This window comes from Zalophus californianus, chromosome 9, assembly GCF_009762305.2.
Source record: "Zalophus californianus isolate mZalCal1 chromosome 9, mZalCal1.pri.v2, whole genome shotgun sequence".
In the NCBI taxonomy this organism is placed as follows: Eukaryota; Metazoa; Chordata; class Mammalia; order Carnivora; family Otariidae; genus Zalophus; species Zalophus californianus.
In genome coordinates this window covers 57970533-58097663 of record NC_045603.1, presented here as the reverse complement: position 1 = coordinate 58097663, position 127131 = coordinate 57970533, and the positions used below count along the sequence as shown (strand labels likewise).

Here is a 127131-nt window from a genome sequence, read left to right as displayed (position 1 = left end):
CGCCCTTAACACATTTGCGGTTTGTTCTGCGGGGAATATGAGAGAAAAAGGTCCCAAGGACTCCGACCTTAGACGATCCTCGGAAACCAATCCCTTAATATACTATCACGGCTACTGATCTTTGCCAGCTCCTCCTACCCTGTTGGCACGCTTCCGGAATGAATGTCTTTGGTCAATGACTTAACGGCCATAGAGGTGACGTCATGTGTATGATGCCAGAGTTGCCTGCCTGGTGGTTGAGGTCACCAGAGGCCATGCTATTAAAGATACGAAGAGACCCCAATATGTGGAGATGGAAAGCAAAGGCAGGAGCCTGAATATCCAGTGCTCTTTATGGGCTGTCAGTTCGGCGTCCAGTGTCGGGAAATCTAAGTCTTACAAATGCCCCCTTAATATGAAGGCTTCCCAAGGGCTCCTGGCTGGCTCAGTCGGTGGAGCATGCCACTCTTGATATCGGGGTTGTAGGTTGGAGCCCCACCTTGGGTGTAGAGATTACTTAAATAAATAAAATCATAAAAAACAAAACATAACAAAATGAAGGCTTCCAGCACAGGCCAGAACCTTTGGGTCCTGGGCATTAGTCTCACTGCCACTCCAGTCACATAACCCCAAGCAGCCAGCCCACCCCACATCTAGCCATAAGATCAAAAGCTGCAGACTAGCCCCACATCCAAAATCAGGCATTAAGCATCCTCTCCCTTTTTGTCACATCACTCCCACAGGGCCTCTGAACCCCTTCTCCTATGTGGCTGTCTTCTGTACACTTTTATCCTATGCTTCCCAGAGACCACTAAATGAACCACGGTACTAAAGTGATCTTCCATATCACTCTTGACTAACTCCTCTAGGTAGATAAGACCTTAGGACCTTTCTACCTCCTAAGAATATCATTGTCATTGACCTAGGGGCAGAGGAGAACTGATCCAAGGACCAGGGCACCTTATCTATAAACCCCAAGCCCCAAATGAACAGTCCCTGTATCTCTTCACATAGCAATAACAAGATTCAGAAGTCTCAGTACCATTTAAACCAGGTTTAGATAGATCTACCTTATAAAGAAACTAGTTTATAGCTTGGAGTTGGGGAAAGAGAAGGAAAACCACCATTTTCCCTTCCCAAGTTACCTTGTACCCAGCTTCACACCTACCAACCAATACTCCTTTGGCTTGGGGATCAGATAGGTAGGTCTTAGGAAAGAACTTCAAGAAGAGAAGCCAAGCAGAGCCCCAAAAGAACATTGACCTCAACTACCTTCTCGGTGACTTCAAAGCTCCACTGATCAATATTTGCTCCCAATTTAGCATCTCACAGAGGATTTCCTCCTAACCCTAGAATAGTCTGACCTGGTTTCTGCTCTCTGGTTAATTATCCACAGAAACTAACCAGCTGACCAGAGGCTTGAACTCCAGTGTCCCCAAAAGACAGGAGGCATTCTCAGGGTGAGGCTACCAAAGGGATAATAATAATAATTATTATTATTAGAGATTTTTTAAGTAATCTCTACACCCAGTGTGGGACTTGAACTCACAACCATGAGACCAAGAGTCGCATGCTTTACCTAGTGAACCAGTCAGGCGCCCCACAAAGAAATAATCATTGAGTGGCCATAAAGGTAACTTACTTTGGAGCTCTAATGATTAGAGGGAGGGTGGGAAACAGCAGTGCTCTAAGCCTCTTGACACCATGTCCTGGAGCCTAGGTTATGAAGGCTTTAAGGGCTTGTTTTGAGGTTGTTTAGTCCTGACACCCACTACTATAAAGCCAGCGGGAAAGCCCAGGGATCAGAAGGACTAAATGTTACCTCCCAGAAGCTTAGAATCTCTCTTTCTAAATGTGAATGGGACTTGGGGAGGAGAGAAGAAAGTTAAGGGGAGTATCGGCACGAATAAAGCAGCCAAATGAGCTTTAGGTCCAAATTCATCTAAGTGCCTGAGGGGGGGCAGTGGAGAGAAGGCTGATAACTGAGGTCATCTTGACCTTGGAAGGACCTCTTTAAAATGGACAGAGGCGATGGTGCCCCCTGGTGGCTAAGGGTAAGTGGGAAAATGTGGTCTAAAATTCAACTACCAACTTCAGTAAATCAAACTCCTGTATTTACTGGGTAATAGCTAAAATTTATTGAATACTTACAATTTCCAGGTATTATCTAAATGTGGTTCCCGCATTATCTTAATTAATCCTCAACAACTCTAAGGGATGTAGATAATAGGCAGGAAACCAAGGTTTAGATAAAGTATCCTGCTGAGGATCATGATACGTAATTGGCCAGAAGCTGCATATATTTTTTTTTAAGATTTTATTTATTTATTTGAGAAAGAGAGAATGAGAGACAGAGAGCACGAGAGGGAAGAGGGTCAGAGGGAGAAGCAGATTCCCCGCTGAGCAGGGAGCCTGATGTGGGACTTGATCCTAGGACTCCAGGATCATGACCTGAGCCGAAGGCAGTCGCTTAACCAACTGAGCCACCCAGGCGCCCCCAGAAGCTGTATCTTAACTACTAAACTGTACTGTTTATATGGTGATGACTGTGAATTATCAGCTGCAACTCTGAGTCATTGTTAACTGTCTCCCGGGCATGCCAGCTCAGTGTGTTCTATATTTTAAAATATTTTATAAAATAAGGAACTTATTCTTACTCATCTGTAAAACCTTTGTACATCCATACCGGAAATACATGATAAATCGTGACCCTCCCAAAATACATAAAGGTATTTAGCACCTAAAGTGACCAGGGGGTAGAATGGGTTTCTTCTTACAATGAATAACCAGTCTGGAAGAAATAGCTGAAAGGAGGATATGATACCTTTTCACTATTATTAGAGTCAGAGGGCATGTGTTCAAACTTGAAGATAGTTTTCAAACAAATAAAAGTACTAGTGTAAACAGCCACTGGGGACTACATGGAGACTCCACTACAGGGAACAAGATGTAGCAGAAAGACCAGTGGCCTAGGGATAAGACGATCACTAAGACTTGACTCCCCAAGACACAACCTCTTTGAGCTTAGTTTCTTCATCTGTAAAATGGAGTAACATCTATTTCTTAGAATTGTAAAGATTAAATAAGGTGTATGGGCTTGTTATAGGAGTATTCACCATATATTAGTTCCTCTGCCCTTGCTATTCATCCCTGTCCTATATTTAAAGGAATCTTGTCCCTGCTCTGAATCCTTTTTAACAGCATAAAAACCCTCTAAAACTTATTTTTATTTAATTTTTTTCATTTTTAAAAGATTTTATTTATTTATTTGAGAGAAAGAGTGAGAGGGAGAGAGAGCGAGCACGAGCAGGGGGAGAGGGAGAAGCAGGCTCCCCACTGAGCAGGGAGCTAGATGCGGGATTTGACCCAGGACCCTGGGATCATGACCTGAGCGGAAGACAGATGCTTAATTGACTGAGCCACCCAAAGGACTAGATTTTCACATATTAAATTTTCTTGGTCACATCCAGATCTCATTTAACACTGTCTTTGAGAATGTTTCTTTAAGTTCTAACGTTTTACTGAAAACTCATTTAGAATACATCTAAAGCTTAAGGTGTAACCAGATATGCAAAGTTACTATTTGATCTACCAGATACTGGGCTAGAATCATTTGTTGTAGGGAGCCTCCAGAAGGGTTCAGATAAATTCGTAGATTCCTTGTAGTAACCTGTGTTATGAATAAAGAGATGTACAAACTATATCCTCCTAAACTTCTGAGGATCGAGTCAAGGACACTAATGTCCACTCTTCCCTATGTAGGACACACCCCTGTGTAGCAATGGCAAAGATCTTGGGCAAGAGAGTTCTTAACAGCTGTATCTTGACAAGACTAGTGAGGTGTATCACAAGTAATTTATTACCAACTAACAGTATTTTATTAAAACTTGTGAATAATTTGCTTTTTTGTACATTAAAACAATTTTGAGTTCCCTATAAGAGTACTCTCACGCTTCTGATAAGCTTTCTGATGGAAGAGTAAGTTTTTAGACACAAAGCAAGCAATGGACAGAATCCTGGGTATACTCACAGGGGTATGAAGCATGTGAACATTATTCATGTGCATCACAGAAGAAAAAATGGTTAGTAACAGCTGGTCTGGAAAATGGACTTGACAGGATACAGCATTTCTTATGGCTGATGAGAGAAAAAGGAATTAACACTAGACCCTGAGTTTAGTTGTCAACTAATACCAGGATACTTGCTCTAAACTAGTTCATGTGTTAGATTTCATAGGGATTTGTGGTACAAGAAAGCTTCGTTGAACCTGTTCACTTTGTGTGCCAGGCTTAGTGCAAAGTATTAAGAGAAAAAAAGACTTAAAATGGAAGCTACTTTACAGCTATATTAGATCAGATTGACACTTGGGAACATTAGCTTATTGATCTAATTTTGCCACTACAGAACTTCAGGACCTGTGGTATCTCTGGACCTCAGTTTCATCTGTAAATGGGCAGAGGTGAACTACATGACCTCCAAGCTCTCTTTAGATTCTAAAACGCTTGATTTAAAAAGTCTTCAAAATGTTTATTCAGGTGTTCTTTCCCTGAGGCATTCCTGGGATAGAAATGTTCCATTCCAAACCCTGAGACAGACACACCTCTGGATCAGGGTGTTTAAGAAGCTCCTCAGAGAAGGCATCCTTTAGGTTTTCATCCCTATGCCCCAGGACAGAATCTCTACACATACAAAGTGGGGACAGACTTACAGTACAGAGTGACAGATGGAGATGATAAAGGTATACTTTAGTGTTGCAGTTGGCATCAAATCTAAAAGCTTAGGCCAGCAAGCAAGGGGCTTCATTAAGTAACATTCCTTACCTCATCTCCCCCTATCTGATAAAGCCCTTACTTTTCAGATGAGTTGATCATATCCATTTCCCCTTTCTGTCTGCTACTGCTGATCCCTCCATCTGGAAGGTCAGGGAGGGGAGAATAATGCATGTCCGTTATTTCAAGACCAAGCTCTGTCTTACTTTCTGTTTCATCAGTATAAATACAAGTAATTTCTAGAGTCCCATACTACCATACACTTACCTATGTTTCCTTGCTTAATCACAGAGGTTCCTCTTCTCTCCACAATTAGACTCTAAACACATGGTACTGAGTAAGCACTGGTAAGTGCTTATCTAGTTTGTGAGTCCAGCAGGAATCTCAGATGGCAAAAGAATGAAAGCCTCAGACTCCTCCTACCTTCATGCTACACCATTTCCAAAGCTCCTCGTTCCCTTTCCTTTCCTATCCAGAATCCCCTATCTTTAAGCCTACCTGTAAGGGTTGATTCTGGGTATGAAAAGACAACACAGTTCATACTTTTGGTTTCACAATTTTTCAGTTCATTTCAGTAAAAACATAATATAAAAGGCATTGCCACCCTCTTCCCCTCCTGGGGGTGATCCATCAAGCCTGTCAGTCTGGGCCGCTCCAGTGGTTCACAGCTCATCATGTGATATGTGCAGGGCATGGTCACATAGATCTGCAAATAGCACATAACAGTTTGAAGGAAAATGCCACTCTCATACCGATATATGCCACTATTGAGAAAATAACCAAAACCAAACTGGCACACACCAACCACCAATTTTCAAAGCATATCCTTTTAAATGACAAAACATTCCCACTATCTTCTCACCTGTATCTCAAGTGAGAGAGCCACAAATTCTGAAAGCTGACAGGAAGAGAATGGAGAGGAAGAACCCAAGTCCCTAAGTCATAGGCAACAGAAACCAAGTCTTGAGCTAACATCAGAGGATGGGGGTTGGGGGCGGGAGGTAGAGGAACATGCTAGGGAATGTGCCGGGTTCCAAAGGGCTGTGAGGACAGGCAGTAAAGTGGGAGTAGTTTACCTGTTCGCTTACTACAAAGTTTGTCTTTAACATTGTCAGCCTCTCGTGAAAAGAATTCAATGAGTTCATCCTCATATTCCTCCACAATGCTCTCACACTGTCAAGCCAAGGGAGAAACGAGTGAGAGAGGGCAGCAAGAAACAGCCTTTTGCCTCCACCTCCAGAGAGGAGGATGTTAGCACAACTTGCCACTTGGGGTCTCCAATAACTCCCCGAAGTTTCAAAAACCAGCTACCCACTCCCAAAGCTCACCGCAAACTTGAGAGTACCACTGATGTCCGAATCAATCCGGATGCCCTGTAGGTCCAGTTCACTGGATTCTCCACTCCTGCCCACTACACGTACGTAGTTCTTGCGGTGGGTGGAAGGGTCAATCTGTTCCCCATACTCCTTCATCCGGTCACATACCTCCTCTAGCAGCTCTGTGAGGTGGGCCTCTGAGCGAGCATAAGGCACCTAGAAATGTCCTCAGCCTTGGGTCACATTCTTCTACGTCTGTACGTTAGTAATTTATATCCTTACTTTTCCTTCCAAATTTAGTTCAACCAACCTATTCTAAAAAGCCTTCCCGAATTAAAAACAGTACAATTTATCTGTAGAGTTCCAAAGTGCTTTCAAATATACGATCCTATTTTACTTTGCTATCCAATTCTAAGAAATATAACAAGTATCATTAGCTCTAAATTCTAGATAAAGAGAGACCTCTTTGATTAATCCTAGTTAACTATGTGTTTTTTTCCTTTGAATTCCCTTAATTCTTATGCGTGTAAGCTAATGATTGTCTTTCTTTGTATTAAATGAGACTAATACCTGTCCTCAATAGGAGCATTAGAGTGGTAGTATAGGCTTTGAGGATAACAATTATTAAAGCATCTCACACCTATCGTAGCCTTAACTTTTCTTTATATACTGCTCACCAGATACAGCTTGGTGTATTTGTGTCATGTTTTCAACTAAAACATAAGTTTTCTAAATACAAGGATAAGACCATCTCTTTCTTTTTTGAATGAATGTATGTATATGACTATGCCATAGTGAGGACATGAGTGACATGAATTAAGGATGTGGAGAAGGGGGCTGATCAGGGTTTGCTAACAACCACAGCAGAAATAAAGTCTTAAGGTTTGGGGCCAGGAAGCAAATGCACAGGGTAGAAGCCTGGAAGCCTCTTACAAATGAGAAAACCCAATCTTTTAGATACCTCTCTGGGTCGATGTTTTCTTCATTTCTATTAAACCAAGGTCCTTCTTAATTAGCTGAGTCCTCATTCAAAGTCCAAGTGAGCTACTTTATTTGGGGGAACAGTAACAGTTACCTCCACCACTGACTGGCTGCCATCTGGATTAATTCGGAAAGAGCCCATCTGAATGGTCTTCTTGGGATCCACCTGGGCAATTTCCCACTCTAGTTCATCCACCAGAGCTCTGCAAGCTGGTGTGAGGCGAGAGAGAGGAGGAGGGAGGAGGGGAGAAAGGAATCACCCAGGGATTTCCATTCCTCCATCTCCCAGGGCCTGGATCTCATGCTCTCCCAAGGCTCTGTCTCTTCCACCCTCCTTCTCTCACTTCTCTCTTTTTGTGCCCTTACCTCCACAGTGTAGATCCTGGCTCCTCCGGGCCCAGGCAGTTCCCAGCAGGGCCCCCAGAAGCAGGGCCAGACAACCCCAGCCTTTCATCTTTAGCGTAACGGGGTTGCTCCACCTGGGTTTGGGTTGGCATAAAACATAGGTGTGAGCAGCCGTCTCCATTACTCCCCCCCCCCACCAACCCCCATCCCTTGTCCCAAGGCCTACAAAGGCCTCACGGTGACTCTGGCTCTGCTTTTCAGGAAATGGCCAGGACACAAAGGGACTCCTCTGTTCCCAGCACTTGAGGCCTCGGATTCCCCCCGGCGGTGAGTGAGAGCGCGAGCTAGGGACTTGGGGCTCAGCCCCAGACACTACGTCGACAGGTGAGGCCCCAGATGTCAGCGTCGGCTGCCCAGGGCTCACAGGGTTATGTGGCAGCTGCGGAACGGAGGCTGGCGAGTAAGCGAGGACGGCAGGCACAGAGGAGCTGCCGGCAAGGGAGGCAGCTGATTCAGGCCAGGAGGCAGCGAGGTGGTGGGCGAAGAAGAGCACTCAATAACTGGGGCCTATTTGGACGCACCACCTTAGATTACTGCATCCCCACCTCCAGCCTATAAGCTATTTCCCGTGCGGACCAGCCCTCTTTCTAAGAACGCCGCCATCGCCTCCGCTCCAGTCCATCCCCGACACTTGGTGTCACTCGCACCCGTCCCACCTCTGCTCCCAGGGCCGCCGCCGTGGCCCAGGCGCTCGAAGACGGCCGGACTCTCACTTTAGCTCCGGACCCTAGCACCTGGCTGCTGGGGAGCGGGGCTGTCCAGGCTTCTCCAGAGCGCTCCGGCACTTTCCAGGCACGGATGCCCCAGCGACTGCCTGACCCAGCTCCTCGCACTCTAAGCGGCTGCCCAAGCGGGGCTCCGATGCGCGGCGGTGCGAGCACCACACCGGAGACCGACCCCAAACCCGCCCCTCCAAACTCTCGCGCGAACAGGCAGCTCAGGAGCGGCTTCCAGGCAGCAAGGACCCCGGTGGATCGCAGAAGGACCCAGACTTGCGTGGCGAGCAGCTCCACGTGACCACCAGGGGTCAGCCGAAGAATAGAAGTGGCCTGAAGCAAGGACAGTGCGCGGCGTGACGTAAGGAGGCGGTCAGGCGCGGGCCGGCGCGCGTGTCAGTCTAGGTGGGCTAGGACCTTCCAAAAGTAAGGTGCACTGCTAGCGGGTGAGAAGCCCTGGTTTCAATAGTCAGGAAACTACATCTCCCAGGAAGCACCGCAGCACTACACAGATGCCGTGTAGTGTACCAGTATCGACAGGTCTCAAGGTAACCTGGAACCTGTAGTCTGTCAGCTTCCCGAACTTCCCTTTTACACTTAACGAGGAAACCATACACTACGTCTTAAAAGAATCTGACCTTAGGGTACTAGGCGGCCATTGCAAAGACCTAACATTGTGGAGGAAAGACATAATTATATTCCTCCAACATCTTTAACCGTGGACTCCAGAGCTTCACCTTCATTTCTAGGTGGGAATTTGAAAGCTTTGTTTTTTTCCAGTTGTTAAAGCTAATACAAAGTAGAGGAGGGCTTAAGTCAGAGCATCCCACACTCCCAGGTCTCTAATGACATAGATGACAGCCAATAATATTTCTGTTTTTATTTTATAAAACATGCAGTTTAAAACAAAATTTTAAAAATAACAAAACTGGGACAGGAGAGTGGATGGAAGACAGAGGCTTCTCAGCTGTCAGCAGGAGTGAAGCCAGCAGCCAAGCTTCGTCTAGGACCCAAAGGCCCTTTTGGCAATGATGGTGTTGGCAACACTGGTTTGCTAGGGGCACCAATACTCTATGTCCTGGCCCCTCCAGGCATCCCTCAAGCAGTCAGAGACTTGAGCTGTCTTGAGCTGCTGTTGTAAGCCTGTCACTGTCCAGGACTTCAGTCCTTAGCCAACTAGGAACCGAGAGTACTGGTTGTAGGAGCGTTTTAGTTTTGTGTGGTTTGTTTTTTGCCTGGATATTAATTACCCAGGATATTTTATCGAGATTACCAATTACTTTCCATGTGGGTCATTTCTAGACTCTGTTTCTGGCCTGCTATTTTGCAAAGGATGAAAAAGGAATCTGGCTCCTCTTCCCTTTGCAACAACTCTGTTGCATTCCAGTTCTATTAATAGCACCATCTGTAGACCCTGAGGAGGTCCAATTCTGGAAGCAGACAAGGTGTAGCCAACTTGGGAAGCCATCTCCCAGTTCTGGGACCACAGAACACTGAAGGGAGAGGGGGTAGTTCGCTAGGAGAGGGTGAGGTCAGAGCGCCAACACTGAAGAGAAGACAGCTGCATCTGTCAGAGACAAAACCAAGAGCATTGACTCTTAAGGTGAGTGTAGAAAAAGCAAGAGAAAAGAGGGCAAACCTGCCCCAAACATTTTAGAACTGGGCAAAAGGTTAGAATCAATGGAGAGTTTCAGTAATAAAATCTATTTCACTGAATGTTGGGAAGATTAAGTGCTTTGTAAACTATTGAGTGCTTTACAAATACACGGTAGGGGTGGTACTGTTGCTGACATCACCATGATCATTATTATTATCGTGGGTATAATCTTCATATACGCAATCAAAACCCACCCTGTCCAGTTTCCCTTGTCCCATCCCAGGTCTTACTCTTGGGACTTGTCTGGCCCTCAGGTTCAGGCACCTTCCAGTCCATCTTTCGGCCCTTCTCATAAAGACCCTTGAGCACTTTGTGGAAGGACTCAGGCTCGGTGCCATTTTTGCTTAGCTCCAGATATTTTCGGTAGAGCTGAAGGGCTGTGCGGGCATCCTCAATACTGTCATGGGTTTCCCCTTGAATCTTTAAGTCTAGGGGAATTAGAAGTGGGATAGTTTGGGACCTAGCAAAAGAAGGTAAGAACATGTCCCCTACTCACATCTCCCAACTCCCAATAAACAATAAAACACTTGACTGCCCCCAAGGGAAAAAGCCAAACACCATCCCTAGCGCAGAGGGATACTGAAGCTACTTAAATCCATCAGTAACTCTCACCACTAACTCAGGGTCCTCCCTACTACTATGACAACTACAACAGTTTTTCCCACTCTTACATGAGCACCACAAGGGCCTACAAGGTACACCAACTCACCTAGAAAGTACCAAGCAAGGAATCGCAGGGAAATCATTCGTTTTCGGGGCATGTGAAAGAGATAGACAGTGTCAAGGACTTGGTCCTTGGGCACCTGGCAGAGATAAAAGAGTGGGAGACTGAAGGCAGGCGATCTGTAATTTCCCATTCTCCAAAAGCATAACGTAAACCAAAGAGCCCAAATTCAAAGACTCTTAAAAGAGCCCTGCCCGAACCATGAGGTTGATGACCCGGAAGTCCTTCTGCAGACCATGACCCACAAACTTGACTCCAATGTCTATAAGAAAACGAAGCTTTAAGTAGGTAGACTTGAGAGTTGTGAGGTGCTTAGAGGAAATCTTGGCATCTAGGTCTCCTGGCTTTATCCCCGAATACTGAGTCAAGTAATCCACCACCTAGGCATAGAGAAAAGGGTAAGTCGTTTAGGAAGTGAGGTGCAGTGTCTCCCTCTACCACTCTTCCCTGGGTTCTAGAGCACTCTACATATGCACAAGGTCTGTCTCACTTGCACCTCCATATCCTAATACCTGCTCCTGGGTAGAGATGTAGTCATCAATGAAGGGAATGCCCTCATTGGGTCCCTGGCCCCGAACACAGGTGATCCTTGCTACTGACATCTGGCTTGGTTTGATGGTAGACTTAGTGCCATCACTGCGTAACTCTGCTTCCTCCTACATGACAAGAGTTGACAAGGAAATCCGAGAACTGCTTACAACTCCTAGTATCTCCAGAGTTCTGTTCCAACACCACACCCTTTTGGACTTTGTTACCTCATTAAGGGTGACAAACTCAGCATCCAGGCCCACCAGGTCCCCAACCTGTGGCATCTCATTCAGCATCAGTGGAATAAAGGTAGTATGTGTTTTCCGCTGCTTCCGTGCTAGTGAGGCTTCAGCCAGCAGGACACTTGCCTCAATAGGGTTCTTGACTGGAAGGGAAAATCCAGAAGACAGATGGGTGGGGATAGGGAAGTAACCAGAGGAGGGAAACCCAGATGGCTGACCAGAGACTGGGTCTACACTGTGATCCCTCAATAATCAAAGCATGTGAGTAAAAAGATCATGTCTGATGAACAGATGGATGGAACAGATCAAATCAGAAAACTTATTAAGGAATATGTTAAGAAAAAAACCAAAAAAGCAGAGAGGAAAGAGTAAGACTTTAGCTTAAAAAATCCATAAAGTGGGCGCCTGGGTGGCTCAGTTGTTAAGCGTCTGCCTTCAGCTCGGGTCATGGTCCCAGGGTCCTGGGGTCGAGTCCCGCATTGGGCTCCCTGCTCTGCAGAGAGCCTGCTTCTCCCTCTCCCGCTCCCCCTGCTTGTGTTCCCTCTCTCACTGTGTCTCTCTCTGTCAAATAAATAGATAGAATCTTAAAAAAAAAAAAAAAAATCCATGAAGTTGCAGGGAAACTATGGTTTAAAGACACCAAAAAGGGCCTTAGTAAGGAGTTTGTCTCCAAAAGAAGAAGAAAGCTTCACTTGGGGAGAATGATTAGACTCAAAATCATAACCTTAGCCATTCTGATTAGATTTCCCTCCATCATCTCTTCCCCACTACACCTCAGGATCTGCAGATTCTAAATTTAAGGCCTGATGAACAGGACTCTCTTTAGTATCCCTGGAAATATTAATACTGTTACCTATCCTAATCTTAAGAAGATCTCTTCCTAAAGATCAATCTAAACTGCCCACACCCTTTGGTCTACTCTGTACCACTTACTGTTCAGGTTGTATTTGGAATTAAGATTCCTTTTGACGTAATATAGGATAGCAGGCACTTTCCAATTCATGTCAAACTGCACAGCTTCGTGCTAGAAAAGAAAAAGCACTTAATGGCCTCCATATATGCCCCTTTTTCTTTTTTCCATAGCCAGACAAAAGATAGAACTACGTGCTATTTTTTAATTCTGCTAATGCTTTTTATTCTTAAGGATCCCTCCCTCCCTCCTTCCCTCCCTCCGGAATCTGCGAATCTGCGTGGCATTCTCTAGGATGAGGATGAGAGCACTAGGAAAAGGGGAGATAAAAGGGAGAACGGAATGTGTTACAACTAACCTTATCAATAGGTTCAATAAGAAAGTCATTAAAGAGATACCACTGCTGGTGGGTAACACCCTGTGGAGATAGAGAAAAAAGACTGTCGCTAAAGTAACAGCTGGATCACTCTGGCTCAGACTCAAGACAGGGACAGACCCAGGACTCCACTGTGGCGACCACCAGGAGTGTCGCTGCCTTGTATAATCTCACTCACCTCCTTACGCTGGTGGTAGGTCTCTCCAACTTTGATGTGAGCCACCAGGCTGCCCCCTGTGCGTGAGTCCAGGATGTGTACCACAGTAGCCATCAGGTCATACACATAGACACCATGCTCCTCCTCTGCCCTGGCTGGGCCCCACTGTGAGGGGGGTACCCAGGCTGCTAAGCTAAGTTTAAGGGTGGGGAAGGATGGGGAATGGGGATAGAGGACAGGGAGTTGGGGGTTTGGGGAGGGGGGGACCAAGGTGGGTTATCTCCATCCTAGCCCATCTATGACTCTCAATACTGAACTGAGTCACTCTGGAAAAGCCCACAACGGGTAAATACTCAGCTTTATTCCCTACCTTTTCCCTATACTAAGTTCCATCTTCCCCTTGCCCTGCTTCTGTCCCAACCTTCTCTCCCTTATTCCCCTTTCTCTTCCCAGTTGTTCAACAACCTGTATCTCATCCCCATCAGTCCAATTGCAAACATCCAGCCCCTTGTTCTTGGTCATCTTCATGCGAATGGAGAAAGGAAGCCAGACATTCTTCAACTCCTCAATGGAGGAACACATCAGCATACCCTCTGGACTCCCTAGTTCTTTCCTATCAGGAAAAGAGAATTAGAAATTTGTTCTGAAATCTAGCCAGTGACAAGAGGAGCCACTGGGTAGCTCAATCCTTTGACTACTGCCTCAAGGCCGTACCTACCAATCAGCCAAAGCAAATTCCTTGTTCTTGGAGATTTCCCCACCATGCTTCTTTATTGCCATCTTGAAGGCAACCTGAACACAAAAGAAAAAACTATCTGATTCCCAGGGTGTGTGGCTGGCTCAGTTGGTTAAATGTCCAACTCTTGGTTTTGGCTCAGGTCATGATCTCAGGGTCATGGGATCGAGCCCCAAGTCAGGCTCTGCACTCAGCACAGAGTCCGTTTGTCCCTCTCCCTCTGCTCCTCCCCCCTGTGCACTCTCTCCCTCAAATGGATAAAATAAAATCTTAAAAAAAAAAAACCTGATTCCCCAGGAGCATTAATCATAAATGGAGCACAGAAGGGAGAGAAACCTAAAAAGCACACTTAAAGCCCTGCTTCCAGACTTGGTCCTTACCTCAGCCTGCATTCTCCAGAAATCAGCTTCTTTCAAGCTGTTCACCTCACAGTTGATGACGAGAATATCTGGCAGATGGCGGATGTTGCGGGTCTGAATCTGAGAGAACAAAACAAGGAATGGCAGGGAGCCTACAGGAAAGAACCCTGGATGGGAACAGTAAAACCTGGATCTGCACTTTCAAACTGAGGTTCTTCCCACTCTCTACAGACCCCTAGATGGCAGTGCTGACACAGTTAGCCCCAGATGAGACCACAGCCAGGTCCCCAACGCAGGAGGACTCACCGTGGGCTGGTACTTTTCACAGTTGTCACACCAGGCCTGTGTATTCTGCTCCAGGCAGATGCTTCGCTTCAGCACCTGAGCAAAGTCACAGTTCTTCCCGGTTTTATCTGAGGGGAAACTGGATGCTTCACTCTCCGCTCTCCCTTCGGCCCACTGTTAGCCCCCCAACACCCTCTCCTTGATGTTACGGGACATCTGGGGGAGCCTTCCCAACCCAGCCACAGGGTATACCGCTGGTGCCTCCCTCGGGGTACGAGAGCGTGAAGAGCAGGGTGGATGAGGCCCGCACGGTCTCACTGCCACAGCGGCAGAGGCTGCAGTTCTCCATCTCACAGCTGAACAGCTGCCCGATGACTGAGTCCCCCGATGAGCAAAAGCTGCTAAGAGTGGGGAAGGCAATGCATGCACATGGAGGCAGTTAGGAGACCCCTGAGGTCACAGGGGGGCCTTCACCGTTCACAGCCCCATTTCATACCTGCCTCCAGCACCTCGATAAGCCTGGGGTACTTCCAGCTCCTGCATGTCCTGATGCAGCTGAGTGAGAATGAAGCGATTCCACCTCTGAATAAGCCTGGCCAGATTGCCTTTGCCTGAGGCCTCATCTGAGTCAGCCAGGATCAGACCAAGGGCTGACGCCTCAGGGATGGTGCGGAATGCCCGAAGAAAATTACTGCCCTGGAATCCAGGAAGTGTGTTGGTAAAACGGGGGAAAATTTTCTCTTTTGTGGCCGTCTGCACAGCAATGTCCCTGCCTACCGTCCACCTCCCTTCCCCTTTTATGGTTTCAGGTCTCCAGACACTGACCTGACAAGGGTCACCCCGAGAGAGATCCAACATGTGGAAGAGGAAGCCCAGCTCACAAGCCAGGCAGAACTCCTTCTGGCAAAGATGGTTCTGGATTAGACAGCGAACAGGCTCCAGGAAGTACAGCACCTGGGGGGCGGGAGAGCAAGAGAACTGAGGCAGGCCACCGGTACGGGGAGGAAGAGGGACAGGAAGGTTAAGTGAGCTGGCGAAGAATACAAAGCAGCAGGCCACTGAAGGATGGAGTGCACAGAGGAGACTTGAAGGCTGTGGAGCAAGAAAGAATAGTGGCAGAGGCCATGGTAAAGTGGGCTTGGTCGGAGAGGCCTGGAGAAAGAGTAGTGGGTGTGGGGCCGCGGAGACGGAGAAAGGCAGTAGGCCTGGTCAAGTCACCGGCGGAGCCACCCTTACCTGGATCATGCAGTTGCAGTAGGCATTGGGGATGTGGGGCTCTAATCCAGCAAACAGGGTCTTATTGTAGTGTTTGAAGTCAAAGTCCTCCAACCCTAGCTTGGAGTATTTGATGGTTACCTGAGGCAGAAACATTCCGAGCAAGATGAAGATATCCTCAGGGTCCCCTAGATCTTCCGAGAAGTCAGAACTTTCCCCAGAACCTCCCTCCCGAGTCCAGGTGGTAGGTGAAGGCATCTCGACTGAGTCCTTCAGTCCTTTCTCGTATGACCCCCTTGTCCCAGGGAACCTTTCCCCAAGTCCCAGAGGGCTCCTTCCTTGGTGTCCCCCAGCACCTTGCGGTACTTCTTCGAGACCATGTGCAGATGTGGCTCCTCTTCCCGTCCTATCGGTGACTCAGTGACCTGGCTGAAGCTGTCAAATTCACTGTCTGACTCCTTGAGTCGGTAAGGAATCTAGAATTTTTAAGAAGAGGTAATTGTGTTGGCTGTCATAATCACCTTTCGTGTCTGTCCCCCCACCTTGATCCCAACACTGAACACTTGATTTCCTGGGGTTTTCAGCAGCCACTGCTTCCTTTTTCTTCCCACTGCCACCCCCCCACCTCGTTACAGCTGGATGATGATGGCTTCCACGCCAGGCTCTGCACATTCACTCTGTCCAGCATCACACTACCAGACTCTCCCCAAATGCCTAGTTCAGTGCATCACTTCTCCCACTATACGCTTGGTATTCAGGCTTCACAACTGGGCCCTTTCCGACCTTAACGTCTTGCGAGTTCCCAAAACCAACCACCGCCCCCATCAGACATGCCTTTTGCAGTTATGCTTTCTGAGACCTTTGCTAACACTGACCTCTCATCTTGAACGTGCTCCCATGTTACTTTCTACTTACTCATCTTTCACCTTTCCAGCTCAATATCCACTTTTTTCAGTATGTCTTCCCTGACCACTCTGGCCCAGAGTAACACTTTCCCTCCAAACAGCCCTGGTACTGAATGCCTGCGACATTACTTCAGCATTTCACGAGAGAACATACATAATTTGTTACAGACAGGTCTAACCTTTACCAACCAAATACTAAATTTTTTTTTTAAGATTTTATTTATTTATTTGAGAGAGAGAGAGAGACACAGTGAGAGAGGGAACACAAGCAGGGGGAGTGGGAGAGAGAGAAGCAGGCTTCCCGCCGAGCAGGGAGCCCGACGCAGGGCTCGATCCCAGGACCCTGGGATCATGACCTGAGCCGAAGGCAGATGCTTAACGACTGAGCCACCCAGGCGCCCCCAAATACTAAACCTCTTAACAGCTACCTTCTATCTTCTGTGTCTCTGAATCCTCCCTAACACCTAGCATGGTACCTTCAATTCAGTAGGCCTCAAAAGACCTTTACTGACTGACTAAAAGCAAAAACTGCTGAGGACTAGTAAAGAAACAAGACAGGAGAAATGCCAGGGGGCTGGGGTGGGGGCTGACCTTCTCTCCTCTCAACATACCTGATTGCGCAACCGGGTGCGGGGGTTGGGCGCGTAGCCAATGAAGCCCACCTTCTTCATGGTGCGAAGAATCTCTGCATCCACAGGGGGTGCTCGCCTGGAATGTAGTATAGTTCTAAGGCTTGAAGGTTGTGCTGTCTGCCCATCATATCCCCAACCCCCAAGGAGCCAGAAAAAAAGAAGATACTGAGGGCAGACGAAAATCAGGAAAGAAGATTACTACAGGGCTTGCTGAGAATCCTGGTATCTTGGTCCTTTCTCCCTCCCTCCTTTTGGCCCAGATGTGAGGTACAACCTGGGAGCTGGAGCGGAGTTGGCAGCAGGCCAATCAGAGAGAAGTGTGTCAGTGGTGAGCGGGACAGGGATGAGGGAAAGTGGCAGCAGGTCCTGGCTCCAGTCCAGAGGAGGCAGCGAGTCCACGAGACAGGGCAGAGCAAACTCGGTCTCACGGGAGTAAGGGTTGAAGGAAGGCTCAGGGGAATCAGTCCAGAGGTGCACACAGCCCTCAGAATCCCCAAAGGCCAGGGCCTGCTTGCTGGCCGATACATCAAATGTCATTAGCAGAGGCCCCACAGGATTCACATGAAAGATATCCGCTGGGTTGGCCAGGCCTGTGGGCTCACAAAACTGGCACTGCCCTAGAAGAGAGGAGGAAGCTCAATGAACCCTGAAAGTTGAAAGAGGGCCGTCCTCTTATGCCCTAGTATCAAGGAAAGATGGGGCCTACGTTCATGCCTAGAGATACAAAGAATACCATCTGATGCCTTCCCATAAACCACAGGCAAGTCTGCTACCCCGTAGAGGCCGTTCTAAAGTTGTTTCACCTGCTCCGCCTTTATCTTGTTCTACGTTCTTCACACTCGGGGAGAAAATAAAAGTCTTAATCTCTGACCAAACCTAAGCGTGACCCTGAGAGCCCACTGAAAGGTTACTATTTCCTCCAACAAAGAGGTTCCTGGGAGTACAGTCCTTCTGGTACCTAGTTCTCCTTCACTCATCAACGCCTCCCACCCCTCCCTGCATTCCTTCCTACCTGACTGGGAGATGATAGCAAGTCGAGAAGTATAGGTAGGGATGAAGCGCAAGAAGGCAGGATCCACGTGTACTTGTAGTGGTGTGATGGCACGCATCATGCGAAGATCATACACCTTGAGGAAACGGTCACAGGCCAGGCCGGTGAGGCGGCTGGAGAAGCCACAGGCGGCCAGCAGGTTGCCATGCACATCAAAATCTGACAGACTCCCTGAGAAAGCATCGAACTCATGCTCCACCTTAAAAGTACGGAGGTCTCGCAGGGAAATCTGAAGAAGAGATGACTCGGTTATCCTCCAGTACTGTCATCGGGAAAAGTACCTGCCACCTACCTCACCCCGTGAGGCCCCTGCCCAAAGAACTAAGGCTCTAGGATATGGGCAATTAAAGCACAGAAAAGGCAGAAGGAGAAGCCCAGAGCTGGAAGGGACCCCAAAGAGAACTCTTGTTTACTCTTTGGCCTGGAAGGTAACTAGTTACAACAGAAACCATCAGGCTGAAAGATAATCTAGTATGTCGTGGCTGAGGAGGAACTCTGTTTACTCCTCCCATCCCCCCACTACAGCCCCAGCACTGAGGGAAAGGAAGAGCCCAAACACATGTCTGATGAAACAGGGCCTTGTGGTAGGAGGAAACAGAACCGAGCCACCTTGCCAGATGTGTGGCCACAGAAGAAAAAGCGATTTGTCTGTCTCATAATAGTGACTCCCGGCGTCTCGACTGCATACTGGGAAGGAAAGCAGGAAAAACCAGTGAGAATCATTCTTCCCACAGACCAAAGGAACAGAAAGGTTGCACATACATTTAGTCATGTTCCCAGCCCAGGTATATCCCCAGGCCCCCGAAAGTCTCAGACCCTGCCTGGGTCTTTCCTGCCCCAGGCTTGTACCTTCTGAGTCTCCTGGACAGTGTTAAGGTCAATCTCCAGTATGTGGTTCTGCAGCCCACCAACAAGGAGAGTGCTGCCGTCAGTCAGCAGGAGACTGTGCATATCCTCACTCTCATCTAGCCTGTGGCGGAGAGAAAAGGCTAAGGGACCAGCCCTCAAAAGCTTCCAATCCTTTAGCCTTCCCATTCGAGGAGGGACCCTCTTTCCCAGTCCAGAGCTGAGAAGCTACTTACAGGTAATCAAATATAATGAGGCCCCCACGAGCCATATACTTGAGGTTGTTCTTGGTGAGAAAAAGAATACCATTTTCCAGGCTCTGGATCTGTCGAATGTCATCACTGCCATTGACCTGAAAGGATGAGTAACGCTCCAAGGCTGGGCCAAAAAATGAAGTAGCATGGCCCTGTGGGGGAGGGGGGGGAGATGAGACACACCCTGAATGGAGGGGCCAGATACAGGTCTGGGACTGGATGGATGTTGTTCAGCTTTCCTCCATTCTTGCTTGGCCTTTCTGGTTAGCAGCCCCTAAGGCATAAGCCCAGGGACCAATCTAAATGATAAGGACATTGATCATACTATCTATGTTCATTTAATGCTTTACAAAGTACTTTTGTAAAATCTACCTCATTTTATCCTCACAATGACCCTGCTGAATAGGTAATGGCTCAGTTGGTTAGAACAGTTTCAGGTCAGGGACATGGGTCCTTCCATCCTCCACAGGCTTTCTTATGTTCCACAGTCAAGTCTTAATCTCTACCAGCATCTGGGAAATGTGTACTGTGGGTCACAGGCTGGAATAGAGAGAACGTGAAACTCATTCCACCCTTGGCTCCTATGACATCATTCACTACTGGTTTCTCTCCTGACTCTTAGCTCATACCTTGTCCTTACACGCTTCCCTTCAGACCACTCTTGAAACATGGCTATTCCCAGTCCACTAGTTTCTTACTAGTCTTCCAAACTGATGGATCCTAACTCCCTTCCCTAGCCCACACCACTGCCTCAAGCTTCAGACTTATACATCCAAATACCTACTAAACATCTTTTAGATATTCCATGAGAACCCCAAACTCATTACATTCCAAATTAAATTCATCATTTTTACCTTATCTCAGTTAACTATATTCCCTATGGTACCACGACCTATGTAATGGATTAAGTCACTGGTAGTCAACTTAAGTCCTGTTTACGTCCTAATATTTCCCAAATCTGGGGCCCCTGGGTAGCTCAGTTGTTAAGCGTCTGCCTTCGGTTCAGGTCATGATCCCGGGGTCCTGGGATCCAGCCCCGCATCGGGCTCCCTGCTCAGCGGGAAGCCTGCTTCTCCCTCTCCCACTCCCCCTGCTTGTGTTCCCTCTCTCGCTGTGTCTCTGTCAAATAAATAAATAAAATCTTAAAAAAAAAAAAAAAATAAGGGGCACCTGGGTGGCTCAGTCGTTAGGTATTTGCCTTCAGCTCAGGTCATTCCTGGGATCTAGCCCCACGTCGGGCTCCCTGCTCAGTAGGAAGCCTGCTTCTCCCTCTCCCACCCCCCTTGCTTGTGTTCCCTCTCTTGCTGTGTCTGTCAAATAAATAAAATCTTAAAAATAAATAAAAAAATAAATCTTTAAAAATATATACAAATATATATTTCCCAAATCTGTTCTCATGTATACATCTCTACAGTGCTTCGTTCAGGCCTTCATATTCTATGTGAACTGCTACAATAACCTGCAAACTGATCTCATGGAGTCCTGCCCTGTCCCCCTTAAATCAAACTCTCTACTTCTACCTCAGCACTCTAAGATACAAACCTAACCTTATCATTCTGGATAAAAATCTTCAGTAGTGTGAAGGATCAAGTCCAGGCTCTTTTAACACAGCATATGAGGTTTTTCTAGAATGTTCTCCCCCCACCCCCACCCCACCCCCCGGATATCTACATGGCTTCCTTTCTCCCTTCTAGAGGACTTAGAAAGGATAGCGCGGACTGTATCCAGGTATCCACTCAAATATGGCTTTATCTGAGAGACCTTTCCCTGACCAACTATCTAAAACAGTAACATCTCCCACCCTTCATTACCTCAACCCCCTTACTCCATTTTATTTTCCTTAAAGATACTAAACAACACTTAATATAAATGTATTTTTGTTGACTTCTTAAATGTTCATTCTAAACCTAGACCACACGGCAAGGTCTGGCACTTAGTAGGTGCTCAAAAAACACTAGTTGAATGAAGTCATGTCTATCTCTTCAGCTTTATCTCCCAGTGCAGTAAACCCTCATTACTTAAAGTTCCTGCACTCTGCAATCCACTGTATAGTATCTTGGAAATCTTTATCCTGTTGCTTAGGCCAAGACAGCATTTCCCCCTCTTCTTCACCTGACTCCTACTCACCTCTCAAAAACTCACTTCAGGTGTCACTTCTTTCTGGAGGCCCTCTGACCCCTCTCCACTCAGTACATGTTTTCATACTGGCACTCAGTAGTTTATATCTTAAGTTCGTAATCAGTAAGTGAAACAGTTTAGTTTCTTCTGAAGTATCATGAAGTTATCTGCTTATGTATCGTTTTTTCCTCATTGTTCTATAGATTCCTTGAGGGCAAGGATTATGTTTCAGCTTTATTCCCTGGGCCTAGCATAGCAGTAAATACTGCATACTGAAATGAATGTATTACCAAAAAAGCTCATTCCTTCTAATGAGAAAAGCACAATTCATGCTCTATGGAAGGTAAATTAGTAAACCAAGGATAAGGTGTTATTTCCTACAAAATCTTGGGCTCCCTAGCATATTGGCAATATAAATACACATTTTAAAAAAATTAACATTGATAACTGCTCTCACAGAGATTAAAATCAGCCAGAGAAGACAAAATGATTCTGTGTAAGGTAAGTAGAAACACGTGTTAAACATTCTATAATTAAAAAAATGGTAAAAAGAGGAGGGGCATTAGAGACTGGATTTGGACACTACAGACTAACTGATGGATATAGTTATCAAGATTAATCAAAGCTTGGAAGGAGCAAATAGTGGTAGAAAGAGGACTTCTGAAAAAGAACGCCTATGTAACTTCTCCCTGGATCCTATGGCTCCTTCCACTCCCCTCCTCCTGACTTGACTTAGGGACCCAACTAACTCTCATCACCTCAACTCAGTTCTGGCTCCCAGTAAAGCAGCTGCCCTTGGGCTAAAACCAGATAAAAGACCTCCAACATCTCCGTTCATCCCTTACAAAGGGGTACAGTTCTTACCCCGTGGCTTCCCACCCACAGCATCTCCTCGTGCAAGTCAAAGTGGGAGACGGAGACAGGCACACCCACTTCGGCCACCACACTGTGCAATTCAGAGTAGACACCTTCCATTATGTGCACTGACTCCTGGACAGGAAGAGCCTCCAAGGCCACCCCCTCCGGGTCCAGCTCCACATTCTGTAGCAGACTTGGGTTCAGGTGGGCATCCAGGACAGGGTCCAGGGCAGAATGCATGGCTGGGGCATATTCTGCCAGTCCAGGGTCCAGACCCTCGAAGTTCATGATGACGATGGCAGATTAGACCCTTGTCACACCCTCCCTTGCAACAGGTCCTTAACAGGCCTGACTCAACCTTCAGCAGAACAGCACCAGTGGGCCTAGAATGGACATCCTGGCCTGCAAAGGGAAAGAGGTAGCTGAGTCAGTGGCAGGCCGAGGTACCTGTATTTAGTGTGTTCTCGATTATCTGGGCGGGAGGGAGATGAGGCAGGCAGATGTGAGAATGTCAGGTAGGGGATGAAGCAGGCAGGAAGGGGATGGGCAGTGGGGGTAAAGGTGGAAGTCATGTCCCTTTTTCTCCTCTAGGCCCTCTGTACTCCCCACCACCCCACTATCTAACCTAATGACTTCCTTTCCATCTCCCTTCAGGCCTGCTCACTTGCCTGGTTCACCCCACAACCATCAGTGGAAGGAGCAGCAACTGCGGGACAGGAGTTAGACAGAGGGGCTAAGGTGCTTGCTTCCCAAAATTAGGGACGAGGGGTACGGGGTTGGGAGGTGAGAACGAAAGAAGTCAGTTTCCCAGAATCCTCTGCAACGTTACCCAGGATTCTCCAGGGAAAAATAAGAATGTCCAGTTACCCACAATTGGGGCAGGGGTGGGGGGACATTATGAAAATGGCTAGTTACCCACAATTCTCTAGGGGAACCAGAGAAATCAATTACCCAGAATTCTTCCCCGGCAGCGGGGAGGGGAGGGATTAGGGCAGGGGTCAGATGTGTTTCTTGGGATGCTTATGGGGATTGGGTCATTACCAAGATTTCTCCATGGCGGATATTTTGGAGCGCGTGGAATTAAAACGAGTAGGGGAGAGAAAGCGCCGTCACCTCCGCGGGAAATTCCAGTTTCCCCAATTCTCCCCCGCGCCTGATGCTCAACCAAACCCTACGGCGGAAAGGACGTCGCCCTCCCAGTCGGAGCTTCCAATCAGGAAGGGTGTGGGGCTCACCTAAGCCAATCAGAAGGAGCCAGGTACAGACGGCTCCGCGAGAAGACGCGTGACGTAAGGGCTGGGCAAAAACAAAGTTACGGGCCGCCGGTGGGGACAAACGGCGTCAGACTCTGGCCGGCTGTATTTGGTGTGAAACGTAACCCCTTCTCTTTTAAGCTTTCTTTGAACAAAACTATGAGAACTCGCTGAGACTCGAGAAACTCGAGAAACTCGAACTTCCATACTCCCTATAACTTTAGAAACTCTAGAATAAGGGACGCCCAAGGTAAAGTACTAGGAATCGACTGCTGGGTATTCCCAGCCTGGTCCAGTCCACCCCCTCTGTCCGCTGGGCTTTTGTGAGGCTGGTCCAGTCCACCCCCTCTGTCCGCTGGGCTTTTGTGAGCTACTCCGCCACTTCTCACCCTGTTGCCCCCGAAACTCGCCGGCATTTCCTATCATTTCCAGGCATGGGAGAGAAAAAAGGAAGCGGGAGCCAGGTTCTTAACACGGCCCAACTAGCCGCGTCTTCTACGATTCTGTAGGCATCCATCTGAAACTCCCATCTGTGATGATCCCCTCCCCACCTGCCCCATGATAATCCCGGGGAGCAAGACCCCTCAGCTATCAAATTCCCCAAGCTGTTGAAGCAGGACGTTCTCCCTCAGAGGGGGATGAGCACGGCAAATTGGGACATTTGCTTACCCCAAACTCTTACAGATTTAGCATCAACAGTTAGTTTTAGGGATTCTTGGGGTCTGATTCTGAGCTTGAACTGCTGTGGAATGGGACCAGGTTGTGAGATGTCTCCACGGCAGTTTAGCTCAGTTTCTAAAGGCCACACAGAGGGCCTCTTGATGGAAGGAACTTCTCACCGAGGATAGAGTTAAAGCACTTCTCTCTCAATAAAGACTGCTAAATATACTGTAATAAAAGGACTCCAGGGGTGCCTGGGTGGCTCAGTCAGTAAAGCATCTGCCTTTGGTTCAGGTCATAATTGCCCCACATCGGGCTCCCTACTCAGCGGGGAGCCTGCTTCTCCCTCTCCCTCTGCCCATCCCCCACTCATGCTCTCTCTCACTCACTCCCTCAAATAAAAAAAAAATTTTTTTTTTAAGATTTCATTTATTTGAGAGAGAGAGAGAGAGCACAAGCAGGGCAGAGAGGGAGAGGCAGAGACAGAGGGGGAAGCAGGCTCCCAGCTGAGCGGGGAACCGTGGGGCTGGATCCCGGGACCCAGGGATCATGACCTGAGCCGAAGGCAGACTCCCAAAGGACTGAGCCACCTAGGTCCCCCTAAATAAAAATCTTTTAAAAAAGAAAAGGACTCCATAGACTTCCAGGATTCACAGGGGTCCTAGAATCAGTCAGAAGTCAAAGATGGAGAGAAAAACACCTTAATTCAGAGGGTCTCTCAAACTGATCTGACTTCACAGGTCCCTAGATTTAAAATCTTGGGAAAAGATGAGTGCTGAGAGACGTAGACAGTTTGTACACTTTGAGAAATTTCCATATTGAGGTCTCAGTTTGAGAAAGACTTCACAGACCTATGAGAATTGCAGGGCCCCCGATACTCAGAGATACCTGGACTAACTGAGCTACTTTATAAAGACACTTTGTGTCTCCTCACAGTGTCCAGTGTAATAGAATGATTGAGAATGCAGGATCTGAAAGCAGATTGTCTGCCCTGGGATTCTGGCTACTCAGCTCCGTGATCGTCGGTCAATTACTTATCTCTGTTTCTTCATCTGTAATATAGGGATAATAATATTACCTACCTCACTGGGTGCTGTGAGAGTTAAATGGGTTAATGCATAAAAAGTGCTTAGACCAAGTACTTGGCATAAAGTGAGAGCTGCCTATATATTAGCCATCATTATTAACTCCCTAGGGGAACTTCAACTGGATTTGGAGCCTGGGCATCCAACTGGAAAGGCCTGCCTAGGAGTGTCTTGTGAATGTGATTTGCATAACGGTTGAGTCCCTGCTGACGTCAAGGGGTCACTGGAGCTCCGGGTCAGATCTAGTCCTGGAAGTAGTTCCTGCCACAGAACAGTCCCACAATCACCCCACCAACCTTGCTTCCTACCCAACTCTCAAAGCACCAGGAAGTGAAACAAAGCAGCAGAGCCCCGTGCCTCCAACTCCCCCTTGTCTCTGTCACCCCATCCCCCAGGAGTCTACTTCCTCCTTCTTTTACCTTTCATCTCCTATCCTTTAGGCCTCCCAGAATGGGGCCAGAGGTGGGAATAACACAGGAGACATTAAACACAGTGAGGTGAGCTTCCCCTCCTCCCTCCCACCCCCATTTCCTTATTCCATTTGTGTCTACCATATGTAGAGAGAGGCAAACCATTTCCCACTCAAACTGAGATAACCTGTCCTGATGCTGGGAATGTTCTATCCAAAGGATAGATTTACAACAGAGTCCTAATATTTGAATCAAAATTTCATTGGGCGGTTTTGAATAGTTCTAAGGGGAGGGAGACTTCTGTCAAGGGTAACTTTCTCAGAGAAGGGTCAACCTCTTGGGGAGGCTTTCAGGACCATCTGTGTGGTCAGCCATGTCCTCATTCTGACGTCCAAATTGTTCTGGGGACCCTCCACTGGGGTTGGGGCAGTCCCATATTTGGACCACCCCCCACTCCCACGCCCAACCTCACATTCTCAGCTGTTTCACTGGATGTTGCATCAGGGAGGGTGATGAAATCAGTGTCAGCGGATTTTACCCATGGATGCAACAGGCTGAAGGACTGGCTAGGGTCATTGACACGGCACACCTTCAACTCCCCAGAACTCCTGGACTTCCTAGCTGTGGGATGGGGGCTGGGTGCTGGGATATATATTCTATATCTAAATTTGACTCCTAGCCCTCGCTTATACTGATATCCCAAAAGAACCATCACCTGAACCCCACAGATCCTATGAAACTTTCGGCCACTGAGGCTGAGGAATCACATGGTTCTTAGCTACAACTCTCCCTCCAAGAGCCCTCCTAGCCTCCACAGTGAGGCCTGAAGGGGGAGCAGTAATACCTTATATGGTTTTATATAGCTTCTCAGTTCACAAAGTGCTGTCGAGGTCCCTCTTTTCCAGTGAAAATTACTGTTCCCAAGGGAGAGAGAGAAGCCCCCTGCTTCTTAGATAGAGGGCACCAGGTGGGAACCAAACTTCATTCCAAACTGGGCCCGCTATTCTATTGGGAAATAAATGAATGCTTCCGTTTTTGTTTTTTCCTCAGGCAGGAGGTAAGGAAATTAGATGCTGGGGGGAAAGATCTAGCTTTGAGAAGCAAAAAGATGAGGGAAAGGTTAAACAGGAAGCAACTTGAGACTAGATTCATTTAAATATTCATTCCTCCTACCCCCCACCCCCTCCACAGCCATTGCGATTCATGAAGAGCATTACACATATGCCCCATCCCAGGCCTCCAGCCACAGCAACCACACATCTCATTTCCCTTGGAGCTGAGGCTGCCTACCTGGGCTCCCCACGGAGGGGGATGATGCAGGGAGGGGAATCCCACCTGCTGTGAGTCACCTGCTGGTATAAAGGGCGGGCCTTACAATGCAGGGACCTTAAAAAGAGACTCAGAGACAAGGGGAGAAAAATAGCAGGAAGCAGCTCAGAAACTCAGTGAACAACAGAAGGAACCAAATCAGAGACACACAGAACGGAGAGCATCAGGCTCAGAAGAAAGGGAAGTGGGTAGAGATTCCACAAGGACCGGTGCGAGGCACAGAGCCAGCCAGATTTGCGAAGCAGGCAACGAGATGCTGGGGAGCAGGGCTGTGATGCTTCTGCTTCTGCTGCTGCAGCTGCCCCGGCTGGCTCAGGCCCGGGCTGTGCCTGAGGACCGTCGCCCTGCCTGGGCTCGGGGCCAACAGCTCTCACAGAAGCTCTGCACGCTGGCCTGGAGTGCACATCCTCCGATGGGACATGTGGTAAGTAACAGGCTCTGGCACCAAACAGGAGCCTATCCAAGCTCTCCGAGGCTGCAGTGGAAGACTCTGTGGCTTTGGATGGAAGCTGGAGGGTCGAAGGTCATCACATCACAGAGTAAGAGAGGACATGGGGGAATGCGGTTCCTGGGAGAGTCGTGGGCCTGAGGGTCCTAGTGGAGTCTGAAAGCACTTCTCTCATCTCTTCACTCTTCCCACCCCCTCCTCCATTCCAGGACCTCCCAAGAGAAGAGGGAGATGGCGAGACCACAAATGAGGTCCCCCGCATCCAGTGTGGGGATGGCTGTGATCCCCAAGGACTCAGAGACAACAGTCAGGTAGTAAGATGAGGCTGGACCTCCAGGAAGAGGGGACTAAGACATCGTGGGGTGTCGTGGTGAACTGGGAGAACTTCTATCTGTCCTTGTCCGTTCAGCCTGCTATACCAAATACCACAGACCAGGTGGCTTATAAACATCAAAAATAATTTAGTTCTCACAGCTCTGGAGGCTGGAAGTCAGAGACCAGGGCGCTAGCACAGTCAGGTGAGGGCCTTCTTCCAGACTCCAGACTTCTCGTTGTATCTTCATACAACAGAAGGGCCTTGGGAGTTCCGTGGGTCTCTTTTAGAAGAGTACTAACTGCGTTCAAGAGGGCCCCACCCTCATGACTTCATCGCCTCGTGAAAGCCCTTCCTCCTAATACCATTATATTGGGGGGTTAGAATTCAACATCTGAATTTTGTGGGGACACAAACATTCAGCCCATAGCAGTGTCTAAGAATGGCAAAGAACTGGGTGGGTCTTTGGTGAAGGGAGTAGGAGGAAGGGATCTGTTTCCTTTCACCGCTTTCTTTCCCCCCACCCCCACCAGTTCTGCTTACAAAGGATCCACCGGGGCCTGGTTTTTTATGAGAAGCTGCTGGGCTCAGACATTTTCACAGGGGAGCCTTCGCTACTCCCCGATGGCCCTGCGGGCCAGCTTCACGCCTCCCTCCTGGGCCTTAGGCAACTCTTGCAGGTATGAACCAGGGGCCTGGAGAATGGGGGCTTGCAGGTAGCAGAGACGAGGACTGGAGGGTGAAGGATCTAGAGTTCTCTCTGATCGTGTCCTGTGTCCTTTCAGCCTGAGGGGCCCCACTGGGAGACTGAGCAAACTCCAAGCCCCAGTCCCAGCCAGCCATGGCAGCGTCTCCTTCTCCGCTTCAAGATCCTTCGCAGCCTTCAGGCCTTTCTGGCTGTAGCTGCCCGGGTCTTTGCCCACGGAGCAGCAACCCTGAGCCCCTCAGGCCAACGGCCTACGGATGGCACCCAGATCTCCTTGGCTCAACAGGGCTAAAATGAACCAGCCCAAGCGCCTGTGAGCCAACACGTTAATTAGTCCATTAATTCTAATGAGACTTGCGTATGTTGAAAATTCCCAATACTGACTAACTTATGCTGCTGACCTAGGACAAAGTTGGGTATTTATTAAATAGGAAGGGAAAACTTGAGATTATTTATCCTCAGGGCAGCAGCTTGGGGAGGATTATTTATTATATTTATTCTGAATTATGTACTTTTTTCAATAAAGACTTATTTATATGGATATCTGAGTCTGTTTCTAGGCTTGGCTGGGAAAAGGAAAAACAGGGCCAAAGGACTATAGCATGCCTCCTTCCACGCTGCAGGGCTCCAGTGGAGAGGGCTATATCCTCATGACCTTCTTGTGTATCCATAGACTAACTGGGATCTTTTTGGTCTGGATCCCCATATAGCTGAGCAAGCTGAATGGGATTACCAAGGGTTAAGATTAGGAAGTTGGGCCCCTAAATGTGACTGCTTTTGCCGCCTGACCCTGTGCCTCCTCGGCCTCTTGGCCAAGAGTGTATTTGGCCAAAGACAGGAGTCCGAATCACTGCAGGATCAGAAGTCAGAGCTGTTTTGAGCAGGAAGGGCATTCCAGGATGGGAGTGGTAAATCCCTCAAATTAAAATGGGATTCTCCCCGAATAGACATCTGTGAGCCCCATCAGAGGGTTTGACTACCCAAGGGGAGGTCAACTACCTGTGAAACAAAGAGAAGGGGAAGGCTACTGTGGTCATTCCCCTTCCTTTTCTCCATAGCCACATTAAAAACACATGAGCTTTGGAGTCAAACTGACCCAGGCTTGTATCTTGGCTTTGTCACCAACCAGCTAAGTGACAATGGGCTAGTTATAGAACCGCTCACCATACCCCTCAACTCATAGATGGTTCTCAGTGCCGCTCCCCCCCTCCCCCGGAAGAATCTAAAGGGACAGGAAAAGCTGTTCTAAACAGTAGGGTGAGAAGAAAAACATTACAAGAGGGTGCCTACTGGGGTGGCTGGAAGACAGGTCATGATTTGCTGACCTCGATCCTACATGGCCTGCTGGTGTCTCCAAAGATTATTAGCCTTTGTGAGCAGAGAAGTAAAGAAGTTCAGGGAGGAAACACTTCTAGGTCAGTACAAAGTTTATTAGCCACTTCTGCTCAGAAGGGCCTCCTTCTGAACAGGACTATTCTTCTAACATACCAGCCAGAAAACAGCCGTACGTACAGGGCCTCACTTTCAGGCCATCTCAAGTTATACTAGAAACACATTTTTATTTTTTTTTATTTATTTACTTATTTATTTATTAAAGATTTTATTTGTTTATTTGACAGACAGAGACACAGTGAGAGAGGGAACACAAGCAGAGGGGAGCGGGAGAGGGAGAATCAGGCTTCCTGCCGAGCAGGGAGCCTGATGTGGGGCTCTATCCCAGGACCCCAGGACCATGACCTGAGCCGAAGGCACACGCTTAACGACTGAGCCACCCAGGCGCCCCTAGAAACACCTTTTAGCGCAATGGCAGTTGTCCTGGTGTTCCCTGGGGATGAGTAACGTGTGAGGTTGTCTGGAGCCCCATGATAAACATTCAAGGCTCTAAGTTCCGGGAACCTGGTTTTTGAACCAGGTCCACACCCAAGGAATAGAAACTCTTTCAGATAAGCAATATATGGTACAAAAGAATGAATGGTTATCTTAATAGAGGAATATCTAAGACCCAGGGCTTCTCTTTGTCTGTAAAAACACCAAATTCTAATACTATAAAAAGCAATCCCTAAATTCCCAGCCACCCTACCATCCCTGGCCTCCAAGAGTGATTCGTCTCCTAAGCATTGAGGAAGTGGAGACTAGACAGAGTAAATTATTGTGCAAAGCTTCACAGGCATATTAGATTGGCAGGATCATTTTAGGGGAAGGAATGGGTGTGGCCAGCTCGGCGGGGCAGGGGAGGAGACTGGTAAGCAGAGGAGGTTTATCTCCTATTCCCTTCTTCTGAGGGGAGCCTCACATGGTGGGCTGAAGCAGAAAGCTCTCAGTCTCTGCAGGAAACAAAGGAATTTAGGACTTTAATCAGGAGTGAGGGGAAGAAGGAAGGAAAAGGTTTTATCCTAGACATGAAAGAACCAGAAGAGAGAAATGGAATCCTATCACGTTTCTGTTCCCTACCGATGGCCAATGCTAGTGGGCACCACCACATTAGCTTTACCAACTATTCAAATGTTGACATCCTCCCATACTAGAAAGAAGCCACTCCAAGTGCCTGAGCCCTCTAAGTACCGCCTAATTGTGCTGGCCTACCCTCAGAACTCCTATACCTCCCCAAAGAGCAGCTGGCCTCAAAGATCCCAGTTAGAGCCACGGCTAACATCTATTCTGATCCTTTGGTGCCCATTCCTTACCCATAGTCTGCCTTTACTTCCCACTCCCAAACCCAGAGTTAACCAGCTCAGAATGGGTTTTCCATCCTTGGAGAGCAACATCATGATGTGGGGGCTAGGAAGGACAAAAGATACAGGGAGAACAGAGGAAATGTCGCTCCTAGTAGTCAGAAGGAATCAAGGGCCCTTCCATGTAGAAATGGCTGGGGTGGAAGACATAAGCCTCGTCCACGGTGTTCTGTCCAGCAAACAGTGGGTCACCATTTGTCATGATTTCTTCAATCTTCATACTGTTTCTGAAGACTAAGGTAGTCCAAAGAAAGAAATCAGGCCCTGATCTTAGGTAAGGAGTTCCCAGCCCAGCAGGGAAAATGAGGGAGGATGGCAGCAGAGGCCTGAACAAGGCCTGAGGAGGCACTCAGGTCGGGGAAGGAGGAGGCATGTACATTTTCTAATAAAAGGAATCACAAAGAAATGAGCCTCCCTCCAATGAGGAGCTTAGGGCTCAGCGTTTTCTATAATGGGTAAGGGAGGGCAGTTGGGAAAGGGAATGTGTCCTCTCTTCCCCAACCCCAGCTCACCACTCACTTTCCATTTCCCCAGTGTTCAAGTGTCTCAGGTCATCTGGCAGTTCTTGCTCTGGCACTGCTGGTGATTCAGGGTCTAGAATAGGCTCCAGCTTCAGCTCTGATGCCACGTTTGGCTCTGACGCTCTTTGTACCACATCTGGTGCGGGCTCCACCAGGGGCTCCAGCACAGGCCCCAGGTCCAGCCCCACCTCCAGCAGTGGCTCTAACTCCAGGCCTGGCTCTAGATCTAGCAATGGCGCCAGGCCCGACTCCAGCTCAAGTGACTCCGCTTCCGGCTCCAGCTTAAGGTCCGGCAGTTGCTGCAGCTCATCTACCTGTCTGGATACCGCAATACAAAGGGGCCAGGCTTGGCTGTTTAGGTGAAGTGGGGAATGGCTGAGCAAGCAGAGACTATCTCTCTAGGCTAAGAAGGCAACGGAGCGGGGGCGCCTGGGTGGCTCAGTCTGTTAAGCATCTGACTCGATTTTGGCTCAGGTCATGATCTCAGGGTTGGGAGATCGAGCCCCGAGTCAGGTTCCACGCTCAGTGCAGCAGAGCCTGCTTGAGATTCTCTCTCTGCCTCTCCCTCTACCCACCTGCCCCCACTCACTCACTCTCTCTCTAAAATAAATAAATAAAATCTTAAAAAACAAAACAAAACAAAAGGCAACAGAGCAACAGAGCAGAGGCCTTAAGAGCACAGGCTTTGAAATCAGGCTTGCCAGAGTTTGAATCCTATCATTTATTAGATGGGTGATCTTCAGCTTTCTGAGCCTCGGATTTATCATCGATAAAATGGGAACACCGCCCCCTAATAACACTTGAGAGGCCGTAGGATGGTTAAAAGAAGGATCCTTTATTAGCCATGTGCCTTAGGCATGCCACGTCACCACGCTAAACCTCAGGTTCTTCGGCTACACAGAGTCATACCCAAGTCTGCCTCACGGGACTATTACGGAGATTCGATAAATAAGAAACTAAACACAAACATTTAGCCCCATACCTGCCATATAATAAACTTTCATTAAATGTGGCTGTCATCACCTACTTGGATGGGTTCTCAAAAGAATTCAATAAAATGAAAAAAAAAATCTGTTCTTAAAAAAATATCTAGTACCATGCTTCAAGTAGATGCCCATGAACGGCAGTGATTATGACGATTATTAGCAGGAAAGCCCTGTAGAAACAACCTAAGGATGGCAGCAGAACACTAGAGAGGAAAGAGGCTAGCAGAACAAGAAAAAAAAACCTAGAGGCTAGAGAGTATGGGTCAGTAGGAGAGAAGGCCAGCAAGGTGAACTAAGCAGGTTTGGGTCACTAAATCAGCCAGCAAGGGTTAGGGAGGATGGGTGAAAAATGCATCTCTCACCTGTTAGAGACCACGATGAGCTTATGTTTCAGGTATTTCCTCCGTTCCTGGAGATTAACTGTGGGGCACACACGCAGGAGGACAGGGAGGTCAGGGGGCTGGACGCATAGCCCCAGGACCCCTCGTGCAAATGGTCCTGATAATCATGTCTCCCTGCTAACTAGCAGCGTCCCAGGCACAAATCCTTTCACGTCTCTGGCTATCAGTTTTTCCATGTCTGGAAGAAAGGTGTTGGATCTGTAGATGCCTGAGAATCCCTGCCACCTTCCAGTGACGTATGTCAATGATTCTCACCTTTCTCCTGGTAGTAGCGCCCGAAAGCCTCATCCCGGGGGATCCGGGGGTAGAGGAAGCGCAGTGGGTTCTCGGGGATGTTCTCTTCAGTGAGCAGCTGGTAGTGGCGAATGATTTTGGTCAGTGGGAGAGACTGCAGCACGTCCTTGGTGAAGGGCTGCACAGAGTAGATGAGCACCCTGTCTGTAGAAGGGAAAAGGCGGGCCTGAAGGGGCGGGGGGGGGGGGGGCGGCTGGGGCGTCCCGCCCTGGCTGTCCAGCCCCAAGCCTGCTGAGAGATTCAGGACAGAGCCAGGGAAGGCCAGGGCTGGCCAAGGGGCAGAGAGGACAGGCTGTGGGCACGCTGGGGCAGAGCAGCTGACCGTCATCCTGGTGTTCCACCCAGGAGCAGGTAATGCCTCCTTCCGATGTTTCACTGAAGCGCAGGAGAAAGGTGCCGGAGATGGTCTTCTTCAGGAGCTTGCGCTCCTGGCTCCGGCTCACAAAGCCCATGATGCGTCTGAAACACAGAAAAGCTGCCGTGAGGCCAACCTGCCTCCCTGCTCTCCCGCTCTCCTTGTCCGGGGAGAGAGGTGCTGGCTTCTGGCCCTCGCTCTCAGCCAAGTCACTTCAGCTTACTGACAGTATCCACCTTCCAGGGTTGGAAGAGGTGCGAGGCTTCCGCGAGGTCACGTAGATGAAAAGCACCTCGTAAAAGGTAAAGTGCTGTACAAATGAGCAGGCAGTGTTGTGGGAAGAGGTAGGCTTGTATTCAGACAGGACTATACGCATTGGGTGAATTCTCTAACTTCTCTGCGGCTCAGCGTGGTTGTAAGGATTACACGAGAGAATTCATAAAGAGCACCCAGCAGCCTCCGGGGCACAACAGATGCTAGACGCGCGCTGCCTAGGACTATTTTCGCAAATGGGAGGGGGTGTGACCTTGCAACCTTGCACCAGTGTTTGCTCTCTCCCTTTGTGCCGCATGAGGGCGCCCGGAGTCCGCTCTCAAGCCCAGAAAGGCAGAAAGGGAGGGATGGGGAGAGGGAGGCTGACCAAGGCCTTACCCATCATTCCAGAGATCCTTCAGGTGGTCATGTACCAGCTCCAGAATTTTGTCTAACCACGTCCAGAATGGTAGCTTGCCAGGAGGGCTCTCTCGCTGTAGGAGGCACGGGAAGGCAGGAAGAGATGTGGAGGTGCCCGCAGTGAGCAGAAGGAGTAAGGCAGGGAAGGACTAGTGTTTGCAGAGGGGCTAGATCTAGCCGCACAGGACGCAGGGAGTTACCTTAGTGAAGTCGGCCCAGGATAACAATGCACCCTCCGTCGTAGAGTTCTGCCCTATGGGCAGACAGACAGTTCAGATAATGGAAGGAAGCAAGGCTAGGGTCCCTGGAACAGAAAGGACGGAGGGCTGGGCAAACAACAGCCAGGGAAAGGCTGAGAGAAAAGGAGGTCTGTACCAAACAGCTTGTTCCTCAGCATGCTCAGCTGGTCTGGGTCAAGGCCTCGGCCCACATAGGAGGAGAACTGCCAGCTGAGAGCAGGGCCCAGCAAGCTCCAGGGAGCCTTGGGGGGGCTGGAGAAGAACTGCTGATTCTGCAAGGGTAGGAAGCGGGCAGAATGGCTCAGAAGGCGCGCCCTCCTACCAAGCTTCCACACCCCTCCTGGCCTTCCCTCACCGTTGGCCCCACCTCCTACCTGGGGGTTTGAGCTAAGCAGATTGAACCAAAGAGCCGAGGCCCAGGCAATGGAGACTTGGTTCATGTTAGAAATAATCACCACAGGGAGGGTGTCCGTCTGAAGAGGAAACAGGAGTCAGAAGGGGACGTGATGTCTCTAGCTCTGACAGGGCCAAGGGGGAGAATTTCCCACGCTGAGAGGCTTCTATTTAACCCCTCCTTAATGCCCTCGGCCAAATCTGCTTCATCTCTCCCTGCCCTCCATTTTCACTCACTTTCAGCTCCTGCTTCAGACCCTGGTAGGTGTATTTGACTGTAATACTGATGATGTGCAGTTCCTCTGTCACACCCAGCATTCCCTAGGACAGCCGAAGACACAACAGTCAGAGGGCCCTGTGGCAAGTTCCTCCCATCCCCCGATCCTCTGTCCAGGCCTCACCTTATTGCAGCCCTTTCCTGAACCACCTGAACGTTGCTCCACCAGAGTCTGTGAGTTGAGAGAAGGAGAGTAAAATGCCCGAGCGGGGACTCCAGGGTGCCTGGTATCCCCTATTTTGCCTCAAGACTTCCCAAGGCCTGGAAACTTCCCTTTGCCTGTTCCATTGCACCAGAAGCTTAAGCTACTAGTCCTTCTTACCAGGTAGCCGAAGTCCCAAATTAAGCCCTGACTCTGCCCCTTCTCAGGGGTCAAAGTTTTCTGGTTTGAGGTTAGAATGTTGAACTTCCGGAAGCTATTCCAGGAGGAAGAAGATATATGGAGAACAGGAGCAGAGTTACTCTACAAACTCAGCAGAAAAACAACAAAAATTCCACTTCATGTCAGACCTCCCCTTCTCCCTTCGTCTGTACCCCAACCAAATAAACCTCCCCCTCGTCTGTGCCCCCATGTGGTTGTGCAATCCTTGTCAGACACCTACCTTTGTGATGGAGGAGGAGTCCTGAAAAGAAACAAACAAACAAAAAATCACCGGGACGCAAAACAGCGTAGGAGTTAGGAATTTAGTCTTTAGGATCAGACAGACCCAGGTTCAAACCCAGATCTGCGCTCACTAGCCATGTGGCCTTGCACAAGAGACACGATCTCTCTGGGCTTGTTTCTTCATTTGAATGATAATACCTAATTCATGGGGTTCCTATGACAAATGAGGACTTGACAAGCTGCATGTCCTAGAGTGCTCAACAAAAGCGAGGAGTTCTTATTTCTGAGGTAGGAATCGAGGGGGTAAGAACACAGCCCCAGGGCCTTATGGTGAAGAATGCGTGTCTCCTCAGCCCCAGCAGCCCATGTCCTGGCTGCCCCATGGTCCCACGTGCCCCAACTTACCTGTCAATGGAGACTTCTGCAGTCAGTGACTCATTGCCTTCCTGGAGTCTCACCAGCAGCCTAGGGGGAGGGGAGGTGGATAGGGGAAAGCAGTCAGCCTCAATCTCCTGGATAGATGAAGAAGAGGAAAAGGAAGAAGAAGAAGAAAAGGAAGGAGGAGGCGGGGGAGGGGGAGGAGACAAAGGAGACGAAGACGAAGAAGAATGTGGATGGAGGAGAAAAGAGAGAAGACAAGAGCAGAAATATCTGTAAAGCGAGAAAGCAAACAGTGGTACTGGGGCTGGAAAAAAGCAGCAGGAATGAGTTCTGAAATGCCAACCTTGTTTGGACAGTGAACTTGCTGCCAGTCTTGAGGATGAGGGGTCGATGGGGAGTTTGGGGCATGCAGGGCTGGGTTTCTACCACAAAGGCTCTGTGGAGAGAACATACAGCTCGGTCTCTGTAAGAATGGCTCCTCGTGCTCTTTCCTTCTGCCCTCCCGGGAGGTCCCACCCTGGCCTCTGGACCTTTGGAGCAGGTGCTGTAGCAACTCCGTGACCTGGGCCTTCCGCAGGTCCACCCCTTTGGTCAGAGGGTCATCCTGATAGCTAACCAGGCGACTCAATCCCTTCAGCTCCTGCAACAGCTGGCGCAGGTGAAACAACAGCTTGGCTCCAGCTGTGAACCTGGGTGATAGGATTCCAGAGAGAGAGAGAACTGATGAGTTTCCTGGTGCCCCCAGACAGGCTCCAGAAGCTCCCCTTTAACTATGTGGAGAGGTAGAAACTGATTGGGATGAAAAAAGAACCCAGGAAGCATATGAAAGATTATGCAACATGATTCATAACCCAAGAAATAAAAATCAGGGCCACTTTCACATATAAAACTGGTGAAAGATTTATTTCTGGGACACCTGGGTGGCTAAATTGGTTGAGCATCTGCCTTCAGCTCTGGTCATGATCCCAGGGTCCTGGGATCGAGTCCCACATCGGGCTCCCTGCTCAGTGGAGAGCCTGCTTCTCCCTCTGTCTGCCGCTCCCCGTGCTTGTGCTCTCTCTGTCAAATAAATACATAAAATCTTTAAAAATTTATTTGACAGAGAGAGTGACAGCGAGAGAGGGAACACAAGGAGCTATAAGTTCAAGCCCCACACTGGGTGTAGAGATTACTTAAAAATAAAATCTTTAAAACAGATGTATAGATGTATATTTATGTATATGCATAGGGAAAATCTAAAAAAATGTATTTAAAAGCCCTAACAATGAGTACCCCTGCATGATAAGGTTATGCAGATGGGTGGTTTTTACTTTCTTTTCTTTTAAATTGTCTGAATATTTTTTCCAATTGGGACACGTTATATTTATAATCAGAAAAATCAAAGCTCTTTTTTTTTTAAGATTTTATTTATTTGACAGAGAGAGAGACACAGCGAGAGGGAACACAAGCAGGGGGAGTGGGAGAGGGAGAAGCAGGCTTCCCGCTGAGCAGGGAGCCCGAGCGGGGCTCGATCCCAGGACCCTGGGATCATGACCTGAGCCGAAGGCAGACGCCTAACGACTGAGCCACCCAGGCGCCCTGCTCTTTTTTTTTTTTTAAAGATTTTATTTATTTATTCATGAGAGACAGAGAGAGAGAGGCAGAGGCAGAGGGAGAAGCAGGCTCCCAAGGAGCAGGGAACCCGATGCGGGACTCGATCCCAGGACGCTGGGATCATGACCTGAGCTGAAGGCAGACGCCTAACGACTGAGCCACCCAGGCACCCTGCTCTTTTTTTAAAAAAGGTTTTACTCATTTTATTTATTTATTTATTTAAAAGATTTTTTTTTTATTTATTCATCTGAGACACAGAGATACACAGAGAGAGAGAGGAGAGAGCCTGAGCAGGGAGAGAGGCAGAGGGAGAAGGAGAAGCAGGCTCCTCGCTGAGCCAGGAGCCCGATGTGGGGCTCGATCCCACAACCCCAGGATCATGACCTGAGCCGAAGGCAGACACTTAACCATCTGAGCCACCCAGGTGCCCCTACTTATTTATTTTAGAGAGACAGAGGGAGAGTGGAGGTGGGGAGGAGAAAAGGGGGAGGGAGAAGAAGGGGGAAAGAATCTCAAGCAGACTCCACACTGAGTGGGGAGCCCCATACAGGGTTCAATCTCATGAGCCTAAGACCATGACCTGCCCCAAACCAAGAGTTGGAGGTTTAAATGACTGACTTTCACTCAGGTCATGATCTCAGGGTCCTGGGATTGAGCCCCATGTTGGGCTCTACGCTCAGTGGGGAGTCTGCTTCTCGCTCTCTCCCTCTGCCCCTCCCCCCCACCCCATACTCTCTCTCTCAAATAAATACATACATAAAATCTTTAAAAACAAAACAAACAATGAAACAAAGGATCAACACGATAACAATAACACCACCAAAAAGAACAGGTATGTCCTTTAACCCAGGAATACCACTTCTGGGGATTTATATTACAGAAATAATTAGGAATGTAAATAAAGATGTAGCTAAGAGGATATTTACTGCAGCACTGTTTAAAATAGCAAGAAATCGGGGCACCCAGATGGCTCAGGTGGAGGAGCATACAACTCTTGATCTCAGGGTTGTGAGTTTGAGCCCCACACTGGGTGTAGGGGTTGTTTAAATAAATAAATAAACTTAAAAAAAAAATCCTTTCCCATCTTGCAAGATGGTGGGTGAAAAAGATGAGAAGCCGGATGCTAAGGAGAAGAAACCTGGAGCCAAGAAGGCTGATGCTGGTGGCAAGATAAGAAGGGTAACCTCCAGGCTAAAACGCCAAAGAAAGGAAAGCCCCACTGCAGCCAAAACCCTGTCCTAGTCGGAGGAATTGGCAGATATTTCCCATCGGCTATGTATTCCAGAAAGGCCATGTACAACAGGAAGCATTCAGCAGCTAAATCCAGAGTTGAAAAAGGAGAAGTTTCTTGCTACTGTCACAAAACCAGTTGGTGGTGACAAGAATGGTGGAACCTGAGTGGTTAAACTTCACAAAATGTCTAGGTATTATCCTACTGAAGATGTGGCTTGAAAGCTGTTGAGCCACGGCAAAAAAACCCTTTCCATCAGCATGTGAGAAAACTGCAAGCCAGTGTCACTCCTGGCACATTTTTTTTTAAGATTTTATTTATTTGAGCGAGAGAGAAAGAGAACATGAGCAGGGGGAAGGGTACAGGGAGAAGAAGAAGGAGAAGCAGACTCCGTGCTGAGCAGGGAACCCCATTCAGGGGTTGATCCCAGGACCCCGAGATCATGATCTGAGCGGAAGGCAGACACTTAACTGACTGAGCCATGGAGGCGCCCCTCCTGGCCCCATGTGATCATCCTCACTGGGCTCCACAGAGGCAAGGGGGTGGTTTTCCTAAAGCATTTGAGCAGTGGCTTGCTACTTGTGACTGGCCCTCTGGCCCTCAATCGAGTTCCTCCATGAAGAACACACCAGAAATCTGTCCTTGCCACCTCCACCAAAATTGCTATCAGGAGTGTGAAAATTCCCAACATCTTACTCATCAGTAAGCACTGATGCTTACTTCAAGAAGAAGTTGCATAAACCCAGACACCAGGAAGGTGAGATCTTCAAAAGGGAAAAAAAATGTGAGATTATGGAGCAGCACAAGGTTGATCAGAAAGGGGTGCCTGGGTGGCTCAGTTGGTTAAGCGTCTGCCTTTGGCTCGGGTCATGATCCCAGGGTCCTGGGATCGAGCCCCACATCGGCCTCCCTGCTCAGCGGGAAGCCTGCTTCTCCCTCTCCCTCTGCTGTTCCCCCTGTTTGTGTGCTCCCTCTCTCTGTCAAATAAATAAATAAAATCTTAAAAAATAAAAAAAAAATAGTAATTCTGTACACTAAGCCCTATATACCTGTTTTCAACTTACATGAACATTGTTGTGATTCATTCTTAATAGTTTACTTTTTATTTATTTTTAAGATTTTATTTATTTATTCGACAGAGGGGCGGGGGAGAGAGCACAAGCAGGGGGAGTGGCAGAGGGAGAGGGAGAAGCAGGCTCCCGGCTGCGCAGGGAGCCCAATGTGGGACTCGATCCCAGGACCCTGGGATCATGACCCAAGCGAAGGCAGACGCTTAACCAACTGAGTCACTCAGGTGCCCCAATAGTTTACTTTTTAAAATATTATTTATTTACTTTTTTAAAAAGTAAACTCTACCCCCAATATGGGGCTTGAACTCATAACCCCAAGATTAAGAGTCACATGCTCTACCAACTGAGCCAGCCAGGCACCCCCATTTTTAATAAATTATAATGAATTTTCTCAGTAGAAAATATTTAAAACAGTAGGTATTCTAAGTACATTGAAAGGCATACTAGTTATTTTTTCCACATCACAAAAAAATTAATATAAAAGAGCTTACTAAAAAAAATAGCAAGAAATTAAAAAACAACCTAAATGTCCAAAAATAGGAGTTCATTAACTAAATTATGTTACCTCCATACAGGGAACTATAAGGCAACCATTAAAAATAACATGGGTATGGGGCACCTGGGTGGCTCAGTTCGTTAAGCATCTGATTCTTGATCTCAGCTCAGGTCTCGATCTCAGGGTTATGAGTTCAAGCCTCACGTTGGATTCCATGCTGGGCATGGAGTCTACTTAAACAAACAAACCCAAAAACATGGGTAGGGGTGTCTGGCTAGCTCAGGTGGTAGAGCATGGGACTCTTGATCTCAGGGTGGTAGGTTCGAGCCCCACGGTGGTACAGAGTTTACTTAATAAATAAATAAAATCTTAAAAAAAAAATCAGCCTGTCTTATTTAAAAAAAAAATAACATGGGTAAATACTGTAATACACTGCTAAGTTAAAAAGCAAAAACCACAGTTCTCAAAATAGTACAAAAATATGATTCAATTTTTGTATTACAGTAGCTACATCTGGGTAGTAAGATAATAACAGGTAATGGTCATTCTTTTTTTTTGACATTATAGTCATTACAGTTAAAAAAAAAAAAGTAGAGGGGTACCTGGGTAGCTCAGCTGGTAAAGCGGCTGGCTTGTGATCTCGGCTCAGACTGTGATCTCAGGGTCCTGGGATCGAGCCCTACACTGGGCTCCACAGTCAGTAGAGAATCTGCTTAAGGATTCTCTCTCTCCCTCTCCCTCAGTCCCTCCTTCCCTCCCTTGCCCTGCTCGCATTCGCGCGCGCTCTCTCTCTCTCTCTCTAAAGTAAATAAATTAATCTTAAAAAAAAAAGTAAAAAATATATTTCCTGGGTGATTAAAAAGGAAGGAGAAACCACCTTGTGGATTAATCCATTCCTTTCACCAAAGCAAAGACTGGGCTCTGGGTTCCCTGCATGGTCACTGTGGTCACACCAGGGAGCTGGGATCATTTTGGCGAGCAGAGAGTAAGGACAGCAGTAGCTCTTGCCTAGATAGGCAATTCATTACATGAATGAGGACATTCCTTACAATTCACCATTTACAATTTACAAAGCACAGCAGGGTGGCTGGGACAAGGGCAGGCGGGAGGTGCCTCTCACCACTTCTCCAACTGTTCCAACCCCCCATCTGCAGGGGCTCCAATGCAGGCTTTCTGCTGCTGGACTTTCCATTCCTCCAACTTGGGCAGCAGTAGCTCAACGAGGGTTGTTAATTGGCCTAGCAATGCTTTGGTGGCATCCAGCACCTCCTACGAAAGACATAAAGTGGTGAGCACTTCTCACCATCACCCTCCACCACCCAACTGGGGAGGAAGAGACAAAGAAGCCAAGGCTAAGAGGCCAGGGCTCCCACATCCCTCATTTGCCCCCACTCCCTGCTTGCCCACTTCCTCTGTCTGCCTCCCACCTTTCTCCTTTTGTCCAGTTCATTGAGAGTCTCCTGCAGAAGTTGCCGCTGTCTCATCTGATGGGGGTCTAAAGAGAGTGTGTTCACTGGATGGTAGGAGCAGGAGTGAGACAGAGGTTCAGACCTAGGGCTCCTTCCCCTCTCCATCCTGACCAGGACCTCAGTCAGAGTCAGGTGGGGGAATTCTGAAGGGAGAAGAAGGGGAACCAAGCAAAGCAGAGGCACCTCTGGGCCCTCGGGCGAATTCTGAATGGTCATGCTGGAACTAAAAGCCCACTCGATCTGCTAAGCAGTTTTCCATGTATCTCCCCCAACATCCCCCAACTGTCCCTCAGCCACACCTCCAGCCCAACCTCCACAACATCCGCCGGCCCTTGTATTTTGCCTGGCAGAGAGACTGGAGCCAGTGTGGTGTACTAGCCAGCAGAAGATTATTGCTTCCTGGGGCTTTTCACTTCCCCTTTCTTCCACCCTTGGCCTCCCAGCAGGCACCTGTCTTCCCCCACCCCTCGGTGTGCTTGCTTCCTACCTTGGGCCTGGATCTTATATCGGAAGCAGAAGACATCCTGCTGGTCTTTCAGTTGGCAAATGGATTTCACCAGCTTCTGTAGAGGGGATAAGACCCAGATGAGGCTGCTTCTGTGGGAGGCAGCAGGCTGAGTCTCACCCACCCCGACTCTTGCCACATCCACTAACCTCCATCATAGCCTTTAATTCCAGGATCCGGGATTCGATCTCATGCTGCTGGCTCTCTACGGGTGCTTCGAGGGCTGGCTCTCCTTGCTCCTGAAATAAGAGACTCTGAGTACATTTCAATTCTGACCTTTCATCCCTGAAATCCAGGCCTGCAATTATATCACAGGATGTGGCGGGGGGAGGGGATCTTGTTGTGAGACAAACTTCCTGAATCCTTTCCACGGTCACTCTCTACTCCAGGAGCGTTCAAAAATCACTACAAATTGTTCTTACCAACTGAGCCCTCTGAGCCTGGATCAGAATTCTTTTTTCTTCCAGAAGGAGATTAAAGATCATCTCAGCCAATTGGGTCGGGCCCTGGGGAAAGGCCTGCGGTAGGAAGATAAAAATTGACTGAACTCAACTGTCTTCAATGATCTAGCCCTCCACACCTTCCCCACCAGTGACCCCAGGACTTCCCCCTTCAGGGTCCCCAGCTCTTCCCCTCTTCACCACTGGTACCCTAAAACCTAGCCTCTTCCCAACAGGGTCAGCTAGACTTTGCCTTTCTCTCTGCCAGTGATCTCCCAAGTCCAGACCTCATCCTCCCTTGCCCCAGATCTGCCCCCACCCCTTCACATCTCCAGGTCCTGTTCCATACCCTAAACCATACTCCTCTACACTCAGTCCCCTTTCTATTCAGCTTTTCGGCTGTCCCTGGCTCCTCCAAGTACCTGAATGTCCCGAGAGAATTTTCGCAAGTTGTGCTGTAGTAACAAGCGCTCAGGGTCCTGGCTGCAGCGGCCACACTCGTTGTTCAGTTGGTCCAAGAAGTGGAAGAACAGCACGGTAGCCTTGGAATCATCATTGCCCAGCGCAGCCTCCTGCCTGGGGACCGGGAACAATAAGGATTAGTATCTCCGCAGGACTGCTGCTGTCTTTCGAGGCCTTCTAACCCCTTCCTGCCCTTGGTATCTCCAGGATCCTGGGGGCTCAGAAGAAACTACTTTCCTCATTCCACCCGCACCCAACTTCCTGAGGCACTCACCAGTTCTGATCTTCAATCCAGACAGCTAAGTACTGTCGGATGTCCATCGGCAGGAGGCAGTTTGAGTACAGCTGGTGCAACTGGTCCTGAAACGGGTTGTTGAGATTCTGCAACATCTCCCACTGCGCCATTTGGGGTCTGAGTCTGAAGGATGCTGGTTCCCAACCGGAAATTTTGCTGGATTAAATCATCCACAGTTTCATGACTGCCTATCACTACAATACAAATTTTTAATTATACAGGTAAGAAAAAAATGCACACATACACACACACAATTACAGCTACATTGACCCCACTCCCAATTTTGGTCCCTTCCCCTTCTCTTCACAGGTAACCAGTATTATCAGTTTGGTTCGTATTCTTCCAGGTAGTACTAGTTAAGAGCTCCAGTATGTGGGCCTTTTGTATTAATAATTTCCAAACACACACCAAGTAGAGTGAATAGTACAAGAATCATCCATGTACCCATCTCATCATCAGCTTCACTAAACAATATTTCCACCATCTTTATTTCATCTATCACCCTCAATGAATTTATTTTAGATTTATTTGCTTGTATTTGTATTCACTTATGCTGGAGCATTTCAAGATCATAAATGGGTCATAACTATTTATTTCAGCATGATCCCTGCTGGCCCCAAAGCTTTATCAAGGACCGAAACCTCTTTAGAGATAGGTATACCTTATAATCTGCTTTCCATATAGTAAGGAGGAACTCCATTCCAGATATTTAAATACCGCACAAGGGGTCACTCAATCCCTAAGACTGTGATACTTTTTTTTTTTTAAAGATTTTATTTACTTATTTCAGAAAGAGAGAATGAGGCGGGGAGAGGGTCAGAGGGAGAAGCAGACTCCGGGCCTCGATCCTGGGACTCCAGGATCATGACCTGAGCCAAAGGCAGTCGCTTAACCAACTGAGCCACCCAGGCACCCATGACTGTGATACTTTTAAGACCTCTATCAACCTCTGATTCTTCATGTAGATTATCAACTTTGTGAAAAACCCGGAAATTTCTTCTTTTATTCCCCCCCCCACCCCGCCCCACTGCGGCAGGGTTGGGCAAAGAAAGCACAGATGTTTGCTTGTTTTTTTCACTGTGAAATTTCATCAAAACTGGTTTTTGTGTTACTAAGTAGGCTGGGCTAAGAATCTTTCTTTCTCTCTTTCCCTGCCCCCTGCCATCTGTCTTTGTAGAAAAATCAAAACTTATTCTTGCTGCAGCCTGAACCTAACAGAAAAGACTATTTACATACATTTGTGGTCTTAAAAAGGTCACATGATCTTATTACAAATGAAAGAAAAATGTCTGGGGTGGGCGAGATTCTCTTCCACCAGTATGAATAATCATGAGATGCTTTTCTACCTCTTTGAAGTAGAAACACAGGGAGGAAAGGACTGGTCAGAAGCTCCTATTTTTCATTTTAATCCTCTTACTAGTGCTTGGCTTTTTAAACTATGCACCTGTACAGCTTTAAAAAAACAAGTGGAGGGGCGCCTGGGTGGCTCAGTCGTTAAGCGTCTGCCTTCGGCTCAGGTCATGATCCCAGGGTCCTAGAATCGAGCCCCGCATCAGGCTCCCTGCTCCGCCGGAAGCCTGCTTCTCCCTCTCCCACTCCCCCTGCTTGTGTTCCCTCTCTCGCTGTGTCTCTGTCAAATAAATAAATAAAATCTTAAAAAAAAACCCCAAACAACCCACAAATGGAGAGGCCCCACTTCTCAAGGAACGAATCTCGGCTAGTATTAAAAGAGCAAGATGGCAAGAACAACGAAGGAAGTGAAATCTTATCTACCTTTAGACATCGTTTTTTTGGTGAGGATTAAAATTAAGACTAAGACCGGAAGGTAAAAGCATTGGCTAACGGTATCGGAGGCTGCCGGGGAGTTTGGGAAGATGTTTGTTAGGGTTGGAGAGCTGGGCTGGATGGGGAGATTCGGTTATGCGGCAGCAGACAGCTATTTCAACCTGGGGAGGAAGTTTTATCACTACCGGGCGTACCTCCGGGGCCTGCCGCCTTTTCCGGGTAGGAACTCACGCCTGCACTCAGACCCCCGCGTGCCCCCTCTGGGCCCGTACCTGGTAGGGGTCTCAATCCCCGCTCTCTCCAGCGGCTCAGGGCAAGGCTTCCGGCCGCAAAGCCTGAGCGCCCGCGCCCGCGCTCCGCCCTCGGCTTAAACCAGTCCCTCGGATTCAACCCCTTGTAGCTCTCCGTCTGGAGCGGACGGCTGAACTCGGGAGCTCGCCATTCGCTGCCTGGCAACCCCGACGCTAGCTGCCATTCAGCCAAACTTTCCCAAGTCATTGGTGCCGCCACAACTGCCCCCCCCGCGGGGCGGGACAAGAGGAGCCGAAACCACACACCCCCAGCTCCAACGATTGGTGGGATAGCTCAACTACGCCCCGCCCCGCCCCGTGTCCGCGGAGGGAGGAGTCCGATTAATGGAACAGCCCGGGGCTATAACAGCTGATTTCCGAGAACCCTTGCGGAAGGAGAGAAACCGAGACTGGCCGTGGACGCTGCAGGCTCTAAGAGCTCCATGAGAGGTGGGACCGGAATTTCGACACTTCGGGATAGGAAGGGACGAGCTGTAGTCATAAATATTTATTGATGGTACCTTGCTAAGAACTTGAGGTTCATTGTATCGTTTTTAATTGCCACAAAACCCATGCAGATGAAAATGATTATCACTACTTTAGAGGTTTTAAGAAACTGAGCTTGGAGTAAAAGTGATTACTGGTCAGTGATCACTGAGGCTCTTACAAGTGGAGCCTGGATTCAAATCTAAATCCTCGGGCTCCAAACCCCAAACTTTAAAATTCCTGCATTTTACAGCACTTCCTTCCTCCTTGATAACAAACCAGAGATTGGGATTTTGAACATACACATATTACCGCTTGTCAAAATATTAGATTTATTGATTCTGTGATCACCACCTTTTATATCCCAAGACTGCCATTCCCAGGATCTAAGTCATAGCCATTATATATGCCCTGAACTAATCAGGGAGGTGAACTAACACCAAAGGGCCATGGTAGTTGTTTCTTCCACGTCACTCACATCTTAGGTGCCCCCCCAGTCCTCCATGCTGATCTCTGGCAGAGCGGTGTTTGCCTCTTTCCCATAGTAATACTGGATCAACTGTTCAATACCAGCCTTCACCGCAGGTTTAAGTGCAGCGCTGATTACTAGTCCTGTGGGTCCCCCAGACAATCCTGCCATGGTCATCAGAAGGTCATAACCCATATCTATGACCCCATCTTGGCCTCGTTCCTTGGCCTTGTCTGAACAGTTCAGAGCAAAATAATACAAAGCTGTGCCGAGATTGTAGTAGGTTCCCACTCCTGGAAACAACCTGACTATATTGTGCACACCGTGCTCCTGCTCCGGCTCACAGTCATTGGTAGGGAGGGAGCGTCGGGTCCTTTCTGGGCCTGGTTGCTCCCTGGCCAACAGCTGTAGAGCAGAGGCCAGGGCATCCACTGAAGCGACCCTCCCTGTGCTTCTGCTTTTCTGGAGCTCTTGAAGATGTTGGATGAGTTTCTGGGTAGCTTTTACACCCCCCTGGTGGTACAGTTGAAGTTGCAGGGCCCAGACATCAGCCTGGCAACCAGCTTTCTCCAGGGCTATCACCAGTGGCAAGGCTACCAGGAACTTGGGTAGAGGAGCCATGTGGATGAAGCCAGGCAGGGACTTTGGGAGCAGAATCTGGCAGGACAAGGGGTCTGAGGAAGGTGGCCAGGATCTCAAGGATGAGGGAATATTTGTCTGGTTTCCATATGAAATGACATCCACAGGGTGCAGCAGGAGGTAGCAAAAAAGCAGCTCAACTTGTATCGTGATGAATCTGAGGTCACACATGTCTGAAACAGAATACACTGGAGAGGGGACAAACCAGAAACATAACAAACCATTTCCTTAAGGGCTGTGGTCTGAAAGGAGCCCATGACTCAGGGCACACCTCCATCTATCATCTCCAAACTTCTGTTATTTTTAGGTAAAGGCCCAAGAATCAGGAAATGCAGCCCAATTGTTCCCACTTGGCCTTCCCCATCTTCAAGTCACCAGAGACCTCCTCTGCTTGATTTCCACCCATTTATACGGGGCCCCAAATTACCATAAAGTTCATGTGAGGAGCGAGACTGTCTTGATAGGTTTGGTTGCTCAATCCAGTTCTGCCCACTTCTCTGCCCCATGAAGAAAGGAGATATTTGCTTTCCCCCATAATCAGTAAGAGATGCAATCTCTGCAAATATTTGTCCGTTTGTATTGGCTGCCCAAACCTTGTCCCCTTGTCACACATTGACCTCAACACCTAAGACTCTGTTCTTTGGCATTTCTGACACGTCCCTGTCACTTTTCCACTCTAGCTCATGCTATGAGCTGGGAGACCCAGAGTCAGGAGAGATTAGATATCTATGATTCTCTCTTATTGTATTTCTTTTCAGTTTAAGAATTAAATTAGTGAGCTACAGCATCTAGTTGGGGGATTTAGTACAGGGTGGATGAATGAGAAAAAGGTTAAATTACCTCTCATGCTTAATTACATGCACGGTATATAATAACTGAAAGAAAAGGAAAAAAAAGCAAAATGGAATAATAACTAGGGGCCGGGAAATACTAAGGGGAGAGGGTCAAGCCTAACACCAGTCACATGTGTGTTTTAGCACTGGCATGAAATAAAGTACAACTGTCCTGAGTGGTCTTACACGTTTCTTTCTTTTTTTTTTTTTAATATTTATTTGAGAGAGAGAGAACACAGGAACAGGGGAGAGGGAGAAGCAGACTCCCCGCTGAGCAAGGAGCCCAAAGTAGGACTTGATCCCAGGACCCTGGGATCACTACCTGAGCCAAAGGCAGACGCTTAACCGACTGAGCCACCCAGGCGCCCCTGGTCTTTTACGTTTCTAACTACTTACTATGTCCCATCCTTAAACATAGTGCTGAGAAAAGATCCTTGTTGCCTAGGTGGCATTGAATATCTGAAGTAAGCCTAGACAAATTCCTAAATGAACTTCTTAAAGCACTCCCAAATAACTGTGGAACTTTTGATAAATTATATTGTCATCATCCGTAGACACTGAGAGGTTCTTAACTTGGAGGGTGCTTCAGCTTTTTGCCTAATTCTTCCTCACACTCCCAACACGCATTCCTGCAGCTCTAGGGGATATTGACAGCAACATCTTTGAACTGTGCCACCAGCAACATGGCAGATAGCTGGTAGATCAATCACACCAATGTGTGTATTAGCCACCAGCAATACATTCCTCAGGGTAAATAGCTGAGTGGTAGGTTCATCCAAGCTTCCCCGCAGGCCCCCCCAGATCCCTCAGAGTGACCTTAGTATTGCCAATGCTTTCCTCCTCATTGTGTTCTCCTCTCATGGAGAAGAGTTTCAGTGATGTCCTTTCCTCCCATCCTAACAAGCTGAAGCTGAGAATGTGGGCCTCAGTTGGGCAACCAGCCTTCTCCAGGGCCACCCCCAGAGCCAAGTTGGATAGGTAGTCAGGCAGAGGGGCTAAGGAGGAGGCAGTGTGCAAGAGATCTGGGCAGGTCTTGGGATCTGGGAGAGGGAGCTGGCTGGAGAGTGTGTTCAGAGGATGGCCAGTTTTTGTGAAAGATGGCTGGAAGTTCAGGGCCCCTTTCTGGCATTTCTTGGAAAGACAGCCAATGGGAACAGCAAAACACAGCAAAGGCGCACCTGGCTGGCCCAGTCGGTAGAGCATGAGACTCTTGATCTCGGGGTTTTAAGTTCAAGCCCTATGTTAGCTGTAGATATTACTTAAAAAAATAAAATCTAAAAAAACAAAAAGACACAGCAAAGGAGCAGCACAGCCTAGATCATGGTGGGTCAGCAGGAACAGCCCACAGGAAACAGGAAAGAAGTAGTGGTTGGGTGGGAAGTGGGGAAAGCCTTGGGCCAAAGAGACACCAAGACTAGTCAAAGCTAGGAAGTGGTTCTACCCTTGGAAACTTCAGGTAGCCTGGACATAGCTTCACCCCCACCCTTACAAGCTGTGGGCAGTTCTCACCTGCTCCAGAAGGAAACAAGCCAGAGGAACAAGATGGTCCACACACGTCCCTTCCTCGGTGCTTCTCTAATCTGAATGACAGCTTCCTAGGGCTCACCTTCTCTACACCCCAGCAAAAAAAAGTTGGCCCTTCTGAAAACAGTGAAGGACATAATATTCACAAATATTTATCCACCTCTTCCTGGCTCAGGCTTCTCCCCCTCACCTTTGCCCCATGCTGACAAAAGGGCCATTGCCCTTTGTGGCTACCGTTTTTCCTGCCTCATATCCCTATCACCCTAAGGATTTCTCTAGATCTAAACCTAGATCAGGAAAAATTCCTCAGTCTCTTCTGGGGAAGCGGGGAGGCAAAAGGCAGGGATGCCAATGATTTCTGGGCAGGAGACCCTGAAACAGTTCTTATTCAATGGACTTACCAGGAAGAAAAATGAGAAAATAGACCCTACTGGCAAGTCAGATCAAATCAGAGCAACTTTTGTTTTTATCTTGTTATACCAGCGCAATACCCTAATTAAACACATTTATTACCCTGAAAGTACCTCTTTCTAAGCCTGTATCAGTGTAGGAATTGATCTTCATTTCTTATTTCTAGGGGTCTAGATGAGAAACTGTAGTCTGGAAAATAGAGAATGATGGCATATGGTGCCTCCTAAAAACTGGTACAGAAATCCCATCATTTTGCCATACAGGTTCCACGCTGGTGCTATAACCTATCTCTGGCAGACGGCCAAAGGCATTAGGCTAATGAACAAATCCCAGATTCCTTCTATCTTACTCACTCCTCTCAGTCCCAGGAGGGGCCCTAAGGAGCAAAAAGAAATCGGGGGGGAAAGTTTTCTAGAACAAGAGGAGTAAGTCTTCAGGGAGCTACTGGGACACAATCCTAAAATTGAGAGAGGGAAGAATTGGATCTAGATGCATCCAACACTGCTGCCTGAAATTCCTGGACTCTAAAACCACAGAGCACCTCAAGGCTCTGCTCCTTTTGTACAGCTCAGGGAAGTTTTTGGACCCTGTTAGATTTTCCCATATCTGACTTGAGTTGGCCATCAATAACTGGGCCTATCCTCACATCCAGTTTGTTGGCATCAGCATCACCATCCCCCTCCATGTGAAAATGGCTTTTGGTTGAAATTCCTCCAATTTCCAACACTAGTGCCTTGGGAGTGACAGGGGAGAGACAAAAGAATTGTAAACATGGTAGGGGGAGGAAAAGTGGTGATGAGTTTGTCTCCAGGACCAAGGAGAAAAATGATAGAAGGATGATGGCAAAAGCAGATTCCTTTTACTCTTTAAAAAAAAAAAATAGGGCGCCTGGGTGGCTCAGTTGGTTAAGCGACTGCTTTCGGCTCAGGTCATGATCCTGGAGTCCCGGGATCAAGTCCCACATCGGGCTCCCTGCTCGGCGGGGAGTCTGCTTCTCCCTCTGACCCTCCCCCCTCTCATGCTATCTCATTCTCTCTCTCAAATAAATAAATAAAATCTTAAAAAAAAAAATAAATAAAAAATAAAAAATAAAAAAAAAAAATAAAAAATAAAATATTTTATTTGTTTGAGAGAGCGAGCGAGAGAGAGCACAAGCAGGGGGAGTGGCAGAGGGAGAGGGAGAAGCAGGCTCCCCCGCTGAGCTGGGAGCCCGAAGTGGGGCTCGATCCCAGGACCCTGGAATCATGACCTGAGCCGAAGGCAGACTTTTTTTTTTTTTTAAAGACTTTATTTATTCATTCATGAGAGACAGAGGGATAGAGAGAGAGAGAAGCAGAGGGAGAAGCAGGCTCCCAAGGAGCAGGGAGCCCGATGCGGGACTCGATCCCAGGACCCTGGGATCATGACCTGAGCCGAAGGCAGACGCTTAACCATCTGAGCCACCCAGGCGCCCAGGCTTTTTTTTTAAGATTTTATTTGAGAGAGTGAGAGAGAGAGAGAGAACACACACAGGGGGAGCAGCAGGCAGAGGGAGATGGAGAAGCAGGCTCCCTGCTGAGCAGGGACTCTGGTATCATGACCGGAGCCGAAGGCAGACACCCAACCGACTGAGCCACCCAGGCGTCCCAGTAGTTTATTTTGTAGAGTAATTTTAGGTTTATAGGAAAATTGAGCATTAAATACTGTCCCCAAATATTAAAATATTTCCAGTATTAACATCTTAATTAGTGTGGTACATTTGCTACAATTTATTATATTAAAACTATTTGTTATGTATTATTATTACCTCAGTCCCTAGTTTACATTAGGGTTTAATTCTTTGCATTCTATACTTCTATGGTTTTAGGAAACACATAATGTCATACATCTACTTTTATGGTACCATACAGAGTACTTTTCACTGCCCTAAAAATCTTGGGTGCTGTTTTAGCTACCATTCCCTATCAGCCTGGTCTCCTCTGAAATAGGAGGCATCAAAGTTAACTCCATCAGCCCCCTAGAGCATAGTGGCTGGTACATACGTACTCAACAGACAGCAGTCCTGCTCTTCTCCCATAGGGACACCAGGGCTCCTCTCCTTCTGCTGGCTTACAGCAGGCCCCCAGGGCTTGGGCTTAGCACTCCTCATCAGGCCCTTGCTCTCCAGAGACCTCAGATTCCAGCTTTGGCTGAAGCTTTCCTCTGAGCGACTTAAAGAATCATCTAACTTGGGGTGCCTGACTGGCTCAGTTGGTAGAGCACGTGACTCTTGATCTCGAGGTTGTATAAGTTCAAGGCCCATGTTGGGTGTAGAGTTACTTAAAAGTAAAATCTCAAAAAAAAAAAAAAAAGAATCCTCTTTCTTGGGCTTCAGCTTGTTTGGATTCCACAGGAAGCTTTCCTATGGCATCAAAGAAGTTGAAAATAGCAGCAAAGTGAAAGAACCAGCCTCTAGATCAGCACGTTGTTAGTATTAACAGCTACTTTGTGCTTAATACTGCACCGGTATAGGTCTGCAAGTGCTGGGACCCTTATTAATATTGCTTTATTCACCTCCCTATGCCTAGTCTTTAGTAATCACTCCCAATTAACACCCAAAGCCCAGAATGGCGACCATACAGGAGGCACTGAAAACATGTATTAATTGGATATAGTAACAAATGCACCTTTGGGACCTAAAGGTGAGTAAGACAATTCTTTCAAGGAGCTCACAGTCTAATGGGAAAAGGAACAAACCAGATGAAACACTGTAAGATTGGCAATTTATCAGGGGAATGAACAAATCCCAGCTAGAAAAGTGATTGCTTGTGGTTTGAGGTTCCAAGAGTGACAAAGACTGCGTCACAAAGACTGCGTCACAAAAGCAAGCCTATCTGAGCTGATGAGATAGGAGTTGGATAGAGCCCACCAGCACAGGGGCTGTCATAATCGACAGTTTGGTGGCAGGAAAAGGCCTGCTCTGTGAGGGTGATTCAAAATAGTGTGAGGGGCTGGGGCACATGGCTGGCTCCGTCAGTAGAGAATTCAGCTCTTAATTTCAGGGTTGTAAGTTTGATCCTCACATTGGTGTACGGATTACTTAAAATAATAATAATAAAATCTTAAAAAAAAAAAAAAGTTGGGGGAGGGCAACAGTGTAAAATAAGGCAGTTGAAGCTGCAAAGACTTGCCGAGATGAGGTGTGCTATTCTGGATCCAGACTCTGTCCCGAAAGAGATGAGAGACCATCAGGCGCCTGGGTGGCTCAGTTGGTTAAGTGACTGCCTTTGGCTCAGGTCATGACCTTGGAGTCCCGGGATCGAGTCCCACATTGGGCTCCCTGCTCAGCAGGGAGTCTGCTTCTCCCTCTGACTCTCCTCCCTTTCATGCTGTCTCTCATTCTCTCTCTCTCAAATAAATAAAATCTTTAAAAAAGAAATGGGAGACCATCAAATGCTCTTGAGCAGGACAATGACATGATCAGAACCACATTTTAAAAGGGATTCTGCAGGTAGAATGGAACAAGAATGAAAGGGAAGAGGAGACTGGGACGAGGAATCTTAGAGGGTCAGATACTGTAGGAGTCAAGGTCAGAAATGAGGAGCAGTGTACTCCGGGGATAGAACCAATGTAAGATGTGATTCTCTTAAGCTCCTTTGTAAAGCCTTTTTTTTTTTTTTAAAGATTTTATTTATTTATTTATTTGACAGATAGACACAGCGAGAGAGGGAACACAAGCAGGGGGAGTGGGAGAGGGAGAAGCAGGCTTTCCGCTGAGCAAGAAGCCCAATGAGGGGCTCGATCCCAGGACCCTGGGATCATGACCTGAGCTGAAGGCAGACGCTTAACGACTGAGCCACCCAGGTGCCCCAGTGTATTGAATAAGTCCACTGTTGGGACTTACTGCTCAGAAAAAAAGATTGCTTTCAAAATATTACTGCTCATTGACAATGCACCTGGTCACCCAAGAGCTCTGATGGAGATGTTCAATGAGATTAATGTGGTTTTTATGCCTGCTAACACAACATAACTCTGCAGCCCATGGATCAAGGAGTGATTTTGGCTTTCAAGTCTTATTATTTGAGAAATATATTTTGTAGGGCTCCCATAGATAGTGATTCCTCTGATGGATCTGAGCCAAGTAAATTGAAAATCTTTTGGAATGGAATCACCATGCTAGATGCCATCAAGAACATTCTTGGGGCACCTGGGTGGCTCAGTTGGTTAAGTGTCTGCCCTCAGCTCTGGTCATGATCCCAGGGTGCTGGGATTGAGCCCCGCATCGGGCTCCCTGCTCAGTGGAGAGCATGCTTCTCCCTCTCAACTGCTCCTCCTGCTTGTGTGCTCTCGCTCTATCAAATAAACAAAATCTTAAAAAAAAAAATAAACCTTAAAGAGAACATTCGTGATTCAGGGCACTTGGGTAGCTCAGTTGGTTGAGCGTTCGACTCTTGATTTTGGCTCAGGTCCTGATCTCAGGGTCGTGAGACTCCAGGCCCACGTGGAGCCCAGCATCGGGCTCTGGGCTTGGCACGGAATCTTTTTCCCCCTCTCCCTCCGCTTGCACTCTCTCTCCCTCAAATACGTAAATCTTAAAAAAAGAAAAGAATATTCATGATTATGGGAAGAGGGTAAAACATCAACATAAATAGGAGCTTGGGAGAAGTTGACTCCAACTCTCAAGTACGACTTTGAGGGGTTCAAGACTTCAATGAAGGAAGTCACTGCAGATGTGGTGGAAATAGCAAGAGAACTAGAATAAGAAGCGGAGCCTGAAGATGAGTTGTTGCAATCTCATGATAAAACTTTCCTGGATGAGTAGTTGCTTCTTATGGATGAGCAAAGAAGGTGGTTTCTTGAGATGGAATTGACTCCCGGTAAAGATGCTGTGAAGATTATTGAAATGACAGCAAAGAAGTTAGAATACTACATAAACTTAGTTGATAAAGCAGTAGCAGGGTTTGAGAGGATTGACTCCAATTGTGAAAGAAGTTCTACTGTGGGTAAAATGCTACTGAGCAGCATCACATGCTACGGAGAAATCATTCATGAAAGGAAGAGTCAATCAATGCACCAAACTTGTGTTATTTTAAGAAATTGCCACAATGGGGGTGCCTGGGTGGCTCAGTCGGTTGGGCATCTGACTCTTGGTTTGGGCTCAGGACATGATCCCGGGGTCCTGGGATTGAGCCCCACATCGGGCTCCCTGCTCAGCCGGGAGTCTACTTCTCCCTCTGCCCCTCCCCCAACTCATGCTAGCTCTATCTAATAAATAAATAAAATCTTTTTCTTAAAAATTCAAAACTATGGGATAAATAAATGGAAAAGGACAGCAATACCTCTGTACCCAAGTAAATGGTCTACACTTGATAAGAGAAACTGGTAGAAGAAATTGGGGCTGAAAGTTTCAAAGATGGCTGACAGGTCAGGGCCCCTTTCCAGGCATTTCTTGGAAAGACAGCCAATGGGGACAGCAAGACACAGCAGAGGAACAGGCACAGCCCTGCTGAAAAGCAGCAGTGCTCAGGCTGGCAAGTGGGGAAAGGCTGGGCATAAAGATCTACCAAGACCGCTCTGAGCTGGGAAGGGTCTCAGGCCTTGGAAACTTCAATTGCCCCGGAGAGAGCTTCACCTCTACCTTTAGGGGCTGTGGGAGGGAAAAAAACACCAAGTTGGAGGAACAAGAGAGTCCAAATGCATCCTTTACCTAGGGTTCTCCCTGATCTGAATGCTTATTTCCTGAATCTTTCCTTCACCCTACCTTAGCCAGAAACACAGGGAGCCAGAAAGCTGCCGGTTTCCAAGAATTGGGAAGGACATGACATTTGTCATCTTTATCCATCTCTTTCTTGCCCAGACTTTATCCTCCACTCTGCCCCAAGGTGGCGAACTGGCTTTTGCTCCTTTGTGGCTCCAGCTTCTTCCTGCCGCGTACACTTGTCACCCCGAAGATTTATCCTAGACAAAGGATCGGGAGGTGAGAATGTTTTCGTGTCTTCTGTAGGGAAGGCAGGAGAAAAGGGACAGGAGATGGTTTCTTTTAACCCGAAGAGGTCAAAGTTCTTCTTCCGAGAACATAGCAAGTGGAAGGCTGGGGTCCTTAGACAGACTGGCATGTCATATCAACGCTGGCAACTTTCAATTTAATTAGACACGTTTAATACCAAACACATTCATCATCTAGCAAGTACTGCATCCCAACCCTACCTCAACTGCAGGAATTAGGTTCAAAAGGTGTCTAGGGGTTGATCACAGGAAAGAAACAAGGCTGGGAGCTTCTGGTGTCTTTTAAAAATGGTACAACACCCCCATCCGTCATGTCACAAAGCTCCTCATCTGGTGCTGTGACCCACCTCTAGCAGAAAGCCAAAAGGGGTCCAAGGTGCCTTCTATCTGTTGCTCACTTCTCCCATTTGATAAGGGGCGCTACTAACCCATGGATCCTAGAAGAGGAGAAGTAAGTCCCCAGAGAGCTACTGAGGCATTCTGCTAAAACTGGGAGAAGCAAGGAGTGACTGCAGAGAAATCCAACAGCTGTTGCCTTTTATTTATTTATTTGACAGAGAGAGACACAGCAAAAGAGGGAACACAAGCAGAGGGAGTGGGAGAGGGAGAAGCAGGCTTCCCGCGGAGCAGGGAGCCCGATGCGGGGCTCGATCCCAGGACCCTGGGATCATGACCCGAGCCGAAGGCAGACTCTTAACGACTGAGCCTGACACTGCCCCTCCCTGAACTTCCTGAACCGCAGATCCACGGGGAAGCCCAGGACTCTACTGCTTCTGTCTGGTAAGAGGAGTCTCTGGGTCCCGTGTGACCCTCTGAACTCTGACTTAAATTCCCCACCTAAAAATCGTCTACCCCTTCCCCGAAGCTTCTAGGTCTTCAGTCGCTCTCATCTTCATCCTCAATCTGGAACCGTTTCTTCTTTTGGATTTCTGGAGCTCTCAACTCTGGGGCTAGGGGAATGACAGGGGTGAGAAGAGAGAGTATCTAAATATGTTAAGGGGGAAGTGGAGGAGTGGCGTTGATCTTCAGGACTGAGAAGAGTGCCAGAAGTCAGAAGAAAAAGCAGACCCCCGTCCGACTCCCTACCTTTGCTCCTGCCCTCATCTTCATCCTGTTCCTCATCACTGTCTAGCAGTTGTCGCTTCCTGGGTGCCATTTTCAGCTGTTCTTTCTTGCCAGCAGCCCCTTCCCCTGAAATGACCATAAGAGGCATGGAATTAGGGAGCTGGGCCCTCATATTCTCAAAATACCCTATCAGCCCTCTCGATCAACATGGCTGGCCCATAGTAAGTACCCAAGAGGTAAGTGGTCTGACCCCCTGGGGACACCAGGCCGGCTTTCTTTTTTCGGGCTAGCAGGAGGGCCCTTAGGGCCTGTGTACGGTGCTCCTTTTGGTGCTCCTCTTCAGAGCCTTGCTCTCTGGGGACTTTAGGTTCTGGTTCTGGCTGAAGTTCTTCCTCCTCCTCTGGCTGACTCAAAGAAGCCGCTACCTTCCGGAGCTGGGTAGGACTCAGCTTAGCTGGAATTCTCCAGAAGGTTTCCTACAGAAGCAAAGAAGTTGAAAATGGGAGTAACAGGAAAGGAGCAGACTCTAGTTCACCAGATCTTGATGTTATTCATTGAATAAATATGATCCCACATTGGTGAAGATCCATAAAGGTTGTAAATTCTTTTTTTTTTAACCTTTTTTTTTTTTTAAAGATTTTGTTTATTTATTTGAGAGAGAGAGAATGAGAGACAGAGAGCACGAGACGGAAGATGGTCAGAGGGAGAAGCAGACTGCCTGCCGAGCAGGGAGCCCGACGTGGGACTCGATCCTGGGACTCCAGGATCATGACCTGAGCCGAAGGCAGTCGCTTAACCAACTGAGCCACCCAGGCGCCCAAGGCTGTAAATTCTTATTGCTTATTTATCCAATATATGCACAGTGCCTGATACATCCAAAGGTTCCCAGGAAATTCAGTTGGTTTTTTTTTTTTAAAGATTTTATTTATTCATTTGACAGAGGGAGACACAGCGAGAGAGGGAACACAAGCAGGGGGAGTGGGAGAGGGAGAAGCAGGCTTCCCGTCGAGCAGAAAGCCCGATGTGGGGCTTGATCCCAGGACCCTGGGATCATGACCCGAGCCGAAGGCAGACACTTAACAACTGAGCCACCCAGGCACCCCGGAAATTCAGTTGTTAATTAAATAAATCAATGAATGGATATCAGGGATCTAAAGGTGAATCAGATAAGATCCCTGCTTTCAAGAAACCCACAATCTAGTGGAAGAAAGAACCAACATAGTGTAACATCACAGGATTGGGGCTACATCGAGGGAATGAGCAAATCTCAGCTACCAAAGTTACTACTTTCACTTCAGAGGTTGAAGGAGTGATAGGGACACTTCTCTGAGGAGGGGACAACTGAACTGACTCTTGAAGGCTGAGTGGAGGTTCATCAGGAAGATGGGTGACAGGTGAGTGTCACCTTGTATGTGCGGTCGGAGCCATCCAGTGGAGGGACTGGCACGATCAGCTGTCTGGAGGTATGGAAAGTCATCCAGGATGACGATGGTGAAAGGGAGGTGTGTGGGTGGCGTGGCCGTGAGGCTGTAAAGGCTGGCCAAGGCCAGGCATGCCACTCAGAGGCTGTGGACTCTGTCCCACCAACAGTGGGGAACCACCCAGTGCTGTGGACAGGGGAGTGATATACTCAAAACCCTACTTTAGAAAGATAACTTGGGGGGCAGCACGGAAGGTGGGGTAGGGGATGGGGAGACCAGAGAACATGAACAGGGTGGGTGCTGTAGGAGCCTCCGTCAGAGGTGACCAGAAAGGAAGTCAGAGATGGCAACTGCAATGAGGAGGAAGACATGTACTGTAAAGTAGCAGCAACACACCGCCGTGGCTGAAAGTGGAACCGGGGTATTTACCTGCCCAGAGGCAGGAGGCCGAACCCCAAGCTTGCGCAATAGCTGTTGAAACTGCTCATTTTCCATCGCTTCTTCATTTTCTTCCGTCAGCGGCACCAAAGGCACTGCCTGGGAGCAGCCTAGGACAGGGTCAATGGTCATGTGGTGAAGACCAGAAGCCAGAACTGGTGGTCCACCCCATGGCCAGCACCCCACGGGCACGTGTCCAGCAGCCTCTGCTACCGCAGCCCTGGAAACGCCATTTATCCGCTCACCCTCCTCTTCTCGATTGTCCGCTGCTCGAATCAGACAGCTCTGGAGCCACAGAAGGGGAGCAGAGAAGCCTATGGGAGGGAGGGAAACTTACCGCGGGCTCCTATTGCCAACCCCTCCACCTGCGACATCTCTCCCGACCCAAGTCCTCACCTTCCTGGGACAAGCTTTGCCCAAGGGTCTCAGTTGAAAGGCCTGAGCTACCCTCGGCTTGTTCTGCTTCTGAAGCCTCCTCCTCCTTCCCGTCCTCCTTGCCACTCTCTGCCTCTGGCCCGTTTTCTCCTTCTTCCAGATCTTCCTGGCAAAAATTTCTCCGGAACTCCTCTCCGTTAGGCTAAAATTCAGTGGGGTGGGAAATGAAAAAAGGGGACAAGATGAGGAACAGCGTGGAGTCCTCTGGTTCCTGACACCACCCCTGGAAACTGGGGGGACCTAGCCAGAAAGAGCCTAAGGCAGGAAAACCATCCAGGTGAGCTACCTGTGAGGAGCGCTTCGGGGGTGGGGTGGAGGGCAGCCTGCAGAGCCAGTGAAAGACTGTTACCAAGCCTGAGGGTGTCAACTTCTTGCGGCGTTTCTTATACAGCTCCCGCCGCTCAGCCACCAGTCCCAGAGCCAGCAGCTTCTCCACTATTCGGGCCCGTGAGCGTTTGGCCGTGATATTCTTCATGATATGGCCCAGCACGTCTACAAAGAGGGCAAGTGTAAATACGAGAGCAACAGGGGGGAAGGGAATAGTGAAGGAGAGCAGAGGCCTCTAGAAAGAGGCTAATTCAATTCACTCACAAATGACACCACAAATATAATAAAGGGAAGGAAGGGATGGGATAAGCCTTCCTCGGAAACAGGAGGCAGGGGCAAGACACGCCCAGCTTGGCTCTCATCTCAGCGGCTCGGAAGCCCCGCCATCACTTACCATCTGAGTCCCGGAACTCCTCAAACAGCCGCTGCAGCTCTAGCTCCTGATCTTCCGTCCACAGTACAATATGGGTTCCTTTCCTGCTTAAGGACGCGTCAGTGGAAGAGGGGGCCCAGGGAGCAAATGGAGGACTCCCTATCTCAATGCCCTCCAGAGCATGCGCCTCTTACCTTTGGAAGTCCTTGACGCTGTCAGCCAGGCCCAGCCGTACCAGATGGTGGATGACCTGCTTGCGTGTTCGAGGGGTTTTCAGGCGGGCCAAGATCATGTCCACCACATCCTGACCTAAGGGGGAGGGGGAGTGAGGCAGTAAAGGGGGTCCTGGAGCTCAGGCTGCCCACTTCAGAAATCTTCAGATCTCAAGGGCTCATATACCTTCCACATCCCTATGGGCAAGGTACAATTCCTGAAGCTGGGCCTCCTCCTCTGGGCTCCACATAGGGGGTTTGCGACTGGAGGACCTAAATGGGGAAAGAAGAAAGGGAGCACGTAGGATGTTGACCCCAAGAGAGGAGACCAAAGGCCCTCTCTGGTCAGCTCTAAAAGGAACAAGAAGGGCAACGCAGGTAACTCAGACGAGCCAGCTAGCGGAGGCCTAAGGTGTGCTTCCTTTCCCTCATTCTCCTTCCACTTACGACTGCAAAAGTCAAACGAAGAAACTTTCTGGGTTGGGCCTTTGGAAGTTGACACAGCAAGGGCTGAGCGGATTATGGGAAAAGGAGAAGGGCTGAGCTACAGGGAAAGAGGGCAACCATTTCCATGAATCCTCATTTTCCCAGCACATTTTGGGATGGGGCACATACGGACTCTAAGGGGCCACCCCACTGCCAACTGACCGCCCCCCACGAAGGCAGGTGAAGGAAGGAAACCGGAGTAGACAGGAGACTTAGGATCCAGTCCCACTACCTCTCTCGGGTGATCTCAGGGAAAACATTTCACCTTGGGGGCTTGTTTTCTTACCTATGAAAGGGAAAGAAAGACTAGCTGATCTGCAAGCTCCTCCAGCTTTGACACTGACTGTGTCACCCACTACTGCCATCCGTCCCCATCTTCAAGCTCACCCGCCGTCCAGAGAGCCATAGCCCTCGGCCATCTCTCGAACCACAGCTGTGTTCTTCCAAAACAGCAGCTCCACAAAGGCTTTCTGGTTGACTGCAGCCAACGCAAAGAACTTGCCCAGGATGTACTTGGCAAAAGTCACGAGCTCCTGCAGGCGAGGGAGGCTGCTGTGCGACCTCTGGCCTAAATGTACACATCAACCAGGCCCTCTAGGTACTTTCTGCCTGTTTCCGGCTGCCCCTCCTCACTCAGACTCTCCTAGCTGCCCCGAGCTCCCTCAACCTGCCTGCCTGCTTCCTCACCGTTCTGTCACCTCTCAGCCCTCGGCACCGCTCAGCACCCTTTGTCTCCTGAACACTATCCTTTGTGACCCTAGGACTCGCTACGCCTCTCGATGCCCACGGCTTGCTGTGTCCTCACTTTGTAGGCCCCGGCGGCCGGGTCGCTGAGCAGCCGGTTGAAGAGGCAGAAGAGTGAGAGCTGGAAAAGCAGGCCCTCCATCCTGAGGTCGTGGGCCAGGCGGTGCAGCAGCTTGACCACACAGCGGTTGGTGTGGGCGCTGTTCTGTCCATAGCTCCGCAGCAGTAGCACGCAGGCTCGCACAACAGCTGAGCTTGCAAAACTGCGCCAGGACAGGAGGGAGCAAGGGTGTCAGCACACGGAGGACGCTGCTCACCCTCCCCGCTCTACAGTCTCCACCCTGGGCCCGACTGCGACTGCTCGGCCGCGCACCGTTTCAGGTAGTCCAGGAAATTAAATTCTTTCTCTGACACCTGGACCGCTTGCAACTCCTCCTCCTCCTCCTCCTCCTCCTCCTCCTCCTCTTCCTCTGGCCCCCGTTCCTCTGGCCCCTGCTGCCCTATAGAAAAAGTGAGGACTACTGAGTCTCTGCGAGGCTGGTTCTAGAGGAGAGCTGGAAGGAAGGGGGTGTGAAGGACACGGAGACTCACGGGGAAGCGGGGCGCAGAAGATCTGTTTCAGCAGCTGGATCTCTTCCTCTGCAGAAATGTCTTGAGGGCCAAACACGTCTCCTTCTGGCCACACCTCCCTGAAGCACGGAGAGAAAAAAGACCTTAGCCAGGGGGAATCTGAGTTATAATTTGAGGTGGGCAAAGGAGTTTGGACTCATCTCTCATCTGTCAGCCAGGAAGAGAATGCAAACCGTTACCTCAAAGATGAAACAAAGACTCTAGGGAAATCCTCCCTCATCAGCCACACTGCACACCGCAGGAACAAAATGCAAACAATCGAAGTGTCTCACACTTGGTTGAACAAAGGTACGTTTCACATTGCCATTAACAATTATGGCACTATATCTCATGAGACACGATGCTCATGATACACTGAGAAGTAAAAAAGATACTATAAAACAGGATGTACAATATTTCATTGTTGTAAAAAAAAGTTGTGTATGTCTATACATAACACGGAGGGAAAAAAGAAAGATGACTCATCAAAATGTTAAAGATGATTGATTACCTTTAGCCGGTAGAATTATTTGTATTTTTTCCCCCAATTAACGGTGCTTTCTGATAGTTCTCAAAAATAAAAGAAAAACGAACAACCCAACCCCTAATATGCCAATCGAAACCTGCCCAGGACTCAGTGCTCAGTACAGAGCCCCTGTGCTTCTCATGGGACTTCTCTCTTTGGAAGACAAAGAAACCTGGACCACCAGGGAAAGCCTCCCTCTGCCCCCAAAAGCCCAGGAGCTGGATCCAGGAGGACGGCGATGCGGGGGGCGGGGGGGGGGGTTGCCGCAGGGCTCTTACCGGGCAGACCTAAGAAGGGCCAGGGCCTGTGGGCCCTGGCCAGCCAGAAGACAGTCTTGGATCCGCACCATGGCTTCTGCCCGCTGCTCTTCCACAGACACCTCTGAAGCCGCATCAAAGGGAACCACGGAGTCCAAACTGAGCTCTGGACCCTAGAGTGGGATTAAGGCTATGGGAACAGAGGAGGGAAACCCAGACAGCCCACCAGCGCACTACCCACGGGAAAGGGAGGGCGTCTGCAGCTACCTACCTGGGCACAGCACTGTAGCTGCTCGGCCAGGGATGGCCACACAGCCTCTAGTGCCCCTGCACCAGAGGGGACATCACCAGAAGCAACAGGCCGATCTAGGACCTTCTTTTTCTTCTTTCTCTTCTTTCGTTTGTTCTTTGGAGAAAGAACTGTTGTTAGGGTGGCTGGAAATCTAAGAGGACATTTTCCCATCAACACCTCCATTCATTCATTAGAGGCCTGAATTAATTAATTTGACAGTCACAGAGTGACCACTGTGTGCTATTCATAAACAATAGGGAAGCAAGAGTGAGCGGTCTATTTCCCTGCCCTTGAGGAGCACACAGTCCAGTGGAGGGGACAGGTAACATATTACAGTATGGGGAAGAACGAGAATATGGCTGGGCATAAAATGCTATGGCAAAACACAGGAATAGTACTTGACTTATTTCTTGCGGTCAGGGATTTCCCCAAAGCAGTGATATCTTAAGCAAAAGTTTACAGAATGAACAGATTGGCTATGAGGATATGAAATTTGATATGAAAAGGCTTTGTAAAATGCAAAGCACTGTGTACACATAACCTGTATTTTTTTTCTCCTGAAAAGCTGGAAAATGAGTCAGCACCCTACCCCTGCTCCCCCACATCAAGGCTGTGAACCAGTTTGGGGCACAGGCAAATAGGATGGACTAGGAGGCCCCTGACGTTCACGCTCTATTCAAGAAACTCATAACACACCAAAGGTTAGCAGCATGAGCTTCGGAGCCCAACAGATCTGGATTTAAGTACTGACACTAGGCATGAGCAAGACCTCAAACAAGCTGCTTCACCACTGTGTGCACGGGTCCTAGCACTACCATGAGGATGACATGAAAACAAACTGAGGGTTGCTGGAGTGGAGGGGGTGGGAGGGATGGGGTGGCTGGGTGATGGACATTGGGAAGGTATGTACTATGGTGAGCGCTGCAAATTGTGTAAGACTGATGAATCACAGACCTGCACCCCTGAAACAAATAATACATTATATGTTAATAAAAAAAAATTAAAAAAAAAAAAAAGAGTCACATACTCCACCGACTGAGCCAGGCAGGTGCCCCTTGTCCAAGACTTTTTAGTTTTTTATTTCATTTCAGGCTTATATTACAATCCCATCTTTAGAGATCTGCGGACTGACATGAGCAGCTTGAGTTATCCTAACAATTACTAATATAGGATGAGATTCTAGACCTCCTGGCTTTTAACTTAGGGCTCCTTCCATCTCACTACAGTGCTTATGAAGTATAACCAGAAAGGATCACAACATAATTACTAACTCTAAAATTATGAATCCCCAGAGTTTATATGCTTTGCACCTAATCGGTGTTTCGTAAATGTTTCCTGAATGAATTAGGATATTTATGTTACACTGGAGATTAATTTAATGAAAGAAGGAAACTATAGTAGACTCACAACAGCAACACCAACAAACTCCTTGCCCTCCTTAGTTCAGAGTAGTTCTAACAGGTCAGCTCAAGCTGCAGAAATGTGAGGAGAGTTCCCTGTTTCCCACCTTTCCCTACGGCTCTTTCCACATCCCAGGGTTTACCTGCACCACCAGGTTCCCACGGCTCCGACAGAACCGCTCCAACATCTTGAGGAAGAGGTGGGTGGTTTCCACCAGGTCACGAAGGAAAGAGCGTGGCTGGCATCTCTCATCAAACTTTCGAAAGAGTGCCAGGAAGAGTTCTCGGTACTCCATCACATAGAAAATGTTGTCTAGGAATGAGGAAGAGAAAGGAATGGAAGGACTGGTCTGGAAACTTTGGGAAAGGGAGAGATGGATGAAGTTAGGGCTGGAAAGAGTGAGATTGTGGTCGAGATGGGAAAGGCCAGGATTAGAGACCAGGCCAGGGCCTCACTCTTGATGATGCGGCTGCTCTCCCTCACAGCCTCATCCGGGGACATGTCCATCTCATTCACTGTGGCCAACAGCTCCTGATAGGCCTTCAGGGCCAGGTGCATTCTGTGAGACAAGACAGAGAAAAAATGGAGGACAAACGGGCTTGTGCAAACAGTACCACCCCTACCCCTTCCAAAAAATGGTGCCATCAAAAACTGTGACCCAGCCGGTCCTTGCTCCCCAGCCTGACCACCTTAATCCTGAAACAGGAAAGAAAAGTACCACCCAGAATTCAGGCACTCAGATTGCTAGCCTGGCCAAGATGCCCACTCTGACCCCAATTCTCATCCCACTCACCGCCGTGCCCAGGATGCGGCTTCCTTGCGGTCAGTCAGCATCATCTCATAGTAGTTGGTGAGGTTCTGTTCAATGAAGTGGAAGGTACGGACACTGAGGGTCTCAGAAACCAGGCCTGGCCGGAAGGAGGCAGCTCGGTTGAAGGCCATGAAGAAAGCCAAGGCCCACATGTAGTAGGTCTCATCATGCGGCTGAGCCTTCTCCCGCAGTAGGTGATCCTAATGCCCAGGAAAAAAAGATCACCCCATGACCCCAGGGCTTCCAACTTTCTCCTTGTCCTATAGGATGATGGGACAGAGCCTGGATACCACTGTAACAATATTCTAGGATTCAGAATTTCCAGCCCTCTCTTGTTCTCCCCAGGTCTCTCCCCTTCCTCTGGGGACTTTCTCTAAGCCTTTTTTTTTTAAGATTTTATTTATTTACTTGTCAGAGAGTGAGAGAACACAAGCAGGGGGAGTGGCAGGCAGAGTGAGAAGCAGGCTCCCCGCTGAACAAGGAGCCCGACTTGGAACTCGATCCCAGGACCCTGGGATCATGACCCGAGCCGAAGGCAGATGCTTATAACTGAGCTGTCTAGGCGTCCCTCTCTAAGCCTTTTTAAAATAGTCCCAATAACGCAACGCCTCCCAACATCCCCACCATCTCTCAAGGGTGCCCTATACCCTGCCCGCCTACTAGTCCACACTCCGGGGTCAGCCTCCCATATCCTCCCCAGTTGCCCTTCTTACCCACCACTGGCCCCATTACCACTCTATTCCATCTTTCCCAGGCTCTCACCTTCACCGAGCCCATGAGCCGATTATAACAGTTCTCCAGGAACTCAGAGCAGAAGTCTCTGAGGAAGAGTCTCACATTGAGGGCAGAGCGGCGCTGAACAGATAGCTCCTGGGCAGCCTGGCGACGTTTAGGCACCCTTCGGGGCTGCTTTCCCAAATCTGAACTGTAGTTTTGGAGCTGGGAGTGTGGGTTGGGGGGGTCAGAATTACCCCTCACCACCACCCTCCCCCTGCAGCTCTCTCCACATCCCTAGTGCTACAGTTTCCTCAGAAAAAACTCTTAGATGGTTCTCTCCCTCTGGCACTAAGTATATAGATAAATACAATAATACTGGAGGCTCTATTTCTCCTATTGTCTCCAACTTTCTTTTTATTTTTTTTTAAGATTTTATTTCTTTATTTTTTGACAGAGACAGACCGAGAGAGGGAACACAAGCAGGGGGAGTGGGAGAGGGAGAGGGAGAAGCAGGCTTTCCGCTGAGCAGGGAGCCTGATGCGGGGCTTGATCCCAGGACACCGGGAACATAACCTGAGCCGAAGGCAGACGCTTAACGACTGAGCCACCCAGGGGCACCCCTCTTTCTATTTTTTAAGATTTTCTTTCTTTCTTTCTTAAATATTTGAGAGAGAGAGAGAGAGAACGAGCCCATGCGCACGAAGAGGGGAAGGAGCAGAGGGAGAGGGACAAGCCAGATGCAGGACTAAATCCCAGGACCCCGGGATTATGACCCGAGCTGAAGGCAGACGCTTAACCAACTAAGCCACCCAGGTGCCCCCCCCCCCTTTTTGAGATGAGAGAGAGTGTGCGAGAGCACACACGCACACACGAGCAGGAAGGAAGGTCAGAGGGCAGGGGAGAAGCAGACTCCCCACTGAGCAGGGAACCCAATGAAGGGCCTGATCCCAGGACTCTGAGATGATGACCTGAGCCGAAGGCAAATGTTTAACCGACTGAACCACCCAGGTGCTCCCGTCTCCAACTTTCTAAGCCCGAGAACAAAGACACTTTACGTCCAGAGATGCTTGCTTACCTTTCTTTTTTTCTATTTTACGATTTATCTTTAAGTAATCTCTACACCCAACATGGGGCTCGAAATCACAACCCTGAGATCAAGGGTTGCATGTGCCACCGACTGAGGCAGCCAGGCACCCCCCTGCTTACCTTCCTTAGGCATCCTCAACTCCACAATGTTCCCAGGCAAATGGGGAGCGTACTCACATTGTGGAGACCTTTGTGAAAGATGAGGTCCCTCTCCCCAATGGACTTCAAGCCCTGGACAATGTAGGAGCCCCCAAATCGAGAATGCCTGCAGTACAAAAAATAGTCCAGGGTGATTCCTCAATTCTCTGGAAGCTTTATCCCCATTCTCTCTCATCAGCACATCAGAGCATATCATGACTGCAAAATGTTATCTGGTCCCCACTGTGTTAGCCTTTGGCCCAAGCCCTCAGCATTCCATACGGAAGGGATGCGAACAGAGGCAGGGCACCTCCCTGCCACTCACCTGCTGCCTCGCTGAAGGGCTCGAGTCTTCTTTTCTGCCATCTCTCGCTGGCGCAACACCTCCAGTTCTGCCACATCTGTGCTCCGCTCCTGCACTAAGCGTCCCTGTCCTACCCCTGCCAGCTGTTCAGGGTTCTAGATTTGGAACAAAGAGCAAGAGTCAGAAGGACGGCCATTCCTTGCTCTAGGTTCAGTCCTAGTGGGAACAGAGAGGGTGAATGAACCAGGACTGCTGAAAGTACCCCCTACTCAAGACATGGCTACTCTGTCACCCATCTGCTCCCAGGTAATTCAGCCACTATTTCAAGAGTAATTCTGGCTACACAGCAGAAAAGTACATGGGTGAAGGGACTAGGGAAATAAGCCAGGTTCTCACCTGGTCACGAAACATGAGGGAGACAATCTCTAGCACATGCAGGCTCCACTGTTGCTCAGCAGGCGAGCTGGCCAGAAAGAGAAGCAGGTCATCCAGGCCAGTGAGGTGAATTGCCCAGAGAAGCTGGTCATGGACACTGGCGTCATCGTCGATCTTCTGAGCAGTGAGTGATAAGGGGAGGAAGAGAGGTCATTCACTTCCACTGCCCTGCCTTGAGGTTCTCCAACTCATTCCTTGACCAAGGATCCCCCGCTGACTTGCCAGAGGGCAGAAAAGCAAAAAAGCGCAGCTCAACCTGACCAAGCATAAGAAAGCAGACAACCCAAGGCCCTCTCACCTTCTCCTGATCAAGGTCAGTTGGAACATGGAGAATATTTCTGACCAGCAGCAGGATCCGTTCAATCAGCAAGTTGTCTTCCTCCTGCCGTTCCTCCCAGCCCTAGTCAGAAGGACAGTTAGAGGAAGAGACTCCCTGTGGAAGGCAGGCGGCATCTACCCTGGCTAGAGGACAGAGGCCCAGAGGAGAACCAGGATTAGGAAGGAAGAAAAGAGTTCAAGAAGTCCTGAGGCGGCCAGAGACAATGGATGGGGCTATGTATTGCAAGGACTGGGACCACATCTCCAAACTCCACTGTCCTGACAATGACCAACCAGCCTGGCGCTCTGCCCAGAGGAGGAGCAAGGCACCAACAGTCCCTCGGGATCCTGGCAGGTGCACCCTCACTCACCAGCTGCAGCAGCTCATATAAAGTTTCACTGAGGACTCCAAAAGCTTTCTCACTGGCAAAGGCCTATAAAATAGGGGAATGGACCTTAAGTGGCACCCACCCTCTCCTTCCCTACTGCCCCCAACTTCTGCCCCGGGGATTCTGAAGGAAAACCTCACCTCTTTGTAGGCCTGCAAGTATGCCAGCACCTGCAGAAAATGGTGCCGGAAGCTAGGCTCCTTGGGCACACTGCCAAAACAGAGCAAGGCTGGTTGTGTCAAGTTCACCATCAGCCTGGGAAGACCATGAAGGAGGGAGACGTTGTTCAGTTTCCTCACCAGTGTCAAACGCTGAAATCTATCGGCTCAAACACCAAGGGCTGGTGCACGGTAAAAGTTAAAATGCTGGGGAATCAACCTGATAACAGCATCAAAAAGAGGCTTGTCCTGGCGGTGCTGGGTAAGGATGGGTAGAAGGTCACTCTGCAGGATTTGCGCTGCCCCCAGCTGCTGCCGCACATTGCGAGTGTCATCCTCGTGCCTCAAGTAGCGGATCAAATCCTTCACACTCTCTTCAGGGACAGAAAAAACACAAGGAACCCTAGAAGAAGCTCCACCCCGGCCCACAGGCTAGTCATACCCGTGACTTGAGAAATTCTACAGACTGCCTCAATTCAAGCAAGTTTTTACCTGTTTCCTCAAAAAGGCACTCACCTAAGCAATCTGGTTCCTTGTGGTAAGTGTCTCCCTCTAAGTACCCAAGGGCACTACATGTGGCTAGAAGTTCACAATTCATCATGTGTAAGTCCATACACCAGTGAACCAGCCAAGAGAGACTGATATAAGGTAGGTGGAGACAGGACACAGAAATGATGAGGCCTGCAGAGACAGGGAAAGATAACACATGGAGGGGCCTCTCCATGCAAGGGAGAGGGGGACAGAACAGGACCCTAATGCTCAGAGTATTCCAGCCAAGGTCCTCAAATGCTTCGCTTTTGTCAAAAGTACCAAAAGTGCTATTCCTAGTACCAGGGAAAGCTTAAATTAAGGCTTCTACCTAATCAAAACCAGGGAGACTCCAAGCCTAAGAATTAAGCACCTGCTCCATATTCTAACTTGGATCTAAAACTATGGAAACAGTCTGTTTCAGAGTCAAGATAATGCATGGAAAGAAAGGTTGGTTAGAGAAAGGCATCAGCTCTGAGACTTTCACCCTCAGAGAGCTCCGTAGCCTTCTGGAAGGGGGCAATGGGTTTCCTGCTCCTTTAAGGCCCCTCCACCTTCCACAGCCCCTCCACATACCATGTTACAGCTCTATGTACCACAAGGGCTAAGAAACCCAGCTTGGACCATACAGTGATTCTACTTAGGATCTGACATTCCTAGGAGTCCGGAGGCTTCTGAGGCACTGGGCATGCAGAGAGGAAGTTCCTTCACTCTCCACCCCAAAGTTACTCTTAAATTTTGGGGTTCTTAGTAGAAGCTAGTGTCTAACAGAATGGGTGAGGAGAAGAATTAAAGAGGAACCAGTTACACTCCCCATCATTCTCCCCAGAAGAACCATCTTCCTTTTCTGAGGCTTGTCCCTTTTGACTAAGATCCCTAAACCCTCATCAGATAATCAGGTAGGCGGAGATCCTGAATCTTTTTTTTTTATTAAAGATTTTTATTTGTTTATTTGACAGAAAGAGAGACAGCGAGAGAGGGAACACAAGCAGGGAGAGTGTGAGAGGGAGAAGCAGGCTTCCCGCTGAGCAGTGAGCCCGATGTGGGGATCGATCCCAGGACCCTGGGATCATGACCTGAGCCAAAGGCAGGCTTAATGACCGAGCCACCCAGGCGCCCCAGGAGATCCTGAATCTTGGATGTTTCAGAACATGACCCTAATAACACAGACACACACAAACACGTTGCATTCACTAACCTGTTCCTGTGGAAAACTGGGAATGTCTGTCAATCTTGGCCCCTTAGTTATTCAGCTACACTGCTCTCAGCCCTTGGCAGCTTCCTCTGAAAAGACCTTTCCCTGTCCCATAGCTACCTCTAGCCCCTGACTCCACCCCTGTTCCCCAAGAGTAAATGGGCAGTGTCCAAAGGACTAAGGTTTAATGCCTGATGTTATCTCCTTGCATTTATGTAATTGGTCTACTTCTCTAGGCTACCTGCTATCCTTCTACCCTCATCCAGTGCTAATCTACTTTCCGAATGCTCGGCCCAGCAAGAGTGAGCCTGTAAAACACCGAAGGACCAGAAGTCTGAAGGGAGACTTCTCTTCAGTGCCCTGTCTCATGGGACCTGTAGCCCCTCAGACCTGGACTCCAGTGTGGTAGGTGCAGTGTGTGGGATCTCTGATTCTCCCCTTAGACACATCCAGCTTTTTCAGATAGATCACTGGTGTGTTTATGGGCGTACGCGCACACACACACACACACCCCCCAGACTGAAGGGCTTCCCTGTCTGCTCTCTCCAAGTGGCAGCCTAGGAAGCTGACAAAAATGGTCTCTAAAGATGCTGAGTCAGCACATCCTCCTCAAAGTAAGACCCAGCATCACACTCTGGTACTGAAAGGTGTGACAGGATAAAGTTTTCTTTTTTTTCTTTTTTTTAAAGATTTATTTATTTATTTGAGAGAGCGAGAATGAGAGAGAGTACATGAGAGGGGGTTGGGTCAGAGGGAGAAGCAGGCTCCCCGCCGAGCAGGAAGCCCGATGTGGGACTCCATCCTGGAACTCCGGGATCATGACCCGAGCCGAAGGCAGTCGCCCAACAAACTGAGCCACCCAGGCGCCCAGGATAAAGTTTTCTAACAACAGAGACAAAGCCATGGCTGGGAGGCTCTAAGACAAACAACCTCATACACTCCCAGCTCCCCTTCCCCTATCCATTTGTAGTTTGTAGACCAATGCTATGTAAAGATTCAATTTGTAAAAGTGGCCCCAGCAGAGTACTCAGACATCTGCTTTCAAAACGTCACTTTATCTGAAAGGCAAAAATAACGAGGTAGTAACAGCTACCTGTTACCTGGCTACCAAACTAAGAGGGGGAGGGGAAAGGAGATGGGAAAGGAGTGGTCCTTGCAGACTTGAGAAGGGAAGAGGTTATGTTAAGAGACCCAGGACTTCAGATTCTAATCCCCTGGAGTTTTATGGTCCCCCCACCCTCCCCCCCGACCTGCAGTTTTGACAAAACCAGAGAGCAACAGGCAAAGCAGAGGAAGAAATGGGTCAGATGACCTATTGTAAAGCTCTCAGGTCATGAAGCAAGCTAGCAATCTTGGGCCTATTCATTAGAACTGGAATCAAACAGCTCTCACAGGTGTTTCAGCCATTCCAGGTGGAAACGTGCTATTAAAAAATCATCCAGGGACAGAAAAAGAGTTCACTCTTTTCATTCATTTAACTAGAAGCTACTCACTTTGTCTGTCTGGTCTCATCTTCCTCTCCTAGACTACTTATAATCTGATTGGCTTATGATTTCCAAATGCACTCAATTTCTTTCATTTGAGAATCATTCAGTAAAAACTAACACAAAGAATAGGACAATGGTCACAAGGTGGGGTCAGGGTCCTGGCTTCCCTGCCTCCTTCTCCATTCTTCACCAAGGCAGTCACAGAAAAGATGCTGCGGCAGCCATGGAGGTGACCGCTCAGAGATTTCTCATCAAGAACGAGCTTGTTGGGGTGCCTGGGTGGCTCAGTTGGTTGAGCATCTGCCTTCGGCTCAGGTCATGATCCAATGGTTCTGGGATTGAGTCCTACATTGGGCTCCCTGCTCAGTGGGGAGCCTGCTTCTCCCTCTGCCTGCCGTTCCCCCTGCTTGTGCTCTCTCTCTGACAAACAAATAAAATCTTAAAAAAAAAAAAAAGAGCTTGTCATTCAGCTGCAAAGAATGTGGCTCGCTGACAGTAACTCCAGGACCCACCCCGGCACTGTGCTTCCTGGGCACCCCCTCGGAAAATGATAAGCACAGGGGTCCTTGGTCCTAGCCATTTCTGTCCAACAAGGACTCCTCTACCAGTCAAGCCTTGCTTCTGAGTTTCTCACTGGCTCGGCTGAGACCTGGCAGATCAGCCCTGTGGGCTGAGCCTCTTGCTGCTCCCAAACTCGCTCCCTTCTTGGTCTATCACAAGCACTCCTCTCTTCACTCAGTGCCGGCTCCCTGGAGGACCTGAACTGACAGATACCTACCCCACTTCCATTATATGGTTATTGTATTGTGAGAATCCAGTTAAGTTATATCACACAGCACGTTGTAAGCGCAGATGGATAATACAAGGTTAAAATAAAAATCAGTGGTTCCCATGCTTCATGATTTCACGTACCAGTATATATCCCCCCAAACTGGAGAAGCCATCTTTTTTTTTTTAATATTTCAACTTTTTTTTTTAAAGATTTTATTTATTTATTTGAGAGAGAGAATGAGAGATAGCACAAGAGGGAAGAGGGTCAGAGGGAGAAGGAGACCCCCTGCTGAGCAGGGAGCCCGATGCGGGACTCGATCCAGGGACGCCAGGATCATGACCTGAGCCGAAGGCAGTCGCCTAACCAACTGAGCCACCCAGGTGCCCCTGGAGAAGCCATCTTGACTGGTAAGGATATTAAAGATAGGGATATTAATGGGGCGCCTGGGTGGCTTGGTCGTTAAGTGTCTGCCTTTGGCTCAGGTCATGATCCCGGGGTCCTGGGATCGAGCCCCGCATCGGGCTCCCTGCTCTGCGGGAAGCCTGCTTCTCTCTCCCCCACTCCCCCTGCTTGTGTTTCCTCTCTCGCTGTGTCTGTCAAATAAATAAATAAAATCTTAAAAAAAAAAAGATAGGGGTATTAAAAATAAAAACAAACACTTTTTTAAAACCCCACTAACAGGGGCACCTGGGTGGCTCAGTCGTTAAGCGTCTGCCTTCGGCTCAGGTCATGATCCCAGGGTCCTGGGATCAAGCCCCGCACCAGGCTCCCTGCTCGGCGGGAAGCCTGCTTCTCCTTCTCCCACTCCCCCTGCTTGTGTTCCCTCTCTCATTGTGTCTCTCTCTGTCAAATAAATAAATAAAATCTTAAAAAAATATTAAAAGTCGGGGGACCTGGGTGGCTCAGTTAAGCGGCTGCCTTCGGCTCAGGTCGTGATCCCAAGGTCCTGGGATTGAGCCCCACATCAGCAGGGAGCCTGCTTCTCCCCTGCCTGCTGTTCCCCCTGCTTGTGCTTGCTCTCTGTCTCTCTCGTTCTGTGTCAAATAAATTAATAAAAAATATTTAAAAAAATATTAAAAGTCATAAACCAGCCCAACAAAAGGAAAGCTCCCTGAGGGCAATGTTTCATTTTACTGTTTAGTGCTGTACTCCTCAATGCCTAGAACATGCCTATAGTGAGCATGTACTACATATTTGCTGAATGAATTAATTTTGAATTAACGGATTGTCCTGGGTCATAACCTCTGAACCAGTGAGCCCATTTTGGAGTTATAACCCAAGAAAGCAATTCAAAAAAGAGAGGAAATCACTTACACAAAAACAAATATAATACCTCTTCCGAGTACATTTAGTTTATAAAATGCTTTCATAGCTTTATTACACTTTGAACCTCACAACAGTTGTACGTGATAGATACAATCATTTCCATTTTACAGATGAAGAAACAGAGGCTCAGAGAGAATGAACACTTCAGGAAGATGTTTATAGATGAGTTGACTTTTTTTTTAAGGATTTTATTTATTTATTTGACAGAGAAAGAGATAGTGAGAGCAGGAACACAAGCAGGGGGAGTGGGAAAGGGAGAAGCAGGTTTCCTGCCGAGCAGGGAGCCCGATGTGGGACTCGATCCCAGGACCCTGGGACTATGACCTAAGCTGAAGGCAGACGTTTAACGACTGAGCCACCCAGACGCCCTATAGATGAGTTATCTTTAATGGTAAAGGCTTGGAAACAAGCCAAATATCCCACGCCTGAGAAACAGCTAGGAAAACTTGAGAATATCAATAAATAATATGTCCTATAAAAACTAACTGCACACTAAAATTCAAAAGCTTACATTAAAAAAGGGCACATAGGGGCGCCTGGGTGGCTCAGTCAGTTAAGGGGCCGACTCTTTGATTTTGGCTCAGGTCATGATCTTGGGGTCTTGGGGTCTTGGGTCTGAGCCCTGTGTCAGGCTGCCTGCTCAGTGGGGAGTCTGCTTGAGATTCTCTCTCTCCCTCTGCCCCTCCCCTGCCTCCTGCTCACTCACTTTCTCTCTCTCAAATCTTAAAAAAATAAAAATAAAAAAGGGCACATAAAGTAGAAAGTTCACAATAACAACTCATAAAAATGTGAATGATTTGAAGCAGAAGAGGGATCTTGGAAATTAATAATAAAGATACATCTTGTAGGGGGCACCTGGGTGGCTCAGTCGTTAAGCGTCTGCCTTCGGCTCAGGTCATGATCCCAGTGTCCTGGGCTTGAGCCCCAAAGTCGGGCTCCCTGCTCAGCAGGAGGCCTGCTTCTCCCTCTCCCACTCCCCCTGCTTGTGTTCCCTCTCTCACTGTCTCTCTCCGTCAAATAAATAAATAAAATCTTAAAAAAAAAAAAAGATACATCTTGTATTTAAAAATAAAGGTATTCAGGGGTGCCTGGGTGGCTCAGTAGCTTAAGTATCTGCCTTCAGTTCAGGTCATGATTCTGGGTTCCTGGGATCCAGCCCGAGTGGGGCTCCCTGCTCAGCAGGGGGTCTGCTTCTCCCTCTCCCTCTGCCCCTCCCCCTGCTCATGAGTGTGCATCACTTTCTCTTTCAAATGAATGAATAAATAAAAATCTCAAAAAAAAAGTTAATTCTGATGCACAGACAAGACAGTGGGGTCTCACTGCAGTAACCTCCAATAAATCTTTTCCTCCTGCACAGAGGGAAAAGGAGAAACCACATGTGCTATTTCCAGGCATGGGACAGAATAAATGCAAGTCTGTAATTTCTCTTTGTTTTAATAAAAGCATTTTATTACACTTCCTGGATTTTCTGCTTTGAAAGCGATTCCCCCCCATGCTGCCTCTTTCACTCACAACAGAGGCAAAACAGGAAAACCAGCCATTCTGGCTTGCCAAAGAACCAACTGAAAAGAAAGAAATTCTTTTTTTTCATCAATAAACTCCTGGATAGGTTTCTGGGTTTTTTTTATGTTTGTTTTGTGAAATGCAGTGGTTTCCAAACGTCTGGATTTCATAGGTGGGTCTTTACTTTTTTGTTCCTTACTTTAGGATGACTAACATAAGGTTGCCAACATTACATTTTGTAACTTAAGGAAGGACACTTACACATACACACCCCTCACATATTGCTGACTACAAAATGGTTCAGCTGCTATGGAAAATAGTTAGGCAATTCCTCAAAATGTTAAACACAGAGTTATTCTAAGACCCAGCAATTCCACTCTTAGTTATTTATCTGAGAGAAATAAAAAGTAGTCCACACAGAAACATGTACGTGAATGTTCATAGCAACATTATTTATAACAGTCACAATGTGGGAAAAAACCCAAATGTCCATCAACTGATGAACAGATAAACAAAAAGTGGTATATCTATACAATGGAATATTTGACAATGAAAAGGAACAAAGTGCTGATACGTGCTACAATATGGATGAAACTTGAGAACATTATTTTCAGTGAAAGAAGACAAATACAAAAGGTTACATACTGTATGATTCCATTTATATGCAATGTCCAGAATAGGCAAACCCATATAGACACAAAGTAGATTAGTGGTTGCCAGGGCCTGGGAGAAGGAGAGGTAGAATACTGCTAGCAGGTACATATAGGGTATCTTTGGGGGACGGGTTGAAAATACTCTAATGTTAGTGCTAATGGTCATACAACTCTGGGGACTGCACCCTTTAAAAGGGTGAATTTTATGGTCTGCACTGTAAATTATATCTCAATAAAGCTGTTACAAAAAAATCCCACGCAATTACTATATATTCTATTTTCCATTTAAACATAAAAAACAAAAAAACTAAGAACAAAATCTCAGGATAAAATACAGTCCATTAAATTTGATAACTAGAATTTATGAAAAAACTAATTATATTTTACTTTCACAGTTCATCATAGACAGATGGGAACTTTGTCAAACATCTTAGACTCAGCAGACATTTAAAGGGATGTTAGTTACTTTTCCCACTCAACTAACTACCAGGTGGTTCAAACGAAGCAATATTCCTCTGAAATTAATACTTGTAGGCCTCAAAATGCAAGAACCAAATAAAAACAAAGGAGAAAATATTAAATACACTTGCTATTGGAAATAGAAAATTAACTCACTTCTTGAAAACAAAATAAAGCCAAACAAAAAACTCCGCCCCAAACCAACTCTAAGAACCAGCTTTGAGAATCACTAGTATGAAAAGAATGACATTTGGCATTTGGATTCCAGTTCTGTCCAATACTAAATTGGTGATCTTGAGTTTGTGGCTTAACCTAAACTTCAGTTTCCTTGTCAGTATACTGAGAAGAAGTTTAAATGAGATCATGCATGGAAAGCAGTGCTACTCAAAGCATGGTATGTGGACCACTGCTGGTCCACAAACTGCTGGTCTGCATTAAGTATAGACACGAAGCATAAGCATTTAGAACATCTTACAGCAAGGTAAGAGTTAATGTTTGTTGAATCTAATAATTTTTTAAAAGATTTATCTATTTGAGAGAGAGAGCGATCAGGGACAGGCAGAGGGAGAGTCCAACGCAGGGCTCAATCCCAAGACCTCGAGATCACGACCCAAGCTGAAACCAAGAGTCAGCTGCTCAACCAACTGCGCCACCCAGGAGCCCCTTGAACCTAGTAATTTTAAAAACTCTATATTCTGTATGTTTTCTTCATGTTATTTTTCTACTAATTTAATTTAGTTCAGGCCCTGCGTATCTCTAGCTTAGATTATTCAACTGCTTCCTAACCTCTTTCCCTGCCTTAGTTAAGTCTATCCATAATATGGTTACCAGATTTGACCATATAACCACCCTACCTAAAACCGTTCAATGGATACATAAAAAACTTCGTGATTATCTCTGGGGAGAATGGGGGTGTCTGGGGTAGGAGAAACATTTATCTCATTTGTCTTTCACTTTAGTACTATCTTAATTGTTTATCATTAGTAATTACATAGTTCCAGTGTTTTACCAAAGTGTTTTAAAAAAAAGTACTTTATATGTCAATTATAACTCAGTAAACGTGGTGGGGGGGGAAGAAAGAAAGAAAGAAAAGTACTGATTTGTAACACCTTGGTGCGGGGGGGAACCTACCTGGTCCTTTACCAAGATAGTTTGAGAAGCACTGATACCAGGCACTTCACTGAATGCTGAGCACAAAGTAAGAAATCTCAAAATGTAAATTTCCTCTCTGCCTACTGGACTCTATGATCAGTCACTAAATGCTTATGATGAGCCCCCAAAGCAAAGAAAAGATAAATGTTGCACAGGTGCTAAAGAAATTTAAGAAATATAGTTGCAGAAATAAAACCCACCTAACAGAAAAGAAGTAAGGTAAAAGACAATCAGTATAAGCTCTAATTAAGTGATACTGAAAAAAATATTTTGACAAACTAGGGTTCTTTCCAGGTGAAAGTGGTCAAGGAGGTTTGGTCAGAGGACGTGTGACTAGATCGGGGCCTTTGAAGGCTCCATAGTGTTCACGCAGCTGAAAGGAGGTGGGGCGTTTAGGCAGAGAACTACCAGAGCAAGAGCAGAGGGGGAAACAATTTGGGTAGCTGAAACTAAGAGGACAGCAGAAGAAAGGAGGGGTTGGAACTGATTTTATGGGACAACCTTGTCTTTGTCTACCGATTCAAGGATTTAAACAAAAACCAAGAAGTCATTGAAGATTTTTGAGCTGAAAAACAAAATGATCAAACTGGGGTCACACAAGCAGTACCACATAACCTGCTATTGTATCACTACATATCACTCTCTGTGAGGTGTCAATCTTTTTCTTTTCATTGCATTCAACCCTGCAAAAGATCCCAACCTCAGATCAGTCCAACCATCCACTTTCTAGACTCTTGAACTTAAATCCTGACTTAGATTTGCTGAAGAAAACCAAACCCTGCAGAATGATACACAACTACTGTGTAGTCTCCAACCTGAGCAGGGCCCTCAGCCTGGCCCAGCCAATCTTTTTCAGTGTTCCTGGCCCACTTCCTCTTCTCTTTCCCAAGGACGAACTGTTTCTAGCTTTCACGGTTATCCTCAAGCCCCTCTACTCCACTGCTTCTCAGACCTTTCAGCCGGTGTCTCTGCCCCCTTCCTCTGAGGAACAACTAAGGTCAGTCATCAGACAAGGAAGAACTCTTTCAACTTTCTCCACCCAAGCCTAAAAACATACATATTTCAAATGCCCACCCAGACTTCTCTGCTTCTAATCTAAGCCCTCCATTTGTGATTTATCAATCACTTCCTGTCCCCTAGTTGGTTGTTCCTCATTTTTTTTTTTTTAAGATTTTATTTTTTTTTAAGTAATCTTTACACCCAACGTGGGACTCGAACTCCCCACCCTGAGATCAAGAGTCACATGCCCTACCGACTGAGCCAGCCAGGTGCCCCAGTTGTCCCTCATTTCTCATTTGTTTCCAATCTTCTCTTTGTATCAGCCCATATAAGTTGCTCAAAGCTCTTCCATCTCAGGGAGGAAAAAACCCAACATAAAACAAAATCTTTCTTTGATGCCATATTGGCTTCTCCTTCTCAAGCACAGATGTCCATAGGCCTTCATCTTCGGTTCCCTTCCTGTCTTATTCTACACAGCCTCCTTGGGCAAACTCATCCATTCCCATGTCTTCAGCTACTATCTCTGAGTCATTAGCCAGCAAATCTGTACTCTTGCCATACTGAGCTCCAATGGTGTCAATCTCACATTCCACTACCGAACAGCATTCTCCATCTTTATGTTTCATTGATACCTCACGTTAAACATGTCCAAAATGGAGTATCTTCCCCCTAAATTTGTCTCTACTTCTATTTTGGATCTCTTTAAGGACTGACACTATCTATGTAGTCATTCACATAGAAAGCTAGGTGTCATCCTAGATACCTCAAGTCATTAACTCAGGCTAATTCTACTTCCTTAAGCTCTCCTATCCAACCCCTATAAATCCCCATTGCTACTGCCTTTGTTCAGACCCTGAATATCTCTAGCTTAGGTTACTCAACCACCTCCTAACCTCCTTTTCTGCTTCCAGCGTTGTTCCCTTAAATCTATTCACAAAATGGTTACTAGATTTGGCCATATAACTACCTGCTTGAAACCCTTCAACGGACACATAAGAAACTTCATGGTGATTGTCTCTGGGGAGAATGGGGAGGGAGCTACAATAGGAGGAAATATTTACTTTTCACTTTAGTACTATCTGAATCATTTACTACGGCATGCACTACAAAACTAAAGTTTCAGCAGCTTCAAATGCCTACAATACAAGGTCCTTCATAATCTCCCTGCTGGTTACCTTTAAGCTGCTCTCTCAAGTTACTCTTCTGTCCTGAATGCCCCACAGTCTATCCTTTCATCTTTTAAGACTCTGCCCAAATGGTACTTCCTCCCAACTTTTCCATCCCGGAAGGGACCTCTTTCTCCTTTATGTCTACTTTGTGCCGTAAATATACTTCCATCATGGCATCTACAGATCATGTTATATGTCATATTTAAACAGATTGTTTGAAATGTCTGTCTCCCTCCCTTAGCCTTAGATTCCCTGAGGGCATAAAGTAGTTCTTACTCATCTCTGAATTTTCAGTCTAGTTACAGAATCTGAACTTGCAGAGGGTGGGGCCTGGATTAGAGTGCTTTGAAAATGCTCATCTGGTGATTCTAACTCACTATCCTGTTAACAACTGATTTAAATTATAAACTCCTTGAGATCAGGAATCATTGTAACCAGCACAATGTGAATGATCAAAAAAGGTTTCTAAACTGAAACTGAAGCAGACAAGTCCTGAAACTGAGGGAGGAAAGGTTGGAGCTGGAGATATGGAGGCATCAGAATACAAGAAGGTGTGTAAAACTGTGGCAGTAAATAAGCTTACTCAAGGGAGTACAATGTGAGAGGACTTAGGAAGCCAGGCCAGACTCCTTTGTCACCCAGTAACTCCAGAGGACTCATTTACATGTGTTTTTCCATCCAGACTGTGAGTTCCTTAAGGTCAGCAACTCTGTCCTATTCATCTCTGTTCACCTGTCACTGAGCACAGTGCACAATACCTGTTAGGAGCTTAGGAACTTTTTACTGGTATCAGTGACACTGATAATAGAAGGAGGAACAATACTTCAGAACACAAAGGAAGAAGTGACTACTTTGGCCAGGGAGGTGGGGGCTGGAAATAGAGGTTTTCAGAGGGACAAGTGAGCTCAGTCCTGAAAGAGAAGTTCATTTGGCAGAGAAGTGGCCAGAACTTCAAGCAGAGGGAACAGCAGGAGCGTAGGTACCAAGGCTGATGAAAGAACACAACGCAGACACACCCCTTCCAAGTGGCTGGGATTCGAGGGCATGACACGGGAAAAACGTTAGGGAGCTTTAGAAAATGAGGCTGAGAGGATCAGACTGTGAAGGGCCATGGACGCCACCTAAGGATTTAAACCTGACTGTGGGTGGCCAAAGAGGAATTTTAAATTTAATCTGAAATGACCAAACTGACTTTTTAACTAGTGGCAGTACGAAGGGCAGAGTAAAGAACTGAGACCCAAGGGAAGGAGCTTAATTAGCAGCTGCCAGTCCAGCTAACAAACCCAAGCAAGGGCTGTATCCTCAAGCCTGACACCCGAGAGAAAGGAGGGAAGGGAATGAGAAATCCATTCTATAAAAACCCAAGATTTAAGTCAAACGAATTCCGAATTCCGACTCCTGCTTGGGCCACCAAGCTGCACTTGTTTCTTCGTGTTTGAACTGGATGGAAAGTTCCAAAGTGGAAATGCCCGGGAACTTTCTGTTCCTACCTTAGGGGTTCCAAGGCACTTCCCATCACAGCCCCACCCCTGCGCGAGGACCACCTGTACAAAGAAGCGCGGGGACAAAGCAGGAGCTTCTCAGGCGAAAGCGGAACGCCGCGGCTCCTACTCGGGACTCCGGGTGGAGAATTGCGCGTGCGCATCTATCGCGCAAGCCCCGCCCCCTGCCTTGAAAGCCAGTGGCGGGAAACCGGGCTCAGCGCCTCTCGACAGTGCCCCCGCGCCTCCGAAAGGACGCTGTCCCCTAGAGCCCTCTCTCCCACACACTCACCCGCTCCCCGCCGGTCCTCAGGATCCCTGCGGAGCCAGCAGCCCTCACGCGCCGCGCCGCAGCCTTTCCCGCCACCCGACCCGGCGGGACTAGTACCCGCCTGCGTGCGGAGTGGGGCGGGGCGAGCCGGGCCGGTCCATGTAACTCCAAGCGAGCGGGGCGGTGGTGGAGGTGGTGGTGAGGAAGTGAGGAAAAGGGAAACGAGAACAAGTACTGTTTTATCTGAGTCGATCCCCTATGTTGAGCTAAGAACCACAGCGATACGAATTTTCTGCTAACTTAAGAAAATAGGGATCAAAGTCCGATTAGAGGTAAATTTACAAACATTCTTCCCCTTCTTCTAGTCAAGTGGATTTTTCCAAAGTCTCAAAGGTTAGTTAGAAAAATTAGGCTTTATTTGGGAGGAAGTGGAGAGTTAAGCTACGGCCTAGAGGGGTCTTTTGCGGGCGGGGTGTCTTTCATGCTAGAGGTATAGGTTTAAAAGCTTGAGAAGCGTGCAGGCTCCTAAAAGGAAGAGAACAACAATAAATATTCATTGGTAAGTTGAGGATCTCCTCTGGACTCTGCTGAGATTGAGTGTATTTTGCCGATGACAAAAGAAGATAGGGCTCAGACGAATAATTATCTCCTGAATTATTAATCATTTGAATAGAAGGAATCCGTTTCTGGGATATGAAGGGAGTTAGAAGAGATTTGCTGAAGATGAAAGGACACATGAGAGAAAAGTGAAAGGACGCACACAAAAAGAGGAAAATAAAGAAGTCTATAAAACTAGGGGTAAAAGCAGAGAGATACCATTTGAAGAGTATTTTGATCTGCTCTAACTAAATTAAAACTCCGAGGGTCAAAGCCTCTGCCTCCTACGGCCCCCCCACCCCTACCTCTGCATTTGCTCCAGGCATTAGATTTCCTGTTTTGACCTTAGGGAGCTCTTCTTTGGCTTAAGTACCAGCTGCCTGGAAGCCCCTCTGGGGACGTCTGGCAGAACCGCTAAACTACTTAAATTTTCTAGATTCTAGGCTCACCCTACCCCTTGTTTAGGTTGGGAGCTCACTGGCCCAGGGCCTCCAAAGAGATCCATCATACCAGAATGAACACAAAACCCAGCTGGTGGATGTAGACAAGTTTATGTGGCTATACAGAACAGTCAAACCCCAGTGTTCACTTTTCTCAGAGCTACTTCCCCACCCAAGTCCCTGGGGCAAGCATCCCTGAGATAAGTAGGCTACACTCTCCGGTTAACTTCCCCAAATTTTTTTGGTACAATTGCAGCCTGATCTGGGGCTCATACCTCCATTTTCTCTCTCCCTGCCCCCAGCCCCTTCTCCTAATCCTTGGAATGCCTTGTCTCCATCTGCCTCCTGTGAGGAGTACTCCCTGCTTCCCTGCTCCCGCATAAACCTAGGGCCCTAATAAACTTGACTGGCAGCAGGGTGAAGGCCAGAAGCTTAAAGGTCTTGGTTCCCTGTGCTCACCACACTGGGTTGGGAAAGGAAGGTATAGGGTGACACCTTTTTTCCCTTCCCTACCTCTCCTGCTGTGCCCCAAAACTCAGACACAGCCACATTCACTCACATTCATACCATTCATACGCACAATCATGCACACACAGCGGCGAAGAGAGGTGGGATGGGGAGAAAGGGAAGGGAAGTTTGCACAAACCAGCTCATGAATGCAACTTGAAAGATTTCACACAGCAAAAGGCAAAAAAAACACACACATAAATTAAAAAATAAAGAAGTACATGTCCCTCCCCCAGTCTCTTTCTTCATCCAGGGGCTGGCTCAGCCCCTCCGAGTAAACCCAGAAGCTTCCTACTCCCTCTAGCCAACTGGAGCTTTCACAGGGCCTGGGTCTTCAGTTCAACAGGTTCCCCAGTGCTCTCCGGTTGTCCATTGGAGTCACTGGGCCTGGCACCCTTGAGAATAGACAGTCTCTCAGAAACACTCTTGAGCCGGGGGAAGAGGAGAAAGTCGTAGAGGAGACTGCCTAGTCCCCCTCCAATGATTGGGCCCACCCAGTATACCTGTAGGAAAAGGAGAGGAATAATCAGACTTGGGGAAGGGATCAAGAGCAAGGCTTCTCTTTTCCCAACCCTATGGGTAGAAAACAGACATCTGTACTTGGCATATACAACTGGGCACTATTTAAGCAGAAACCAGTGTTTGTTTGTTTTTAAATTCTAAACTGCTCTACTGCCTGTACCTCGAAACTTACCATTTCTTTTGTGACTCACCAAATTAGTCCTTTATGCCACATATATATTCTATTTCTTATCAGTTTTCACTAGTTTATAGATTGCTTTGAAAAAAATGTTTGAATTGTGGTAAAACATACACATAAAATTTACCACCTTAACCAATTCTAAGTGTAGAGTACAGATTATATGTTAAGTATATCATATTGTTGTGCAACAAATCTCCAGAACTCCTTCATCTTGCCAACCTGAATCTCTATACCCATTAAATAACAGCTGCCCACTGCCCCCTCTCCTGAACCCCCATCAAGTACCCTTTTGCTTTGTTTCAATGAATTTGACTACTCCAGATACTTCACATAAGTGGAGTTATACAGTATTTGTCATTTGGTGACTGGTGTATTTCATGCAGCATAATGTCCTCAAGGTTCATCCAAGTTGTAGCCTGTGACAGGACTTACCTTCTTTGTAAGGCTGAATACTATTCCAGTGCATGTAGAGACTACATTTTGCTTATCCACTCACTTGTGAGGGACACTTGGGTTGCTTTCACCTTTTGGCTATTGTGAGTAATGCTGCCATGAAAATAGGCTTACAGCTTTGAAAATTTTTTTAAAATTATTTCTGTATATTTGGCTGGCATATGGCCAAACAACACAAACATAGCCAATTTTTATTGAGGTCTTAGTCCATACCAGATTCTGTGCTAAATATTTCACACATATAATGTTCACACTTATTTCTCCTAACACCCCCATTTTATGGCAAGGAAACTGGGGTGCAGAATGACAGAGTCATTTGCCGTGGTCACACACAAGGCCAATAATGTGCTAGAACTGGGATGAGGCACAGGCCCATCTGTACTCATATACATTCTGAGCTCTGAGAGTAGAAGGTTTTGACTCCCTGTTCAGTTGTCTATCCTCAAAGTGCTCGGTTTAGAATCCTGTGGATACTTAGTAAAAATCCCCGACCAACCAGTGAAGGAATAATATGAGCAAGAGCCTCTCTTTCTAGCAAAATAATGAATCCTGTTCACACAGGCATGCCAAACTCTGACAGTCCCTTTAGCTGGGTGCTAGTAAAGCAGTTAACACATCCAGATGGAAAGCAGGAACCACACATGGAGCCTGCAGCCCACACCCACACAGGAAGGCTTCAGGATCTTGCCCCTCTCCCCTCACTCACCCAGTGGTTGGTGAAGTTTCTGGTGAGAATGGCAGGAGCAAAGGAGCGGGCAGGGTTCATGCCTGCACCAGTATAATACATCTGCAAAAGACACAGTCATAACTGAGACACTTTCCCCTCCTCTACCTCAGCTTCTCTCCCTACAACCCACATACCCCTGAGGGCTAGCACCTTGCCTCAGCCAGCAGCAAGTAGGGAAGGACAAACTGCATGGGGGCTCCACAGTGGAGGAAAGGCACTGATGCCTTATCTGGGGTCAGACTATGGATCCATAGACAAAGCCCGCATCTACCCATGATGCATACATTTCCACTTTGGGGTCAAGAAGGACCAGATACAGAGGTTACAGAAGAGAGGACTAGAACAGTGTTGAATCCTCTTGTTGCCAACTGAAACAGAGTGAGGTGGACTATGTTCATGTTTGACAGTGAGCTGGGCAGAAAGAAACGTCAAAAGTTGCGAAAGGGCGAGGGGCCCTAGAATCCTTAAACAAGAAGTTTCTCCCCTTTCCTGCTTACCCCAAAGAGGTGCCCCAGGGTGAGGGAGAAGCCAACAGCCAGGGCTACAGATCCCAGGCGGCCATTCCGCCTCTCGTCGTATGTGGCAAAGATGCAGAGCACAAACTGGAGCGTCAGGAAGATCTCCACCATGGTGGCCTGGCCCACACTCACCCCAGGGTGCAACTGGGCAAAGGAAGAAGAAAGGAGGCAGCTCGTTAGCGTTGCCACAATGTTACCTCCTCAAGGCTTCCCACACAGCAACCCCCTTATGGCCATCAGTTCCCAGGAGAGGGAGGATACAACCCCCTTCATAGTAATTGTATTTGTTTCTTAATTTCTCCTAATACTACTCCTTTGTGGTAGAAAGAATTGTACCCCCATATGCAGATGAGGAAGCTGAGGCGCCAGGCCCCGTCAGGTAAAATAAATTTCCTCAAGAAACTGCAAGGAGTTGGAAGGAAAGCTGAAACCAGAACTCGGGTCTCTTGAGTCAGTCCAGGCCTTTATGCCTTCCTTACTCCTCCAAACTACCTTTGACACATGCGCGTGCGCGCGCGCACACACACACACACACGCACACGCACACGCACACGCACAGACACACAGACACACACAATGTCCCAGACCCCTGAGGAGCTGATTGGCCTCCACCACACGGGGAGTCAGGGTACCAGGTTCCTCCAGCCCCACTTAGCTGACCATTACCGTATTTAGTGCTAGGTTTCCTCGGACGGCAGGCGGGGTGACACTATACAGCACGGCAGCCCCAGCCACAGCTCCCAGGAGTTGGGCTGCCATATAGCAGAAGGCACGGAGCAGAGACATCTGGGAACCCACAAGGAAGGCGAAAGTGACTGCAGGATTGACATGGGCCCCACTGATGTGGCCCACAGCCTGCACCAGTGTAGCCAGGGCCAGGCCAAAGGCCAGAGCCACCTGCAGGACATGCAGGGGTCCGGGGGCCCAACGCAGTGAGGCCCCCAGTCCGAAAAAGACATAGAAGAGGGTGGCAAAGAACTCAGCAAATATGGCCCTCCAGAAGGAGGCTGACCGCAGTTCCCACATGGCAGGGGGGATGGGCACAATGCTTGGGTCCCTGATACCCCCCTGGCCGTTCTGGGTGGACAGTCCCCTTTATAGAGGACTCTTAATCCCTGGGAGGGGCAGGCTGAAGTGGCTGGCCCAGCCTCTTAACCCCTTCACAGCTGCAGAGGGCTGGGCCCACTCTTACGCATCTGATAAAGCTGCTGGATTTTCCCCTCCCTCTTCCATGGGAGAAGAGCCATGGGTGTTAGTTAGGGTGGGTGTTGGGGTCAGGGCTAGACAGCCTCTGAGAGAAAAGGACCAAGAACAGGGGGACTGTAAAAAGTCTGTTTTTCTCTTTGTGTCAGAGTTGGGGATCATGATCCTGATTGACATCTATATTAGAACACTCCTCAACTCTGCTTGGAAGATCAGTCAAACTGAGTTCACTTCGTAGGGTATGAGACTGTGCTCCTGGGGGCCTTCATTCTCCTCTGAGTCGGCCAGGGGTAAGGGTGGGGGTGGGGGGGTCAGGGGTGGGGTCCAGCAGGGAAGTTGGATAACTGAAGAGAATTCTTTAGTTCTCTGGGATTAAAGGACCTTTTGCCATTGGTTGGTTTGGTCTGGAATCTGTGGACCCTGCAGCTCTGTGACAGAATAGTTCTGCTGTGTCTGGTTTTCTCCAAGCCCAGGTTCCCTACCCCCAATCCATGCCGGCACCTCCCTTTCCAAACCCTCAGCCTGGCCTTGTAAACCACAGAGACAGGAGGAAGAACCTATCTGCCATGGATAGGTTGGGCGTGGAGCTGGGGGACTGGGGAGGAGAAAAGGGCTTAGTAGCTAAATTTCAGAATCAGCTTAAACTTCATCTTTTCTAACTCACAAAGTCCTAGCAGTAAGTACTGAAAAGAAAGAAACGGAGTCATAGCTATGGAACAATGGGAGGGTCTAATGCCTCCTAATATGGTCCTAATCAGGACCCTGGGGGCTTAAATCTTGATCCCTAAAGAAAAGCCTCAGGATAGGGGTGTCTGGAGAAGCAGGCTGGGCAAGGAGAGAGCAGAGGACAAAATGGGGTAAGAGAGTGTGGGGAAAGAGGTGCAGTTGTGCTCAGACTTGATGAGGGACTTGGGACCTAGAGGTGGGGGCTTTGTGGTGGTACAGAAGGCCGAATGGGACACACTGGTAGGTTCTACCATTTCTACACCATGGCAAGTCATACAGGTCAGAAGCTTTTCCCATGAAGCACCAAAGGAGAACAAAAATTTAAAGTAAAGTTCTGCAATATTGGTCCCCAGCATTGGTCCCATCCAGTACACCCGTGGGGAGAGAGGAGGAACACAGATTAGGGCCTATGTGCCTCTCTTCCTCCAATATCCAGCTTGGGAATGGATAGGAACAGTTACAGCCAAGGCAGAGAGCCCATCTAACCCACGCACATGTAGAAAGTGGCTGAGAACAGGTCAAAGGGCACCCAAGGAGATTGGAGCTCCCAATTTTACAGAAGAGAAACAATCCATTAGAGATCCTTGGAATCTCTTGGGTTTTAGAAGCCCTACCAAGCTCCTCACTTTAGGCCCTGTAACCCTTGTTGCATCTCATCCAAAGATGCTCCCAGGTCCCAGTCACCTCTGTTGACCCTAGGGAGTATGTGGGGTTCATGCTGTTTCTGGGAAAGGAGCCCGGGACAGGACAGAGGGTAGTACGTCATAGTGTTAAGAGCAGAGACTCTGGCAACAGATACTTTGGTTCAGATGTGGATGAGAATACAAAGTGACAGAACTAGTTAAGACTGCTAGTGGGAGTATAAATTGGGATTATCAATTTTTTTTTAAAAGATTTTATTTATTTGACAGAGAGAGACACAGCAAGAGAGGGAACACAAGCAGGGGGAGTGGGAGAGGGAGAAGCAGGCTTCCCGCCAAGCAGGGAGCCCGACGCAGAACTTGATGAGGGACTTGGGACCTAGAGGTGGGGGCTCTGCGGTGGTAGACCCTGGGATCATGACCTGAGCCAAAGGCAGACGCTTAACAAATGAGCCACCCAGGCGCCCCTGGATTATCACTTTGGAACACAGTATATAGCACCATCTTATAACAAACATACTTTCTTTTTTTTTTAAGATTTTATTTATTTATTTGAGAGACAAAGAAAGAGAGAGCATGAGCAGGGGGAGGGGCAGAGGGAGAAGCAGACTCCCCGCTGAGCAAGGAGCCCAAGGTGCGGTTTGATCTCAGGACTCCAGGATCATGACCTGAGCCAAAGGCAGCTGATTAACCAACTGAGCCACCCGGGCGCCCACAAATATACTTTCTGACCCAGGAATTTCACTTCTCATTTATATACCCAAGAGAAACTCTCTTTCTTTCTAAGGGAAGGAGAAAGAGAGGGGAGGGAGAGGGGTAGAGGGAAAGGGAGAGAGAATCCTAAGCAGGCTCCACACCTGGTCAGATGCTTAACTGACTGAGCCACCCAGGCACCCCCCCCAAAAGAAGCTTTTCTATACCTACACCAGGAGACATGTACAAGAATGTTGAGAGCAGCACTGTTCGCAATAGCAAAAACTTGAAGCAACCCAAATACCCATTGGTAGAAAAATGGATGTATAGACACTGATATATGTGTCTGTCTGTATATATACATATATTTCACACAATGGAAAATTATTCGACAGTCAAAATGAGTGAACCTGGGGTACCTGGGTGGCTCAGTCAGTTAAACGTCTGACTCTTGATCTCAGCTTAGGTCTCCATCTCAGGGTTGCAAGTTCAAGCCCTGCCTTGGGCTCCATGCTGGGCGTGGAGACTACTTAAAAAAAAAAAAAAAGAGTGAACCACCACAGTGATACTCAATAATAGGGAGGAATTTTAGCAATAAAATATCAAGTAAAAAAAAAAAAGTCCCAGAAGATTATACATGGCATGATAACATTTTTATAAAGTTAAAAAAAAATCGGGGTGCCTACCTGGCTCAGTTGGTAGAGCATGCAACCCTTAATCTCAGGGTTATGAGTTTGAGTCCCACATTGGGTGTAGAGATTACTTTAAAAAAAAATCTTAAAAATATGCTTTTCAGAACACATACAGATAGGATGAAACCACAAAAAAGAAAACAAAAAATGATGAACACAGGATTCAGGATGGTGTTTACCTCAGGCAGGGGCAGCAAGGGGATGAAGTGGAATATTTGTAGATTTCTGTGATTTTCAAGGTTCCAGTTTTTCTGTTACATGGTTGGTTAATGATCATGCTTAATTGAGGTGCCTACATGGCTTAGTTGGTGGAGCATATGGCTGTTGATCTCTGGGTGTGAGTTCAAGCCCTCCACTGGGTACAGAGATTACTTAAAAAACAAAATGATGTGGGGTACCTGTGTCGAGCCCCACAACTGAGCCACGCAGGCGTCCCTAAGTAAATCTTTAAAACAAAACAAAATGATGCTTAGTTTGCTATTAAAAAAAAAACAGGGCGCCTGGGTGGCTCAGTTGGTTAAGCGACTGCCTTTGGCTCAGGTCATGATCCCGGGGTCCTGGGATCGAGTCCCACATCGGACTCCCAGCTCAGCGGGGAGCCTGCTTCTCCCTCTGACTCTCTCCCCTCTCATGCTGTTTCTCTCTTGCTCGCTCTCTAATAAATAAATAAAATCTTTAAAAAAAAATAAATAAATGAAAAATAAAAATAAAAAAAACAAACCCCAACGAATTAGGGGTGCCTGGGTGGCTTAGTTGGTTACACCTCCAACTCTGATTTCAGTTCAGGTCATGATCTCAGGGTCCTGGGATCAAGCCCCAAGTCAGGCTCTGCACTCAGCATCGAGTCTGCTTGGGATTCTCTCTCCCAGCTCCCTCTGTCCTGCCCCCACCCCACACCCCACAAGCTTGCACTAGCGTGCGCCTAGCATACACTCTCTATCTCTCACAAATAAATAAATAAATCTTAAAAAAAAAATTAGGGGAGGGGCACCTGGGTGGCTCAGTCTTTGGGCATCTGCCTTTGGCTCAGGTCATGATCCCAGGGTCCTGGGATCGAGCCCCGCATCGGGCTCCCTGCTCGGCAGGAAGCCTGCTTCTCCCTCTCCCAGTCCCCCTGCTTGTGTTCCCTCTCTCGCTGTGTCTCTGTCAAATAAATAAATAAAATCTTAAAAAAAAAATTAGGGGAATCCATATATAGGCCAATGAGGAGGGGATGTCATAAACGAAGGAATTTCCCATGTACTTGAAATCCATAACAAACAACAGAAACAACAAAAATCCTGGCTAAAGTTATCCCCACTAGATATAAATTCCAGAAGGGCAGGGATGTGTCTGATTTGTTCACCACTGCAAACCCCAAGCTTAACACACAGTAGACAAAAAATAAATCTTTGTTGAATAAATTAACATAAGCTCTCTGAGCCTCAGTTTCTTCTGGATCAAATAACATAATGTAAGTAAAGGCTTAATATACTGCCTGGTACAGAATAAAGCACTTAATAAAATAAATAGGAGCGATTTGATGAAGGTTTTATTAACAGCAAAAGCTTATCCCTAACCACCAACTCTACAATCTCTTGTAATAAGGAACAGAAGGGCAAAGTGCAGCTAATTCGGTGCCCTTGTAGACATCAAATAAAATTATTAGATTTCCTTATTTGAAGCTATCAACTTTTTTTTAAACTTTTTTTCTTTTTTTAAAGTAATCTCTATGCCCAATGAAGGGCTCAAACTCATGACCTGAAATCAAGAGTTGCACGCTACACCAACTGAGCCAGCTAGGCACCCAAATTTCTTCTCTTTATTCCTCACCAAACATTGACAAGAATCTCATGGAGAACTGAACCCTGGCCCATTTCCTTTCACGTTGGCCACATAGCTGAATGCCAAACTTCCAAACTCAATATAAACTCTCAAAAACTCACTTGAGTTTTTGCATAGATTTACATATAACTGATATTCATTGTTTTCCATTAGCCTAGCCTCTTTATTTAATTTCTTTAAAGAATGACTTATTTGAGGGGTGCCTGGGTGGCTCAGTCGTTAAGAGTCTGCCTTCGGCTCGGGTCATGATCCCAGGGTCCTGGGATCGAGCCCCGCATCGGGCTCCCTGCTCCGCAGGAAGCCTGCTTCTCCCTCTCCCACTTCCCCTGCTTGTGTTCCCTCTCTCGCTGTGTCTCTTTCTGTCAAATAAATAAATAAAATCTTAAAAAAAAAAAAAGAATGACTTATCTGAGAGAGACAGAGAATGCATACACAAGGGGAGAGGGAGAAGCAGGTTCCCCGCTGAGCAGGGAGCCTGACATGGGGCTGAATCCCAGGACCCTGGGATCAAGACCTGAGCCAAAGGCAGATGCTTAACCGACTGAGCCTCCCAGGCGCCCCAGCCCAGCCTCTTTTTTTTCAAAAATTTTATTTATTTGACAGAGAGAGACACAGCGAGAGAGGGAACACAAGTAGAGGGACAGGGAGAAGCAGGCTTCCCGCCGAGCAGGGAGCCCGATGCGGGGCTCGATCCTAGGACCCTGGGATCATGACCTGAGCCGAAGGCAGACGCCCAACGACTGAACCACCCAGGCACCCCCCTAGCCTAGCCTCTTTAAAGGGGGGAAAAAAGCACTGTATCTCCCTTGAAGAGTGGAACCCCATCTTCCCCAAGCCCCTGCTTGGTATGGGCTGGGTTCTTAACAATGCCAGTTCTCCAGCAGTCACTGAGCAACCCGCTGTTGGGCTGCCTGGGCTACCTGCTTCCAGTCACTGCTTCTGAGCCACAGCAAACGTGGTGAGTACATGCTGGATAGTAGAGAAAAACTCCACCCCCAGAGCTTGGCCTGTGACTCTTCCTGCTCACCTGGATCTGACCAGAGATGCTAGGGCCAGGATGGGAGGACACAAACAACCCCCCACTGCTCCCCAGGCCCCACCACCTATCTACCAAGGAAGCTTTAAGCAAAGGATCTGCAGCACGTTACCCAAATTCTTGAGTTGCTGAGCCTGACTCATTGGCTTATTTGCACCATACTGAAGGTAGCTGAATGAGAGGATGCACAGAGCAGGGGTGCCCCCTCTTTTGTCCATTCCTTAAAGTCCTATCAGCCATCTGTCCTCATTACCTACCTGGTGTCACCCTGCTGAGGAAGGGGGCTGCTGCTTACCTGGATGAGTAGCTGGGATGCAGCCACCTGGGGCAGTGCTAGATAGAGGACCTAGGCCAGGATGGCTGCTGTGCTCTGGGCAAGGACATAGGACACCCCCTGGAGGGGGTCAAGCCAGTGGGCACAGCGCAGTGCCAGAGTGAGGGCAGGATTTGTCTGGGCCCCACTGATCTCATCAAATATCTATGCCAGGCTCACCACCACCAGCTCTTCAGGCAAGAGCTGAGGGACTGTGCCTGGCACAGAGCTCCCACTGGGGCACGAGGCCCTAAGGACAGCCCCTCCAAAGACCAGGATGCCTAGGCCTTCAGCCAGCACATCTCTCCCAAACCATTGGCTCTATAGGTCCTGGGGGAGAGGTAAGGGAGGGGAAGGCAAGATCAGGCTGGCTGGCTGGGCTGGCAGTGTCTTCTCCCCACTGGTCTCCTACCTCTCTCTCCCTCTCCCTCTCTCTGTTCCCCTCCCCCTCAACAAACTCTCCCAACTAGGACTCAGCCTCCTCATCCTGCACCTACTGCCCCCCAAGCGCCTGTTATGAGAAGATGAGAGAAGGACTGAAGGGCAGAATAAGGGAGTAGTCAGAGAATAAGCTCCCACTTGCTTTGACTGGGATTTAACAGTGGAGAAGAGGAAAAGTCTATTTCAATAGAAGGAAGGAGTCTATAGAAAAAGATGGTGGTTTCCCCTGCAGAGATGCTAGGGCCAGGGTGGAAGGACACAAACATCCCTCCACTGCAGGAATCTCATTTCCCAGATCACCATTTTGCCAGTCTGGTTCAGAGTCTCTGTCAAGTGTCCTGCTCCAGTTTGGAGACTGCTTTTCTAGGTCTAGGTGAGTGGAGTCGGGATGAGGAGCAAGTGTTTCAGGTGCTTTCTCTGAAGGAGGTAGCCAGAGAGGGGAGAGCTCCACTCCTGTGATTAGAGAACATTTTGTGCTCTTCCTTCAGCCAATAGAGAGGAACCTCATCCCTCAATCTGCCACCCCTACACAGTCAGTGCTCCCCCCAGGGGAGTCTTAGACTTTTATACTCACGCCTAAACATTCAGTATCCCCAATCTTGGCCATTCTCTCTCCTACCAATCTCTTCCTCTTTAGCCCTCCAACCCAGACCACCAAGGGAAGGGCAAGAGCTTATAATGGCTTCTGTCTACCAGAGGTGCTCACAGTGAAAGCAGAGACTCATCCTTCCACTTCCTAATCATCTTTACAAACCTGGGTTTCAGAAGCCAGAGAAGTAAAGAAGAAAGCTAACGTGAGGATCTGGAAGACAATGAGAATTCCAGGGAAGGCAAGGAAGGATATTTCCATTCCTCATTAGAAACAGAGCAAGCCAGTGAGAAGGCACCAATGCTGAATTGGCAACTGGACCATTGGAATCTGTAAAGGAAAGTTCCTTTGAGGAATTGCCTGAGAGTGCAGGGGATTCCTGGGGTCTAATACTCCTGGGATTACCCAGGACACACCCCAACTCGTCTTTGTCTTCTTTTCTGGTTAGCTTGTTCACTTTTTTTGTTTTTTTCTGGCTATCACTCTACTTCATTGTTGTATTTGAGGTTATTTTCAGGGGTTGCCAAAATTTTAAATTCTAGATTCTCCCCCTTTCTTTCTTCTGGGCTTGAGTAAGCATACAAACATTTTTGAATTGTTTTTTCTACTAAGAACTATGGAAGTGGAGAAAAGAGGAAAAGGGATTTGTAAAATAACAAACTTGGAGTAGTTACAAAGTTACTTCAAGTATTAACCGCTTGTAGTAGTGATCATCCCGGAGTCTCATCTGTCTCTACACTAGACTGAGTTACCACTTGATTACTAACAATCAGCTTCTAAACTCTTTATATTTCTGGGGCTCGGGATCCTAAATTTACTATACCCCCTTCAATAAAGAAGGCTCCATTTCTCAGTCTCTGATAGGTGCCATAGGAAGCATAATCCATAGTATTAGGGAGCAAGTTCATCTATAAATCTCAGGGAATCTGCAGGCAGAGCTATTTGTCTTGTCTCATTTCTCCACGGTGGGTCTCATGTGATTACCATAGCCACCTCTGATGTTATCCAGGACCAGCTTACTAACTCTCTGAAGCTACTCCACAGCCAGCCCATATCATCAAGACCTAAAGAATAACCTAGATCTGAGTTCCATAAAAATATCTAACTTGCTGATCTTACAGGATTGTATGAGGATCAAATGAGATATACCCAGGCAATATACACATGTTAAGTTAGCTGCCTTCAAATGTAAATGAAGTGATTCATGAACTAACCAGATATAAACATAATTTATGATTATCAAGTATTGAACATCCTCTCTGGCAATTACAATATATGGTGAATCGAGATATGGTCCTGAGGGGCTGGGTGAACATCCATCTCTGCATCCACCACGTGGAATCTCTATCCTAGCCCCATATTCAGAATGCCAGATCAGCATGTAACCCAGCTCCATTGTGTGGACAGTTTCATAGGACAAAGGCCCTAGCATAGCACAAGCCAGCCTAGCAGCCCCTTTGGCTAGCTCCTGAGGGCCCCCTTTCTCTCTCTTTCTCTGGTTTGCTTTGCTGACTGCTGACTCCCTGGCAAAGTCCAGAACAATCACCAAGCTCTGAGTGCATCATCCCTCTCGCATCTATAGTTAAGGGCTCCAATTAGCACTTGGATCAGGTGAGGACCCCTACATGTTAGAAATGGGGTAATCTAAGAAATAGAGTGAAAACAGACTGACCCATCCTGTACTTGCCTCCTTCTCCCCTGCTCTTCCTAGGGAGTCGGTTATAACCCCAAGCCAGACAAATCAATGTTTACTATGGTTAGAACCTGTTCTGAGTACTTAACAGTATATGTGTTATCTCAGATACTGGTTTTCACTAGGACTGTACCATCAGTTTATTCCCTACCTATTCAGTTGACAGCCTCTCCTTGGATGACTTTGCCTAATTCCACTCTCCCTCAAATTTATATCCACATATTTACAGAACATTTTCACCTGCGTGTCCCGTAGACATCTCAAGTACAGCCTGTCTGAAACAGAATGAATTATCTTCCCCCATTAAAACATGCTTTTCCTGGGGCGCCTGGGTGGCTCAGTCGTTAAGCATCTGCCTTCGGCTCAGGTCATGATCCCAGGGTCCTGGGATCCAGCCCCGCATCGGGCTCCCTTCTCAGTGGGAACCTGCTTCTCCCTCTCCCACTCCCCTGCTTGTGTTTCTGTTCTTGCTCTCTCTCTCTCTGTCAAATAAATAAAAATAAAAATCTTAAAAAAAAAAACAAAAAAATCCCACATGCTTTTCCTTTTATATCCCCTCATTAAATCAGAAACCTATGAATCAGCGTTGACTCCTTTCCCCAACCTCTCACTCCCACCTAACCTGTCACCAAAACTCTCATCAATTCTACCTCTCAGATGGCTTAACCCATACCATCTCTCACCTGAGGACTCTAGTGGCTTCAGACCCCATTTGACCCTGTTTGTGCTCTCATTCCCTCCAATTCATTCTCCATGTTGCTGTCAGTTTTATCTTTATATAAGTGCCTGTAAGGGAACCTGGGTGGCTCAGTTGGTTAAGCATCTAACTTCAGCTCAGGTCATGATCTTGGGGAGTCTGCTTTTCCCTCCCCTCTGCCCCTCCCCCCACTCATATTCTCCCTCTCAAATAAATAAAATCTTTAATAAAAGTACCTGTAATTTGTCATCTCCTTGTGTCCCTTCAACAGTTCCTAAACGCCTGAAAGACATTCTTACTACGAATACATGACTCTTCATAATTCAGCCTCAACTTTTCCAACCTTCTCCATATCTCCCCAGCATGAGGCCCTGACAATTTTGTGCTTCTTGTGGCTCCCAAATACCTCATTCTATTTCTACCCAGTGCTTTAGCAGAAGTTGTTCCCTATACCTTGAATGTCTTTTCCCCTTTTGTCTGTCAAGTGAAACTATCACTTCTTAATTATTATGCACGGGAATGTTAAGAGTTAATTACTTTAAGACGAAACCAGAGAGGGAGACAAACCATAAGAGACTCTTAATCTCAGGAAACAAACAGGGTTGCTGGAGTGGAGGGGGTGGGAGGGATGGGGTGGTTGGGTGATGGACATTGGGGAGGGTATGTGCTATGGTGAGCGCTGTGAATTGTGCAAGACTGATGAATCACAGGCCTGTACCCCTGAAATAAATAATATACGTTAATAAAAAAATTAAAAAGAATTAATTACTTGTATATTAGCAACAAGGTAGGTAAATCATCTGAATGATGAAGGTGTGTTTATTAGGTGGATGGTCAGTCTGCGAAAGTAAAATAATACAAGAGATGACAGGCAAAAATCTATTTCCTGAGTGGGAATAAAGTAATAGAAGTGTGTCTAAGTGACAGTGTGAGGAACGTGCAGTGATTGCTTTAGCTCTCACATCTAGGACGGAACCTAAGGAGAAAAACTACAGAAACAGAACCCAGGAACTTTCCTCTCATTACCACTAAGATGCAAAGGATTGACAGAGCAGAACTTTTCTGAAGGAAATCTGTCCTCCACGCCTTTGCTCCTGTACTTAACGAGGAATAGAAACGTCTCTTCTCACACATTAGGCAGGTCGTAAAGGCTGGACCACGCTGACCCCTGGTGGAGAATGAGCCAGCCACTGCACTCCAAGAACATGGGCACAAAACTTTCTCCCTTCATGCTCATTCATTAATTAATTCAAAAACAACAGTACAGGGCATCCGAGTGGCTCAGTTGTTAAGCGTATGCCTTCAGCTCAGGTCCTGATCTCAGGGTCCTGGGATTGAGTCCCACATCGGGCTCCCTGCTCAGTACCCTCTCCCCATCCCCTACCCCGTGTTCCCTCTCGCTATGTCTCTCTGTGTCAAATAAATAAAATCTTAAAAACAAAAACAACAGTACGTTTATTCTGTACTAAGGCCCTAGGGCACAGAGAACAAAGGACTTAATCCCCATTCCTAAGAATTCTTAAGAACCCATTCTTTTTTTTTTTTAAATATTTTATTTATTTATTTGAGAGAGAGAGAGAGAGAGAGCATGAGAGGGGGGAGGGTCAGAGGGAGACGCACACTCCCCGCTGAGCAGGGAGCCCAATGCGGGACTCGATCCCAGGACTCCAGGATCATGACCTGAGCCGAAGGCAGTCGCTCAACCGACTGAGCCCCCAGGCGCCCCAAGAACCCATTCTTAATTCCTATTCTTAAGAACCTAACGGGTGAGGGGCACCTGGGTGGCTCACTCGGTTCTGGGTCAGCCTTTGGCTCAGGTCATGATCTCAGGATCCTGGGATTGAGCCCGCATGGGGCTCCCTGCTCAGGGGGAGTCGCCTTCTCCCTCTGCCCCTCCCCCCACTCATGCTCTCTCTCTCTCTCTCTCAAATAAATAAAATCTCAAAACAAAAAACACCTAATACGTGAGATACGGAGTTGCCTCTTTAAATGTTCCCTCCTCGCAGCACTGGGGAGAATGAGGAGTGGAGTTAGAAGGCTAATGCAATAGTCCAGGGGAGAAATAATGTGATTGGGGTTCAAGGACAATCAGATATGTGAGATGAGGGAGACAAAGAAGTCAAGGACTTCCAGGTTTCTGGCCTGGGCAGCTGGTTGTTTATGGGTTGCAGTTCACAGAAGTCAGGGAACCTACGCAGAGGAGGAAGCTTGTGTAGGAAGACAAAGTAAGTTTTAGAACAAAGTAAGTTTTAGACATGTTAAGTTTGAGGTGACTGGCTGGCAGGGTGAGTGGGGGGGAGGGAACATCCAGGTTGGAATGTCTAATAGGATGTTGGATATACAAATCTGCAAATCAGCGAAGAAATATATGGTAGAGATTTTGAGTCCTCCGATAACCCTGAAAATACAAAGCCAACATTTACAGTATTTACACATTATTATTTATTCAAACAACCTGTCCCTTAACCTAGTGGTTGCTATTTGTCAAGTTGTATTCTAGGTTATTCTCTCATTTAATTTTTACCAAGGTCTAAAGGTTATTTTTTGTTTTACAAATGAAAACACTAAGCCTCGGAGAAGTTAAGTGATTTGCCGAAAGTCACACAGTGGAGCCGGGTTCGAATTTGGTTGTTGCTTAATTCTAAAATCTATACTTTTGATATCTTGTTACACCATCTTTTTTATTTTTTAAAGATTTTATTTATTTATTTGTGAGAGAGAGAATTAAAGAGAGAGAGAGAGAGAGAGAGCACATGAGAGGGGGAAGAGTCAGAGGGAGAAGCAGACTCCCTGCTGAGCAGGGAGCCCGATGCGGGACTCGATCCTGAGACTCCAGGATCATGACTTGAGCCGAAAGCAGCCGCTTAACCAACTGAGCCACCCAGGTGCCCCTACACCATCTTTTTTAAAGGTCCTACTTCGTAAAAACGTGAGCAGTAGTCGCCTCAGAAAAAAAACTGTACCAACCACGGGCTGACCTAGAGCGGAACTCACTAAAATGGCGGCTCCCCTACCGGGCACTGGCTCTCTTACGTCATCATACTGCGCGGCGGCCACGCGCGCACCACGTCGGAAAGGAGCAGGAGGGCAGATGGCGAGGTCTCAGGCGGGGGGGCGTGCCCTGTTCATCCCTGGCGCAAGATGGCGCTGCCTTTTATACGCTCGCTCTGTCTGTGCCGCTGGGGAGTCAAACGATTGGGGGTTGCCGCAGCCGAAGCCCGCAGAGGTAAGATTATTTCCTTTTACTCTCTTTTATGTCCAAGATGGTTTCCGTTATTCCCGGGAGCCCTCTTGGGTCATTTCCCCTCCCGACCTGCGTTTGTCTTCCCAAACATGGGGCACGATCCTTTTTTTTTTTTTTATCCCGAGCCGTCTCCAGTCCGAAGGCCCATATTAAAGTGTCGCACTCTTGCCCGCATGACATTCTGACTCTTTCCCGTGTACTCGTGAACTCATGACTGCCTTTCAGATTGTAATATGTATGTATCACTAGATCTAGGGTTCTAACCCCCGTCATCATTACATCTCTTTGCTCTGCTCGCAGCCATCAGCTTCAAACTGGAAGAAAAAACCGCCCACAGCAGCCTGGCACTCTTCAAAGGTGACACAGGTGTCAAATATGGCATAGTGGGATTGGAGCCCACGAAGTTGGCCCTGAATGTGGAGCGCTTCCGGGAGTGGGCAGTGGTGCTGGCAGACACAGCGGTCACCAGTGGCAGGCACTACTGGGAGGTGACAGTGAAACGTTCCCACCAGTTCCGGATAGGAGTGGCAGATGTGGACATGTCCCGGGATAGTTGCATCGGTGTGGACGATCGTTCCTGGGTGTTCACCTATGCCCAGCGCAAGTGGCACACCATGTTGGCCAACGAAAAAGCCCCTCTTGACGGCATCGGGCAGCCAGAGAAGGTGGGGCTACTGCTGGAGTACGAGGCCCAGAAGCTGAGCCTGGTGGATGTGAGCAGGGTCGCTGTGGTCCACACGCTACAGACAGATTTCCGAGGTCCAGTGGTACCTGCCTTTGCCCTTTGGGATGGAGAGCTGCTGACCCACTCAGGGCTTGAGGTGCCTGAAGGCCTCTAGTATGACCCTCCCTGGACTCCCTAATCATGCTCTTGGCCATTCTCCTCTGAAAGTGTCTGAAACCTTTTAATTTTGCCACCAAGCAATCTCTAATTCTCGAAATGCAGTGTCGGGTTCTCTGTGCAATATCTAAGTCTTCTTCCTCTCCCATACTGTGTGAAAGCTGGGCATACAGCCACCCTTTCCCTCCCTCAAACTACTGCCAGTTTCCTAAGCTATCATGAGTGTACTTTGCCTGACTGGCTTCCTTCAGTCCCTCTGCCTCCCTGTGCCCGGACCTTTCTCAGACTGCATTCAGTCCTGGGGTATTAGCTTTCAACTTTGTTTGAATTATTCATCACTGTGATACCTCCACCTCCCTTTGCCCCCATGTAATTTTTTTCCCCCCTGGGACTCTATAGGATCTCTCCAGAGTAAATCCTTTCTACCTCTGGCTGGAGGAGTGGTGCAGTGACTTGGCCCTTTCTCTCTATAGCACATAGAGTCTGGGCTCTGGCTCCCTCAGGAAGTGCTTTACTGTGTCTGAATGAAACAGAGCCCTCCTTCCCCAGTACCTCAGTGCCAGACTTTCAGCCTCACACTGCTACAGCTATCACCACCCAGAGTCCATCTGCCTTAATCTGCACACCTCTGACATTTGGTCAATCTGTTATAATCACTGGGCCAGTTACAACCATGCCCAAAGAAGACAAGATACTTTTGCCACAGCTGGAACTTCCAGAGCGAGGAGGGAGGCCTGAGGTCTTGCACAATCCATTTTTGGGCCTGCTCAGTCCCAAACCCTCACGCATACTGCCCTGGTCCCCTACCCAATCTGACCTCTGGCAGAATACAGTTAACCTATAGTAATATTTAGGGTTGAGGAAAACGTGGTGGGATGAGTATGTATGTGAAATAGGTATTCTCAGGCTCTGTCTGACCTTGTGGTTCCCTCTTATTCTACCCTTATGATGGCAAGGCAGCTAGATACCCCTAGGGGAGAGGGAGAAGGACTGGGTTTAACAAAAATAATAATTTGTATAATTAAAGTTTATTTGAGCACAAAATACTTTCTCTGTCTATAAAATTAGCAGTTGCAGCAGTACTTTCCAGCCAACGAGGGTAGACCTGTCCAGACTATTAAAGCCTCGTGCGTGGCTGTCCCACTTCCTTTGTGGATATATACCTGTGCATGGTGGCTAGGGCCCCTTTACCAGAGTATCTCTGTCTCTCACTCATGATGGTTTCTTTAGCGAGAGGGAGAGGGGACCTGGGTGAAGACCTGGGATGATTTTGAGTGGGCCAAACCATTAGGCTGTACCTCGAAGAAGCTCACTGTCTCCATGGATTGCTCTACTGCATGTGTCCACCAAGGCACTTCTTTATACTCTGCCAAGGGAATGGGGTATTTTCACTCTCACAGAAAGCAGTGGCCTAAGTCTTGGTCCCCACTGAAGCAGTGTGGCTCTCCATAGCATGTTTGGTGGTTATGGATTGAGCGTGTGGCCAGCTCGTGCTTTTCCTCGAGCAGGGACCGTGTGCATGTCCCATGCTCACACCATGCTCTCTAAGTTCTCTTTGGACAGGGCCTCAGCCGCTGCCTCGGCCTGAGTCTCCGATGGTGTGTAGGAGTCCTGGTAATCCTGAAGCAGTTTCACCACCTCCAGGTGGTTGAACTGCACAGCATCATCCAGGGGAATGTTGCCCCACCTAAAAGGAACGAAGACGGTGACTGGGCAAAGAAGACATCCCCAGTGCTATGGTTATATACATGACTGTGGTGGCTGGAGGGCAGTGGTAGAGAAGCTGCTGCCCAAGCCCCACCCCCTTTTAGCTTAATCTTACTCACCTGTCCTTGACAAAAGGATTCACTTTGCAAGCTTCAATCAGGAATTTAACAACTTCGATGTGTCCTAGGAATATGAGCAGAAGGAACATGAGATGGTACACATCCTCAACCTTTTGGTGTTAACATTAGTACAGACCTTGGCAGCTGGAGTCTGAACCAAGAGGGGAGGGGGAAAGGCTTCTTCCCATTTTGCTCCCTGTGGCACCCAATAGTAGTTGGCCTGCAAACTGCAGGGCATCTGGACAAAACTAGTTGCAGCCCCTGTAACCTTAAGGGCATATACAATAGGGAGTACTCTTGGTAGAAGAGTACTTGGTAGAAAGGAAAGGGTCTTGGGGGGTGCCTGGCTGGCTTAGTCCGTAGAGCATGCAACTCTTGATCTCAGGGTTGTGAGTTCGAGTCCCACGTTGGGAGTAGAGTTTACTTTAAAAAAAAAAAGCACAAAATATTTTAAAAAAGGAAAAAGAAAGGGTCTTAAGATCTGTTTCCCCTTTTATTTAACCTTCAGATACCTTCAGCTGCAGCAACATGCAGGGCTGTGCGGGAGTCATAGTCTTTCTGTTCCATGTCCATGGCTGACAAGGCAAACCTGAGGGTAGTGGAAAGCAGCTAGAGTTACCCAGATCAGCCTAGAATCACTAGTGTCTTTTCTGAAGTGGGGTTCCAGACTGGATAGGTTCCAGAAAAAGTAAAACAGAGCTTGCTAAGATCTGCAGACCCTGCATAATCATGTTCTATACCCAGATGAGACTTATTCCCAAATCAGACAGGGGTGTGATGTTTCTAGAAACATCACCGCCTACCCGTGGTAGGCACCGTGGTAGGTGCCCAGTTGGTGATCTGCTTGAGGCAGGGTCCTTACTTACCTCCTAGGACTCTGCTCTTAACACCCCGGTTAATCATAACATGGCTGCCATTATTTAAATTCTTATCACAAGGCAGTCACTGTACTTAAAATAATCTCATTTAAATGCAGTCTGTATCCATTCTATCTGGCTCTAAAGCTGAAGCACTTAACTATTTTGCTGTGTTGACTCCTAATGAGATCTCTGACCAGGAGTATTTTACTGTGTTTATTTGGTACCTTCGAAGGGCTGAGACATCTCCACTATAGGCAGCAAATAACAGGTTCACCACAGTCTTGTTCTGGAAAACAAAGACCCACCTGAGATTAACTGTGACTTTGAGCTCACCCATGCCCAGCTCTGCCCTGTGATCCTTCTCCAAAGATGGTTAGCCAAGGGTATTGCTAAAGCATTAATGGAATGTTCTATTCTGAAATATTCTTTTTTTTTCCTATTCTGAATATTCTTACAAGCCACCTGGGGTTTTCCTTACCCGAACTTCTCCCCCTTCACGCCGTGGGTCTAATTTGCGAGCACAGTGCCTCAGGTTGTCGTAGTTGTGGAAATTGAAGAGAGATACCAGCTTCTAGAATTGTAAACCAAAGAGATTGTTTACTTACTCCCTGTACTTAGTAGGAGCTCAAAGTTGTTTCATTTACTCATTTAAAACCATTAAGACCTTTATGCAAAGTAACTCACCTGGCAGAAGCTGATGCCCCTATGGCTGTTGCCTAGCTTGTCCAGCGGAGGTGACAGACACATCATTCCCATTACGTTGGGTACCACTAGGAGGATGGCTCCTGACACAGCTGACTTGGCCGGCAGGCCCACCTTGGGGATAAAGTTGAGACTGAGGATGAGCTAGAGGTGCCCTCAAGTCTGGATTAATAAGTTAGTCCATCCCCAATGGACCAACTTTGCCCAGGCAAAGTCATGTCCATCTCAACCTCCTGGCTTGTTACTTAGCTTCTTACCCCTCTCCTGTTCTGTCCCCCTTAAACTCATGGCTTCAGTAAGTAAGTAATACTTGCTGAGGGTCTATGCTGTGCCTGATGCTGCCCTAGAACTAGGACGGTCTCTTTTGACTTCATCCCGGTGGTAGGAGATAGACGATCAAGAGACAAAAAGAATCACAGCTTATGAGAAAATGCGGGAGGAAAGAAGCAGGATGCTGTGATAGAGAATGCAGTGCGGGGGGCCTACCAGAGGCAGGATGGTCAGTAAAGCCTCTGAGGAAGTGACTCTACACTGAGGCCTAGAGGAGAAGCGCCAGGAACATGCAGGGTGGCAGAAGTGGGGTTCAGAAGCTGCAACATCACGTATTGATGTGTTTGAGGGACTCAGTGTGTTTGACAAACACTCCTAAGGACTCTCAGCCTAACTGCCAGGCCGGAAGTTAGTGAAGGGGAGGCAGGAAGAAGCCTGTCCTCACTTTTTGGCTCTGGACCAGTGGCAAACGGACGGCAGGGCCAGAAGCACTCACATGGAAGGCAAACTGGCCTGAGAAGTCGTACATGCCGCAGGAGTGCATGAGGCTGAGGGTGTTGCGCACTGCTTCAGCGCTCAGTACACTCTCTCCTGTGATGGGGCAGATCCCGCCATTGGCCAGGGTGGCTGCCATGACACTGCCCGACTCACAGGTCACCTCCACGGAGCACAGCTATGGAGACAAGGCAGAGGTGAGAGTGCAGTGTGGATCATGAGCACTGTGTTCTTGGGAGCAGAGCCACGTTCTTGGCATCCTGATCTTTCAAAAAGTTCCCCTGGTGTTTCTGAAGGACACCAGAACCCCTGGAGGAGGAGCATCCCTCTTGTGGATCAGAGCAAGGATGGCAGTCTGTCCTGTTCCCTTGGCCCTGAGCTGAACAGCAGTGTTTGCTCACCTGGAAATAGAGATCAAGAGCAGCCATCATGTCCACCCCCTTAGGAAAGCACTGTAAGGAAGAAGAAGGGAGAGCATTTCTTTTCAGGCCATCAGCAGACCCTGTCACACTGCCAGGATCTCAGCCGAAGTCCCCAACCCCATGTGCCCTGCTACCAGCTGCAGAATTCCCAGGGACTTTCTCTACCAGCCTTTCCCAGTTACCTTCTTTTCCTTTAGATAATAGCCGATGGCATAATTCCGATCCCCTGTTTCCTTCTCTGACTGGAATCTGAAGCAAACACCCAATTTAGTACTTGACATTTGAGGGGTGGGTTTAAGGAGAAGGGGAAAAAACACCTCCTCTAAGAGAGACAGAACTAGATCACACATGTCAAACTAACTTCTCACGGTAATCCTGGAGGAAACTTCTGACCCTGAGCAAGCACTGGCCATAGCTTTATTGTAAAGTGTAAAAAAGAAACCCCCAAACCCCAAATTGTCTAGTCATCTAGTTTGGAAAAACTGATGAAGTTTTTGGCTTTGGGAGGCTTGGCAAAAAAGGGCTTAGGGATAAAGCCTCATACTGCCTCTCTAAGTACTAAATAGAAATGGAACAAATTCTTTTACAAAGTAAACAAATGTCAATGAATGGGTTCAGAGGAAGCTAGGTGGCCAAAACTCCCCTGCATTTCTTCCTCTTTTTTTTTTTTAAAGATTTTATTTATTTTTATTTGACACAGAGACAGAGATATTGAGAGAGAGAGCATAAGCAGGGGGAGTGGCAGGCAGGCAGAGGGAGAGGGAGAAGCAGGCTTCCCGCCGAGCAGGGAGCCCGATGTGGGGCTCGATCCCAGGACCCTGGGATCATGACCTGAGCCGAAGGCAGCAGCCTAACCGACTGAGCCACCCAGGCGCCCTGCATTTCTTCCTCTTAAGATTCTATCATCCCCCTTCTCTATCACACATGCACCTATCCCACAATGTATTCAGCCAATCCTGCAAACGGGGCCTTACGTGGCATTGCTGAAACCCATGTATTCGTTCCCAGCCATTTTGTTCAGATACTGTAACACCTAAAAGAGAAAAAGCGGCATGAAAGGCATCACGTGGGTGAGGACCCCTACTCAACACATACTAGCCTGTCTAACCCTTCTGAACCCCTAAGTCCTTATCCCAGCAGGGACACAGGAGGCTGAGGCCACTGATTCCCACGCCTCTGGAAATAAGGCTTCTAGTATGGGCTGGTGCACTATCAAAGTGGGGTTAGAGTCAGGCACTGGGGCAGCTGGAGGGGACAACATGCCGTGGAGAAAAGCAGCCCGGGGCTGAGTAGCAAGGGAACTTACAAAATCAAACTTCTCTGCTTTGTTACAGTCCATCTGCAAAGAGAGAAAGAAAGAGAGGGAGGGAGGGGGGGAGAGGGAGAGAGGGAGAGAGAGAGAGAGAGAGAGAGAGAGAGAGAGAGAGATCAGCATTCCAAGCCTAGGATGATGACAGGGGAGTGTCAGGAGGACTTAGTGGAGTTTAATGTCTTACACTGGTTTTGCTACTGGGAATATTTTACATTTTACAATGACTTTTTTTTTTTTTTTTACAACTGAGATTTTTTTTTGTATGCCTGCATATCTAGTGATCTTAAAAACCACACCATTTAGATTTTATTACCAAGTAATGAGTACAGATAACTTCACCCCATCCGTGAGTCTTACCCATCGGAGTCTCACTTCCAATTCCATTCTCAATCCCAGCCCTCATCGCTGACTCTCACTTCCATTCTCCTGATTCCACTCCTGTCCCCGAGCCCCACTCCTATTCCTGATCCCCAACCTCACCCCTTACAGCCCCGGCTGGAGCCATACTCTATCGTATCCCTGACTCCTAGAGCCGTCTCCAACTAGACTGACAGGAATGGGATGAGAGGTGTGTTGCATATAATATTGTGACATCAATATATTGATAACTGAAGTAAAACTGAAGATTTTAGCTGAGAGTCAGGCCCAGTAAGTCCTGCTTAGATGGGAATAGGATGAGGCAGGTGCGGGTTACAGGGCTGTAGACAGAGCTATCCCAGGGCAAGGGGAGAGCCTGAGCCTGGTCTCCCACCCCACCCCCACCACACCCCATTGCTTCCTACACATGTCAACCATAGTGTCAACACCATAGGGACTCTGACACCTGAGTCCCTAGGGGGAGGGTTCCTAACACCACCTTCCTCAGGAGGGGTTGTGATTGGCTCTGGAGTGTTGCTGCCCACACTGTTCTCAGGTTCTTGCTCAAGCCCTGGGAGACCTACAGCCGACAGGCCAGCCTGATACCCTTGCTCAAGGCCAACTCACAGTTTCAGGTGACGTGAATAGCTGCCCTGGCCTGGCCATTCACCCTTCTTTCTGTGTCCCTTACCCAGAAGTGGCCAATCAGTGCCCAATAGTCCTGTCCTCCCCCTGTATCTGGCATGTGGCCCTCGGTCCTAGGCAGGGGTCAAGACCTGCTCACTTCTCTAAGGGCCAGGAAGCTCTGTGCTCCAGACTCATGGGTGGGGGCAGAGGTACAGTTCCTTTTACTCCTATCTTCAACATAGGTGGGTCCTTGCTGTGCCCTCACTGCCTCCTGGGGACCCTCAAGTCAACCCCCTGAAGAGCTGGGTAGATATGAGGAATATAGGAACAAGGGAGTTTAGAGAACAGTACCTACCAGAAGGCTAGGATGGCACTGACCTTGATCAGGGAGCTCACGACAATGGCACCAGCATTGACCATGGGGTTATGGGGGATTCCTGGGGAAAGACAAACCACCCAGTCTTATTAGCTGCTGCGCAAAACCTCCTTTACAGTCCACCCACTCTGCAGGCTAGACAAGAAAGATTTCTTTGCCAGGGAGGATGAAATGACAGCTAATCAGGAAGGGCAGGGAAACAAACAGGGCGGCAGGGATAGGTGGGAATAAGAAGGGGGGCATCTATGAGTCTGGTCTGAGCTCTGGTGGTGCTCACCTTCCTCATTGAGGGAGAGCTTGTTGTAGCGTAAGCCACTGGGCTCCTTGCCCACAAACTTGTGCACGTAGTCAGTGCCTAGGGTGCTGATGGAGATGGCATAGGTGAGGGGCTTCACACAGGACTGCAGGCAGAAGGGAATCTTTGTGTGGCCCACAGAGTGCCTGGAGGCAGACAGGTGCCATGAAAGGGGTCAGCCTATGTTCTGCACCTGTGCCCTGCCTCCCCTTCCTCTCACCCAGCACCTCACCGCTGACCATCCACGGTGCACAGGGAGACGCCCCACAGGTCTGGATTGGACTTGGCCAGCTGAGGGATATAGGCCGCCACCTGGGCACGAGTGGGGACAGAAAACAGACAGAATAGAGATATGGATGTAGAGAGGGGGAACAGAGCTGAGGTTCAGGGTCAGGAGAATCTTTTAGATAAAAGTGAAAATTCTGTCTTTTGCAGGGCAACAGGGTTCCCTCCTGCCTGTTGTTCCCAGGGACACCCAAGCCTTAAGTCCAAGAAGGCCTTATCTTTCTGTAGCCCTATTCCTATAGAGACGGCAGTAAAGCCTATGGAAGGTAAAAAGAGAAGAATTCTGGGGTCAGCTTCCCTTTTGGGGTCTTGGGCTTAATTACTCTATAGGTCTCTTTCAAAGTTCTCTTGAAAAAAAGAAAAAAAAAGTTCTATTGAATCCTTTATGCTAATTGTCCCCTTTGTAACTTTGGATTCCCTCATCGGCTCCAGAAATTACATGTATAGAAATACATAAAGCCCTTGTCCCCATTTTTAGAGGTTCTGTTTCTCATCTCTCAATCATGGATTCCCAGCCCCAGGAAATTTCCAAGAAGCAAGGTATATCTGGCCCAGAGCCCTTGCCCCTCCCCTAGTCCCCTTGCCCTCACTTTGCCTCCAGTGAGCTCTTTGGCATCCTCAAAGATGCGATCCACATGGCTCGTGAACTCCTCAAAATCAGGAATGACAAACTTCTTTCGGAATGCCTGGGTCAGGAGCACAATGTTGCTGCTCACACACCTGGATCCCAGACACGATTGGGTTAGGGGGCTGGAGAGATGCAGCTGTGACTCACTCCGGAGCCATCGAAGTTGGGAATAAGGAAAGTGTGACTGGTCATTAGGTTTGGGACCAACAGCTGTATGACCTTTGGCATGTCACTTTATCTTTCTGGGTCTCAAGTTTCTTTTGCCTCTAAAATGAGGGATTGTAATGATGTGGAAAGATAGCTCAAGACACAGTGTCTTGGGATATGAGAAAAAAATAAATACCCAAATAATATGTGTAGTGGGTCACCTTAATATTTTAAAAATCCTAAATCATATAAGTATATTTACATATATTCCTATATGTACATAAATGTATAGGACATTATCTAGAAGATACCCACTAATTTGTTAACAATGTTTACCTCTGGGAAAAGGGACTGGGGTTGGGGAGACAGGGAAAGGCGAACATGTATTTCTTTATTGTTTGCACTTTTATAATGAGTATATGAACATTCATATGTTACTTGTATAATAAATAAGTAACACAGTGAGGGGCTGGACTATCCAATCCCCAAGAGCCCTCCCTGCTGTTATAGTCTATGTCCACAGAACAGCTTTGAGAATGGTGCCCTTGATTCTGGGGCCCTCACTTTTGGAAGAGATCGCGGTCCAAGAGGCCACCACTGCTGGACTCTCGAACCATGCGGCGCATCTGGCTCATGCAGTCCCGGAGCCGGGGATCTGAGGTCTGCAGTCCAGTGGCCTTCAGTGCCTTTAGGGGAAAGAAGAAGCCTGGTCAGGTCAACTACAAGGAAATTCTTTCCCAATGGATAACAATGAGCTCAACCCCAGCTACCACAACAGGTGGAACAAATAGGTTTGCAGACTAGGAAAGGAGGGAATGGTGCAGCTTTGAAGGCTAATAAGGGTTTCCTGCCCTTTTTCATCAAGGCAGCTGGTTTCTGAACCCCTTGGGGCAAAGTCTCAAACCAAGAATATAGGTTGAATCAGAGGGTTTAATCTTTCCAGCCTGGAGCAGAGATGGGATTGCCTTAGGAGCCTAGATATCTACTGCCATCTGCGATTTGCACCCTCATGAATCAACCTATTAGCAGCCCTACACTTGTCCTGCCCTCCTTTTCCTGCTTTGCAGAGATCCTGAGGGCTCAGCGTTCTGAGCAGATAGAGAACTTACAGTAGTGAACTTGTGGATAGGGATTCGTTCCTGTCCTTCGGCAATAGTGTAGAAGAGCAGATCACCCAGACGGGATAGCATGCCACTCTCTGAGGAGTCACTGTGGGCAGAGATAGGGAAGGAGGACAGGAACGTGAGCACTGCTCCCTGCTTCTCCTAGAACATGGCCTTATAAATACGTAGGTGTCCCTGGGGTGCCTGGGTGGCTCAGTTGGTTATGTGTCTGCCCTCGGCTCGGGTCATGAGGTCTTGAGGTCGGGCTCCCTGCTGAGCAGGGAGCTTGCTTCTCCCTCTGCCCCTCCCCCCACTCTTATTCTCTCCCTCACTCGCTCTGTCTGAAACAAATAAAATCTTTAAAACAAACAAACAAACAAACAAATAAAGGTAGGTGGGTGTCCTCACTCTACCTTACTCAGCCCTCCTGCCTGAATCATCTGATCTCTCCCAGACCTCCAACTTTCACATCTTTTCTGGGAAGTCTTAAATCTTACTCTCTAGCTTTTTTTTTTTTTTAAAGATTTTATTTATTTATTTGACAGAGGGAGAGAGAGCGAGAGAGCATGAGCAAGGGGAGGGGCAGAGGGAGAAGCAGGCTCCCTGCTCAGCAAGGAACCCGATGCGGGACTCGATCCCAGCACCCCGGGATCATGACCTGAGCCAAAGGCAGACGCTCAACCGACTGAGACACCCAGGGGCCCTCTCTAGCTTTCTTTTGTTCCTAATCTTCAGACCTTTATTTCTAGCTGCCTTCTAGACGCTTCCATTTCTAGATGTCTCATAGGCACCGCCAACTCAAAATGTCCAAACCTGACATTATCTCGCCTCCCTCCCTCTGCTCCTCCTCCCGTGCTCCTCATTTGGGTTAATAGTGGTATCATTCACCCAGGTGCCAAGCTGGAAACATGGAATCATTTGGAAAATTCCCATGCCTTACATCCATGTTCAGTTGGTTCCCCACATTATGGTAACTACCATAATGTCTCTCAAATCCACTCTCAAATCTCTCAAATCCACCCTCTTTTATTCCCCTGTGCCAGCATGGTATAGTAGAAAGAACCAGAATTTGCCCCTTAAAAGCTATGTGACCTTAATAGGGTTATTTAATCTTGCTGAACCTGCTTCCTCATCTGTAAAATAAGGGTAATAATGTCCATTTTACATGGGTGAAGTAGGCTTAATTAACATAACATTTTGTGAAAAAGTCTTTCACAAAGTAAATGCTCAGTAAATCATGCTTCTTTATCATCAGTCCACATTGTCTGTTCCCTAACTGCTACTACACTCCTTTGACTTCCAACCCATCTTCCACAATGTGCCAGTTCTTTCTAAAACTCAAATATCATTTCTCTACTCAAAAACCTTTGATAGCTCCCCAGTGCCTACAAAATAAGTTCTTATTTCTTGGTATGGCATTTAAGGCTCTTGAAAACCTGCCAACAGGGGCACCTGGGTGGTTCAGTTGGTTAAGCATTGGACTCTTGGTTTTGGTTCAGGTTGTGATCTCATGAGTCATGGGATTGAGCCCCGAGTCAAGCCCTGAGTTGGGCTCCATGCTTAGCGGGGAGTCTTCTTCTTCTTCTTCTTTTTTTTAAGATTTTATTTATTTATTTGACAGAGAGAGACAGAGCGAGAGAGGGAACACAAGCAGGGGGTGTAGGGGAGGGAGAAGCAGGCTTCCCCGCGGAGCAGGGAGCCCGACGTGAGGCTCGATCCCAGGACCCTGGGATCACGACCTGAGCCGAAGGCAGACGCCTAACGACTGAGCCACCCAGGCGCCCCTGCGGGGAGTCTTCTTGAAGAGTCTCTCCCTCTGCCCCTTCCCTGACATGTACATGCTATCTCTAAAATAAGTAACTCTTAAAAACAAAACAAAACAAAACAAAACAAAAAAAACCCCCACCCTGCCAACCTTCCTTTCCTATTCTCCACTGTGCCCTGACACTCCAGTTATGCCAGATAATAGGTATGCGTACAAATGGGCCAGGCATTGTCAGGCTTCCTGGCCTTTGCTTATGCTGCAGCTTCTGTAAGGAATGACGTTTTTCTCCTTCAGTTGGGACAGTCCTGCTCATCCTTCAAGGTCCAGATCAAATGTACTAATTCTGTAAAGGCTTTCTCAAACCTTCCAATATTGTTCATGCTGTTGGTATGACACAACCCACCCTCTTACTGACAGAAGAATCTCCCTTGCTCCACTGTTAGGTCTTTGTGGGTTTTTTTTTTTTAGAGTCTACATTATTTTTCTAAATTAGAAGTACATTGCAAAATCGAAACAGATATGATATTTTGGGTTATAGATTAAATTCAGAATAAAAAGATGACAAAATTTCTTTTTTTTTTAAGATTTTATTTTTAAGTAATCTCCACACTCAATATGGGGCTCGAACTCATGATACAGAGATCAAGAGTTGCATGCTCCACTGACTGAGCCAGCCAGGTGCCCCAAGATATAAAAATTTCTTTTTCTTTTTTTAAGATATAAAGATTTCTAATTCCAATTCTTCCGTTTTTGTTTCGTTTTGTTTTGTTTTGTTTGACAGAGAGAGACACAGCGAGAGAGGAACACAAGCAGGGGGAGTGGGAGAGGGAGAAGCAGGCTTCCCGCAGAACAGGGAGCCCAATGCCTGGCTCGATCCCAGGACCCTGGGATCATGACCTGAGCCGAAGGCAGACGCTTAATGACTGAGCCACCCAGGCGCCCCTTCTAACGTTTTTTTTAAGGCTGTATTTCCCACACCCCCATCCATTTTGCCCATTCTCCCACCCCCTCCTTCTTTATCCATCTTTATATATCTATATATATACATCCCTCTATAAATCTTTGTCTTCCTGGGATGCCTGGGTGGCTCAGTCGGTTAAGCGTCTACCTTCAGCTCAGGTCATGATCCCAGGGTTCTTGGATCAAGTCCCGCATCGGGCTCCTTGCTCATCAGGGAGCCTGCTTCTCCCTCTCCCACTCCCCCCACTTGTCCTCTCTCTCTCTCTCTGACAAATAAATACAATCTTTAAAAAAAAAAATCTTTGTCTTCCTAACATTGAGCAAAGTCGCTAGCACATAGTGGGTCTTCAATAAAGAATTACCAAGTTACATTTCTAGGAAGGTTCCTATTTCCCAAAGTATCTCTTTTGCTGGCTTATAGCACTTAAAATTCCAGGTACTGAAGACTTCTTGGTTTTCATGAGTTCTGCTATTAATATGCTAACAGATTTAGAGGACATATTTTTTCAGATCATTCCAAATATGGCAGGTATTTGAGATTAAGACCTTTTAAAACTCCTTGACCCAACAATGTAACTTCCAGGTATTTATCCTGTAAGTGTACTTACACACCTGCAAAGTTACATATTCACATTTATTGCATTGTTAGTAAGACTGGAAACAACCTAAATGTGCATCAACAGGGAACTCGTTAGGTAAAGTATGGTTTATTCATGTAACGAAATATTATGCAGTATAAAAAGTGAAATGAGAGAGTTCTTTAAGTACTGATATGGAATGATCTCTAAAGATGTCATATTAACTAAAATAAGCAAGCTGTAGAACAACGTTCACAGTATAGTACTATTTATGTTAAAAGGAAAAAAATATATTTGCCTCTTCAGGCACAAAAGATTTCCGGAAGGATATATAAGAAAGCTATTTAAAAAAAAAGAAAGGGCGCCTGGGTGGCTCAGTTGGTTAAGCGACTGCCTTCGGCTCAGGTCATGATCCTGGAGTCCCGGGATCGAGTCCCGCATCGGGCTCCCTGCTCAGCGGGGAGTCTGATTCTCCCTCTGACCCTCTTCCCTCTCATGCTCTCTATCTCTCATTCTCTCTCTCAAATAAATGAATAAAATCTTTAAAAAAAAAAAAAGAAAAAGAAAAAAGAAAGAAACTTGTAAGCCTGATTTACCTTCCTCTAGGGTGATGAAGCAGGTGCTGGGCAAAAGGAGTGGGAGGGATACTGCCCACTATATATCTTTTTGCATATTTTGAATTTTGAACGATATGAATATGTATACATTATATATTGAATATGGTATATGTGAATAGGGACATACTATCTATTGAAACAATGCATTAAAAAATAAAAAGTCTCTCAAAAAGCTTGGCATGGACCAGGCATGTATGTATTAAGGGCCAGGAGGAATACCAAGAGAGGGGAATTTCTTTTTCTGAGGAAATCCAATTGTCACAATGAGGCTAGTGCCTATAGGGAGGACAGGATTCATGTGGTGATAGAAGAAGGATGGAAAAAGCTATCTGAGGAATAACTCAAAAAGGCAATTAGGTGGGAACACTTTAGGACAGGACTCTGTGCCTGGAAGCTGAAGGAAGACAGGGAATAATGCCATACCACTGAGGTATCACAAGCCTTAAGAAAACTGCATTACTCCCCCACACACACACAAAAAAAGAAAACTGCATACCCTTTGGCCCAGATATGGATTGATCTACAATATAATGCTGAGGGAGGGAAAGAGCAAGGTGCAGAACAATGTGTATAGCATGATACCATTTTTATAAAAAAGAACGGGAGATAATATCAACATGTATTTGCTGATACATGCATAAAATATCTCTAGAAGTTTACGTAAGATATCAGTGACAGATGTCTCTGGGAAGCAAAATTTCCCAGGAATTTACTCTAAGAAATAATTGAACAGTTGCACAAGAATATGCAGTAACCAGACTGAAGATTGGTTAAATAAATTATGATGCCTCATACAATGTAATCTTAAAATGGCTAAAGAGCAGTCGTCATTAAGGGGCGCCTGGGTGGCTCAGTTGGTTAAGCGTCTGCCTTGGGCTCAGGTCATGATCCCAGGGTCCCGGGATGGAGCCCCGCATTGGGCTCCCTGTTCAGTGGGGAGCCTGCTTCTCCCTCTCCCTCTGCCCCTACCTCTGCTCCTTCTCTCTCTCTCTCTCTCAAATAAATAAATAAAGCCTTAAAAAAAAGGAGCAGCCATTAAAATGACAATATCACACACACATATTCAATATTAAAAGCTGTTCATAAACGAAAAAGATAGGTTACCAAAGAATATGAATACGATGATCCTATTTTTGTCAAATTTTATACATACATATATAGGGTATATATCACGATATCAACTGGTTACCTCTATTATTGGGATCTTTATTTTCTTCTTGATACTCTGTTTTTTTTAATAATCAGAAATAAGAAAGATAAATATTAAAAAACAAAAAAGAACCGGAATAACAGGGCATTTTCTCTTTTCTGCTTTCCTTTCTCCCCTCAAATACAAGAACCCCTCCCCATCATGGTATCACACCCCCAGAGCCCATCCTCTGCCAGTGCTTTGAAGTCCTTCTGCCTACAGGAACACCAGACCAAGGCCCTTACCAAGAATTCCCTGGGAGCACTGTCGGTCAGAAGCAGGAGGATCAAGGTTCCCCAAAACACTTCCATCACCTGACTCCATTGGATAAGGAAGTGTTGTGTGGAAGGAATCAGGGATACTGTTTGCTCCCCATCCCACAGAAAGTTTCAAGGTCAGGGAGGTTAAGGCTTTGCTCTATCCTACCATCTCTCTGGGAAAAGTTGGAGTAGAGAGTAGAATGGGAGAGAGAGGGCTTATTCTTTAAAGTTTGAATGTTCCGTGTTTCCTTGAGAAGAGGCTGATAGACATCTATAGCCTAAAAATTAATAAGTAAATCATACTTTAATGGTCTGTTACCTGTCAGGCTCCAGTGGTGGTGAGACAGTGAGGGCTGTGTCTGTCTGGCTACTTTACAATGTGCATGTCTTTCTGAATGTCACTGGTACATGTCAATGACAGGGAGATGGTCCATTTTCTGTTCCTGCTATAATAGGGCAGGGGCTACTTGGGCAGTGTCTACGTTGGCTTCTGGAAAGGACAAAATTTCCTGCTCAGCTCCGTCTGCATTTCGGAGAAAAGATGCTCAGCCACCCAGTATTCCTGGGTGGTGGAAGAGAGAGGTGCAGCCGCAGCCTCTGGGGCAGAATAATAGCCCAAGGGAAGCAAACCCTTTATTATTATTATTATTATTATTTATTTATTTATTTATTTATTTATTTATTTATTTAAGAGAACCCTTTAAATCAGGGAGCTTGAGCAGCACAAACAACGGCTCTGACTGGTTCTGGTTTGGGAAATCTGCGTCTTATGATTTTTTCCCCATTACGACTTTCCTCATTCAACAACCAATTGGAAACTACCCTTATTCTACAGATTTGAGAGCCCTGACAACGCACACATCCAACACATAAGCAAACGACACACGCACATACCTGCGCACTAATACACGCGCATCACACATTACACGCCGAGGACATGCCGAAACACAAGACACACCATATAGCTGTACAGACCCAAGTACACCAGGACTCGAAACAGGAGGTTGTTCCCTACCCACTCATCCCCTAAAATACACCCGTGTACCTAGGAGAGGGAGGGTGAGGCCGCGCGGTGCGCACACGGCCCTGCACTCAGACACGTGCACCAAGCAACACTCCGCGCCCCTCTGCGTTCCCAGTTAAGTACGCACCTTGGACAGGCACCATCCCGAGGACCGACCTGCCCAAACGCCCTCCCGGGCAGACTGCATGTTACCGCCCGAGCGCGGCGGACCCAAAGCCCCAAATCTAAAGGAAAAGGCATCGCAGGCTAGTGAGCGAGGAGAACAGAGGGGAGATGAGATGCGCTCTCGGAGGTAAGGGGACTCGGGAGCCGGCGAGAACGACAGCAGGAGTGCGAGGGAGCCTGTCCCCTGCCCCTGTCCCACAAGCCTTACTGATCCTGGTGCTGCGGCTGGTGGCTGTGCGGCGTCTCCCTGCCCAGCGCCGCGGCCTCACTGAGGTGGTGCCGGACGCCCCCGCCAAGGAGAGGGCTCCGGCTCAGGTGACCCCAGCCTCCCAGCCAGCAGTGACTGCCGGCCCCGCTCAGCGCATTCTGCAGAGCCCTCATAGAGCGCATCCCCCCAGCACGCCTCCGGCTCGGCCCGAGCGCCCGAGGAGTCTGAGCGTTGGTTGGAGGGAGGGGCGGAGGAATCGCGAACGCCGCAAGGTGGGGAGAGCTCGGTGTTGGAGTGCGGCGCCTAGGATGTGGAGGGAAGGGGAGGGGCTCAGTGGGTGGGGTTGGAACAGCGGGAGGGGCCGGTCCCTAAATGTCTCGGACCACTGCGAGATGCTCTCAATTCCCCCCTAGACAGGGGATACGCGAAGAGTGGATAGGAGAGAAAATGGGGCGGCGGGCGCTTAGTGGGTGATAAAAAAAGGGGGGCGGTGCCCGAAGTTGGGATTGACAACACCCAGGTCCAATCATCGGGGAAGCAAAGACCTTGGGGGCGGAGAAAAGATGAGGCTACCCAATGAGAGCAAGGCGGTGGGCCGTCCGCGAAAGCCCTGCGAATTCCTCCGTGCCCTGGCACCTTGCGGCGGCCTTGCGTGTGGACGTTGAGGGCGGGAAAGCCGAGGCTTGGCGCTTTGCGAAGACTGGCGAGCTCCTGGAGGACGCGGCGGCGTTAGAACGATGGAGCTGTCAGAGAGAGGGGGGAGCGCTACCTCTCTACACTCGGATAAGAGTGAGCCCTTTTTAAGAGGCCACCTAAGTGACCTTCAACGTTCGAAGGCCAGAACCGAACACAGTAACCCGCCGCGTAGAGCGGCATGGAGGTCAAATGAACGCCTAGTCTCCGGCACGCGGTATTGGTGAGTGAGGAGTCAGATGGCCGGAAAATAGCACGACCAGAAACAGCCCCTGGGCTTTTCAGAGAGGTCCGGAGGCGGTTGAAAAGGTCACCCTGGTGGTTACTAGGTTGCCTGGGTTTTCGTTTTAGGACTTGGTGTTCTTGACTGGGCCCTTACACATTTTATATACCTTTTTTCTTTTTTTAAAGATTTTATTTATTTATTTGACAGAAAGAGGCACAGCGAGCGAGAGAACACAAGCAGGGGGAGTGGGAGAGGGAGAAGCAGGCGTCCCGCTGAGCAGGGAGCCCGATCCCCAGGACCCTGGGATCATGACCTGAGCCGAAGGCAAACGCTTAATGACTGAGCCACCCAGGCGCCCCCATTTTGTATACCTTTAAGTGCTCCCCAAATTTTCTTTTAATTGCTTGCCCCTGTATTCCTCAGGGGAAAGAGTTTTGAAAACTAAGCACATTCAGTAATTTTATCATTTGCAACTAGGAAAACATTCATCTGTATCTTCACAGTGCGTAACACAGCATCTTTAATAGAAACTATGTAACTGTTACCTATCATCTAGGCTTATGGTGGATTTTATATAGTTTATCGCTCCCACTTACCGGACACTTAAAAGTAGTTATTATTAGTCCCATTTGGCAGATGAGGAAACTGACTCAGAAATAGCACTTATTTGAATAAGGTAACCCAGTTGTAATTTAATACCAGAGCCAGGAATCAGACTCAAGTCTCTGACTACAAGTCTTTCTCCATCATGAGGCTCTTCCCAAAATTAACCGTTGAATTGAATTATCCCAGGAAATGACCCCATCTCTAAAGGAAGCATTTTATTTGGAAGCATTACGGTACAGTACTGGGACTTGTCTAGAGGCTGGCTGTATCACAAACTATCTCTTTTCTTTTTTAATTTTAAGTAATCTCTACACCCAACATGGGGCTCGAACATACACCCTGAGATCGATTTGCACACTCTACCATCACTTTTCATTTGGTGATTAAAATGAGCATCAAGGGTACCTGTGGGAGAATAAATATCAAAACCCTACTCCGGTGTGTTTTGTAGAAAGGCAGTTCTCCTTTGCCTTGGTTAGGATTAGAGAGTTTATTTGGTTTGAAACCAGATAGAGTGACCTTCCTTTTGTTTTTGTTTGTTTTTCCCTCCAGCAGTCATTCCGTATCTGCCCTATCTCTTCTATTGGGACTCTCTCTAATTCAGGAACTCTAGCTTGCCCTCGGCTACCTCCCGTGTGGCTTTGCCCAGGACTTTAAGAAAAAAAGAAAGTTCTGGTAGGCATGCCTGGGTGGCTCAGTCGGTTAAGTGGCTGCCTTCAGCTCAGGTCATGATCCCAGGGTCCTGGAGTGGAGTCCAGCGTGGGCTTCCTGCTCAGCAAGGTGTGTGCTTCTCCCTCTCCCTTTGCCCCTCCCCTTGCTTGTGCTCCCCGCCCCCAATAAATAAATAAATAAAATCTTTTTTTTTTTTAAAGAGTTCTGGTAGTATAAACTCAAACCAGCATTAGTTTTTCCAAATATAATAAAGCTAATCTTATCCTTTTTTCACAGGAATGTAATTTCTCTGAAGCTTTTTAAGCTGTCGAGAGAGATACCATATGTTAGGGATTTCTAAACATTACCTAGAAGTCATTTTCTTCCTTTTATTTTCTACCCCTGCTTTTATGAATTAGCCTTAATTATAATCAGTAATGAGGTCCTCAGTCTTCTTCCCAGTTCTCTCTGATTAGAGGAACTGGCTGGGCAGTGAAGAAAATCTCCCTGTAGAAGGGGAGGTTCTTTGCATAGAGAACTAGCTTCCAGCTGCCCTTTGACCTTTGGAGTGATTCTTTTTCCACTATAATATTGCTAAATTTTCATGAGGATGGAGCATGAACTAGTGACTTGGGAGGCCCACAGAACAGTGTAAAGTATAGGATATTCAAGAAAAACATGTTTGTCATCCCAGGTGGTTAAAGCTTGGCAGTGTCAGATCCTTTGTTTCTGATTTGAAAAAGACCCATCTAGTTAAATCTGTGCAAAAGTATTAGCCAACTGTGACATGGCCAGCTAGAAATGAGGCTTTTCATAATGTGGAAGAAATCCTCTGTCATGTCTAATAGTAGGTTTTTAGGTCAGTCCCTGGTTGTGCCAGAGTTTTGTGGTGTATAGGGGGAGGATTGGTCTTGATGATTTTGAACCTTAGAAAAGCTAAATCCTCCGTGGTACAAAATTGGAAACTTGATGTTTGTGTTTGGGGAATGTTTGTTATGTTTAACATAACAAACATTGTTTAGAGATTCTAAACAATGTTTAGAGATTCTCATTTGTTCTATTCTTTTGATTGTAGCTAGGATGTTAATTAGTGCAAGTGAAAGATTTCACATAAGTTTTGTGTTTTTTTTTAAGATTTTATTTATTTATTTGACAGAGAGAGAGAAAGCACAATCAGGGGGAGCAGCAGGGAGAGGGAGAAGCAGGCTCTCTGCTCACCAGGGAGCCCGACGCAGGGCTCAATCCCAGGACCCTGAGATCATGACCTGAGCCAAAGGCAGATGCTCAACGACTGAGCCACCCAGGTACCCCAGTTTTTTTTTTCCATAAATCTTTGTTCTGCTAATGTTATTATTGGTGCACATGCCTTCTTGCTTTAGTTTTTCCATTTGCAAAAGATAATCTTGTATTTTACTGGTTAAAATATAAGTCATGGGGGCTCTGATGTAGTCATCTTCCATTCATTCAGTGAATATTTGTTCATTCACCTATCGTGTGCCAGGCCTTTTGTTTAAGCAAAAACAAACAAAACCAGTTTCTGACTACTGGAAGAAATGAGAAAGCAGTGTTTGAGGCGCCTGGGTGGCTCAGTCAGTTGGCGGTCTGACTCTTGATTTCGGCTCGGGTCGTGATCTCAGTGTGGTGGGATCAAACTCTGGGTTGGGCTCCGGCTCAGGGTGGAATCTGCTTGTCCCTCTCCCTCTGGTCTTCCCCCCACGCCCATCACATGCTTGCTCGCTCTCGACTAAATAAATAAATAAATAAAATCTTAGAAAAAAGAAAACAGTGTTTAAAATTCCCGGTGAAAAATGCTGAGATGAAGAGATGCAGAAGGAAGTATAAAGAAGGGGCACTATGCAGGGTCAGGGTAAAGGGTAGCTGAGATAAAGAGAAAGGGACCTTAAGAAATGTTGGGTGATGGGAGCCAACTCTTAAAGGATGAGAAGTGTGCATGGAGATGAGAAAGGTGTTCCAGACAGAGCTCTGCAGTAACGAACATAGTATGAGAGAAACATTTGAGGGACCCTAGATCAATTGGTGGGAGTGAAAGTTTGGTTGGGTGTGAGAATGTGTGGATCAGTGAAGCACAGCATGTAGGTGGGGGCCTCACTAAAAGAGTATTAAAAGAGTATTTTATTTTTTTGAGTAGATTCCATGCCCAACATGGAACTTGAAGGGTCTCATGCTCTATCAACTGAGCCCGCCAGGACCCCTGCATTACAAAGAGTTTTAAACACTATGATAAAATTATTTAATCCTAAAGGCAACTCCTAGTCAATCTTCTTTAAGATTCTCTACTTCACTTGAGCTCACCACCTCATTGCTTCACAAAGAAGCCCTCAGTTTCCTGCCATTACACTCATACCCCATATCTATTCCTCCAGATACTATTAAGAGGAATCCTTCCACTACTCTCAGGTTAATCTCTCCGCTTAGGTTTGCTGTATTTTTCAACTTCTTTCATTGTAATGAATATCATCTTTGACCATTTAAATGTTCGAGTCTTTGCCATCTTAAGAAACAATCACTAAATATATTTGACTCTGTGTTTAATTAAAATCTGTTTCAGTTAAGCAGCTTTATGCAATTCAGGTTTTCCATCAGTATTGCTTTATTCTTTTTTTTTAAGATTTTATTTATTGGAGAGAGAGAGAATGAGAGAGAGAGAGCACGAGAGGGAAGAGGGTCAGAGGGAGAAGCAGACTCCCTGCTGAGCAGGGAGCCCGATGTGGGACTCGATCCCTGGACTCCAGGATCATGATCTGAGCCGAAGGCAGTCGCTTAACCAACTGAGCCACCCAGGCACCCGCTTTATTCTTTTTTTAAAAAATTGAGATAAATTGATATATTTTGTCTCTTATCTGTATTCCTTCACCAAGGTTTTTGAAAAAGTCATTATTACATTTACCACTTCTTTTCTCATTCTGTCCTTGATAGTGGTGAAACTAAGCTGCTGCTGCTGTTGTGTTGCTTTGGGTTCATGGGCTTTAAGGGATTCACTGGAGTTGAAAGTTTAAATAACACTAATCAAGGCCACTAAATATGTTAATACATTTAACAGTTGCTAAGTCATCATTAGTAAGCACATGTATTTGAACAGGATTTAGATTCTGACTAGACTAGCACTCTGGTGCCTGGTGCACATGTTTTAACTTGATATTAGACCTTCATGGAGTAAATGAAATTCATATAAGTTCAGTTGTATCTATGATCTATCCCAGGGTATGTTCCTAATTCCCGTTTAGTTTAATAATTAAAAAACTAAATTTTATAGGACTTAAAAAATATACACATGAGCATGTAAAAAAAATCACAATATATCACCACACTGGTCAAATTTACAATGCCTAATACACATTTTCTCTGTTTTGCCAAATAATCTCTCCTGTTAGAGGAGAAAAATTGTAGAAAACTGGGTTCTTTGATGGCCATAAGAATAGACTATAGCAAGGGCGACTGGGTGTCTCAGTTGTTAAGCGTCTGCCTTCGGCTCAGGTCATGATCCCGGGGTCCTGGGATCAAGTCCCACATCGGGCTCCCTGCTCAGCAGTAAGCCTGCTTCTCCTCTCCCACTCCCCCTGCTTGTGTTCCTGCTCTCGCTGTGTCTCTCTGTCAAATAAATAAATAAAATCTAAAAAAAAAAAAAAAAAATAGACTATAGCAAGTCTGAATCATTATGTTAAGAGAATGTAGATTTTGCCAGGGTCCCTAAAAAAGATTTAAAAAAACTCTTAATACACTAATGCTAATTTGAAAGAATTTGAAACAGCAAAAAGAAAAAACCTTTTGTGAGTGGTTGTGGTTGGTAACATTTCAATACTTGTTTTTTTTTAACCTAAAGAACATGAAAGATGTTTTCAGAATCTTGTGTTACCATACAGTAAACAAAACCATTTTCTAAAAAACTTAAGTAAAATTATTTTAACCACATTCATCTACTTAACACTCCATAAACCATTATTTCTCAAGATTTTAGGTAATTTGAAAATTTTACATCATCCACTTTTGCCTGTCAGTTTGCTAAAAGCCGCTGTTATAACTCTCTTATTTGGGGAAGTTTTTAGAGAAAACAATTCTATTTTACTCTTTTTCAAGTTTTTATTTAAATTCCAGTTAGTTAACATACAGTGTGATATTAGTTTCAGGTGTAGAGTTTAGTGACATCACTTAAAACATCCCATGCTCATCTCAACAAATGCCCTCCTTACTCTCCATCGGCTATTTAACCCATCCCCCTTCTACCTCCCCTAGATAAAGCAATTTTAGATTATCAGGTAATATGTATAGTAACTACCACTTAGGTAAGAGATCTTCAAGGGTAAGGATATTTACTCGCTTATTTGCATTTATTATTCCAGTTTAGTTCAATTTATTTATTTATTTATTTATTTATTTTTTAATTTTATTTATTTATTTGAGAGAGAGAAAGAGAGAGACAGAGCACATGAGAGTGGGGAGGGTCAGAGGGAGAAGCAGACTCCCTGCTGAGCAGGGAGCCCGATGCGGGACTCTATCCCGGGACTCCAGGATCATGACCTGACCGAAGGCAGTCGCTTAGCCAGCTGAGCCACCCAGGCGCCCAGTTTAGTTCAATTTAATTTGGATGAAAAGTCACAGAAGAAGTACAGAAGGTGCCAAATAATCATGAAATGTATCATTATGAAAATGATTATTAACAAAATTGCTGTTTTGTAAGAATTATTAAACACAGAAATTGGAAAAAATAATACATATATATTTTTCTGTCATAGTTACTGACAATAGTGGTACTTGATTTAAAATTGTTCTTAAGTACAAGTTTTGTTTTGCACAATTCTCATGTATTTATAGCAGAATTAAAATGATTTAAAAACTAGGAAACTACAAAAGAAAAAAACCCTAGGAAACTCTGTAGGATCACAGTGCTTAACAGAATTTTTATTATTGAGCATAGCAGCTCAAGCAGTGGGAAAATATAGGTCGTAAAACTTATCAATTAAAATTCATTGCTGGGACTATTTTACAATTTTATTTACTCATCTGAATTTCGGTTCAAAATTTAGAAGGTACAAAAGGGCATATAGTGAAGTTATCCTCCTGTCTGTTCCTAGCTACCTGCTTTCCCCAGAAGCAAATGTTGTTATCAGTTGTCTGTGTATCTTTCCTCTATATGTTTTATCCATATCTAAGTAATTATATTTTTTCCTCTTTTACACAAATGGTAGCATCCTATAAACACTTTTGTATTTTTCCTTTAAAAAATTTTTTTACTGTACATCTTGGAGAACCTTCCAAATCACTATATCACGTTCTTCCTTTTATGGCTATGTGGTATTCGATTATCTGGGTGTATAATTATTATTTTAAAAGTCCCCTATTGGTGAATATTTGTGTCATTTTCCATCTTTTGTTATTATGAGTGACCATATTTCCTAGTTTACTTGGGACAGTCTCAGCTATGCCAGTTGCTGTAGCTTAAATATTAATAGTACCCTCTTTCTCTTATAAAAGTGTCCCAATTTCAGGGCACCTGGGTGGCTCAGTTTGTTAGGCATCTGCCTTCAGCTCAGGTCTGATCCCAGGGCTCTCTGCTCAGCGGGGAGCCTGCTTCTCCCTCTCCCTCTGCCTGCCTGTCTGCCTACTTGTGATCTCTCTCTCTGTCAAATAAATAAATAAAGGGCGCCTGGGTGGCTCAGTTGGTTAAGCGACTGCCTTCGGCTCAGGTCATGATCCTGGAGTCCCTGGATCGAGTCCCACATCAGGCTCCCTGCTCAGCAGGGAGTCTGCTTCACCCTCTGCCCCTCCCCCCCATGTACTCGCTCTCATTCTCTCTCTCTCAAATAAATAAATGAATAAAATGTTAAAATAAATAAATAAATAAATAAATAAAATCTTAAAAAAAAAAGTGTCCCAATTTGGACAATGTTTTATGGTTACCCTATGTATTACAGTATTGCAGGGATTAATACTAAATATCTTGTCATTCTGCAGGTTTGCAAATAGAACTGTAGGATAAATTCCTAGAATTAGAATTGCTGAGTCAAAAGGTATATACATTTGTAATTTTGATGTTGCCAAATTGCTTCCATATCGGTCATACCATTTTATAGTCTCACGGGCAGTGTAGAAGAGTGCTTATTTTTCTGCCCTCATCGCAGGAGATTATCACTTTTGTAATGTTTCCCATTCTGATAGGTATAAAGTCATTTCTAAGTGTTTGTTTTTATCTTAACTTTTTATAATTATGAGGTTGAACATCTTTTTGTAAGTTTAAGAATTGTTTTTTTAATGAATTATTCATAAAATTTCCCATTTTCTGTTGGGTATTAGAATTTTGATATTGATTTATAGGAACTCTTAACATATTTTGGAAATTAGCCTTGTATAAGATGAGTTGCATACATTTCCTCTCCTCGTCCTGGTTTATCATTTGATTTTTGGTTTTCCTTTTGTGGTTTTTACCATGTAGGAATTATCTTTTTTTCCCCTTTTTCCTTTTTTTAAAAAAAATATTTAATCTCTACACCCAGCATGGGGCTTTAACTCATGACCCCAAGATCAAGAGTCACACGCTCTCCGACTGAGCGAGCCAGATGCCCCATATGTTGTATTTTTATATAACCCACTAATGATTTCCCAACTTTAATATAACATAAAATACAGTAAAAAAAATGTATGGGGGAAAAAACAAATGAGAGATGAGGATACTTAGTAAATGTAGTTTGCTCTAACTATGGGACAATTATTATTTTTATTTTATTTATTTAAGTAATCTCTATAAACGTGGGGCTCGAACTCACAACCCCAAGATCAGGAGTTGCCTGTTAAAAAAAAAAAGTTGCATGCTCTCCCAACTGAGCCAGCCAGTTGCCCTAAACTATGGGGAAAATGAAAAGAAAAAGAATAGCTTGGGGCGCCTGGGTGGCTCAGTCAATTAAGCGTCTGACTTCGGCTCAGGTAATGATCTCAGGGTCCTGGGATTGAGCCCCGAGTTGGGCTCCTCCCTTGGAGGGGAGTCTGCTTGTTCCTCTCCCTCTCCCTTTGCTCCTCCCCACGCTCATGCTCTCTCTCTCTCTCTCTCTCTCTCTCTCTCTCAAATAAACAAATAAAATCTTAAAAAATAGCTAGAGGAGAACCTAGATTTCAGGGACGGGGCTTTTGTTTATTTTCCTTGTATGTGTGCTTTTATCTTTTAAAAAAAATTATCAGTAAGCTGGGGAAGATAGCCAGTACGATAAAAAGGTTGAAGATAGATGAATATTACATGTTAAGAATATAGGGAGAAATAGGTAGAAAACTTGAGAATGGTAAATATTTAGAATAACTATTGTGGAGGCTAAGAGAAAACTCTAACTAGAGTCTTGTAGGAGTGTTGGAAAATACTAAGAGTCTGCCAAGATTAGAAGTTTTGTAGTTTAAACATTTATACAGAAAATAAATACAAATAGTTTTTTTTTTTAAAGATTTTATTTATTTATTTGAGAGAGAGAGAGAGAATGAGAGATAGAAAGCACGAGAGGGAAGAGGGTCAGAGGGAGAAGCAGACTCCCTGCTGAGCAGGGAGCCCGATGTGGGACTCGATCCTGGGACTCCAGGATCATGACCTGAGCCGAAGGCAGTCGCTTAACCAACTGAGCCACCCAGGCGCCCAATACAAATAGTTTTATGTGGGAGTGCTATGAAACATTCAAAGAACAGATAATCCCAACTTTACGCACTTTGTTCCAAGAAATTAGAAAAAAGGGAAATTTCACAACTTGTTTTGTTAAATTAGCATAACTTTTTTGTTGTTGTTGTTACCTCTACCCCCAGTATGGGGTTAGAATTTATGACCCCAAGATCAAGAGTTGCATGTTCTACCGAGTGAGCCAGCCAGGTACCCTTACATTAGTATCACTTTAAAACCCAAATCACACGACAATATGAGAAAAAAAAAACAAAGATATAAAT

The 127131-nt window shown here is 47.1% G+C and overlaps 9 protein-coding genes across 25 annotated transcripts; 2 read left to right on the top strand and 7 right to left on the bottom strand.

Moving 5' to 3' along the window:
* Window positions 1–3838: 3838 nt before the first annotated feature.
* Window positions 3839–8834, bottom strand: CNPY2 (canopy FGF signaling regulator 2). Of its 2 annotated transcripts, XM_027594094.2 has the most exons (7): window positions 8107–8834; window positions 7412–7524; window positions 7140–7255; window positions 6077–6280; window positions 5825–5921; window positions 5611–5683; window positions 3839–5454 (listed from the first exon to the last, which is right to left on the bottom strand). In XM_027594094.2, exons 2-7 carry the CDS (start codon window positions 7497–7499, stop codon window positions 5445–5447), a joined length of 588 nt encoding a protein of 195 aa, XP_027449895.1. In that variant the 5' UTR covers window positions 7500–7524; window positions 8107–8834; the 3' UTR covers window positions 3839–5444. The 2 variants fall into 2 exon arrangements, with proteins under 2 accessions (XP_027449895.1, XP_027449896.1); XM_027594095.1 differs by lacking the exon at window positions 5611–5683 and having other exon boundaries at window positions 4134–5454.
* Window positions 8835–9031: 197 nt separating this feature from the next.
* On the bottom strand, window positions 9032–23547 carry PAN2 (poly(A) specific ribonuclease subunit PAN2). 5 transcript variants are annotated; one of them, XM_027594084.2, is made up of 26 exons: window positions 23061–23545; window positions 22026–22421; window positions 19026–19195; window positions 18793–18913; window positions 18553–18630; window positions 17905–18172; window positions 17167–17509; window positions 16872–16968; window positions 15712–15831; window positions 15377–15496; window positions 14966–15094; window positions 14637–14836; window positions 14393–14541; window positions 14162–14268; window positions 13877–13975; window positions 13479–13552; window positions 13226–13373; window positions 12782–12925; window positions 12586–12645; window positions 12251–12341; window positions 11303–11460; window positions 11060–11203; window positions 10748–10927; window positions 10533–10626; window positions 10054–10251; window positions 9032–9733 (listed from the first exon to the last, which is right to left on the bottom strand). In XM_027594084.2, exons 2-26 carry the CDS (start codon window positions 22305–22307, stop codon window positions 9699–9701), a joined length of 3609 nt encoding a protein of 1202 aa, XP_027449885.1. In that variant the 5' UTR covers window positions 22308–22421; window positions 23061–23545; the 3' UTR covers window positions 9032–9698. The 5 variants fall into 5 exon arrangements, with proteins under 5 accessions (XP_027449885.1, XP_027449886.1, XP_027449887.1 ...); XM_027594085.2 differs by having other exon boundaries at window positions 14393–14538; XM_027594086.2 differs by having other exon boundaries at window positions 14637–14695.
* A 2947-nt stretch (window positions 23548–26494) lies between these two features.
* On the top strand, window positions 26495–28756 carry IL23A (interleukin 23 subunit alpha). Its single transcript, XM_027594189.1, has 4 exons — window positions 26495–27180; window positions 27414–27515; window positions 28051–28197; window positions 28303–28756. Exons 1-4 carry the CDS (start codon window positions 27010–27012, stop codon window positions 28513–28515), a joined length of 633 nt encoding a protein of 210 aa, XP_027449990.1. The 5' UTR covers window positions 26495–27009; the 3' UTR covers window positions 28516–28756.
* Window positions 28757–29886: 1130 nt separating this feature from the next.
* On the bottom strand, window positions 29887–45906 carry STAT2 (signal transducer and activator of transcription 2). 4 transcript variants are annotated; one of them, XM_027593883.2, is made up of 24 exons: window positions 45697–45904; window positions 43619–43833; window positions 43305–43458; window positions 42865–42960; window positions 42592–42681; window positions 42425–42500; window positions 41896–42080; window positions 41589–41737; window positions 36609–36767; window positions 36422–36514; window positions 36103–36162; window positions 35696–35716; window positions 35416–35509; window positions 35218–35265; window positions 35054–35137; window positions 34798–34896; window positions 34560–34695; window positions 34385–34437; window positions 34164–34258; window positions 33480–33616; window positions 33119–33301; window positions 32825–32882; window positions 31475–31794; window positions 29887–31189 (listed from the first exon to the last, which is right to left on the bottom strand). In XM_027593883.2, exons 2-24 carry the CDS (start codon window positions 43747–43749, stop codon window positions 31047–31049), a joined length of 2664 nt encoding a protein of 887 aa, XP_027449684.1. In that variant the 5' UTR covers window positions 43750–43833; window positions 45697–45904; the 3' UTR covers window positions 29887–31046. The 4 variants fall into 4 exon arrangements, with proteins under 4 accessions (XP_027449684.1, XP_027449686.1, XP_027449685.1 ...); XM_027593885.2 differs by having other exon boundaries at window positions 41896–41963; window positions 45697–45903; XM_027593884.2 differs by having other exon boundaries at window positions 31047–31189; window positions 41896–41981.
* Window positions 45907–46057: 151 nt separating this feature from the next.
* Window positions 46058–49769, bottom strand: APOF (apolipoprotein F). Its single transcript, XM_027594400.2, is given in 2 exon segments — window positions 46058–47481; window positions 49651–49769. A coding segment is annotated over 1 exon segment (846 nt). The 5' UTR covers window positions 47480–47481; window positions 49651–49769; the 3' UTR covers window positions 46058–46633.
* Window positions 49770–56599: 6830 nt separating this feature from the next.
* Window positions 56600–82097, bottom strand: TIMELESS (timeless circadian regulator). 4 transcript variants are annotated; one of them, XM_027595780.2, is made up of 29 exons: window positions 81999–82097; window positions 69499–69663; window positions 69203–69356; window positions 68965–69079; window positions 68807–68869; window positions 68416–68517; window positions 68079–68234; window positions 67704–67837; window positions 67418–67505; window positions 66200–66376; window positions 65420–65637; window positions 65082–65185; window positions 64769–64938; window positions 63205–63339; window positions 62955–63106; window positions 62133–62230; window positions 61915–62041; window positions 61603–61804; window positions 61185–61330; window positions 60499–60584; window positions 60294–60408; window positions 60121–60203; window positions 59749–59891; window positions 59361–59541; window positions 59210–59278; window positions 58956–59074; window positions 57335–57581; window positions 57127–57231; window positions 56600–56990 (listed from the first exon to the last, which is right to left on the bottom strand). In XM_027595780.2, exons 2-29 carry the CDS (start codon window positions 69593–69595, stop codon window positions 56917–56919), a joined length of 3660 nt encoding a protein of 1219 aa, XP_027451581.2. In that variant the 5' UTR covers window positions 69596–69663; window positions 81999–82097; the 3' UTR covers window positions 56600–56916. The 4 variants fall into 4 exon arrangements, with proteins under 4 accessions (XP_027451581.2, XP_027451580.2, XP_027451582.2 ...); XM_027595779.2 differs by lacking the exon at window positions 81999–82097 and adding an exon at window positions 81716–81837; XM_027595781.2 differs by lacking the exon at window positions 81999–82097 and adding an exon at window positions 81716–81837 and having other exon boundaries at window positions 57356–57581.
* A 275-nt stretch (window positions 82098–82372) lies between these two features.
* On the bottom strand, window positions 82373–86976 carry LOC113922489 (major intrinsic protein of lens fiber). 2 transcript variants are annotated; one of them, XR_003519953.1, is made up of 6 exons: window positions 86589–86976; window positions 85902–86066; window positions 85384–85464; window positions 83817–84024; window positions 82880–82976; window positions 82373–82502 (listed from the first exon to the last, which is right to left on the bottom strand). XR_003519953.1 is itself a non-coding variant. In XM_027594444.1 (4 exons), the coding sequence occupies exons 1-4, from the start codon at window positions 86946–86948 to the stop codon at window positions 83839–83841; spliced, it is 792 nt and encodes a 263-aa protein (XP_027450245.1). In that variant the 5' UTR covers window positions 86949–86976; the 3' UTR covers window positions 83109–83838. The 2 variants fall into 2 exon arrangements, 1 of the variants encoding a protein (XP_027450245.1); XM_027594444.1 differs by lacking the exons at window positions 82373–82502; window positions 82880–82976 and having other exon boundaries at window positions 83109–84024.
* A 12348-nt stretch (window positions 86977–99324) lies between these two features.
* SPRYD4 (SPRY domain containing 4) lies at window positions 99325–101599 on the top strand. The gene is made up of 2 exons (XM_027593140.2): window positions 99325–99696; window positions 100015–101599. The coding sequence occupies exons 1-2, from the start codon at window positions 99612–99614 to the stop codon at window positions 100551–100553; spliced, it is 624 nt and encodes a 207-aa protein (XP_027448941.1). The 5' UTR covers window positions 99325–99611; the 3' UTR covers window positions 100554–101599.
* Window positions 101600–101699: 100 nt separating this feature from the next.
* Window positions 101700–117337, bottom strand: GLS2 (glutaminase 2). 5 transcript variants are annotated; one of them, XM_027593136.2, is made up of 19 exons: window positions 116781–116812; window positions 115949–116119; window positions 110267–110366; window positions 109722–109843; window positions 108973–109102; window positions 108330–108409; window positions 108080–108243; window positions 107805–107863; window positions 106437–106469; window positions 106105–106163; window positions 105313–105379; window positions 105110–105160; window positions 104710–104886; window positions 103926–104057; window positions 103720–103812; window positions 103466–103527; window positions 102894–102970; window positions 102382–102445; window positions 101700–102242 (listed from the first exon to the last, which is right to left on the bottom strand). In XM_027593136.2, the coding sequence occupies exons 3-19, from the start codon at window positions 110345–110347 to the stop codon at window positions 102086–102088; spliced, it is 1608 nt and encodes a 535-aa protein (XP_027448937.1). In that variant the 5' UTR covers window positions 110348–110366; window positions 115949–116119; window positions 116781–116812; the 3' UTR covers window positions 101700–102085. The 5 variants fall into 5 exon arrangements, with proteins under 5 accessions (XP_027448937.1, XP_027448935.1, XP_027448936.1 ...); XM_027593134.2 differs by lacking the exons at window positions 115949–116119; window positions 116781–116812 and adding an exon at window positions 117027–117337; XM_027593135.2 differs by lacking the exon at window positions 115949–116119 and having other exon boundaries at window positions 116781–117016.
* Between the last annotated feature and the right edge of the window lie 9794 nt (window positions 117338–127131).

Coding starts and splice junctions, on each gene's coding strand:
- CNPY2 (XM_027594094.2), bottom strand. CDS start 7,499: ATGAAAGGCTGGGGTTGTCTGGCCCTGCTTCTGGGGGCCCTGCTGGGA. Junction 7,256..7,411: donor CCAGGATCTACACTGTGGAG/GTAAGGGCACAA, acceptor GCCTCACACCAG/CTTGCAGAGCTCTGGTGGAT. Junction 5,684..5,824: donor ACTTTGTAGTAAGCGAACAG/GTAAACTACTCC, acceptor CCTATGACTTAG/GGACTTGGGTTCTTCCTCTC.
- PAN2 (XM_027594084.2), bottom strand. CDS start 22,307: ATGAACTTCGAGGGTCTGGACCCTGGACTGGCAGAATATGCCCCAGCC. Junction 18,914..19,025: donor CTCATTATATTTGATTACCT/GTAAGTAGCTTC, acceptor TCTCCGCCACAG/GCTAGATGAGAGTGAGGATA. Junction 14,269..14,392: donor CCCCGAGGGAGGCACCAGCG/GTATACCCTGTG, acceptor GTTTCCCCTCAG/ATAAAACCGGGAAGAACTGT.
- IL23A (XM_027594189.1), top strand. CDS start 27,010: ATGCTGGGGAGCAGGGCTGTGATGCTTCTGCTTCTGCTGCTGCAGCTG. Junction 27,181..27,413: donor ATCCTCCGATGGGACATGTG/GTAAGTAACAGG, acceptor CCTCCATTCCAG/GACCTCCCAAGAGAAGAGGG. Junction 28,198..28,302: donor GCCTTAGGCAACTCTTGCAG/GTATGAACCAGG, acceptor GTGTCCTTTCAG/CCTGAGGGGCCCCACTGGGA.
- STAT2 (XM_027593883.2), bottom strand. CDS start 43,749: ATGGCGCAGTGGGAGATGTTGCAGAATCTCAACAACCCGTTTCAGGAC. Junction 36,163..36,421: donor AAGTTCACTGTCCAAACAAG/GTTGGCATTTCA, acceptor CCCTCCCCCTAG/GCTGCTGGTGAGACTCCAGG. Junction 31,795..32,824: donor CTCATCGTGGTCTCTAACAG/GTGAGAGATGCA, acceptor TGCGGTATCCAG/ACAGGTAGATGAGCTGCAGC.
- TIMELESS (XM_027595780.2), bottom strand. CDS start 69,595: ATGGACTTACACATGATGAATTGTGAACTTCTAGCCACATGTAGTGCC. Junction 63,107..63,204: donor AGCTACAGTGCTGTGCCCAG/GTAGGTAGCTGC, acceptor ATCCCACTCTAG/GGTCCAGAGCTCAGTTTGGA. Junction 59,075..59,209: donor GGACAATCGAGAAGAGGAGG/GTGAGCGGATAA, acceptor ACCCTGTCCTAG/GCTGCTCCCAGGCAGTGCCT.
- LOC113922489 (XM_027594444.1), bottom strand. CDS start 86,948: ATGTGGGAACTGCGGTCAGCCTCCTTCTGGAGGGCCATATTTGCTGAG. Junction 86,067..86,588: donor GAAACCTAGCACTAAATACG/GTAATGGTCAGC, acceptor TCCTTTGCCCAG/TTGCACCCTGGGGTGAGTGT. Junction 85,465..85,901: donor CCCTGGGGCACCTCTTTGGG/GTAAGCAGGAAA, acceptor TGTCTTTTGCAG/ATGTATTATACTGGTGCAGG.
- SPRYD4 (XM_027593140.2), top strand. CDS start 99,612: ATGGCGCTGCCTTTTATACGCTCGCTCTGTCTGTGCCGCTGGGGAGTC. Junction 99,697..100,014: donor CGCAGCCGAAGCCCGCAGAG/GTAAGATTATTT, acceptor CTCTGCTCGCAG/CCATCAGCTTCAAACTGGAA.
- GLS2 (XM_027593134.2), bottom strand. CDS start 117,208: ATGCGCTCTATGAGGGCTCTGCAGAATGCGCTGAGCGGGGCCGGCAGT. Junction 108,244..108,329: donor TGCACCGTGGATGGTCAGCG/GTGAGGTGCTGG, acceptor GTCTGCCTCCAG/GCACTCTGTGGGCCACACAA. Junction 102,971..103,465: donor GATGTCTCAGCCCTTCGAAG/GTACCAAATAAA, acceptor CACTACCCTCAG/GTTTGCCTTGTCAGCCATGG.